Source organism: Pseudochaenichthys georgianus, chromosome 16 (assembly GCF_902827115.2).
Source record: "Pseudochaenichthys georgianus chromosome 16, fPseGeo1.2, whole genome shotgun sequence".
Taxonomy (NCBI): Eukaryota; Metazoa; Chordata; class Actinopteri; order Perciformes; family Channichthyidae; genus Pseudochaenichthys; species Pseudochaenichthys georgianus.
Window position 1 is genome coordinate 37592094 of NC_047518.2, and position 141205 is coordinate 37733298.

Genomic DNA, 141205 nt, shown 5'->3' on the forward strand with positions numbered 1-141205 from the left:
GAACGTTATGCCACTTTATTATATAATATCCTGCTTTACATTTTGTTTACCGTAAATTGGTATTTAAACTTTTTTATTTCTATTTTCAGATGTTTGCTTTTTAGAATTGTTTATTTATACCCTTTTAATTTCCCTTTTCTGCAATGCCTTGTCTTTGATGCTAATGCAACGCAAACATTTCCCAAATTGGGATCAATAAAGTACATCTTATCTTATCTTTACACTTCTATTCCCCCACTCATTTTGGAAGCCAATATTGTTCTTTTTTTTTAACCATACATTTGCTTAATAGCTTCTTAATAGCCGTAGCTTTTGTCACTTTACAGATTCAGATTAGTATCTAATATTGTTGGGAAAATCCTGAATGTACTCTTCCAATATCAGAGTAGCACATGATAACAAAGGCCCTACCTAGCTGTGTACGTCACAGGATGTATGATTACCTAGAAGAGCATCAGGACTGTTTTAGGCATATGTTAGCTTTGTGATTAACATGATGATTCAGCCTCTATGGAGATAGACATATGACAAGCATGCTCATTTCTGACGTGGAGCTAATCTGAACTAAACATTGAATACTGCTTTCTATTCCTCCATCTTGGGACTGTGTAACTCCCTCTCTTGGATATCAGCATGTGAAGGACACTGTTCAGGAACTACTTGATGCTCTGTATGTGATGACTACTTCCATTCTTGATAATAAATACATGTATCCTGATATTGAAGCTCAAGCCGGTGATGAGTGATATTTTTCTACACAGTTTCTTCTTCCTCACCATGCAGTTGTCTGTGTTTGCTCGTCCAGCGCAAACCATGCCGAGGCTCCAGAACAGGAACTCTGGGAACGTGTTCATGCACGTCTGGTCATCCACAACAGGCACAGTTATACACTTCAGGTGTTGAGCTGGCTCATCTGTTTCCAAGAGAAAGAAGGCGGGTTATTACTCTGATTCAATCAAATGAAATACATCCAATTTCTCATCATCTCTGTAAGGTACAAGTTTCCATCGTGATATATTCTGTCCCATCACTCGTCAATCCGCCACTCATTCCTTGACAAAACCTTTCCCCATTCCCCTCCTCAGGTTTATGGATTACTTCCCATTTTAATGCATTATCACTCCCAACACTGGAGCATTGAGGTCTAAACCTTGAGTAAATACTTCTTTCAAGGTCTAGCTCTTTTAATTACTCCTGACTGAGCATTTTGACAAGCAATTAGAAACTCCACTGATTAAAAAAGAGAAGGTTTAGCCGTTATTAAAACAGAGTGTTCATGCCTTGTTAGCGCTGCAATGACTAGAATATTGATGAGCTTTTCAGCAGGAACATGCCCACCTGCTGATCACAAGCCAACATTTCCGTGACTCGCTGTGCAAATGTGCTTTTAATAGATGCACTTTTTTTTTTGTCTGTCTCTTTATTACTCTAAGCCCAAGTTTACGATCGATGTTTCCTGCTGTGAAGTAAGTGGTTCCACTATTTCCATTGTTTCACTCTATTGGCATTTATTTGAAAGAGCATTATAAAAGAGTGAACATCAATCAAAAGAAAATAAATAAGTATTTCAGTTTTCAATCAAGCACACAAAGTAAATAACACTGCATTCATGCACTTCAGTCCAACTCAAATTTACTGTAGTTCTAAAAAACACCAGGACTAAAACACAGGATGTCAGTGTTTAGAAAACCACAAATCCAACTAATTAAAAATATGTTTATTTGGGGTATTATTTTTTTTGTTAGACTTCATGCATCACAAATATTAACTTCTTTCCCCTCAAATATGTAATCTCTCCTCCCAGGCTTATTGAAGGGTCAGTTCACCTAAATTACTAATGACTTTTCTCTCTGTATCCTCTGGTGGTATTTATTAATGCAGATTGTTTGTTTTATGGTCATTCAAAAAAGGTTGGTGATAGTTTTTTCCCCTCCAAATATGGTAGGTTTGAAGATGACTGGAATATATTTTGTTGCACACACAATACAGTATAAGTAAAGGCTTTAAAAATAAACATATATTTTCGGAAAAACCCAAACCATTGGAGCAAAATAGATAATCCTCACAATGAACTGAATGATTTCTAATGAAGAAGCAGTCCTTATGAAACTGTCCACACACAGGTCTGTGTAAAACTGCATCTCCATTGCATTGGAATTTATCTCTGTATTACAAAGCAGGTTTCAGAAGATTCCAAAAAAGATTTAACAAATTAATTCAATGTTTTTCAGGCTTCATTTTGATGAGAAACACCAAACGTAGAACATCTGTTACAAAAAAACTCTGCATGAATCCTTTTGTTGAATCAGACATTTATATTTTAGAGTACAATAAGGGATAGTATAGGATAGTGAAAACGTGTAGATATTAGGGAATGCTGGCTTTGCTTCAATTACAATTCTAACATGATGTCAATGAGTTAATGACAAGCAGGACCGTCCCTCCCTACAGGCCGGTCACGCAGCCTGCGTGGGGCCTCACCTTGCGGAGGGTGCCCGAAAATGCGGCGCACCCATGTGCTTATGCGGCAAAATTAGCGAGGCACCACTAGCACTCCCCCACCCCCCCGTCGATGCTCGCGAAACAGAGGACCTCATCATATAACTTTGTGTGGGGCCTCATCATATAACTTTGTGTGGGGCCTCATGTTGGCCTGGGACGGCCCTGATGACAAGTCAATGATATATCTCTATATTGCAAAGCAGGTTTCACAAAATTCCCAAAAAGGTTTAACAAATGAATTCAATATTTTTTCAGGCTTCATTTTGATGAGAAACAGCATACGTAAAACATAGATTACAAAAATGAGTGAACACTTGTAGACAATATCAGGGAATGCTGGCTTTGCTTTAATTACACTACATTCTAACATAGTGTTAATGAGTTAATGAGAAGTTAATGAGGTGTAAAAGCCACTGTCGCTCCTATAAATCCACTCACATTGATTTGGGACGGTGGACCCCCAGCCGCTGACCTCACAGGTCTCTCCGGGCCGGGGGCAGCGGACAGGCAGAGGGACGGTCTGCACGTCCTGGGTGAGGAGGGCGGGCTCAGCCAGGCGGACCATGGTGAGGCTGTGCAGGGGCGAGCGGTACGGACTGTGACGGATCACATCAGCAACGTAGATGTGCTGCTCGGTGCCCTCGTCCACCGTCACATCGTGCTCCCCAAGAGAGGCTACGGTCCTGTAGGATCTGCAGGGACAGAGTGAGAGAGACGTTCATTTATTAGATTTAATTTAGACTTTACAGACCTCAGGCAGACACAGGTCCACGACTGAGGAACAGGAAGCTTTAATGAGAAATTAGCAGGTTATTGAATGAAGTTAAACAGGCCCTATTCTGATTTTTGGTGTTTTCCTTTTCCTGTAGTGCCGCTCGCGACACAGACCCTGTAGGTAGATCATTTGGACTTGGTCATTTTAAAAGTAGCTCCCTAGCTGAAAAAGTGTGGGCACCCCTGCTGTAGTGTGTTACATAATGTAGGTTGTTGTGGTCTACAAAGGCTAAAATCCAAAAGTTGTCCTCCCCCCCTGCCTGCAACGCCTAAATTGGACTCCTTTGTTACTTCCGTAACATATTGACATCGCTATGTAAGACTAACGCTTCTATTGGCTGGTTCTCCATAAAGCCTTTACATCTTTAAATTGATATGATTCAAAATGCTAGCAAAGAAGGTCTAACCTACTCATGACCATCACTCATTTATTTCTACAGGAAAATGCGCCAGATGTTGGGAAAGCTGAACACTGAAGGTCATACTGAAAAGGTTTTACCAAGCTTACATTTGATTTTACTGCTGATACTTTGGTGAAGTTGGATGCACAATAAATGTCAGTGCTTCTATTCGGATTCGGAACATACGGCATAACCAAAACAAATGCAGTTTTATTTTACATTACATTTTTTGTTTTTACCCTCAAAAGAGTCACTCTCAGGTCTTCTGCTTCCCTCAGCCTCACTGCACCCCCCTTCCGTTTAACCACCATGGGGTCTAGACCCTTCAGCCGCTCTGCACCCCGCCTCGGGGAACTCCCTCCCCCCTGACATCCGCAACACTGACTCTCTCCCCATTTTCAAATCAGGTCTCAAAACACATCTCTTCACACTCGCATATCCACCCTGATCATTATCCATCACACGTCCTCTGTTTTATTTATTTAATTTTTTATATACTGCATTGTCTTGTTTTTGTTTCTTATGCTGGTGTTATGTATTGTGTATCTTGTTTTTTGTGTGTTTGTACGGCGACCTTGAGAGCCTTGAAAAGCGCCTATATGACATAAATTAATTATTATTATTAAAAATGTCCAATCACATTAAAACAAGAATTTATGCCAGTCATACATTTTCATTCAGCACTAACTAGTACTTACTTGGGTGTACATTGAAAAGAGGTTACGATCCACCACGGGTCGATGAGGGCTCCGCTGCAGGACACTCCTCCCCCGTGCAGATACACCTGCCAGGGTCTGGAGTGAGGCTGGCACACCTTGAAGTCCTCCAGAGGAGACGCTCCTGTAACACACCAAGACCACAGAGAAACTGAACATCTACTCCAATGTTAATCTCTTTTATTTTACACACAACATAGTAAATATCTACCTGCGATTCCCAAAGCAACCCCCAGTAGGAACAGATGCATGTTGTTTTTGTTGAGTTAGTACTCTGACAGTGTGAGATTAGTCTGGTGTATTTATATCCACACACCTTTTTGAGGACAGTGGGAGGAACACACTGCTTTATTACTAACCAGCATAATTTCCAGTAGAACCTTATCAGAGACAATTTGAACACGTCCGGTTAACACTATGTTGTACTGGTGACACACCTTGTTTATAAGGAAGAAGAAAGACCCGTACTCATGGTACATACAATAAATCGTTTATCCATAATAGATTGCATTTCACATTTTGGTGAAGTTAATTTCTTCTTAATAGCAAAAATCTGCTGTGAACAGATTCTTTTATCTTTTTGGGATGTATTCAAGACAGTTTTTATGGGTAGTCTGTGCTAATTAAGTGCGCTTTATAATGAATAATTGTGTCATAGATAAATGAACAAAGCTTTGTTGCACCACAAGTAGTAATTGTGGGGGAAACTTCTGTGTAGCAATGTAGTGGGAGTCACCGACTCATGAAGGAGACACGGGAAGAGCAGGAGCTTTGATGTCAAACACTGATGGTTTATTTAGGAGGTTCGGCCGAAGAATTCACATCCCAAGTCACAGCAGCCGCGGTCTGACTGCACGGGAGAGTTGCCACGTCAAATCTGGAGCGCCTCTCTCTCGTTAGCCCATTTAACTGGTTTCGCAGAGAGTAATCAACATATTTGAGAAGATAGCCTAAACAGTTGGGAACACTGAGTTACTTGCGTCTGACACTTATGACCTCGAAGATTTCACACCTTGGAGTCCACAAACACCGAGAAGGAAGTGTCCCAGTGCACCCACAACAACAGACCATCTGTGACCTAGGCCCGGTCATAGAATGGGAACAACAACATTATGGCTGAAGCAGCCTCTCTCCTTAAAGGAAATAACAGACGTCAGGGTTGTTCATGCACGTCATATCTAGGAGTCTAGGACAATTATTTCCCTAACAGTAATGATGAAGAAGATAAGAGTGGAGATATTATACCCACTGCTGTTATAAAGTTAATATTTGACCATGATGCAATATTAAAGGCATGTCTTAAAATATCACAGATTGCACAGCTCTGCTGCTCTTTTGGGAAACCATAATATCTGATAATAGTATTCTCTTCCCCCCTCAAGTGTTTAGGAAAATATTTTCTTCCACTTTATAAATAATGACTTCTTGAATTATTATTCAGTTACCCTTAAACATTTAACATTTAACACTTAACATTTCACACGTTCAGTTTTTTTATTGACTGAAGTACAAATGATGGTACTCAGATAGAATCCATCTATCTATCTATCTATCTATCTATCTATCTATCTATCTATCTATCTATCTATCTATCTATCTATCTATCTATCTATCTATTTATCGATCAACTGCGTTTGCGTCCTATTTCCTACCAAACCCCTGACAATTGTCCCTCTATTTTTAGATAACAATATATAAAAAACTGTCCACAATCAAAGACTCATTTCACTTCAGGTTGATAGCAAGCCACCCCAGATATTCATTCAGAGAATATTAGGACATTCTGATGTAGAGTTTCAAATAAAAGATCTGTGAAATCTCATAAATGAGTTATCTACATCGAAACAGACATCAGAAAGTCCTAATATGTTGATGTAAGTTGAGGGACGTTCGCTCTTATATGAGATTGCAAAGATCAGAATGACCTGATACCTACCTTCCTAAAGATTCAGGTATACGAACACATATTATTGTATACACACACTTCAAGTACCATCCATTTTAAGTGGGTAAGCTCTTAAAGTGTTAATTAATTATTAGAGACATAAATGCTCCCAAATCAAAACTGACATTAGAATCAAATGAAACACATTTTGTAAAAAGCCAGACCCACATGTTTAATTTCCTTCTCTTCGCTGTATGATTTATGCGTGAATTTCTCTCTGTTTTGCAGCAGCTGCAGATTCCCTCAGATGAAATAACCTTCGTGTCAAAGCCAGATGGGGTAGCAGTCAGCTGTTGATCAAATACATTTTACACAAATACTGATATCAAGCAAACAGTCCAAATCATCTCACTTTGATTTATATAACAACAGGGCTGCAAACGCACAGATCTGTATGTGTCACTACAGTATATCTGAATGATGATTATTCAATGAATTGTAAAGTAACAGTAATGGTTGTTGTCCTATGTCTGTCTGAAACCCTATACATCATGTGGGGAACAAATGAAAAAGATGGTGTTTGTAATCCTTTGTTGGTGTTGGTTGTAGCTTCAGACAAGCCACATGTTTCAGATGTATGCACTAATTAAAACATCACAGCAGTCCTGCATCACTACTTGTCAGAATCAACAGAAAGAAACCTCTCAGTCTTTGATGTTTTTGCATCTCTGTCAGTTTCTCCGCGCTCACATTTTACATGTTGTTCCTTTTCATCCATTATTAATTTGCAACACAAGCGTCTGTTCTGGTGCGGCCTCGGCTGATAAAAGCACTCATTGCACATTTATTCAGACAAAATCACGTGATCCTTTCCATCAGTGAGATAAAAATGAAAAGCCAGAGTGGGATATGAGAAATATGCACAATTTAAAACCTAATTATCATTTATCCACACGAGACACCAGTTTGTGTTGTATAAATATTTTATTTCAAGATATGACACTTTTTCAGAGGTGAAATAACTGAAAAGAAACCCATAGGTGGCGATATATTGTTTAATTATACGTGTTTGTTTTCCACCCATGGAAAATGCTGTTGATACATGATAAGTTGACTCCAGATGCTCCAACTGGTTCTGTTCTTGTTCTTCTGTGGAAGCTGTTGTTTTCTCCAAGGATTACATTCCTCTTTTGGTGGTTACCATCATATAGGAGCAGTACAGTGGCCTGAGTAAGCGCCACAGAGAGCAGGAAGTCCATTTTGTAAAAAGCTTAACATTTCAGATGACGTTTTGACCTTTCTTGTGGAAAGTCCTCATGCTGTCAGAAAGGCTACATGATAAATCAGTTTCTGTTTACTTCTGGTACATGCTGTGGTAAATCTGGTCGTGCATGATTCCAGCGTAGGTGGTCACGACGTTGGTGGTTTCAGTGTAAAGGTTCCTGTGGGAAACACAGTAAATATAAATCAATACTTTAGTTGTTCAGCATCAGAATCTGCATTTAAGCAGAGGTGGGAAGTAGTGGAGTACAAATACTTTGTTACTGTACTTAAGTCCTTTTTTTTTTTCGACTTTTTACTTTTACTTCTTACATTTTTAACACAAATACCTGTACTTTGTACTTCTTACATTTTCAAAACAGGCTGGTTACTTTAGTTTGAATCTGCGTTTGGTGGCGTGATCATTATTATTCAGAGTCATTGGGTGCCTATTGATTTTAACACAATCCGTGTATCCATCATTTCCTGGTCTTCTCTAAAGAAGAGGGACCAATGAAAACTCGACTCGATTATTGTTCTATTTATATAAAGGGAGGTCAGGTACTCTATAAAACAGTTGGTACTATAGTTTTGGGTACTTTTTACTGAGTACATTTCGAGGCCCATACTTCTTTACTTTTACTTGAGTAAAGAAGTTTAGTCAGTACTTCTACTTTTACCAGAGTATTATTAAACATGAGTATCTGTACTTCTACTTGAGTAAAGGATGTGTGTACTTTTGCCATCTCTGCATTTAAAGGTCACCTATTATGCAAAATACACTTGTTCATGTCTCTTCTACGTCAACATGTGTCCCCACTTTTTCACGTCTCTTCTACAACAACATGTGTCCCCTCTGTGGAAAGAGACTCTGAAAGTTTCAGGAAAAAAGATTCGCTCACTTTTTGTCCTGATCCATTTATATAAAAACCTGTCTGAAAATGTGCTGATCAGATTTTGGCTCCCCCACCTGATCACCTGCATCTCCTCCTAGAGCACCATTGTGTTATTTTTAACCAAATATCTCTTTATTTTCATCCTCCTTATTATGGGATGCTGCAATGATCTGTTTGGTATTTCGAGCCAAACACTTCAGAGACATGTTTTGTATATATCTGAGACCTATATGGCTGAAAAACAGTATAATAGGGGACTTTTAAGCTCTCTTACTTTGCCTTCTCCTCCAGCTTCAGGCCCTTGATTTTCTCCAGGTATTCACTGGCAGTGTTGACAGCGCCGGAATAGTAAGCCTTGACACTGTCTGTGAACTTGGCCATAGTCCCCTTCTCCGGCACCACCTCCTCCACCACCTCCTCTGGCACCACCTCCTCCGTCACCACCTCCACCACCTCCTCAGGCACTACCTCCTCCGGCACCACCTTCTCCGGCACCACCTCCTCCACCACCTCCTCTGGCACCACCACCACCTCCTCCTCCACCACCACCACCACCTCCGTGTCCTCAGCCTGCCTCGACACACGGAAGCTCTCAGCGTCTGCACAAAACAGGTCAGAGGTGTCAAAGGGTGCCACATTACATCAGGAAAGAAATACATCAAGGACCTGTGTCATTTGTACATAGCTACAGTGTAGTTATGACAATGAACATCTTAGGTCACATGCTCCTCCAACAGTGCAACACAATAACACAGATGAAATAGTGCAAGTAAATAAATAAATAACATATAATATAATAGAAATAGTGCAGAATAGTCTATGTATAAAAGTAATTGGAATGTTGATATAAGTTGCAAACAGATGAATGTTATAGATGTTCTTTCAAAAGTTCAGGTGTTCAACAGTCTTATGGCCTGTGGGATGGAACTGTCCATATTATCCATCTCAGATACATCCTATTCTGAATGTAATTTAAAGATCTGATAAAAGGCTTACTGTGAGCGAGGAGTGCAACCAGCACGGTGATGACCAGCAGCTTATTCATGGTGTCACTCGTAGCTGTGAGGAGAGAAGACACAGGGTAAATCTTACGGCACTTTATCCACTAGGGTGAGACATTGTCATACATTTCTCCATGTGTGTAATTAACACTGTCTTTGACTGAAGCATATTTTTCACTCTTCTAGCATAAGAATACAAGTTTGTTCCCATTTAAATCCTGTTGAACATGCATCTTATTCCTAAAACACTCAGTTGCCTTCAAATGTTCTCATATCTAACACAACATGCATGCTTTTCCAATACAGTTGCAGTCTATCCTATGTTTGAAGTGAAGTCAAAATGTGGTTACTTACTGTATTTCTCTCCAGAAAACTGAGTAAAAGGCTCCACTGTCCCAGCCTGTTTATATAGGAGCGTGGACGTGTTGACTTGTCGCTCCCGGAGCCAAAGTGCACTCTGGGATAGATAAACCTGCGCTGTTGTCTGGAGTGCTAATGTGGGAGTTTGTGTGCCATTGTGTCTTGATTAAACAGACATCTGTGTTAACACACGGATGTGAATAAAAGAATAGAAAGAGGCTTGAAACATAATCAAAATCCACTGATTGGGACTTATGAGCAAAGGGCCTGAAGGGGAGGTGGGGGGATCATCAGGTTACAGGTCACTGTGTGTGATGCAAACTTTGAATTCACTCAGATCAAATATTTCACATTGATTGCATTAGTTAATCAAAGCAGCTTACACCTTGCCCTGTCAATAACCTCAGTGAGGAGCTCTTGTGAGTTGCATAAGGGGTGATGCGTTCATGCCACATTACAATAGTCCTAAGTCCTATTAAGGCGACCCTGAGTCTAGAGTGTTGAACACGTCATCCTGCGACTTCAGGTTATGAAATAGTTAGGCCAGATAGATTATCTTTATGTGTCTGCAGTTAAAAGACACCTTGCTTGTTTTAATGGAAGTTTATTCGGGGTTAATTATAATGTTCTCTCTTCTCTGTTTCCTATCAGTGGGGTTTCTTAATGTAGCAACAACTGTTTGACCACATGATTTGTTAGAAAAGGCGCCTAAAATGTCATGTTTTATATTACTATTATTTTTAATTGTGCTTGTGGTGTGGTCGTACAACTCTAATTTCGTTTTTATTACTTATAATACCTTGTTTATCACACCATAACCAAAAAAAAGTATTTTTATTTCATTCATTCATTAATTCATTAATTTAATTTAATTTTTTATAGATTTTTCTGTTTGAAGCCTTGAGGATATTGTTGGCTGTTGTTAAAGGTGGAGTCATAGGTTTTGTAAACGATTGTTGATATTTCAACTGAACTCTCAGTTAACATATAAATAAATAGATTTACCGTCTCTGATGCTTCTCTCTTTGTACTCCTTGGCCTTTCCCCCTGTTCTGTGTAGGAGTATTACGCCACCTTTAGCTGATTGGCTGAAATAGAGAGTTGTCTAGCTCCGTCTGGCTTCATTTGTTTCCTATTTCCAGAGCTAGGTCTCCAGTATTTGTAATGTTTCATAGCACACTCAAATGAAAAGACAGTGGGACGTGAGGAAATATTATCTGAATTTGTCAAAGTATATTGCATTTGATTTTATCACTTCACTTACAGTATGCCGTTTGCCGCAAAACATGTGTTCACAATGTAGTTCCATAATGTTTGTTTTTGAAGTTGTGCTTGTAAAAAGCAGACACTGTTTTATATACAGACAATGTTGGAAAGAAACTAAGTAGGGAGACCAAGGACAGTTGCAACACGGGTCGGTTGTTCAATATCTCCATTCACAAACAAGCTAGAGTGATGACACTCACTCTGCACATGCGCAGTTATTAGTGATGGGAATTCCGGCTCTTCTTGGTGAGCCGGATCATTTGGCTCGGCTCACCAAGAAGAGCCGGCTCTTTCGGCTCCCAAAGGGCTCTTCAGTTTACCACATATTATACCTTTTAATTAAATCAAATGTAGCGCTGTTTTGACTAATGATTTATATGTGTACACATATATCACTTAAATTATTCAATACATCCTTTGTACTGAAGTATTCAAAACAAAAAATTACATGTTTAATATAAATGATTTGCTGTGGCCAATTGTTTTCATTGCATTTACAGACCCGTGTAACTCTCTGATACCACCGAATGAATGCATTGACTTGCTTGTATAAAAACTATTTAAAAAAAGGGGCTACTGTAATATATATATTTTTTCAAAATACCAAAAAGATCCTGCATTTTAGCCATGCCTCATTTCGCTCCATTTGCTCTTTCCAGCGCTGTTTTTGCAGGGGGCTGATTATGTGAGCTGCTGCTAGGCTGCAGCGGGGAGAAGAGGGGACAAAAAAGAGATCTCCGTCCTCCGTGTTTTATTCTTATAGAAGTAAGAAGAGAAGTAACAGGGCAGAAACCCTCCTTTTTACGCAGCGGTCCAGACATAGAAATGGTATGTGTAATAAGCGGGATAATGTGAGCATTGCACATTGCATAATGTGCCTTCATGCCGATCTAGATCCCTCCGCAAAAAAAACAAAAAACGGCTCGTTCGCGGGCGAGAGCCGGTGTTATGCCGTAGGTTGAAGCCTTGCCGTGGATTGAAGCCCTGTTCGCGGGGACGCGCAAAGGTGACGTAATCGCCTGTGTTGAGCGTTCGCCTTATTTTCACCCTTTTCAAAGCTTTTTTCTCTCTTTTGAGTGATATATTAGGATTAAACAGAAAACGGCTGAATAAATAATGTGCATACAATTGCGAGGAGGCTCGTTTTAAGGACACGTTTTTCAGATCTGTCACAATCTTCGTATTGGAATAAACTTACGTTTTTGAGTGTATAGTCCCATTCTGTTATATTCCTCCTTCCTGCAGAACAGACAATGACAGGATAATATGTGATTTGTCAATAGTCCTATTTCTTAAAACCTTCTCTGTTGTTTAAGTGTCTGATAACCACGAATAGTAAGCAATGATATAACAGTAATGATATCAATAGTCCTATTTCTTAAAACCTTCTCTGTTGTTTAAGTGTCTGATAACCACGAATAGTAAGCAATGATATAACAGTAATGATATCAGACACTGTGTTATTTTCAATCAAGCCTAACAAATTATGTGTTCAAACTGGCTTCACTCACTTGAATTGCTCCTTTGAATATCATTTTTATATATCCCTACTCAACACATGTTTGTATTGTAATGCCACTCCTATTTTTTTTCAATTTTATTTTAAGGTGACATTGAATGCTTTGAAAGGTGCCCTAAAATAAAGTGTATTATTGATCTTGTATCTGTGCCTCTATTACATTACATTTAATTTTCTATCACACTATTAATGTTCCTTATTTTAGACTAGGTTAATCCTGGTGTCAATAGGGAAGATATGCACTGTTCTCTACATAACATGTTCAGAGCAGGTATTTCTCCTGCCGGATTTGGAACCCCCCCTTTATCTTTGTCCAGGATAGTCACAACTTCACCAAAATCACACTGGTGCTTGCTGTTCCCCTCTAGTTTGTGCTCACAAAAGCATTTCACTCTGGGCCCAGCAGGTACAAAAATAAAGAGGGGCTTCAAAATCCGGCAGTGCAGTTGCTAGAGCTGCCGGATTTTGAAGCGCCCCCTGTCATTTTGGCCAGGATAGTCACAATGTCACCAAAATCACACTGGTGCTGGCTGTTCCCCTCTAGTTTGTGCTCACAAAAGCATTTCACTCTGGGCCTAGCAGGTACAAAAATAAAGAGGGGCTTCAAAATCCGGCAGCTCTAGCAACTGCACTGCCGGATTTTGAAGACCCTCTTTAGTTTTTGACCTGCAGGGCCCAGAGTGAAATGCTTTTGTGAGCACAAACTAGAGGGGAACAGCCAGCACCAGTGTGATTTTGGTGAGTCTGTGACTATCTTGGAGAAAGATATAGGGGGGGGGTTCCAAATCTGGCAGCACCAACACCCGATCTGCCGGATTTTGAAGCCCCATTTTAGTTTTTGACCTGCAGGGCCCAGAGTGAAATGCTTTGGTGAGCACAAACTAAAGGGGAACAGCCAGCACCAGTGTGATTTTGGTGACAATGTGACTATCCTGGAGAAAGATATAGGAGGGGTTCCAAATCTGGCAGCACCAACACCTGATCTGCCGGATTTTGAAGCCCCTTTTTAGTTTTTGACCTGCAGGGACCAGAGTGAAATGCTTTGGTGAGCATAAACTAGAGGGGAACAGCCAGCACCAGTGTGATTTTGGTGAGTCTGTGACTATCCTGGAGAAAGATATAGGGGGGGTTCCAAATCTGGCAGCTCTAACAACTGCACTGCCGGATTTGGAAGCCCCTCTTTAGTTTTTGACCTGCAGGGCCCAGAGTGAAATGCTTTGGTGAGCATAAACTAGAGGGGAACAGCCAGCACCAGTGTGATTTTGGTGACAATGTGACTATCCTGGAGAAAGATATAGGGGGGGGTTCCAAATCTGGCAGCACCAACACCTGATCTGCCGGATTTTGAAGCCCCTTTTTAGTTTTTGACCTGCAGGGCCCAGAGTGAAATGCTTTGGTGAGCATAAACTAGAGGGGAACAGCCACCACCAGTGTGATTTTGGTGAGTCTGTGACTATCCTGGAGAAAGATATAGGGGGGGTTCCAAATCTGGCAGCTCTAACAACTGCACTGCCGGATTTGGAAGCCCCTCTTTAGTTTTTGACCTGCAGGGCCCAGAGTGAAATGCTTTGGTGAGCACAAACTAGAGGGGAACAGCCAGCACCAGTGTGATTTTGGTGAGTCTGTGACTATCCTGGAGAAAGATATAGGGGGGGTTCCAAATCTGGCAGCACCAACACCTGGTCTGCCGTATTTTGAAGCCCCTTTTTAGTTTTTGACCTGCAGGGCCCAGAGTGAAATGCTTTGGTGAGCACAAACTAGAGGGGAACAGCCAGCACCAGTGTGATTTTGGTGAGTATGTGACTATCCTGGAGAAAGATATAGGGGGGGTTCCAAATCTGGCAGCTCTAACAACTGCACTGCCGGATTTTGAAGCCCCTCTTTATTTTTGTACCTGCTGGGCCCAGAGTGAAATGCTTTTGTGAGCACAAACTAGAGGGGAACAGCAAGCACCAGTGTGATTTTGGTGAAGTTGTGACTATCCTGGACAAAGATAAAGGGGGGGTTCCAAATCCGGCAGGAGAAATACCTGCTCTGAACATGTTATGTAGAGAACAGTGCATATCTTCCCTATTGACACCAGGATTAACCTAGTCTAAAATAAGGAACATTAATAGTGTGATAGAAAATTAAATGTAATGTAATAGAGGCACAGATACAAGATCAATAATACACTTTATTTTAGGGCACCTTTCAAAGCATTCAATGTCACCTTAAAATAAATTGAAAAAAAATAGGAGTGGCATTACAATACAAACATGTGTTGAGTAGGGATATATAAAAATGATATTCAAAGGAGCAATTCAAGTGAGTGAAGCCAGTTTGAACACATAATTTTTAGGCTTGATTGAAAATAACACAGTGTCTGATATCATTACTGTTATATCATTGCTTACTATTCGTGGTTATCAGACACTTAAACAACAGAGAAGGTTTTAAGAAATAGGACTATTGACAAATCACATATTATCCTGTCATTGTCTGTTCTGCAGGAAGGAGGAATATAACAGAGTGGGACTATACACTCAAAAACGTAAATTTATTCCAATACGAAGATTGTGACAGATCTGAAAAACGTGTCCTTAAAACGAGCCTCCTCGCAATTGTATGCACATTATTTATTCAGCCGTTTGCTGTTTAATCTGATATATCACTCAAAAGAGAGAAAAAAGCTTTGAAAAGGGTGAAAATAAGGCGAACGCTCAACACAGGCGATTACGTCACCTTTGCGCGTCCCCGCGAACAGGGCTTCAATCCACGGCAAGGCTTCAACCTACGGCATAACACCGGCTCCCGTCTTTCACTTAAAAGAGCCGGCTGTTTGAGCCGGCTCGTTCGCGACCGACACATCACTAGCCGTTAGATGGTAAGATCGCTGAGAAAAAAAGTAGCCACGTTTGAATTTCTCGCGTAAGATATCAGCAAAAGTGTGTTTCTGAGGTAAAATATTAACTACAATTATATGATGTATTTTTGGATACTGTCTTGAGTTCAAATGTCTAGGAATCAAAACTAGTATTATTAGAATCACTGTTTTGTAAGCTACAAATATAACTAGCTAAATATGGGTCAAGCTAGCAATCAGGCAGGACTGGTGGTCCTGGGACGGTTGTAACATGGCACATTTACAATGATGGCTCATTTGCTTGAATGATTAATTGTTCATTCAAGCATACAGTTGTATTGTTGATTGGTGTGCATTGTCCCTGTAAACATAAACAGAATAACATACTGTACAGTAGGCCTAAAGTGTGTGTGTGTGTGTGTGTGTGTGTGTGTGTGTGTGTGTGTGTGTGTGTGTGTGTGTGTGTGTGTGTGTTTACAGTATGCCAAATGTCAGAAAGAGGAAGACAGACAGGGGAGTACCACTTGCTCTGCTGCAGAGGTCCTCACATGAAGTTGAGAAGGGCAAATCATTCAGGGAAGTCCCTGGATATATGCCATGTCACCCTGTACCGGTTCCATACAAAGAGGCTGAGGTTGGAGAGTCAGGGATCACAAACACACCCAAGAGTAGGCTACTGGACACCAAAGAAAGTGTTCTCAACAGAGCAGGAGATGCTTTTGAGAGACTACCTGATGGAGGCAGCTGATTTATATTATGGTCTCAGCTCAAAGGAGGTAGGTCTACATAATTAAGGTAGAATAGACTATCTATACAGAACAAAAGAAAAGTAAGTGATCACATATATTGAGGCCTATAGTGAACAAACAAGTGAAATATTTTCTCACCCATGTCCGTCCACATCCAAAAGCTGGACCAAGGAAGCTGACCACAAAGGGGAGAAAAACAAGAGAAACTGCTGTCCTCACAGACACTCCTATACAAAAATCTACTCGAGGCTGAGAAAAAAATATCTAACGCAAAGAAGTCTAAAGCGAAGACAAAAATCAATTTCTGCAACAACAAAAAAAAACAACAAGAAGGAGAAGGTGCAGGACTCATCTGATGAAGATTAGGCCCAATACTGCATTGTGTGCCTGGAGAGCTACTCCAGGTCCAAGGAGATCTGGCTGCAGTGTTGCTCCTGTAAAGCCTGAGCACACAAGGACTGCACAGATGGAAGTGCCTTTTACACCTGCCACAACTGTGAATCTGATTAATTCTGGTGTTCTGTTTTAAGTTCTGTTCATTGTTTGATGGAGGATGTGTGAAACCCATAGACTGTATGTATGGTGAAACCCCATTAAAATCTTGTTGCTTTAGAATTTGACAGCTTTCCCTATTTTTTTTGTCATGTAGTGTGAAAAACCATGCGTGGCATGTGCTACAACTGTCCCTGTACACAAGGACAGTTGTAACAGTTGAGTTAAAAAAAAAAAATACATTTTCCAACCTGTACTTATTTCATAAAAACATCTTAAATACATTGTTTCAGTAGCTGACATATTGATAATACTATAGCAAAATGGCTATCCTATTGTAAATGGTTTTTTACTTATTGGGGTAAGCCCAAAAACTGTTGCAACTGTCCCTGGTCTCCCCTACATTTACTCAAGTACTTCACTTAAAGGTGGGGTAGGCCGATGTAATTTATTTCAGATATAATTTTTGTTATATTCCATGGAATGCTCTTCACATCCCGATAGCAATGAATATATTAAAAACGTTGACAATAAATACATACAAAAAATGTCATCTCTAGGCTACTGTAAAAAGCACGACCAATCATTTGAGCCGGCCCGGCTAAAGTAACTGGATGGCCTACCTGCCTCCATCTGTGCACAAACTTATCTCGAGCCCTCATTGGTCATGTGCGCGTGTGTTGGAGGAGGGGCTCTGTGAGGAAGGGGCAGATTTTATCCGGTTGTGTATTTTCAAATTCTAGCACACTTGAGCTGGTTTCTCCAAAATTACATACCCCACCTTTAAGTACATTTGTGAGGTACTTGTATTTTACTTGAGTATTTTTATTTTATTCTACTTCACACTTATAATCCACAAAACATGTGGAAGAAAATATTGTGCTTTTTACTCACTCACAATTTATTTGACAAGATTAGCTTCTTGTGACTTTGAAAGTTCATTTTAAGAATCTCTAAAGGTATCCCCAACAGATACAAATGATGTCCATATTACACAATGGATCATTAATTAGAATCCAGCAATATAATAGATATTATTCTTAAAAAAGGCCAATCTGCATAATGAGTACTTTTCAGTTTTGGGACTTTAAGTTCATTTTGATTGTTATACTTTTGTACTTAAGTAACATTTGAATACCAGACTTATACTTGTCACAGAGTATTTCTACACTGTGATATTTTTACTCGTACTTGAATAAAATATCTGAGTACTTCTTCCACCTCTGGACCACAAGTTTACAAAAGTCTTATATAATTTGTCCATGAATTAAGAACATTGTTTTATCCTCTAATCAACAAACTTCCAAACCAGCATTGTTCTCTTTATTGCATCTCTTATTACAAAGACAGTGAAGTCTCAGCTTTGATCTCACGTTTTGGGTTTTAAGACCTCATTTTCTACGTTTCTACGTGTTGATCCAGGCCTGAGTAAACATGTCATGTTTGCCGTGGACCTGGGGACTCAGGGCGCTTTGAGGACAGCTGACGGTGGGATTCAAACTGTTCGAGAGATTGTGGTTTTGATTGAATCCAGCTCATTCAATGCTGTGATGAATGTACTCCGCTACGGTTGATATTAAGCTGCAAAATGACACTGCCGACAATGACAGTGTGTGGTGTCATGTCTTGAAATCTGTACTAAAACAGTAGGGATAAATCTAAATCCAATACAAAAATGGTCTGAGGCATGAGATGAAAATAAGAATGAGTTCATTCTGCTGCTCTCACTAAACAGGCCATTCTTCAAAATGGCTCATTGAGTTCACTGTCATCACACTGATGAATTGTCTTCAACTATTTATTTCTATATTAATAATAATCTGTGTGGTTTTGTTGTTTGATCATAAACATGTTGCTGATTTTCAAAATTCTTTAAACACAGTTTGCCTAAATTTGCCCAAAACTGAGCCTGAGCTACCTGTTAGAAATACAGTTCAAAGTGTGAGACAACTTTATCTCATCATTCATCGTATATGACAGTACCAATAGTATCAAACTGGCAGCTGATGATATAAACAAAACAGCTCCATAATGTTTGATTGAATGATCTGCATGTATGTAGCAATATATTTAATTGTTTCATTTGAAATGAAATGCATAGTACAACCCCGTGATTAGTGGAGTCTAAAACAATTATTCTACTCTTAAAATAATATATTATAGCTCACGCCACAAACTAGGGTTCGGTATTGAAAACTATTTTAAATGTCATGCTCTGTATCTGAACTATGTTAAAATGCTTGGTCCCTATGAACAAAATACATTATATTCAAAGTGAAGCTGTATGATATCAACTGTGAAAGTAAACGTTGCATGTCATGATGAAGAAGCACACTTTGCATAGTTTCCAGTTCATTTTAATGAACACACTCACACATGTACATACACAGTCACACAGACACGTTGGTCAGTGTATCAAACACTTAACATGCACAGTTAGCATAGGGGATGTTCACCCTGATTGAAACTCAAAAAGATAGTATTTTTTGCATTGTGCATTGCTCTTCTCAGCATAAACATGTGTTTGTTTCTATGATCTATCATCTCTAACAGGCTGCTGACACGAGGCTAGCTGCAGTTGCTCTTCTTTACACTGCGGGCATGTGTTCGTCCAGGTAGGTCTTGATGGAGTCGATGGCGTGGCTCAGATGGTCTCCAACTTGGGGGCGCAAGTGATATTCGTACAGACCCAGCAGTGCGGAACGGGCCTGGTCCACCAGGGGAGATAGCTCATGTGCCATGCCGCTGCAAGTCAGGGAAGACAGATTATTTAAAGAAAACTCATAAGAAGAGCCATTCAGTATCTTAGTAGAGAAATCTCATTTTGGAATTCACTGCATATTTGTAGTGGATATGGATTTTAAACTAAAAGCAGTTCAGAAAAGCTGTCCTTTTTTTGGTTAATAATACAGGGTCTTCACAGGAAGCAAATTCCTTGTTGAAAACTTACTTGGCAACATTGACGACGGCTTGAACCTGGGACTGAGTCTGCAGGACATCAAAGTACTCCTTGGCAGTCTGGACATGCTCACTGTTTCCGGCATTCTCCATCAAGGGAGCAGCGGCAGCCTTCACTTTGCTGAAAGCGTTCAGCAGCCTCTTGTAGAAGACAGTTTTCATGCCATCATACTTCTCAACAAGTTCCTGGGATGGTTGGGCAACCTCACACAGGCTCATGGAGACTGGAAGGAAATCAGAATGGTTGGACTGTTATGATAGGACCAGTGTTGCCAAAATCAAAACCAGATGAATTTAAGTCAAAAGAGCATCAGGAGATACTAAGTTTATTCAGGAATCCTGCTTTGGAGGAGCTGCTTTGCATATCTTGGCTTTTCCCTTTCGTCAATTCAATGACAGATTTCTTTGACTATTCAGTGTGTTATTTAAAAATCAATCTTTATCTTACAGATAAATCAGAGCAGTAGCAAGCCATGCAAAAGTGTCTTTTTAAGTACTGCAACAAAACACAATTATATGCACAATGCAAGAAAAGCAGAAGCATGTTCATCGCTTGAAATCTTTCTCTGTGTTTTAGTTGATATGTTCTACTTTTTACACGGTCACAAAGTGGTTAAGCTTCAATTAAAAAATCCAATCCATACACTACAATTCTTCAGATCACATTGGTATTTGTGCCTTACCCTGCAGAGCCAGGATCAGGGCCAAAGTGTATTTTGCATTCATGTCTGAAACAAAAGAGAAAAATAAAACAATTTAAAGGAACTCTGTTTTGTCAATCAACATAAAGCTGAATGCAAAAGTCAGATACCTAAATGTAGTACAGAATAAAAGCTGCAGTAAAAAGAGACGTTACCTGCGGTTGGGTTGGATGTACAAGTCCAAGAAGTGACAGTGTTCTCTGAAAGCGAGTTGTCTGTAACTGGGAGCTCACATCTGGACAGGATGATATAGGGGGGGACTGCAAACAAACGTCATCTGATGAGCATACACACACCTACACACACACGTGCACATGAGCACTCACACAAACACACATGTTCACCTACACAAAGTCCATTGTACATGATATTCCCCAAATCATATGTTGAAATATGAGTCAGTGGTTATGCAATGTTTCTCCAGCCTAAGTTCATATGTTCATGTGGCATGCACTTGGAGCCCTGCTGATAATACTGCATTAGTGGAGTGTTTGCAAAACCTCATGGTGCATGTGAGTCAAAATCGACGAAACACTTTTAAGGCAGCTTAGGTATTGTTGTCAGTGCAAAGAAATATTTTTTAGTAAATTAACTCGAGCTTACCAACATTTTTTCACTTTAAAATGCCTGCTCAGATATAGATCAGAGGGAAATGGTCAGCAGGTAAATCAACCAGGACAGGTCTAGACACACTGTACTGTACCCAGAGCAATGCATGCTGGGATTACTGCCTTCACCTTTCACCTTAATTCCCTGAAATCGACTCCATGCAAAGTGATTTTAGGGACCGTTTTTACAATGATTGATAGCTTTTTTATTCTGTATTTGTTTATTACCTCTCTTTCTTTGCATATTTTCCCAGAACATTAAATCCTGTGACTTTAAATAAGTGCAATAAAACCATAACAAACAAACATCCGCAGTTCATTCACTTCAAGAAAGACTTACTTTCTTTGATGTTGGTGCATTAGCTTTGAATGGGCTATACCTTTTAAGTGCTACATTTATGTTTCGTGTAATGGCCAAGGTGCATTTTTGCATGACAAACTGTGTCCATTCAGCACAATACACTCTTAAACAACAAGTTTAACATGTTGGACAGAACCAGCAGTGCAATCTTATGATATGTTCAGGATCGAGTGGTAAGAAATACAGATTCGTAATGTGGTAAGAATATTCATTTATTGCCAGATATTCTTTCGTTTTGTCCCGGTATCCGTTGGATTAGCTGCTTGCACTGGCATGTAGTAGTTGTCAATGGTTGGATGGATCTTCTCCCACACTCTAGAGGCCCATTGAAAGCAGCTGTCAGTCACTGGTTGGATGTGGTCTTCGTAGTAAGCTAAAAGCAAGCCCAGAAATGGACCCATATAACCCTGGACTGTAGCTTTGACTTCCCTATGAGATGCACGAGTACACAGAGACCATGAAAAATGTTAACAATTCAGATATTATCTTTAAAATGGGTCCAAATTGCTTGCATTAATGACGGTGAGAGTGAGGATGATACCTGAATTTCTCCGCCAGCCACTGCAGTATTCCTGGAGAGTCGGGTTGTTTTGGAGCCTTTGTCTTTGCCAAAAGAGGTCCACATGCTGCAGAGGAGGATGTTTGTCAGGACAAGCTCAGAAATAAAAGGACTGAATGACTAGAATAGTTACTTTTAAAGTCATACCTTGCATTAGTAAGATGAGGCCGAACACAAGCTCTTTGGTATGCATCTGTCATGAGAAACACAACCGTCAGAAGGCGTAATATTATTTCAATAATGCTGAAATAGTCAAGTTCAAATCTCAATCTTTATTTATTTATATAGCACATTTAAACAACCTCAACTACATGTCACAACTACAAACGTTTTGTTATGAGCACATTATGTTAAAAAAGGTTTTCTATCAGTTTTGCTCCTTTTTAAGCAACAAAACATCAATTTATCAAATTCAATTCCCGATTTTAACGCTAATTGTTCGAATAATCATCGCAGCAAGGTACAAATGAGTGGCAAAGTGTATCTTTACCTTTCCTTTGGCTCTGGTCAACAGAAGTTGAATCATACAAGTGCTATCAAGCCATTTTATTTGTATTAGGTCACCGCAACCGCGTGTACGTTGGCCAGAGCGAATAATCCTTCAACACGTTGTTTTTGTGTTTTTATTGACAGAATCTGAGAGATAGCAAAGCAACACTGAAGTATTTCCAACACGCGCAAAGGGATTTATCTTTGTGTCTCTAAGACTTTAATCAAATAATGAAATGCATTATTATATACATGTGAAGATAAATGGATTAAAAAAATGTAGAGAGAGAGAGAGAGTTTATTTATGTAATTTTTTGCAAAAATACATGATTTCATTGAAACCTAGATTGGTTCATAATGTCTCTTTTCACCGCTAAATGTTATCTGTGTTACAATGTTAATGTCAGATCCTGAACTCTTGATGTCTTTTCAAGATCAACATTAGCTGAGTTCACTAACTGCCCGAGCGCCCTTTGGATCAGATATCTCAACACACTTATGTATACAGGCCAGTCAAAGTCTCTGTCTCTGATAAAAGTTTGTTTAGCCAAGCCAAGCGTTTCTGTTGGGCAGGGTCCACCTCAAAGTCTATGTAATCTTCTCATTACTCCGCTCTGTGCTCGCTGCGTGTTATGAATGAAAACAAATCAACACTCGTGTCGACATTAGAGTTCACAACTAGAATTACAAACCTGATCCCGCAGCTGTGTAAACAAATCTGAATGTTGACCTGTTATTAGGTTGTGTGTTATGTTTTTGAACATCTGTGCTTTGCTGTACACTGCAAAAATGTAAAATCTTTCCCAAGTATATTTGTCTAATTTCTAGACAGAATATGTCGTTACCCTTGATATAAGACTTAATAACTTAAGTCTTGTTTTTAGACAAGGCATCTTTTTAAGTCAAAGTCTCTTAAACACATCTTATTTTATAGGAAATCTCCAACTACATCAGAAAACTGAAAATGTCTAAGCATTTCTGGCTTTTTTTGGTACAAATTCCCAAATTCTGGTCAAATATAGTTAAAAATAAGTTTTCCCAGCTAAATACAACATCTAATTTATCTAATTATCCCATCTTTACTATTTTGTACTTGTGGATAAAAGCGTCAGCTAAATGCAATGTAATGTAATGTTCTATTGGCAGATTTGTTCATTTATTAAAAGCGAAAACACCTTGTTTTTATTATATATTTACTTGTTTTTGGAGAAGCATTTTTTCCAGTGTATATTTGTGAGTTTAAAAAGAGTATCCTTCCATTATGCAACAAATCATTTTATAATGACAAACAAAATTATATACACTTACATTTAAAAAATAAAAATAACAATGAACATATAGCTTCTTTCAAACTGAGTTACTTAACTGCTTTCACATGACTTATTAATATAAACACAGTATATGCACAGTCTGCCCCTCCATGTGAGGTTGGCCCAGACCCTAGGGGTCTTCACTGAAGACACACTTCTTCTTCTCTCTGGCCTTCTAGTCAGAGCTGAGCATGACACCTGACATTTCTCTGTGTTTTGTCTTTATATGTCTGTTGTAAATTCTTGTCTTTTCTATTTTTGTTTCTTATGTTATTGTAGTGTGCTTTTATTACATGTACAGCACTTTGGCTCGACCAAACATCGTTTTTAAATATGCTTTATGAATAAAACTTGATTTGATTTGAAACACTGAGAATAAAATTAGCTTAAAAACAGCCACTAAAGAACACAGAGAGTAAAACAAACGGAAGTATAAAATCATATAAAAGCTATTCTAAAACAGTAGATTTTAAAAAGAGATACAACTGTACTTGAGAGTAAAGCGGATTGGGTTTCGCTTAGAATAAAATGTCAATTAATCAAAAAAATGATATCGGCACATCTCGGTTTTTATTCCAGCTTTGAGTGGAGACAAAACACTTCTTTAATCTCAGTGTCAATTTGCTTTAATCAGTTTACACAGTCGATGTGTTACACCAACTTATCCACCATTTGAAGAGAAAACTTTGTCTATTCTCTGAACAAGAAGTCGCAGTTTCCCTGACATTAAAACAAATTGACCCCAAATGGATTTCAAGTAGATTTCCTCCCACTCATCTGATGCAATATGATCATAATCTGTGACCTCTGTTCTGCAGCTGCTGACCTCTGTCACTCTGTTCTCTTCACAGAAACTGGATTCATTAAACTAGGACAACTGGTGGATCATTAACCCGGCATAAACAGTGACTTTAGCCCGGGAGTTGTGAAATGCCTGAAAAGCAGCCATGTTGGCACTTGCCCTTTGGTACCAGATATTGACACAAATCAACTCTTACCTACCAGAAGCTTCTGTTGGTTAAGTAATCAGCTTCAGGGATGATATTGACTTTAGGATTAAGTAATCAAATGAATTATTCATCTAAGTTATTTATTATTTGAATTGGTCAAACGTTAAATCCCGTTGTGATCAGAAAGTGGAAAGTTTTTATGAATTCAAGAGTTTTTTTATCATATATGTCTCTAGATGTGACAAAATAAATGAACTTTTGCTACGGCTAATTTGCAAAGACTTCTACTTCATCAATATCCATTTACAGCTTTGGGTTGTCAACAAGAAAGTAATATCATACATGTCAGCACTTTTCTCATAAAATGAAGAAACAAATCTCATTCATATTAGACTTTAATATCATTATAGATAAATTCTCTAGTGCCATATGTATGAATCTAGGTTTCATATAACACTGTCCTCTGATTACATGTCTAGATGATTGACTGCAAGCCTGGAAATGGTTTACATCTGAATCCAGCCAAGGCCTCTTTTTATTTGTGATTATGTGGTCAGGACTCCCTGGAAGAAGAGATCTTGTATCTCAATGGGACATTCCTGGATAAATAAAGGATAAATAAAAATAAAAAAATTATTCCAACTGTTTTTAAATTGCCATTAGATTCGATGGTTTTCCCCAATTTGATAATCATTAACATTTTTGTTTGCTAGCCTTTATATCATGTAAATATGGACTGTTTATTCAGTAATGTAAGAGTTTATTTTAAAAACAGCTTGTATTCAAACAGCATGTTCTGTCTGTAAACAGTAATATTTCAAATAAATACAGAAATAAATCTACAAGTGTTTTGTGTTGTACGTCTGCCATAAGGTTTACAATGTCTAAAGATTACAAATGTGTATCTATATAATTAGAAAACTGAAATTATAATTGAGTCAGGTCATTTGAGTATAACCCTAGCCCCTCAATGAGTTGTTTACCCTTATTATAAATGTAGTAATAACTATATAACAATCTCATAAATCTGAAAACAATTAGAAATGACTGGCAGTGTTTTGTATAACATAAGGCGGCCACTCTGTGTGAGACCACAACAACTGCTCATTTATTTCACAGTTCAGTACATCTGTTCCTATAGAAAATTACTAACGCTTAAACAGAATATGTGAACATTGAAACACAGCTTAAATTATATTAAAAAAAAAACATCTCTTTACAGAGAGGCAACATAGATATTGTGTCTGGTCAGCAGAGCAATGTGTGAAGAGGTCAGAGGTGGGGGGGGGGGGGTCTTAGGATGGAGACAGGGACCATTTTACTGGTTGATTTCACCGATCTTCTGCTTAATCTTTTCCAACTGCTGCTCCAACCAGGTCCTGAGGAGGATAACAACAAAAACGAGCATTACATGTGTGTGTGTGTTTGTGTGTGTGTGTGTGTGTGTGTGTGTGAGATCGCGTGTGTGAGAGAGAGAGCGTGTGCGTGCATCCTTACTGGGAGCTGGCAACAAATTCGCTGCTTCTGATGCCTTCAAAGGTTGTCTGGGCCTTGTCTGCCAGTTTCTTGCCCATCTCACCCATCTGGTTTGTGAACACAGCGAATTTCTCCTCCACGGTCGCCTCCACCTCCGCCTCCTTGTGTGTGTGTGTTTGTGTGTGTGTTTGTGTGTGTGTGTGTGTGTGCAGTGTGTAGTGTGTGTGAGATTGCGTGTGTGAGAGAGAGAGCGTGTGCGTGCATGCATGCTTACTGTGAGTTGGATATGATGTCGCTGGTCCTGATGTCTTCAAAGGTTGCCTTGGCCTTGTCTGCCAGGCTCTGGCCCATCTCTGTGATCCCAGAGACGGCCGCCTCCGCATCCTGAGCCTCTGCAGGTTTGGAACAGAAACAGAAAAAGTTACACAGCATGAACGGAAACGTAGCTTGGAGTTTATTTTCTTAAATTAACCCGAGACATACGTGTGAATGCGGCCAAAGCCAGCACCAGCATGGCAACTACGAGGTACAGTCTCATCTTGGCTGGGAATTTCTGAATGGAGGAAGAAAAAGACAGGCTATGGGTTATAACAATATATATTTTTTTAAAGTGTAATGAGTCAAGGATACAAAATGACTAATTTATTGTCTCAAAAAGCAGCGCATTCCCATCAGCACCACGGCGGCTGGACAGCCCCATTTACGTGCCGTTACGATGTAATGATTAACAACAAATACAATTATCCAGACTTAAGGTACAAAATTACACTTTCAACCATATTTACTCCTTGTGACACTCAGTCATCAATATTAACAAACAAATCCCCTTAGGTATCAGCAAGGGTTTGCATAGAAACTTGAGGACAGTTTTTTAAAAGTGTTATTGTCCGTGTCCTAAGCATGCCGCTATTTTTGTTTGATTCTACCAGTGATGCAAATTAAATGTCAGACATACCTGTTGTTCTTCTCAGAGGAGGGAAACAATTGAGTGTGTTTGAGAGTCTATGTGAGTTCCTCTTTATAAGCCCGCTGCACTCTTGGAGGGTGACGCAGAAACAACAGACATCAGTCAACTTGTACACGTGGAGACCTTGAGGTGCCACTGCCCCCTTTGCTGACCAGCAGCGTGCTATTGCATTAAAAGATAGATGACTGATTATAGCATACTGCGTCATGATTATGTTTGATGCAGCACACTGAAAAGGTAGATAAAGTCATCACTTTGTGCAGGATCTAATCATCAATTGCAAACAATGGGTCGTTAATCAGAGACTGTAGCGATCTCTATGTGGAGGTGTGGTGTGGACAAAGGCCAGGAGAAATATGGGTTAATTTGATATGTAAATGATGATGTGATCAGTCTCCCCCTGCCACAAAGTGTGTCAAAGATGAGATGTGATGCAGGGGAACATAGTTCAGCCCGATAGCATTACCTCCAACAGATCTGTGTCACAATCCTAGTTTTCTGTCACATCTTAGTTGTCTGTCTTGTCATGATTTTATGTTGAAATTCTGTTCTCCCTGTGTCTTGTCTTCCTTCCTGTGGTTTCCCTCATGTGTCTGATTGTCTGATTGTGTTCACCTGTTGCCCCCCTAGTGTTTCTGCCTCCCCTGCCCAGCTGTGTCTTGTCCTGTGATTACCCCTCTTTGTATTTAGTCTTGTCTTCCCCTGTGTTCCTTGTCGGTTCATTTTCTTTCCTGTTTCCCTCCATGTTGGTCACGGTCAGATTTTGCTTTGTTGCTACCATGTGCTACCTGTTTGTTTCATGCCATGATGTTCATGTCATGTTCATCAGATTTTTTTTTTAAATAAAGCTTGCTTTTTGTTCCTAGACCTTTTTACCTTTTTTGTATTCTGCATTTGGGTCCTACCTTTTTCCTCGAATTCATAACAATCTGAGCTATTTGGAAGCTCCTTTGGACCTTTAGTGTTGGCCATGCATGCCCTCTGTGTCAAAAAAAGGGTTGCATGTATTGGTCATTGTTAGGGAAATAATTGTCCTAGACTCCTAGATATGACGTACATGACCAACCCTGATGTCTGTTATCTCCTTTAAGGAGATAGGCTGCTTCAGCCATAATGTTATTGTTCCCATTCTGTGACCGGGCAACCCTAGGTCACAGATGGTCTATTGTTGTGGGTGCACTGGGACACTTCCTTCTTTGTTGTTTGTGGACTCCAAGGTATGACATCTTCGAGGCCATAAGTGACGGACGCAAGTAACTCAGTGTGCCCAACTGTTTAAGCTATCTTATCAAAATATGTTGATTACTCTCTGTGAAACCAGTTAAATGGGCTAACGAGAGAGAGGCGCTCCAGAATTGGCGTGGCAACTCTACCGTGCAGTCTCACCGTGACTGCTGTGACTTGTGATGTGAATCCTCCGGCCGAACCTCCAAATAAATCATCAGTGTTTGACATCAAAGCTCGAGCTCTTCCCGTGTCTCTTTCCTGAGTCGGTGACTCCCACTGCATTTCTACACAGAAGTTTCCCTTACAAATTGGCGTTGTCGGCAGGATGCCAACAAATCTTCAGAACTGGTAAGTGTGATTTCAAATCTACATTTGGACATTGCCTTACCAGAATCTGTGATTGACGGTATCCTAAAATTACCTGTGAAACTGAGTGGCTGTGTTTCGTTTTTTGGTTAATGAACATTTGGGGATAATAAACCCAGGGGATCAGTGTCTGGGGACTCAGTCCTGGCTGATTTCCTCTGTGTAGCTGCTCGGGACGGAAGTGACATACAAGCACTCACAGCTCATGTTTAGAGAGACCTTAAAAGAAAGGCATCAGTAAAGTGGAGCTTCTGTATGAAAGCAATGTAAAGATTTGTATTGGACAAATCGCCGAATTCTGGGGGTTTCAGCGGCCAACACAGCAGTTGAAAATAAGCAGCCGGAGATATTACTCCTATCGCCTCTCTGTGAACACGGCTCCAGCTGCAGCGGGTGTGTGTGTGTGTGTAAAACCTCCCCGTGTTTGTGGGGCTGGAGAAGTGCAGCTGAGAGGGAGAAAGTCACAGCCTTTTGTCTATAGCTTTAACTCACACCACCGCCGTCTCTATTAAAAACGAGATGGTCTAAAAGCACTCGTTGTTTGACGCTTTCTCATGGTATGACGGGCCAGCGCGAGGTGCGTGCATCACCCGATGCGCCACAGTTCCTTATACATTGCTAGAAGAGCTGGTGGCGGTCCGGGGTGCATACATAAAATTATAGGCTAATTGATCACGGGTGGGCAGTGGCAAGCAAGTGTAGAACAAAACTGTCGTTTCATCGTTGTGATGAACTCGATAGCAAGTGTATAGGCTGGTCGTGTCGGACTACAGTCAACTGGGTTGTTGTTGGAGAGAAAGGAAGAGGGAAAAGTCTGTGGGCTCCTGATCCGGGGGGCACAGCGCCACTAGAAAAGAGTAGTGGTGTCGCAAGAGGATAAGCTAGTTATCGCTCTTGGGCGGCTTTCAGGCACCGATCTAGGACTTGTATACAAGGGTGGGCGCGTGAGTCAAGGCGCCCCATCTATAATTCTCCATCCCTTCTGAAACCTCTTAATTCGGACTAAATTGAGCTGGATGAACTTTGCTATCACGCTGGTGTTTTTGTAGCCTTTATTTAACCAGGTGAAAGCCCCTTGAGATCACTTTTTCAAGGGTGACTTGCAGGACATTAGTTACACATGTAACATAAAAAAAACAGAACAACAATAAGGATGACATACAACATAATGTACAGGGTACAGTTTACAAAACTCTATTTACAGTGACAGGTACCATGAGTGTCAAACAGCATCTCACCCAGCCGACTTTTAAAATGATGCAGGGGAACCAAAGTGCTCAGTTTTAAACAGGTTTGCAGACTGTTCCAATTTAGTGGAGCTGCACATCTAAAAGCTTTCTTCCCTAAGACAGTCCTAGCACTTGGCACATTTTATAAAACAACATCATGAGATCTCAGGCAATACGTACTTTCAATTCGTCGAGAGATCAGAGAGCAGATATAAAAAGGTAGTTTACCCAACATGGCTTTATAAATGAACATGTACCAATGACTGAGCCTCCGTACAGTTAGTGAAGGCAGACCTGCCTTGGCATACAGGGTACAGTGATGAGTAAGTGCTTTACAGTTAGTAACAAATCTCAGAGCACTGTGATAGGCAGCATCTAACTTTTCCAGTCAATGGGCAGGTGCATTCATATATATCAAATCACCATATTCCAGCACAGGTAAAAAGGTCACAGTGACTAGCCTTTTCCTGGCCTCAAGCGAGAAACAGGACTTGTTCCTGTAGAAGAAACCTAGCCTAACCCTCAGCTTTTTAAGCAGATTAGTGACCTGAAGTTTAAAAGTAAGACCATCATCAAGCCAGATACCAAGGTATTTGTAACAGGCAACAACTTCAAGTTTTGTTCCTTGCGTAGTTACAATATCAAAAACAGGCTCCGGTGTCTTTTGTGCTTTTGAAAAGAGCATTACCTTGGTTTTATCCACATTTAAAATAAGCTTTAATTCAGAGAGCTGAGTCTGAATAGTGTTAAAAACAGCCTGTAATTTAACAACAGCCTCTTTAATGGAGGGACCTGCACAATACATTACAGTATCATCCGCATAAAAATGTAAAGTAGCTTCATCCACATTATCACCTAAACTGTTGATGTAGATGGAGAATAAAAGTGGACCTTGTGGTACACCATTAGAAATGTTTAACCACTCAGAAGACAGTCCATCAAAATGAACACATTGGGACCTTTCAGAGAGGTAGTTCACAAACCACCCCACTGCAAGGCTGGATATGCCAATACTGAGTAGCCTCTGCTTTAAAATGTGATGATCAACGGTGTCAAACGCTTTGGAAAGGTCAATAAACAGAGCTGCACAACTCTGCTTATTATCTAAAATACTAGTAATGTCATTTACCACTTTCATTGTGGCAGTGATGGTGCTGTGTTTCTTTCTGAATCCTGACTGATGCTTAGACAGGATATCATTTATACATAAAAACTCCTTTACTTGTTCACTCACAAGTCGTTCGAGCACCTTAGCCAGAACTGACAATTTAGAGATTGGCCTATAGTTATTTAAAATCGTTGCCTCCCCTCCTTTCAGTAAAGGCAAGACATAATCAGACTTCCATACTTTTGGAATTGTATTTGTGCTGAGGGAGAGGTTAAAAAGAGAAGAAGAGGTGGAGCAATAAAATCTGCAGCTATCTTTAAAAAGAAAGGTTCTAAGTTGTCCGGGCCAGCCGGTTTCCTAGGATCTAGCTTAGATAAGGCTTCATGAACAACATTGACAGTAAAAGGAGTAAAACTGAAAGGGTTCAGAGTCACGGATTGGGGTGTTCACAGAAGCAGAGTTAGTCACAGAATCAAACATAGAACCGCAGGACACAAAATGCTCATTAAAGCAATTGAGCATAGTAGCCCTGTCCGATATAGTGCCAGATGCTGTGGTAAGGCACGGAGGTAGCTCATTACGGATCTCACCGGTGGATATCGATTTTATTGTTTCCAAAATTTCCTAGGATTATTTAGGTTTTCTGTGGTAACTGACAAATAGTACTTCGACTTTGCACTTTTGACATTTGAAGTGAAGCTATTCCTTAGCTGCCTAAAATGCAGCCACTCTACCTCTGAGCCTGATTGCCTAACCTTTGCCCAGGCCTTGTTTCTCTCATGTAGGAGACTAGACAGTTCAGCAGAAAACCAAGGATTGTCTCGTCCCTTTACTCTAAAATGTACGCAGGGGTGCATGTCTATCAATGATCTCCATAAAACCAAGATAAAAATAAGACCATGTGGTTTCCACATCAGCACACGATTTTACCCCAATCAAAATCAAACAGAACATGCACAAAACCCTGCTCAACAAAATGTTTTTTGTCTCTCTTAATGATAATGCGAGGTTTAACCTTTTGGACCTTAGTGTCCCTAATTGTGGCTACAACACAGTGATCGCTCAGATCATTTGCAAATACTCCCACAGATGAATATTTATGGGGAACATTAGTTAAAATGAGATCAATTAGGTAGGATTTATTAGGGGACTTAATATTTGGGCGAGTAGGACTGTCAACAATCTGAGTAACATTTAAAGAGATACAAAGGTTTTTAAAATCCTCTGATACTGCAGTTAACCAGTCCCAGTTAACATCACCAAGTAACACTATTTCCTTGTAGTCTAGTTGTGATAAAAGATTTGCTAGTGAAGACAAGGAGTCTTTGACAGCTGAGGGGGGTCTGTAACAACTCACCACCATGACCTGTTGACCCTTTGCCACTTCTATATTTATGGCTACAAATTCAAATTGCTTACTGATCGATTTGGAAACTAATGTGGTTACACTGAACTTATTAACATAAATGGCAACGCCACCACCTTTATTAGGCCGGTCGGTACGATACACATTAAAACCATTTAAGGCAATGTCAGAGGCCAAAATAGACGTGTTTAGCCATGTTTCTGATAAGACAATGACGTCAGCGTCAGTCGATTTTGCCCAGATACGGACAAAATCTAGTTTACCTAACAGACTGCGCATGTCACGGTCGAGTGAAGGAAGCAGGACCCAAATGCAGATAACTTTTGAGAAACCCTTTATTTCAAGGATAATGTCAAGACACGGAACACTCACCGGTGAACTCAGTCACCAACAAACAATGACCCAACACTGAACACAGAAAGAGACAAGACTAAATACAGGGAGGGGTAATCATGACAACGAGAAACAGTCGGGCAGGGGAGGAGAAACACAAGGACAACAGGTGGACACAATCGGGTAATCAGGGAGGGAAACAAACAGAAAGCAGACAGGCAGGAAACGGGGGTGAACACTTAACACAATAAGACAGGAAACCCAAAGACAAGAAAAACACCAACACAGACAAAACTACAAACGTGACATAACATGTGAATCGTGACAGAACCCCCCCCTCAAGGGACGGATTCTAGACGTCCCTAAAAAAAAACAAAACACAAAAGTCCAAAACCTCAAGCAGGGTGGGCGGAGGGGGTCCGGAGGAGGGACGCAAAACTAGGGCCACCAGGGTGGGTGGAGGGGGTCCGGAGGACGGGTCTTGGGCTGACAGCCCAGGTACACAGCGGAGGACCAGGAAGGGGTCTCGGGCGGACGGCCCGGGGTCAAAACAGAGTCCAAGGTGGGGACCATGGAGGGCCGAAGGCAGAGACAGGTAATGGACATGGGGCTGGCAGGGCCCCCGGTAGAACCTCCAACGGCACGGGATATAGGGTTGGCAGGACCCCCGGCAGAAGAGTATTCTGCGGGACCTCCAACGGGACAGGAGAAAGGGTTGGCAGGACCCCCGGCAGGAGAGTATTCTGCGGGACCTCCAACGGCACAGGACACAGGGTTGGCAGGACCCCCGGCAGGGGAGTAGATGGCGGGACCTCCAACGGCACAGGACACAGAGCTGGCAGGACCCCCGGCAGGGGAGCAGACGGCGGGACCTCCAACGAGACCGGACCTAGGGTTGGCAGGACCCCCGGCAGGAGAGTATTCTGCGGGACCTCCAACGGCACAGGACACAGGGTTGGCAGGACCCCCGGCAGGGGAGTATTCTGCGGGTCCTCCAACGGCACAGGACACAGGGCTGGCAGGACCCCCAGCAGGGGAGTAGACGGCGGGACCTCCAACGGCACAGGACACAGAGTTGGCAGGACCCCCGGCAGGGGAGTATTCTGCGGGACCTCCAACGGGACAGGACATAGGGTTGGCCGGACCCCCGGCAGGAGAGTATTCTGCAGGACCTCCAACGGGACAGGACACAGAGCTGGCAGGACCCCCGGCAGGGGAGCAGACGGCGGGACCTCCAACGACACAGGACACAGAGTTGGCAGGACCCCCGGCAGGGGAGTATTCTGCGGAACCTCCAACGGGACAGGACATAGGGTTGGCCGGACCCCCGGCAGGAGAGTATTCTGCGGGACCTTCAACGGGACAGGACATAGAGCTGGCAGGACCCCCGGCAGGGGAGCAGACGGCGGGACCTCCAACGAGACAGGACCTAGGGTTAGCAGGACCCCCGGCAGGAGAGTATTCTGCGGGACCTCCAACGGCACAGGACACAGGGTTGGCAGGACCCCCAGCGGAACCTCCAACAACACTTGCGTAGGGGCTTGAATTGGGACTGGAGAGGGAACTCGAGCGGAGACTTGAGAGGGGACTCGAGAGGAGACTGGAGAGGGGACTCCAGAGGGGACCTGAGGAGAGACTAGAGGAGAGACTGGAGGAGGGGTTAGAGGAGGGACTAGAGGGGGGACTAGAGAAGGGAACACGAGAGGGGACTTGAGAGGGGAACTAGAGAGGGGACTCGAGGAGGGACTAGAGGAGGGAACTCGAGAGGGGACTCGAGGAGGGACTCGAGGGGGAACTGGAGAGGGGACTTGAGATGGAAACAGAGAGGGAACTCGAGAAGGGACTACAGAGGGGACTAGAGGAGAGACTAGAGGAGTAACTAGAGAAGGGAACTCGAGAGGGGAACTAGAGAGGGGACTCGAGGAGGGACTAGAGGAGGGCCTAAAGGAGGGAACTCGAGGGGGAACTGGAGAGGGAACTTGAGATGGAAACAGAGAGGGGACTCGAACAGAGACTAAAGAGGGGACTAGAGGAGAGACTAGAGGAGGGACTAGATGAGTAACTAGAGAGGGGACTCGAGGAGGGGACTCGAGAGGGAACTGGAGATGGAAACAGAGAGGGGACTACAGAGGGGACTAGAGGAGAGACTGGAGGAATAACTAGAGAAGGGAACTCGAGAGGGGACTCGAGAGGGAAACTAAAGAGGGGACTCGAGGAGGAACTAGAGGAGGGAACTCGAGATGGGACTGTGGCAGCTGGGACCAGATCTGGGTCTGGAACCAAGGCAGCTGGGGTCGGGACCATGGCTGCTGGGGCCAGAACTGGGGCAGGAACCATGGCTGCTGGGGCCTGTACTGGGACTGGAACCATGGCTGCTGGGGCCCGGGCTCCTTGTCTGGCCTTGCGACGACTCCTCTTAGCAGCCGCCTGAATACTCCGTGGGCCTCCATAAGCCTGACGAGTTCCAGCATATGACTCCAGAACAGGAGCAGGAACTGGGACAGAAGCATGGGTTGACCCCAGACGGACCACTCTGAGACGTCTGTAATCAGCAGGCTGGAAATCACACCTCCAGAGGAAGTCCAACATCCAGTCAGGCAAGTATTTCACCAAGTCGGGCTTCTCCATCGCCAACCGGTGCGCCTCTACCAGAGCGGCCTCCTTCAGCCGAACACTGGACGCTTCCTTCCACCAATCGTGGCAACATCCCAAAGGAAAAGAAAAATGTTGCAGCTCCACCTCAAAAGGATCGTCTGCTGGGTCCATTTCGAGTTGGGTCATTCTGTCACGGTCGAGTGAAGGAAGCAGGACCCAAATGCAGATAACTTTTGAGAAACCCTTTATTTCAAGGATAATGTCAAGACACGGAACACTCACCGGTGAACTCAGTCACCAACAAACAATGACCCAACACTGAACACAGAAAGAGACAAGACTAAATACAGGGAGGGGTAATCATGACAACGAGAAACAGCCGGGCAGGGGAGGAGAAACACAAGGACAACAGGTGGACACAATTGGGTAATCAGGGAGGGAAACAGACAGAAAGCAGACAGGCAGGAAACGGGGGTGAACACTTAACACAATAAGACAGGAAACCCAAAGACAAGAAAAACACCAACACAGACAAAACTACAAACGTGACATAACATGTGAATCGTGACAGCGCACATTCAAGTGGATGAAACCCAACCCAGACCTAGCTTTAAAATCAGCAGGAGTAGCGATCTGACTATTACTACTGGGCGGACCAGGGTTAGGTTGTACATTTCCTGACAGTAATAACAACAAAAAAAACAGGCATCTTTTCCTCTTAAACGACACAAATACATTGTCATCTAATTTAAAACAGCAGCGTGGAAGCGCTCCGGTCCCTCCGTGGTATCCCCGAGGTGAAAGCAGGCCTCTGCAACAGCAGAACCAGGACAGGTGGAAAGCAGGCCCCAGCGGTGGTAAAATCCTCCTGCGTACAGCAGCACACGCCCGGTGGAAGCAGGCCAAGCCCGAAGCGTGGATCCACTCCGTCTCTCCGCGACGACTCCGGGGTAAAAACCTCTCCAGTACAGCCTCTACAGGTGGGAGCAGGCCTCCATAGATCGCAGATCGCAGGCAGCAAACAGGTGGAGCCGCTCCGTCTCTTCGCGACGAGCAGGCCTCCGTAAATCGCAGATCGCAGGCAGCAACAGGTGGAGCCGCTCCGTCTCTTCGCTCCGTCTCCGGAGGAAAAACACCTCAGTACAGCCGCACTCGACAGGTGGGAGTAGGCCTCCGCAGATCGCAGACAACTAAAACTACTACTTGTATAAGTAGGGATGGCTAAAAGTTTGTAAGCAGGAGAGCTAGATGCTGCTAGATGCTAACAGATGCTAACAGAATGCCAGATGCTAACAGGTAAGTGCGAGCCTGTTGAAATTGCGACTGCCTCCAATGACAGCGTAGGTGTGAGTGACAGCGTTTATTACGAGTTCATGTTTGTTTGTCTGATTGTTTGTATGGGGGGTCTATATTCGTTTGTCTACCCGCCGTCTTGTGTATGTTTTGTAACAACTAATAATGAATCAGTCCATAGCCAGGGTAAAATGAACTAAACTTTAGTTATCTCACCAAAAGTAAATGACTTGAGAAAAATAAATAATATAAAGATGTAAAGCAAAATTCTGTTAGTATAAATGTGCTGCAAAATGAAAATAAATAGCAAAAGAGTGTTTTTATGTCCTGCCTCTCAGTGTGCAGAGGAAAATGTAAAGAAGAGGCACACTGTTCAGGGTGTGAGCTGTAGGTGTAAGAAGAAAAGAAGATTATATTGCTTTAAGAATCCATTCTTAAATGGTATTGCTCCTATGTTAAGATATGTTTGTGACCTTGTATAAACCTATCTATGCCCCGTCCTGTGCCCCGAGATCCTCAGAGACCTGCCTGAGGAGATCAGGGTTGCAAAATATGTTTGTTTGTTTAGGTCAATGTTGTATTATTTGTTTAATTTATTCTTAAATCTATGTATTGTATGGTAATAATGAATAAAAACGTAATGTATTGAACACATTCCGAAACAAAGCAGATAAGACAGAACTAGACAGACATAATACTAATTGTTGTTGAAACCTTTTGCGCTGTTGCTGCAAAATGGAAACTTTGTTGATTATCTATTCCAACTGGCCACTGGAATCAGATAATTAATATAAGTTGAAGTTCAATTACAGTTTTAAAAATAGTTTAACATTCTTTATTAAGCTGCTTCAAATTATTTCTCGTATCAACCAATTGGTCTCCATAGACATTACTAAAATGAAAATAGTTGTTAAACTACTGACAAGTTTTCTGAAACCGAGCTTATGAACAACAGAGTAAAGGTCGCTGGTTAAGCCAGGATCAATATATTTGTTGAAGTTTTTATTGTGTGCATAATAAATGTTTTAAACCTTGGGCAATCTCTTTAAAATAAGTAATTACAGTTAAAAAAATGTAAACCCCCAAGTTCCCATCAGCAAAAACACGTGGGTTTGCTATCCTGGCTCCTAAATGGTGGAATGAGCTCCCCATTGACATCAGGACGGCAGAAAGCTTACACACCTTCCGGCGCAGACTGAAAACTCATCTCTTTCATCTCTTTCGACTCCACTTCGAGCGATAGAATGACTAACAAAGAACTGCTAACAGAGCACTTATATACTAATAAAGGACTGGCTTATCTAAAGCCAGTTGAGTAGCACTTGAAATGATTGGCTCTATGAAACCTGATGTACTTATATGATTCTGTTTTCCTCAAGGTTGTGTCTTCCTGGTCGAATGTACTTATTGTAAGTCGCTTTGGATAAAAGCGTCAGCTAAATGCAATGCAATGTAATGTAATGTAATGTAATGTAATGTAATGTAAAGAATATATGTTGTTTTCCAAGGGCCTCTCTTTCACAGGCCCACACTTTGAATCATGACACTTCCAAGTCCTACAGAGATCAGTATCACTTTGTGTTGCAAGCCAAATCCAGGGGTTCTACTCGAGCCCAATTTTAAATACCATAAAGAAAAGTATTGAACCCAGCTCGAGCTAAATGTCAAATGTATTTAATTAATGTGCAAGTGTTTTGATTCATTTAAAATGTTCCAGTCTAGCTTCCTTCGAGTTTAGTCTAAGCAACATATTGGTTCTCATAACATTCTCAAATGTTGCCCAAATGTTTTAAACCTTGGGCAGACAAGCCCACACACACGCACGCACGCACGCACGCACGCACGCACGCACACACACACACACACACTTTGGATAAGTATTCACCTTATCCAAATTGTAAATTGTTATTGTTATTGTTATTGTAAGTTATTAGTAATTCAAGATTAATTATTAAATTAAATGTGGTACATAACATAGAATAAATAAAATAACTTTGACTTGATAATTTTGTTCACAACATTAGACCTGTCCTCTAATCTCTACTAGAATAAGATGCGTGTGCATGTTTTGGTGTTTTAACACTCCTATAATGTACCTTGTCTTGTTATCCTTTTCATTACAGAGCTGGGAAAATGGTGTTGATACTGTCTCACGTGCGTCTGCTCCCCCCCACCAAGCCATGAACTGAAAGCTTGACATCTGCTTTGAACACCTGGAAGCCTCCCTGTCACACCAGCACCAACCCTTGGGTCAGTCAGATGGGACTAACGGCTTAACTTAGGGCATTTGGTTCAGAAATATGACTCTCGTTACCACAGAGTGGGTTGTTTTTTTAAGGCTATTCATACTGCTATGCAGAGGATGCCTGTAGGTTGGCAAGCTGTTAAAAGCCCCTACTATTTTTAAAATAGGCCTAATGTCAGGGGCCTCTTAGTTCTACATGTATTCACATTATATAGAGAATGGCTAAACTCAGGCAACAATACAACCATTCTGTTCTGCTCTGACGATTCAATTGATAGATTCTACGTCAAAACAGTTCGTTTTTATTGTTTCCAATGATAACATCACCTTAAGTGGAGGAATGCAAACCTGTTTTCAAATGTAAGGTTTTGAATTTGTTTGACATTTCTCAGTAATGACACCCTCAGACACCCACTATCATTCATGCTATGCCTTCAGTGGTAACTCAGATGTTAAGGGGGATGAAGCGTTTACTCCCAAATCAGATATGCTTTGTTTTTCAACAAAGGTATACCTTTCCTGCTTAATATATGTTTCTCACAATTGTTTTATCAAATGGTGAATTAATATAACATTTAGAATATTTGAGAAGGGGTTACATCCACAGGGACTAGCTCACCTTTAAATTACAATAACATTTCTCTTCTATGGACTGATGAGTATATGATTCTTGCATGTTAAATGACTAACACAAACCTTACATTTATGCATGTGCATGTGTCAGGAAGGCTCCCAAATAATTCTGAGGGGCCTAGCCTATTTTTGTAATTAAATGATAATGTGCTAATCCATTACCTTGAGTTGTCTTCACTCAGGAAAACATCCCTATCAAGTGTTAACCCAATAACTAGGACAGCTCTGAAGGCCAAGGGTCAGAGAGAGAGGGTCACACTCTCCGGCTGCAGAGGGCACCCCCATCCATGGGCAAGGAGGCACGAGGTCGTTCGAGATGAGAGGATTCTAATCTTCAACTATCTGAGGAGATGGGATGCTTCTTCACCATTCTGCTCGGTGGGCTCAGGCAGACAACCCTGCGGGACGAGCGAGGGCTTCAGAGGCTTCATACAAGGTTCCTTGTTTCTTGGAGGAGCAGATGTCTTCCTAACCTCTCCCATCACGGGGGGAGACCTGGATGTGCCACTTGGAATACGCAGTTGCATTGCTCTCAAGCAGATATCAGAAGGAATGCAGGCAGGTGAGCCTCCATTTCACTGGGGGATCAACTACAGTGCTCACTGAATGAGCCACACAAAAGCAGAGCAATTGGGGGGTTGAAATATGGCGCTCTGATAAAGAAGAGTTTGAGCCAATCAGCACCTCAGTGCTAATCTAGAGTATCAGGATACCTTTACACACCAGACACTCTTTGTCATAAAGAGAGGAGGAGAACGAGTCAGAAAGACTGAAGGACATGTTCTTCCAGCTCTCGTACAAAGATGAACTTTGAATTGATTTTATACCTTGGATGTTTACAGATGTACAATTAATGACTGTTTTATATTTCCAATGACCAGACATGTGTTGAATAGTGGTGATTAATATATTTTTGCCGGATCAGATTACACTTTTGCACTAAACAAAATTAATTAATTAATATTTTCAGATTATAAAGTATTGAATAATAAGATATTTCTACTATTACCATAGATAATGTCAATATCCTTAATCGTCCAGCAATCAGGCTTTACAACACTACCCTTTAATGTATTATCCATGCACAGACAGACCTAAAATGATGTTTCAAGTACTGGATTCATTTCATATATATATTATATATATATATATATATATTTCATATACCAATTATGTAGCATATTTGATCCTCAAATTAGAGAAGTATAATTTAAAGAAATTGATATTCTATATTCAACATTAGATAAACACAGAATAATCCTTTCCAAGTACCATAAGTAGATGCTCAGGTAAGTATGGCTAATAGGAATAATTGATAGACTTAATTTGGTACAGATCAGTGGTAGCATTTACAAATGTAATAATTCAAGTTTTAAGAATGTTTAATCCTTCCTTTCCAGGTTTTTACAAAAGTCTTTGAATATTTGCCTAACTTTTCCTTTTCAGATTTTGAACAATGTACTTGACTAAAATGAATGTATTGATTTGACTAAGTGCCTTACTCTTGACTAAAGCGTAAGACACTGCACTTTTGCAGATTACAGATTGATAAAATCACAACTGTGAATTGTATACCTTAGCTGGATCTCTTAGGATCCTAAGTTTTAAAATGCTTTTGACTAGTGATTGCCTAAGTAAAGCTTTAAAGCGGCAAGCTGGTTTTGATTTTATAGTTTGATAAGTGAAATCAACTAATGGTAAATGATAAAGGATATTAGTTTAAAACAATATTTAGCTATTTATGCATTTGTGTTTTATGTGTGTTTATTATTGTGCTTTTGACGAAAGATGATCAAACACTGATGAGAGATGATTTTTCCTATTATGATTGGCTGTATCAATCATTGTGATTGAATGTTTCAATCTTATTCTACTTTGTGATATAATTAATGTAAGGTGAGACCACACTCAAATCTAGAGACGCCTATTGAGTTAAGTATTGACCAAATTATTATTAGACTAATGTTTTAGGTTATCATAAATGATAAAAAGAGAGGACTGTTTGGGAAATAATTGTCCTAGACTCCTAGATATGACGTACATGACCAACCCTGACGTCTGTTATCTCCTTTAAGGAGATAGGCTGCTTCAGCCATAATGTTATTGTTCCCATTCTGTGACCGGGCAACCCTAGGTCACAGATGGTCTATTGTTGTGGGTGCACTGGGACACTTCCTTCTTTGTTGTTTGTGGACTCCAAGGTATGAAATCTTCGAGGCCATAAGTGACAGATGCAAGTAACTCAGTGTGCCCAACTGTTTAAGCTATCTTATCAAAATATGTTGATTACTCTCTGTGAAACCAGTTAAATGGGCTAACGAGAGAGAGGCGCTCCAGAATTGACGTGGCAACTCTACCGTGCAGTCTCACCGTGACTGCTGTGACTTTTGATGTGAATCCTAAGGCCGAAACTCCAAATAAATCATCAGTGTTTGACATCAAAGCTCCTGCTCTACCGTGTCTCATTCCTGAGTCGGTGACTCCCACTGCATTGCTACACAGAAGTTTCCCTTACAGTCATAATGGCTAATTAAGATTTATAATCAGGGGTTCACATAACTTTTTTAGTGGGTTGCTCAGATGAGTACCAGGAGACAGCGTTTGGTACTCACCCCACACGAAGAGTGGTCCTCCTCAGTGTCTCCTTCACTGTCCTCTATTTACACTTCTTGCATGCTAGATGATGAAGATGATGAAGATGCACCTCCCTGTCTCTTTTTAAGCCTCCGATTTGCTTTCTCCAAACTTGTTGCCAAAACTGTGAAGTCCTTGCATTTCCTGAGGCCAAGTTGAAGGATCAAATACTAAGAAATTATCACATGACTTGATGTTATAGCTGATTTCAGATGTGGGAAGTTACTAAGTACACTTATTCAAGTACTGTACTTAATTTTGAGATATTTGTACTTTACATGACTTTGATGCTACTTTGTACTTCTACTCCACTACAGTTCAGAGGTAAACGGTTTACTTTTAGTCCATTAGCCTATGTATTTAATACCTTTAGTTACTTTACAGATCTGGATTAATGATGTGAAATATAATCAAGTGTTAAATCAAACTTTAGTTCCACCTGGAGTAAATTCACAAGCTACCCTGCAGTAGCCTATACAAAGTCATTAAAACTAGCTGCACCTCTACTAGATAACACTTTAATGATCAATCATTATACAACATATCATATATATTATTCTGAAATGGACCAATGTACTTTTGGTACTTTAACTATATTTTGATAATACTTTTCTAATGTTACTAATGTAACATTTTGAATGCAGGACTTTTACTGTAACAGAGTAACACTCTGGGACTTCTACTTTTACTCAAGTACAATATCTGAGTACTTCTTCCACCTCTGTCTGATTTCAAACTCTTCCATTAACACCCTGAGTAAGTTTGCAACTGTGTGTTTTACTGCACTTTGTTGTAATTAAAACTGCAGCAGCTTGACCACAGAGCGTGAACCTTGTGATCAGTTGATTTTGCGCAGTTCTCCAGTGTGTGCGCGGGGCACAGAGTGTGCACATGGGAGCCTACCACTGCAGCCAGTTGGCGGAGTTTTGGCACAATGATGCTGTTCATACCGACGTTAACCCTGTCTGTGCACATGGCGACCAACTCTGTCGTCCAGTGATCTAAGCCTCTGCCTCCTGTAAGCTTCACAGGTCCGTCGGTTATGTCCTGCGCTGCTCGGCCAGCACCCAGTTCAATCAGTCATAAAAAGTTCGAAGATTTCTTGCAGGGAGCGAAACGGCAACGTAGCTGCTTAAAGGTGGGGTAGGTAAGTTTCAGAAACCGGCTCGAGATACACTTTTTGTTATATTCCATTGAATGCTCTTAACATCCCGATAGCAATGAATATCTTAAGTGCTTTGACAAAAAATCCATAAAAAAATGTAATCTGTAGAAGCCGTAATACTGTAAAAAGTACATCCAATCCGTTTAGCCGGCCCGGCTAAACGGATTGGATGGCCTACCTGCCTGTCAGCCTTCCATCGGGGCACAACATTATCTCGTGCCCTCATTGGTCATGTGCGCGTTCGTGTGTGTTGGAGGAGGGGCTCTAAGGAAGTGGCAGATTTTCTCCTGTTGTGTATTTTCAAATTCTAGCGATCTCGAGGCGGTTTCTCAAACTTACCTACCCCACCTTTAATGTCTTTGGTTTTGTTGACATGCCTAGTAGTTTACTCCATTGAGTCTTGACAAGAAACAGGTGTAGACGAAATAATGTGTTTTTGTTTTTGATGTTTTGAGGTAGGTTACGCAAAGGCGCGTAGTGACACAAGTGACGTTACGCAATTCAGATTTGTTCCGCGCATGCGTAGCTGCGTACCAGTTATGTGCACCCCTGTTTATAATATACCAAGCAACTGTACTGCTTGAAAATTGGATTTGAAAAGGCATGACCAAATAAAAGGTCGTTTTGTGAGGATTATGCACATTTGTCCCCAATTTGATAATCATTAACATTTTCGTTTGCTAGCCTTTATATCATATAAATATGGACTGTTTATTCAGTAATGTAAGAGTTTAGTTTAAAAACAGCTTGTATTCAAACAGCATGTTCTGTCTGTAAAAAGTAATATTTCAAATAAATACAGACATAAATCTGACAAGTGTTTTGTGTTGTACGTCTGCCATAAGGTTTACAATGTCTAAAGATTACAAATGTGTATCTATATAATTAGAAAACTGAAATTATAATTGAGTCAGGTCATTTGAGTATAACCCTAGCGCCTCAATGAGTTGTTTCCCCTTATTATAAATGTAGTAATAACTATATAACAATCTCATAAATCTGAAAACAATTAGAAATGACTTGCAGTGTTTTGTATAACATAAGGCGGCCACTCTGTGTGAGACCACAACAACTGCTCATGTATTTCACAGTTCAGTACATCTGTTCCTATAGAAAATTACTAACGCTTAAACAGAATATGTGAACATTAAAGCACAGCTTTATTTTTTCCCCAGTGTTTTTATTGCAAGTTTTCACAGTGGTTCTTCAAAAAGATTACATTGAAATTCTAAAAAAAAAAAAAAACCTTTCTACAGAGAGGCAACATAGATATTGTGTCTGGTCAGCAGAGCAATGTGTGAAGAGGTCAGAGGTGGGGGGGGGGGGGTCTTAGGATGGAGACAGGGACCATTTTACTGGCTGATTTCACCGATCTTCTGCTTAAACTTTTCCAACTGCTTCTCGAACCAGGACCTGAGGAGGATAACAAAAAAATGAGCGTTACGTGTTTGTGTTTGTGTGTGTGTGTGTGTGTGTGTGTGTGTGTGAGATCGCGTGTGTGAGAGAGAGAGAGCGTGTGTGTGCGTCCTTACTGTGAGCTGGCAACAAATTCGCTGCTTCTGATGCCTTCAAAGGTTGTCTGGGCCTTGTCTGCCAGTTTCTTGCCCATCTCACCCATCTGGTTTGTGAACACAGCGAATTTCTCCTCCACGGTCTCCTCCACGGCCGCCTCCACGGGCGCCTCCACGGCCGCCTCCGCATCCTGAGCCTCTGCAGGTTTGAAACAGAAACAGAAAAAGTTACACAGCATGAACGGAAACGTAGCTTGGAGTTTATTTTCTTAAATTAACCCGAGACATACGTGTGAATGCGGCCAAAGCCAGCACCAGCATGGCAACTACAAGGTACAGTCTCATCTTGGCTGGGAATTTCTGAATGGAGGAAGAAAAAGACAGGCTACAGGTTATAAAAATATATATTTTTTAAAAGTGTAATGAGTCAAGGATACAAAATGACTAATTTATTGTCTCAAAAAGCAGCGCATTCCCACCAGCACCGCGGATGGACAGCTCCATTTACGTGCCGTTACGATGTAATGATTAACAACAAATACAATTATCCAGACTTAAGGTACAAAATTACACTTTCAACCATATTTACTCCGTGTGACACTCAGTCGTCAATATTAACAAACAAATCCCCTTAGGTATCAGCAAGGGTTTGCATAGAAACTTGAGGACAGTTTTTTAAAAGTGTTATCGTCCGTGTCCTAAGCATGCCGCTATTTTTGTTTGATTCTACCAGTGATGCAAATTAAATGTCAGACATACCTGTTGTTCTTCTCAGAGGAGGGAAACAATTGAGTGTGTTTGAGAGTCTATGTGAGTTCCTCTTTATAAGCCCGCTGCACTCTTGGAGGTTGACGCAGAAACAACAGACTTCAGTCAACTTGTACACGTGGAGACCTTGAGGTGCCACTGCCCCCTTTGCTGACCAGCAGCGTGCACTTGCATTGAAGGATAGATGACTGATTATAGCATACTGCTTCATGATTATGTTTGATGCAGCACACTGAAAAGGTAGATAAAGTCATCACTTTGTGCATGATCTAATCATTATTGCAAACAATGGGTCGTTAATTAGAGACTGTAGCGATCTATATGTGGAGGTGTGGTGTGGACAAAGACCAGGAGAAATATGGGTTAATTTTATATGTAAATGATGATGTGATCAGTCTCCCCCTGCCACAAAGTGTGTCAAAGATGAGATGTGATGCAGGGGAACATAGTTCAGCCCTGATAGCATTACCTCCAACTGATCTGAGCTATTTGGAAGCTCCTTTGGACCTTTAGTGTTGGCCATGCATGCCCTCTGTGTCAAAACAAGGGTTGGTCATAATGGCTAATTAAGATTTATAATACCAAGCAACTGTACTGTTTGACATTTGGATTTGTAAAGGCATGACCAAATAAAAGGTCGTTTTGTGAGGATAATACACATCTGTTATGTATCAATTGCATATTTCTTAAACGTTTTTCACTTCTTGAATACCTTTGCATTACATAGTGGGATACTACACTTAAAAAAATATTATATATTCAACATTGCTTTAAACGTTGAGGGGGGAAATATCTCAATAGTGACAGTATACTTTAAAATCAGATAATTACAGTTTACAGTTCAAATGCAAAACAAATAAGATAATTTGTACAAACATAAAATAAATAAATAAAATACATTATGTACAGTTTAAAAATAAAATACAGAGTGCAAAATAGATGTGTGAATTAAAATAATATATATATATATATAATACAAATAAAAACGTCTAGCATTGGCATTAATATTAATAATGAAAAGTGAAATTATGTGGTAACAATTTACAGTAAAAAGTCAATAATTCATTTTTTTTTTTAAAGGGAGGGGGGTAAGAATAACACAACAATCATCATATTAAACCGCACAGAGATTATCCATCTTAATATATCAATTCGAAAAGTAAGTAGTAACATTACAAAATGAGGTAGCCTAACGATATTTCAGTATAAATGGAAATACCTGTGTCCTTTTATCACAGTTTTTAATGTGTATTAATTCTATATTATATGGTATTATCTGCTGATTAAACTCAACTGATTTGTTAAACATTTCTAAATACGTTAATAGGGCAGAGGCCTCTGATCTGAAGCAGGCTGCAACGTCCCATTGTGTTTTGGTGTGTTTTTCCATTTACTGCTCTACTGAAATAGTCCCTTGCCTAATTGATGTGTCTTTTATCCATAACCTTCCCTTTCTTAGAGGGGAAGTAAGTCTGACAAAGCCTCATGTGGTCTATCTTGTACGTTAGCATGCAACGGAAAACAGTACAGTCAGTTGAACTGCAGTAACCCCTCATTACGACTGTGGCCTGAGTTAGAGCCAGGAAGTCTGTGCGTGAGGTTTGAAAGCTTCATCACTGCTTAACATATCAACTCTCACACCAAGTGGTCTGCTGCAAAGGGCCAAATGCCCATGTGTTGCTGATGACTTGGCCCATGAAGGCTATTGCTGTGGATGTAAAGCCAGTTAAATAAGCCTTCACTTGCCTCAACACCCACACATTACCTCTCCATCTTTTGTCATGAAGTGGCCAGTGGGTTTATGTATGAGCTTGTGCTTGCGTGCATTTAAGCTCCTCTTGAATAATTGCAGGAGGCATAGGGCGTGAAAGTGCACGTCTTGCATGCTCCCAATTTGCAATAACAAGCTTACAAAAAGACTGTTTTTGTGTTTTGCCAAGTGTTCCTGTGGTGACTGGTTGTGTGTGCCAGTTCTGAAGGGGAGGGAAATGACGGGAAGAAGAGAGGGGGTTGTAATAGGAGGTAAAATCTCTGCATGTGGTGTTTTTGGAGGGGTTACTTGCAGTCACAGACAACTAACACCTGCTAGTTTGCTGGAACTTGTTTCTGTTGCAGGGCAGTACTCAGAGTGCAGCCTTATAGGAGTAGACGGAGCAGAAGTGCTGAACGGGCAGAATGCTTGTGGTTTTCCTGTTTTTACCATCAGTGACGGATCGTTGCAACAATGGACTGTTTAATATAGGAGTTTCGCTTGTCTGCTTTTTTCTAAATAAACACAGGTTCCTGAAAGGAGTGATATCATAGGGGACAAACACATAGTCATGGTGTTATGCAATGCCCTTTAACACAGATAGAAAGGGTAAACATGTTTTCTTATAACACAAAGAGATCGTTTTGTAAATAATGAAAGCTTATACCAAATGTTGACCTTTCAGAGATATAACCCATGCACATATTTGGTGTGTTCTGCATGTGTTTTAATTTGACAAATCGCCAAGAGATGTGTTAACAGCTCTTTCACTAACATACATCTCAGAAAGATGTGTGTTGTGCTCCCTAACTCAGAGGGAGTGTGTTTCTTTGTGAAAAGAAAACACAGCTGAATCTTCGCACAGCACAAACTCAAGCAAAGGGTCAGACAAGAGGAGAGGAACAAGGGACAAATGGTGTCCTCTACTGGCCCCTGCTGAGGATCATGAGCATAAGAATTTTTGAACGTTTATATTGGAAAAGTGTGACGAACCTCAGTTTGGGTCAATGATGACCACGATAGGCAATAGTTGGTACACTTTCTGATAGGGACAGTTGCCTTTCTCAGGGTTAAATAATTAACTAAATTGACCTTTTTTAAAACAGCTGACAATGTGGAAACAGATAGGAAACATGGGGGAAAAGAGAGGTAAGACTTGCATAAATTATCCTTTGTCAGAAACATTTTATTGATATGCATCTTCACCATAGGCCACCTTGATGCACATGCTTGCAAAACACATTCTGTACGTGCATGTTGGCACAAACAGTATCTGGCGCCGTTTGAATATCTCTTTTGGGCCAATCTGAGAAAACACATGTATAAAAAGTCACTAATGCATGGTTATAATTCTCTTGCACTAGTTTTTTGTGATTTATCTATATATATGTTGCACTGTTGGAGGAGCCTGTGACCTAATTCTTTCATTGCCATCTACATTATCTAATGTGCAAATGACAATAAAGCCTTGAAACTTGAAGTTATATGTTAATATGAGCACAAACTAAAGTAGACATGATAGTGAAGCCTTTAAACGATACTATCAATGGCACAACATGTTCCCAAATACCGGTTTGGATAGAGAGAAAGGAACCTGGGATCAGATCTGAACAAGTCTGGACTTGCAGGGGTTGCTCTAATGGCAGTGCAAGAGAAGGGTGGAGAATTGGGGTAGCGTGCATGTGCAGAGAGAAGACTTTAAGATGTATTTCTTGTGGAGAATTTGATATAAGGCACCAATCAGCAAAGAAGTTAATCAGGTTGATAATCTTAGCACAAAAGGGGTCCCTTTAAAACCGTATTAGGTTTTTATTTTTTAAATAATCACCACTTTATTCAAACTGGTTAAATGTGTAATACTTATACAGTACATGTAATGTAAAGTTACTGAACCCTTGTCCTAATGATTGATTACTCTTTTATCAGAGAAGAAAACAATGGAAACAAAACATATCTTCTAAGTTCTTTATTTTCTCTCAGCACACAGTGCACTTACAGTGGGAACTACATCAGAGTAAAGAACGGACAGTGTTACACTCTTGTCAGAAAAGCATCAATTCATTTTACATCCCACTTCTCTGTGAGGCACAATTGCAAATGTAGATAATACAGAAGGGCACTTTAGTGGTTCACTATCTTCTGATCATCATAACTCAGTGCATTATTTGAAATGAAAGACACGTGGGTGTGCATTTAGAGATGATACGGGTTAATGAAATGTACAAAACCTTGGGAGGACAGACAGAGCAGTTAAAAAGTTAAAAAATGAAGCATATAACAAAACTGTTTTGAGTATTAATGGCAGTTATTGACTGGGGGGCTAGTGTTCAATAGTTAAGGGAGTTGATAAGATAAGAAGGGGTGACTATGCAGAATAATTAACAGATGTGTATCTGCTGACTGTTCTGTATAGACAACCTCATCTTCCTTCATCTCTTGCACCCCCCTCACCCTGAACAAAAACACCCCAAAATGAAGATATGAACAGTAACTCTCAACTCCCCGCCTTCCTCCATCTTTGCCAGGGTATTAAGAAGTCTTTATGCAGAGGCCTCCTTGATCTTCACCACGATGTTCTCGATCTGCTCACGGATCTGGGTGGCGTAGGGGGAGATCATCTCGGTCAGCTCTTCGATCTTGCTGTCCAGGGAGGTGCGCAGCTGTTGGGCGGTGTTCTCCAGCTGGGTCTTGATGCCTGATGCCTGGGTCTCCAGCTGCTCGGTCAAGGTCTCGGCCTGGCTCTTCAGGATGGTGGAGATGTCGCTCAGCTTCTTGCCTGCGACCTCGCTGGCCTGCTGGACGTAGGGCTCAACATTCTCCTTCACTGTCTCCAGGTTCTGGGAGGTGCGGGACTGGATCTCACCCATGTAGGTGGCGACGGTGCTTGGGTGGGGAAAGAAGAAGAAGAAAATATTTAGATTTCAAGAAAACAAAGACAAGAAATGGGTACGTTTGAGACCCTCCACCCTACTTACTTGCGGATCGCATCAGTGTCCTTGGTCAGGCGCTTCTTCAGCTTGTGGGTGTAGGTGCTGATGCGACCGCGAACGTCATCGGTGTTCTGCTCCATCATGGTCTTCAGCTCGCCCAGGTACTCAGTGCTGCGCTCCTTGGCGTCCAGCATGTCCTTCTGGAGCTTGTTGGTCAGCAGCTGCAGATCTTCAGACATCTGGCCGGTGGAACTTTCGGTGTAGGGAGCAAGTTTGGACTGGATGCTTTCTCTGTATACGGTCAACTCTGCCATGCTGTCTGAGATCAGAGTGCTGGATGGACAAGAAATTACAAATTAGGATTGGAGGCATAGGATGAGATTACAGAGATATATGAACAAGTAAGGAATTTAACTGTGAGGATTTGAAGTTTCAACAAAATATAAATGATTATGGTTCACTTACTCTAGCTCCCTGCTGAGCTGGGAGACCTTGATGTCCTGCACGACTCCATCAGCTTTCTCGTTCAGGTCAGAGACATACTGCCAGAAACGATCCACAGTTTCTTCCCAGTTTTGTGGGGTGGCATCAGCCTGGCGCACAACACGGGCATTGCAGCCTAATTTGAACAAAGGTGACAGGTTAGATACATATACAACCATACAAAAACATTTTTAAATACTGGACCAGAGTTGCACATACCGGCGATGACTGCCAGAGCGAAGATCAGAGCTACAGCCTTCATGGTTGTTGGACAGATAGATACACCTAAGAAATAAAAGGAAGAAAACATGAGTATCAACAATGTATTGTCAACAAGCACAAATACTGCCCAGATGTTAAGCTCATATGCTAAGAGTTAAGAAAAAATCAACCACTTAGAGTAAATAAAGTGGTTCAAGCTGAGCATTAAAAAAAGTCAGAAATACATTGAATGCATCCCAGCGTCCTTCCACTCACCTGAGGGGTTGAGATTCCTCCGTACTCCGGCACGGGGACTGAGGGTTTTTATACAGAGACAGTAGGCTGCTGCTGCTGCTGGGCGTGTTCGCGCGCGGGGGAGGGGGGCGCGTTGACATGCTAATGTTGATTTGTCTGCACAGATTCCTGTTTACCTCCACGCAACGTGCCACCAACACCGCGTCCGAAGTTCTCAAAGGTTTGCATTGTTTGAGGGGGGTTGAGCAATCTGTCAGTCACGAGAATAACGGGAGAAAATGTACATGTTCACTGACTTAAAAAACAAGTTTCTACAGTAAGGTAGAAAGAAGCAAGTTCCATTTGCTAAGGAAGTTTTTCAATGCGCAACTTCTGTTCACACTCAATTTATACCAAAATAATTGTACATGTGTACAAAATACCCCCCTTCTATTGGCAGAACACACATGTGAATTAATATTCACATTGAACTGTCGGTTACGTTTTCTTTCAAAATTATGTGAATCTACTATAATCCTCTTTACTACACATGACACTGTATTAAATTAACTTTATAGTAGAAGTAGCCCCACTACAAAAATTAAATAATCCACTATAAGTGGGTTAGAAAACAGTAACCGGTATGAAACAGAAAGCAAATTGCATGTTTGTTTACATTTTAAGATTAACTAGTAAACATTGCTGCCAAATAAAGCAACAAGGAATATGATTGGATTATATAGCACACTATTTGCTTCTGAAACGAGTTGAGAAACTAAATAGCAGTAGAAGTAGAAATTGAACAATCAAATAAACTACAAGTAGGCTATGTACTTTGCTAAAATACTTGGGTAGATGTACACAGATATATTCCAGCAATAGAACATTGTAATGTATATACTTTACATAGATACAATTTGATTATTTTACTGTACAGAATTAAGCTTTACTATTTTTAAAGTGACGTTCCTACTTTAAGTCAAGTTACTGATTTTAGTAAGCACTGGTTATTGATTGTTATTAGCAAGTGGTCTCATCTGGATATAAATTATATAAATTATCCTAGCACCAGGATGTAAATAAGTCTTTCACACATTCACGGCAATCTCAATGGTCTGGCAGTGCTGACCGCTGACTCCCCTGCAGACACAAATGGCAGCTTTGCATGTCAATACTTTTTTCTTCAAGTGGAGAAAGTAGGATGCTTGGATTTTTTTGTATACAAATCTCATGCATGTATTGTCTATGTGCTGTACTGGCTGTTTTGTGTTGCTTCATTATGTAGAGCTGTAGATTAGTAAGGGCCTGTAATGCAAATAAAGCATATGCACTACATGTTTGGGCTTGGGGGACACTCAGTTAAAGTGGGTCCACTTTACAAAAGCAGGATTAGAGGTAATAAAATACAGAGAAAATAAACAATTGTATTACCTGCAGCTGAGCACTGAATGAATAAAATAAATTACACAGGAAACTAAGAGGAACAAAGACTGAAATCATATCTGTTTTCATGTTGGAGACATTTGAAGTGTTTTGCAATTGGAACAGGAAAGAGGATGTTTCATATGGATTGTTTTTTATCTCAGTTTATTGAGCAACTCAAATATGTATTAAGAGTCAAAACTGTCAGGAAGCCTGAAGTCACACCATATTATGACACATGGTGTAGTTGCATTGGCAAGAAAATAGAACTAAAACTTCCCTATTCCCAGAAAAAGCATACCCCATACCTCTAATCCATGTTGCTAAACATTGCTTATATACAAATCAGTAGACCTTGTTGATGCAGGGATTACATTGTTGATTGTATTTATTTGTTGTTATGTTTTGGCGTGGTATTGGTATCTTTATTTTATATGTTACTGTACTTTTGTTTTCTGCTTCTTGTTGCTCTGCATTGCTTCGGTATTGTCCTGAGAACGTCAGTATTAGGTTTCTGTCATTGTCTTTTTTGTGTCTTGAAATCCTCTGTCTGTAAATCACTGGTTTTGATACATCAAATGCTCGGCTTACACTGTCACATTTACTGAAATGACAATTAATACATATATTTTAGGTAGTTTTAATTGAAATAAAACACTCTGCTTTTACAAAACATGATATGCTTTGCTACCAGTAATGACATATCAGTGTTTGTTTAAGCTGTTATGATGAAACACAAGTGTCATCACTGCCCTTTGCTCTTTAGGACGTGGCCTGGTCATTTTTTCCTCAGAAAATCCACTTTACACAGGAACAAAGTTTGAAGTGTTGTCCTGGTCAGATAATTAGTGTGAGAACATGATAACATTAGTGTGTGATAACCCAAAAGGATCAACTCTGTTTTGAGTGATTGGGAGACTGTACATACATGAGTAGATCAGCTTTCTTCTTGTGGTTAACATTTACATTTTCTCTGATAAAATGGAAATCCATTAGATTAAACAAGTTGATGCAATTTCAAGTACAGGCTGAGGTGTCACTTTTCTGTTAAAATACAAAAGACCTTTAACCTTGATATTCCACGACATTAGCAGGTAGTGTGTCACTGCTGGGGGTGTGTCACACACAGAAAGATAATGCAGTTCAGTTAGATAACAAGTCCAGTCCAGTTCAAACACAAACAAATCAAGATTAAAAATATAATCCTACCATTCTACGTATAAATAATGTTACACAATTTCTGTTTTGTTTTAGGAACATGTCTAATCTTGTGTGACAATCAGCCAAATAAGCTACTAAAATGCAGTTCCATTACGGACATCACAGACATTAATGATATATGTTGTGTTCATGTATTGCAGACGTGATGGACCACAATGATCAAACTACACGTACCAACTAAGGTCACAGGCTTCAAAAACCCCAAATATGAGCCTCTCTTTCCTGAACCTCCAGGGTAAAGAGGCAGAGGACGGACGGGGAAGTGAAACAGAGATTCAACTAGAAGCATGAGGTAATACAGTAAACTATCTGACACGACAGAGGAGGAGGTCATGTCTTATGTCTATAAGGAGCCACTGTGACAGAGGGCATCTTCAGATGCTTTGAACGAAAGTGACCCATTAGCCGCGTTCACACCAACTACTTTGCCGTAGCCTACTTAGTTCCCAGCACTTAGTTCCCAGCACTTAGTTCCCCTATGGAACTAAGAGCCGATCGCGTTCACACCAGAATAAGTTCCCTGAAGGAATATTATGCAAATGAGCAACTGACGTCACTTCGTCTTCTTCTGCTTTGGGTTTACTGGCAGGCCGCAAACAACTTCACGGCGTATACTGCCACCCGAAGTCCCCGGCCGGAAGTCCCCGGAGTTGGGGACTAAATCGCCAGAATGCCGACACCTCCTCATCTCCACCGCTCCCATGTTTTCTTTTGTGTTGCCATAAGTTAGTCTCTCTGTGTTTGTGCGCTGGGCTAATGCTAATGCTAATAATGCTAATGCGAGGATAATAACATGGCGGCTCTACAAAACATTTCAGAGTTTTACGGGGCGTGGTTTGCAATACTCCGGTGTGAACGCGCCTATTGTTGTTGTTCCCTGGAAGATTTATTTGGTTAAGTTTGTATGATCTCATCCCTCCTAACAGGCAAACATATGTTCAGACGAGTCAGCGAGGTTACTGCCGTTTGTCTGTGGGTCAAGATTTGTTGAACTGGGAAGTGGAGTACACCATTGAGTGTTTTTCCTGCAACGTAACCACCATCATCTAGTTCTGAGTCAGAGTGCTATCAGCTGATGGATGATGTATTGCCAACAGAGCCAGATGTCTGAGTTTATAGGCCTGTCTCAATATAATGAAGGAGTCAGGTTTTATAGCTTATGCATGTCCATGTGTCACATCCCCCTTTACCAAGTTCTGGGTAAAAGGTCATCGTATAAAAGCCTGATGAAGGAGTTTAAGCTGTGCAGAAAATGTATTGGTTGTGAAAACAAGCTCCTAACTTAAGGATTATCTTCACATGTTTCGAAGTATGTTTATTGGAACTCTGGATATATAAATAAGAAGATTAATACCACTCTCATCATGCATGGGTGTTAAAATGATGCTACAGTACAAAGACTGAAATCAGGGGTAAGAGCTATCCTGGCTCCGTCAAGACTTTAAAAAACAAAGCCTACCAGAATGTCTAAACCTTGCTAATTAAGTCTCAGAAACAACCCTCTGTAGTAAACACAACTTGACATTTTTACAACTTATTTATACAGATCTAACAATCTTGATCCAACTTGTGTTGTTGGTTTCACTTGTGGACAGAGCCTGGCTAGCTGTGTCCTGTCTTCATATTTATTTGTTTTATATATCCTTGTGTAACCAACGGGGCATTACTGCAAACGTACTGTATCTTCAGACAGCTGAACATATTTGATAAAGTTTGAATGATTCATGGGGCTAATTTATTTAAAAACGTGCTTTGGTATGTTCTTCTTTTAAAAATAACTTTCCGTTCATACATTCATAAATTGTTCAGAATGATGTCTGACAAACATATAACTGTAGAATCTTTTTTTTATAAATACAATCATGAAAGGCACCAAAGTTGTTCTGGAAAACTGTCCGACACCTCAGGAGGGGGAAGCAGGGAACCATCCAAGCTGTGTACAGTAAGGATGGGACGTTGTTGACCTCAACTGATGGAGTGTTGGGACGTTGGAAGGAACACTTTGAGGAACTCCTGAACCCGACAACTCCGCCCTCTATGTTAGAGGCAGAGCTGGAGTATGACGGGGGATCAACGCCAATCTCCCGGGGGGAGGTCACTGAGGTCGTCAAACAACTCCACAGTGGCAAAGCCCCGGGGGTGGATGAGATCCGCCCGGAAATGCTGAAGGCTCTGGGTGTTGAGGGACTGTCATGGTTGACACGTCTCATCAACGTTGCGTGGAAGTCGGAAACGGTACCGAAGGAGTGGCAGACCGGGGTGGTGGTCCCCCTTTTCAAAAAGGGGGATCAGAGGGTGTGTGCCAATTACAGAGGCATCACACTACTCAGCCTCCCCGGGAAAGTTTACTCCAAGGTACTCGAAAGGAGGGTCAGGCCGATTGTCGAACCTCAGATTGAGGAGGAACAATGCGGATTCCGTCCTGGTCGTGGAACGACGGATCAGCTTTTTACTCTCGCAAGGATCCTGGAGGGGGCCTGGGAGTACGCTTATCCGGTCTACATGTGTTTTGTAGACTTGGAGAAGGCGTATGACCGGGTTCCCAGGGAGTTACTGTGGGAGGTGCTGCGGGAGTATGGGGTGAGGGGGTCTCTACTCAGGGCCATCCAATCTCTGTACTCCCAAAGCGAGAGCTGTGTCCGGGTCCTCGGCAGTAAGTCGGACCCATTTCCGGTGAGGGTTGGCCTCCGCCAGGGCTGCGCTTTGTCACCAATCCTGTTTGTAATATACATGGATCGGATTTCGAGGCGTAGTCGTGGGGGGGGGGGTCTGCAGTTCGGTGGGGCTTTTGAGGACAAGGTCCATTTAAGGCTACACTTGAGGATTTAGTCACACTCTAACGCCGAGGAGTCACATATAATTAGGCCAAATAAATATAAAAAGGCACATAACTAAATCAATACTGTTTGGTAGATGATAACTGACGTATGAAATTGTATAAAATAACTGATTTGCTTGGTGTGTCTGTGCATTGGTGTAACAATATTGGGTTGTGCATGATTGCTGCGTGGTGTCTGGCACTGGGTGTCTGTGAGGATAGCAAGGTGAGGCAAGGTGACAGCAAGACACTCACCCCTGGACTTTGGGATCATTAGAGTCCGGATTGCTTTATAAGCTGCAGAACCTCACAAGCAGTGCCAAGTGGATTTGTAGATACAACAACAAATTCAGGTGAGATTATAAAGCTTTGTTGGGTAAACTCCCGTATTATATCTGCTCTCTGATAACACAGAGAGTTGCAAGCAGCTATTGTCTGAGATCGCATGATGTAGTATTGTTAGATGTGCCAAGAGCAAGGACTGTCTTAGGTAAGACAGATTTTATGTGCGCAGATCCACTTGCTTGGAACAATCTTCAGCAAGAATTGAAACTGAGCAATCTCATTCCTCTGCATGTTTTTAAAGCTAGGCTAAATGGAATGCTCGTTGATACTATGGGCACTTGTAAATGTCTATAACTATGTAAATGTATCCTATAAATATAATGTATGATGTCCTTTATTGTTTTATGTTTCATGTGGAACTTATATAGACTTGGAGAAGGCGTATGACCGTGTTCCCAGGGAGTTACTGTGGGAGGTGCTGCGGGAGTATGGGGTGAGGGGGTCTCTACTCAGGGCCATCCAATCTCTGTACTCCCAAAGCGAGAGCTGTGTCCGGGTCCTCGGCAGTAAGTCGGACCCATTTCCGGTGAGGGTTGGCCTCCGCCAGGGCTGCGCTTTGTCACCAATCCTGTTTGTAATATACATGGATCGGATTTCGAGGCGTAGTCGTGGGGGGGGGGGTCTGCAGTTCGGTGGACTAAGGATTGCACCACTGCTTTTTGCAGATGATGTGGTTCTGATGGCTTCATCGGTCTGCGACCTTCAGCACTCACTGGATCGGTTCGCAACCGAGTGTGAAGCGGCTGGGATGAGGATCAGCACCTCCAAATCTGAGGCCATGGTTCTCAGCAGGAAACCGATGGACTGTCCACTCCAAGTAGGGAATGAGTCCTTACCCCAAGTGAAGGAGTTCAAGTATCTCGGGGTCTTGTTCTCGAGTGAGGGATCAATGGAGCGTGAGATGGGCCGGAGAATCGGAGCAGCGGGAGCGGTATTGCAGTCGCTTTACCGCACCGTTGTGACGAAAAGGGAGCTGAGCCGGAAGGCAAAGCTCTCTGTCTACCGGGCCATTTTCGTTCCTACCCTCACCTATGGTCATGAAGGATGGGTCATGACCGAAAGAACGAGATCGCGGATACAAGCGGCCGAGATGGGTTTCCTCCGCCGGGTGGCTGGTGTCTCCCTTAGGGATAAGGTGAGAAGTTCGGTCATCAGGGAGGGACTCGGAGTTGAGCCGCTCCTCCTTCGCGTCGAAAGAAGCCAGTTGAGGTGGTTCGGGCACCTAGTTAGGATGCCACCTGGGCGCCTCCCTAGGGAGGTGTTCCAGGCACGTCCAGCTGGGAAGAGACCAAGGGGTAGACCTAGGACCAGGTGGAGGGATTATATCTCTTCGCTGGCCTGGGAGCGCCTTGGGATCCCCCAGTCAGAGCTGGTTGATGTCGCCAGGGAAAAGAAAGTTTGGGGCTCTCTGCTGGAACTGCTACCCCCGCGACCCGACCACGGATAAGCGGGAGAAGATGGATGGATGGATGGTGGAACTTATATGCTGCAGGTCTCCCTTGAAAAAGAGATTTATGATCTCAATGGGACCAATGTCGTTAAATAAAGGTTTGAAATGAAATGAAATGAAGGATTGGCTCGGAGTAGCTTCTGTATTTTTCCTTTTTAAACTAAATCTCAGTGAACATGCTTTGCTAACTATCTTTGTATCTCCTTGTTATTAAGATATAAGAGCCATGAAGGTCCTTGTTGTGCTCGTCCTTGCCGTTTTCACTGGTGAGTATGGTGGAAAAACACCCCTATTTGTTTTGGAGCGTGACATCAACTGGTACACTCAAGTCAAAATACTTCAAGGACAAATATAGAATTGCAATGAGATTTTTGGACCTTTGAAATCATTGGTCCACCCAGCAATTCCTTGGATGTGAAATTAACCAATTCACACACACATTAATACACTGGTGTGTACTGATATGGAACCTTGTATGGGTGACCACATAAGGAGCCAGACTGCTCATCATCTAACCCAGGGGTGGGGAACCTTTTTCCTCTCAAGGGCCATTTACATTTTTTCAACATCCTCCGAGGGCCGTACAAATTATTGACGTTTGCTTAAAAATACTAAAATCATTCATTTCGCCTTTCTTTCATGCTGTGCAAAGAAAAAGCAACCTCTTAATCCAGATATTTTACCATGATTCGTGCATGCATGCACGTGCACAGTTGTGGCATGACCACCAAAACAGAAATATATGGACACAAGATGTGTGCAATTTAGTTTCCTATCCATGTGAACATGATTTAAGTGGGGGGGGACCTAACCTCCTCTAGGGGGGTCCGGGGGGCATGTTCCCCCGGGAAGATTTGTTTTTAAATGTTGAAGTTAAAAGCATCAATCTGGTGCATTTTGAGAGCAACATTAGGAGATCTATGGATACATCTCTCAACACCCATATGAAACAGAACTGGAAGCAGATTTTCTTTTTCTTTATGGATATTTAACAAATCACTCCCCTTTCAAACTGTATTCTTGTTTATTAATAACAACTTTTTTTTACTGTCATATAGTATTTTATACCCGTTTACTGTATTCTCTTATTTTTTTATACCTATAATGATCATATAAAGATGTGCCTTTACCTCACTGGTAGTAGAAAAAGCTTCTTATATTCGTTAGCATAGCTAGCTAACCAGATGCTAATAACAACAAAGTTATTGACTGTATGATCAGTATGACAGATGAACAGATCGCCACTGGGCTTTCACCTAAAGACACAGCCACGCAAAAACTGCGGCATGTGTACGGCTCCTTATGACTACTGACATTTGTGAAGTCCCGGCCCGGAGCGGCGTTCTGGTGCTCTGCTCTCCGGCAGCTCTAAACCCCTGTCGGACGAGACATATACCATGTAATGACACGTTAGGCTCGTGTTGTGTTCAAGGACCCTGACCTTGGCCAGGAAAAACAGGCACTCGCTTGTTACATATTTTACGGTCTAGATTTCTTAATTTTTTTTCTTTTTTGCGTGTGTTACCTCGAGGGCCGTATCAAATTGTCTCGCGGGCCGTATACGGCCCGGGGGCCGGAGGTTCCCCACCCCTGATCTAACCTAATGCTCATTCACACACACTCACACATGCCTCTGGGATTTGGAAGTTAAGTATAGTGCCACTTTACCTCCTTCGGAATATTTTTTGGGTTAAAATACCTGAAAACACTCTGAAATATTTTGAACCTTCCAACTGTTCTTCAAAACAGTTTTTTCTGTCTGTTCAACAGGCTGCAATGCCAAAATCTTATATGCTGATAGACCCAAGCCACAGATTGAATTGCTGACTGAGGCCTTCTGGGACTATGTCGCCAAGGCAACAGAGACAGTTGATGACACCCTTCAGATGATCAGCAAATCACCGTTTTTCCAGGGTGTCATGTAAGTCTAGACAATACCATTGTTACCATTGTCGACATTCTAATGATGCAAACTAAAAAAAGTATACCGCAAACTGATATGCAATTTTTCCACACTGAATTCGAATTAAAGGTGACATCCCATTGTTCTTGCTCCTTTCTAGTGCCCGTCTGGATCAAACTAAATATGTAGCCGCCCATTCTGCGCTCACCATGCATGAGCAGCTTCCCCCTGCAACTAAGGACATGATCCACAATGTCATCACAGAGGCCGAAGAGCTGAAGGGGCATGTGGAAAGGGAGCTGGCCGCTGCCCAGGATGTCCTGAAGCCCTACACTGACAACATGAAGGTCCAGATCCAGAAGAGAGTGGAGCTGCTCAAACAGGAGTTGGCCCCCTACGCTGAGTCCCTTGACACCGAGGCCATGAGAGCCGCCCTGGAGCAGAAGAGCGAGGAGCTGAAGCAGAGTGTGAAGGACCTGCAGGCTCAGCTCGGGCCCTACACCGATGACCTGAAGCTGAAGGTGGGAGCCAATCAGGTTCAAGAAATGGCCCCACCCAAGCCACAGATAGAATTGCTGACTGAGGCCTTCTGGGACTATATCGCCAAGGCAAAAGAGACAGCTGATGACACCCTCCTGATGATCAGCAAATCACCGTTTGTCCAGGGTGTCAAGTAAGTCTAGACAAGACCATTGTTACCATTGCCGACATTGTAATGATACAAACAAAAAAAAGCATACTGCAAACTGATATGAAATTTCTCCTCACTGAATTCTAATTAAAGGTAACATCTCATTGTTCTTGCTCCTTTCTAGTGCCCAACTGGTAAAGGCGGCCTTCTATTTTGCCTTCGAAGTGCAAGACAAGGCCTACAATTTTTCCGAAGCCGTGCACAACCATCTTGCCCCCGTAGCTAAGGACATAATCCAAAAAGTCAGCAGAGACAACTGGTGTGTGGAAACGGAGCTGGCCTCTGCCCTGAAGCAATACACCGACGACATCCAAGATATGGCCGCCCCATACGTTGAGGATCTGAGAGTAAAGCTGGACTCGTACGCCCAGGACCTCCGGGCCCGCCTCACCACCCTCTACAGGGCCTAGCCCAATCCAAATAAAGCAACCTCCCCCTCACCATAAAGGGAAAGTAACTGCATCAACAGAAACACAATAATCTGACCCCGGGACACAAAATGAACAAAATGACAACACAAGCTAACCAGTTATAGATCTTTTAAGAAAATAATGATTTGGAGGTTTCAAACTGTGTTAGTAAATTAATGAAAAGGGAACATACCTTGGTAGATTCTGAAAATCTGCATTGTGAAATCAGACTGGAGAAAGTGGACATGACAAACTAAAAAGACATAAACACATTATGAGCTGCACTGAAGCTCATGAGTTAACTGTGCATCACCTATAATTACTCGTGAAAGCAAGACAGGTGAAAACATTTGGTAACTAAAGTGTACTGAATAAATGTTGTGTAATATACATTCTTAAGTAAGAAACTAATGATTGTATTTATAGAAAAAAGAATCTACAGTTATATATTTGTCACACATCATTCTGAATAATTTATGAATGTATGAAAAGGAAGTTATTTTTAAAAGAACAACATATTAAAGGAGACATGTTTTTCATAAATTAGTCACTGTATCTCCTGTCCACAAGTGAAACCAACACGTACTCAACACGTTGGATCAAGATTGTTTAAATAAACAAGTTGTACAAATATTAAGTTGTGTTTACTACAGAGGGCTACAAAGGGTTTTGTCTGAGACTTAATTAGCGAGGTTCTGGTAGGTATTGTTTTTTAAAGTCTTGACGGAGCCAGGATAGTTCTTATCCCTGATTTCAGACTTTGTACTGTAGCATCATTTTAAAACCCATGCATGATGAGAGTGGTATTAATCTTCTTATTTATATATATGCAAGAGTGCTAACCAACGTACTTCTAAACATGTGAAGCTAATCCTTATCCACATTGTTTTATTTCAATTAAAACTACCTAAAATACAAGGAAATGACAACATGTATTAATTACCATTTATGTAAATGTGACAGTGTAAGCCGAGCATTTGATGTATCAAAACCAGTGATTTACAGACAGAGGATTTCAAGACACAAAAAAGACAATGACAGAAACTAAATACGGACGTTCTCAGGACAATACCGAAGCAATGCAGAGCAACAAGAAGCAGAAAACAAAAGTACAGTAACATATTAAATAAAGAGTCAATACCACTCCACAACATTAAAACAAATAAATACAATCAACAATGTCTATTAATTTCTACAGGTAGCAAGCAATTTTTAGAAACAAAACACAGCCAGGCAACATGGATTAGAGCCAGTTTTAGATAAAGTAGTAAGCTCTTACTGGGAATAGGGAAGTTATAGTTCCATTTTCTTGACGATCATGTCATCATGTCTGCAGCAGGCTATTACCCACCCAGTTCAGTCACAATTGCTGCTGGATATACACACATTACAACCCAACTTCACAAGTTTGCTGTTCTGACCTATTACATTATGAACAAAATACTGTATCTCCCATGAAGTTTGAGTTTTTTGACAAAGAGATATTCCATCAACATTAATACGGGAATGTGTTCATTGTGACAATTATAACAATCGTTTCATTAAAATGTTACATTTTCAGGTCTTAACCATTATGAGTAGGAGATTGACCTGTCTATAGAAAAAATTGATGAAACTAAAATGTTGCAAATATAGTATGCCCTGTGTGAAACTGAGGCTACTTTGTTCTCTGAAAGCTGACGGTGTTGTTGTCTGCAGACCTTTGGCCAAACTGACTCATAGGACTCATAGCATGACACAGACTAGAACCATAAGCTGTGACGTTGGTTGGCAACATGGCAAACTAATAGTGACAATAAATCAACCACTATAAATCTAATCAGAGCTGGACATCAGAGACATAAGGAGAGGGATTTTACCATTATTGGCAAAGTGTTATCTGTGGCGACGCAGAAATAACATAAAAGTGATTACAATAATAATAATAGATTCAATTTGTACAAAGCGCCTTTAAGGGACCCAAGGCCGCTTTATATGGTGAACAAACAAACAAACAAACAAACAAACAAACAAACAAACAAACAAAAGGGGCAAATAATAAAGTAAAACCTTTTAAATGAAATAAATAGCAGTAGGATCAGAAGCAGGGGGACTGTGATGGGTTAGGGGTCAAAGGCCATGGTGAACAGGTGAGTTTTTAATGATGACTTGAACAAGTCCAGGGAAGCAGCATTGCGGATCTTTCCGTGTATTCCAGATGGTGGGGGCCGCAACACTGAGCGCCCGGTCACCAACAGTTCGCAGCGGAGAGCGGGGAATGGAGAGCAGGCCCGTGTCTGAGGACCGCAGACTCCGGGAAGGCATGTAGGGATGGAGGAGGTCCGATAAGTACTGGGGGGCGAGGGCATGGAGAGAATTGTAAGTGAGGAGGAGTGTTTTGTACTGAATCCGGAACTTGACCGGCAGCCAGTGAAGGTGGATTAGGGTGGGGGTGATGTGTTGCCAGGGTTTGGTGCGGGTGAGAAGCCTGGCAGCAGAGTTCTGGATGTAATGTAGCCTCTCCAGGGCTTTGCTGGGAACCCCAAACTGGACTCCATTGCAATAATCGAGGCGGGGGGTGATGAAAGCGTGCTGTGTTTCTCCCACGGAGTCAGAGAGTGAAGGCCGGAGTCTGGAAATGATTTTGAGGTGGTAGAAAGCAGATTTGGTGACAGATTTGATGTGAGCTTGGAAGGAGAGGGTGGTATCCAGGATGACTTCCAAGTTGAGGACTTCAGTGGACGGAGAGATGGAGCAGCCGTCAATGGAGAGGAGCAGATCTCCGACCTTCCGGAGCTGCGCCTTGGGAGCCACAATCATGAGCTCTGTTATATAGCTCTTTAGTTTGAGCAGGTTTGATGACATCCATTTTATATCCTGTAGGCCATGGGTTGGCAACAGGTGGCCCGCGGGCCATTGTTGGCCCGCCAGCAATAATATTTGGCCCGTAATCTTGAGAATCACTAATAAAATATTATTTTGAGATTTATTTATTTATTTATTTATTTTTTTACAACAGCCGCTGATTGATCGGCCGCCGGTCATTATCGGCCAATATTCACTCTTAATAGTTTGTTCGGTGCCCTCATTAAAGGCCGATCAGGAGAGCTGGATCTGATCGATATGGACATAAATGCGAGTGAAGTATAACCGGACCCGAGAGAGAGATCAGATCAGCTGCTGAGTCTGACGGAGACATGCAGCTCTGCATACTCACCTGAAGCCCCGCCCACTGTTTAGCGAGTTGCTTGAGAAACTGACGGGCTGTCAGGAGAGAGAAGGAGGGAGAGGGGAAAAGAGAGCATCCGTTTCTCCCGTGTTATTATTCAAAGTTAATGTAAACTTTTGAATAATGTAGCCTACTTCATCTTCTACAAGTAGTTTGTTTGAATGTAATAATTAGGTTTGTTAGAGAATCTTTTAATGATATCTGTGCAGGGGAGAATTTTAGTGTTTTCCTATGTGTCCTGCCTGCAACTTAGAGCAGGGCACAGGTCAAAGGTCCTGCCTTCCTGTGGGGGAGTGTGGACCATGCGCGCAGATGACTTTAACAGACTTTCTTTGTCCTTGACATGTGTGATATCGATTAGGATAGAAAGAGCACGAATATAGGCCACTCCTATATTCTCTGTGTAGAATTGCGCTGTGTTCTGTGTAATCCTGAGTGTTGGCTTGGGATTTACATGAGGAAGTCGTGTGGAAACCTTGCCAATGCTCCGGCCGTAGACTCTCAATAAACACCGATGTTTGATGTAAAGTGGACCCCAGTCTTCTATTTCTTCCATTCACATTGCTGATCAGAACTTTCCTTCACAATGTTGTTTGTTGTTTGTGGAATCATTTATTGAAAAATGAATCTGAACTTTTCGATCTGTAACGATTATAAACTGAAGCAATATAAAAATGAGCCCCATTAACTGAGTTTTAAACATCAGCATATCCGGTCATAGTCCGGTGATTACCTGCTAACGGAAACTCTGCTACACCATTCTTATTATTATTATTGAAACATGACCAGTAAGTTTCAAATGTGTCCGGTAAAATAAATTCTGTCCCGAAATATCCGCTTACATTCATAATGTCAGCGGAGGGAGTGGAAGCGGCGCTGTGGAAGAGAGTGGCGAGGGAGAGCTGTCATCTTCCCTTTACACGCTTCAAACATGTATTTATCATGTGATTTTGGAAATAAAAATGTCATATTCTGAAACCCAAGACTTTGTTTATTTTAAAATCAAACAAAACACCCGAACCCCGAAAAACTAGTTTTTTACACAAATCCACGTTTATTTTGAAATGAGCCGTTGCGACTTTCGACTGATTTCGATAGAGCGGGTCACATATGGCAAATTGGGGGGAACCAGGTCAATTAAAGTACTTATTTAACTATTAAATACATTGAGTTTGAGTAAAATACTTGGTTACTGATTAATTTAGGTTATAATATATTAAATTGCAAAGCAAAATGCTGTAATTGATTTATTTTGTCGTTTGGTATTTTTTAAAGGTTTTCAACCTGAAAGAATCATAATGTGTCCTTGAAAAGTTTGAATAAAGAAAAGGAAAAAGGATTCCAGTTGTCCATGCGTCCTCTGTTGCCCCTCAAACCTCTCAAATGTGCAAACACTCAAATAAATGCCAAAAACCCAGAGAACATGACAATACTTATCAGAATAAAAGTACGTTAAATAACACTGCTAGCTAGTTAATAACTCTAGTTAACTCAGTGGAGGCTCATCCATTGAGGAAAGGGAGGACCATCCTCCCTACAATTTCAGGGAAAAATAAACTTTGAAGAGAACAATAAATACACCTCAATTTAAAAGATAAGTCTGTTAAAATACAGATAATAGCCCTGGCTTTGGGACTGAAATGGGGCCCTTTGGGCGGGTCTAGCCAGAGGCTCTGGATTGGGCTCCTATATCATCAGTGAACCAATCAGTGGATCTGACTGCGCATCAAAGTGTTGATGGGGAGGGTCATCAGCGATATCAGAGTTTTTTCTGAACCGGGGAACAGGGGCGCTGCGCACTCTTACCAAAATCAATTCCTTGAATTAGGCTTTGATTATGTTCTGGCCAGCCATCTTGCGGCACAGCAAAAAATTAGCCCACGGCCAGACTTACTTGCCTACCCCTGCTGTAGGCCATTGACAAGGGGTTGAAGGGGGAGCTGAGTGGATGGTTTGGTGCAGAGATAGAGCTGTGTGTCATCAGTATATGAGTGAAAGCTGAGACCATGGTGGCGGAGGATTTGACCAAGTGGGAGCATGTAAATGGTGAAGAGGAGGGGTCCAAGCACAGAGCCTTGTGGTATACCTTGGTTGACTGGGGTCGATGAGGAACTGCAGTCACTGATGGTGACAAAGTGTTTCCAGTTCGAGAGGTTGGACTCGAACAAGGCAAGAGCTGTGTGACTGACATACCTTTGAGGACAGGAGGGCTTTTGAGGACAAGGCCCATTTAAGGTTACACTTGAGGATTTAGTCACACTCTAACACAGAGGTATCACACATATTTAGGCCAAATAAATATAAAAAGGCACATAACTAAATTAATACTGTTTGGTAGAAGATAACTGACATATGGAACTGTTTAAAATAAATGATTTGCTTGGTGTGTCTGTGCATTGGTGCAACAATCTGGAGTTGTGCTTTATTGCTGTGTGGTGTCTGTGAAGATAGCAGGGTGAGGCAAGGTGACAGCAAGACACTCACCCCTGGACTTTGAGATCATTCCCAGTCTGGCTTGCTTTATAAGCTGCAGAACCTCACCAGCTCAACACAAGCAGTGCCAAGTGGATTTTCAGATACAACAACAAACTCAGGTGAGATGATGAAGGATTGGCTCAGAGTAGATTCTGTATTTTTTCTTTTTAAACTAAATCTTAGTGAACATGCTTTGCTAACTTTTTATCTCCTTGTTATTAAGATATAAGAGCCATGAAGGTCCTTGTTGTGCTCGTACTTGCCGTTTTCACTGGTGAGTATGGTGGAAAAATATCCCTATTTGTTTTGGAGCGTAACACTCAAGTTAAAAGACTTCAAGGAAAAATATAGAATTGCAATGAGATTATTGGACCACTCAAATCACTTTTGAATAACCTTGGATGTGAAATTAACCGATTCACACACACAGTAATACATGTGTACTGATATGAAACCTTGTATGGGTGACCATATAAGGAGCCAGACTACTCATCATCCAACCTAATGCTCATTCACACGCACTCACACATGCCTCTTGGATTTTGTTAGGGATTAATTTTGTCTTTACTCCTAGACATTTAACCTTATTTTGTGTGTTGACATTTACGACCATCCCTGCTGCTGTCTGTCTGCTCTTTAATCTGCCTGTGAGTGTTTTCAGCTGTGTGTGTGTTCATGTAAATGAGCTGTGTGGTTGCACCAACATCATTGGCTGCCCATCTCCTGGTCCGCCTCTGAAGATGGGGATTGGAGTGACGTCGGCCAATCGCAGCGCGCAGCCGGCGCACACCTGCTGGGGAGGAGTATAAAGGCTGAGCACGGACAACACTCTGGAGGTTCTGTATTGTGTGACAGACGCCTCAACCCTCTCATTGTGACAAAGCCTTCATTCTGTGATTCTGTAGACTGACTAGCAGTGTGTATTCTGTGCTTCTGTAGACTGACTAGCAGTGTATTCGGTAGGGTTCTGTGCGAGCACCCTGGTTAGCAGTGTGTCGTGGTATTCTGTGTTTAGTGTAGGGTTTTGTGTGTGTGTGTTGCGTAGATCCAGGTTGCTTAGCTCCTGTAGAACCGCACTTAGGATAGTTACCTTGTGAAACAGCTTAGACCCAGGTGATTAGCACCTGTAGATCAGCATTCCTGTGTGTATATTGCGTAGAGCCAGGTGATTAGCACCTGTAGACCCGCACCAGCTGTGTTTGCTCACAGTCCCGTTTTGTTGTTTGTTTCCACTTTAGAAGTGAGGTATTTTCTTTCTTTTGTATAGTACTGGGCTACTCTCTTTTGGAGACCCTTTTGTGAACTAGTGACAGCTTGACCCGTTGTTGGGCCAAGCTGTTTGTGTGCAACGTTTTGCTCAGTTTGCCGTTACCAATAAAACCACCGGTAACCAATACCAATTACAAACTGGTCGTGTCGTTTCCCTTCCTTACCCCTAGCAAAGAGGGAACGTAACACGTGGGGGCTCGTCCGGGATCTTTAACTCAATTCCTGGGGTTATAGGTGGTTGTATTGTGGCTAAAAACTTGGTAAAACGTGTGGGCGGTACACTCAGGTATGGCACCGTTCGACATAGAAGCGTTCTTGGTCTGGCCGTGCTATGAGCAGCTGGACCGATGTAAAAAGGACGATCTAATGGAGATAGCGCGGCACTTCAGTCTTGTGGTAAGTCGGCAGATATTAAAGAAAGAGTTGAAGGCATTGGTGGTGGAAGAGATGGTGAAAAAATAGTTATTGGTACCGGCTGTACCGGTTGAGCTCCCAGTGTCTGATGTGGTAGCTGAAGACCCGTTAAGTCAGAGGCAGGCGGCGAAGTTTGTAGGTACCGAGGAAAATAGTGATGACAGCGAGGGGGGCGATTCGTGTGAGGCATCGCTCACGCCGTCATCCTCTCCTGTGGGCAGCACAGATTCCCGGGAAGGGAATAAACAAAAAATCCGTCTCGCCCGGCTTCAGCTAGAGGCTAAAGACAGGGAGCAAGACAGGCAGTTCCAGTTGGAAATAAGGAAAATCGAGGCAGATAAGGAAGTCCGGATCCGGATACGGCAGATGGAGCTAGACTCCGAACTGCGCGCATCCGGTGTTGTTGGCAATCCTAGAGAAAGCTTTTCACTTCCTTCTCATCCACCTGCCTTCAATGTAGGAAAATGTTTTGCGTTGGTGCCGGTTTTCCGTGAGACTGAAGTGGATGCGTATTTCGGTGCGTTTGAACGCATGGCAGCGGCATTACAGTGGCCGGCTGACGCCTGGGCTCTGTTAGTGCAGTGTAAACTTCACGGGAGAGCTCAGGAGGCGGTTGCTGCTCTTTCAGTGGAGGACAGCCTAAATTATGACCTGGTGAAGCGTGCCATACTTAGGGTGTACGAGTTAGTTCCCGAGGCTTATCGGCAGAAGTTCCGGAATCACAGAAAGGGGGCTAATCAAACACATGTCGAGTATGCCAGGGAGAAGGGGATGTTGCTCCATAAATGGATTGAATCATGTGACGCTGCAGAGTATTCTGCCTTTAAAGAATAATACTGATGGAGGAATTTAAGAGAGGATTGCCTGACCGTATTGTGGGGCATATAAATGATCAGAAAGTGCAATCTCTCTCCGCAGCTGCTGTACTGGCAGACGAATATGTGCTAATGCATAAAACGGTGTTTTCTCCGGCTATTGCTGAGAACTCTCGCCGCATGCCGGGTGCACCTGTTGGTCAGCCAGCGAGAGTATTCACGAGGAACAAAGAGGAGAGAGAGTGTCACTATTGTCATCAGCCTGGGCATCTTATTAATAATTGCCTAATTCTGAAGCGGAAGGAGCAGTCACCAAATGTGACCAGGCCGAAAGGCATCGGCTTAATCAACACTAAATCACTCAGTATTTCCACACCTGACACTGAGGAAGAAATAGATCCCTGTTTTAAGCCTTTTGTGTTCGATGGGTTGATATCACTAACAGGTGAGTCAGACGATCAGAGACCCGTCCGCATCCTACGAGACACTGGAGGCTCACAGTCAGTGATTGTTGCCTCGGCTCTGCCATTCTCAGACAAGTCAGCGTGTGGGTATGGATCACTATTATGTGGCATTGAAATGGGTTACGTGCCCCGTCCCGTACACAATGTACACATACAGTCAAAATTAATTACTGGATTTTTCCCTGTTGCTGTGTGCCCAGCATTACCTATACGGGGTATAGTCCTTTTAATGGGAAACGACATCGCAGGAGGTAAGGTAACTCCTGCACTTGAAATATTGGATTCTCCTCAGACTGTGTTGTCTGAGGCCACAAATGCTCACATTTTCCCCATTTGTGCTGTCACCCGCGCGCAGGCGCATAAGAGTGACTCGGAGGTGTCGCTAAATGATACTATGTTTGGGACCCTGTTTACAGATGAAAAATGCCGGAGGAAAAGCCAGTAGTGGCGAATTCCGTTCTCCCTGCTATGACCGCCGCGGCAGCGCAACCTGCCAGCCCAGCCGTTGACGGTTCCACACTCCCGGTAACCCGAGAGCGGTTACTCGCCGCGCAGAGGGCGGATCCGACGCTTGCGAAGTGTTTCGAGCAGGTGGTGAGTAATGACAAAGCAAGGGGTGAGAAGGTGGCTTATGTGTTGGATAAGGAGATATTAGTGCGCCAATGGTCCCTCACTGCTACTGCTGAAGCTGACTGGAGTGTAGTGCATCAAGTAGTCGTGCCGGTGCCATACCGTCAACATGTGCTATCTGTAGCGCATGAAAGTCAATGGTCGGGACACTTGGGCGTGACAAAAACCTACCAAATAATCTGAAGCATTTCTTTTGGCCAGGTTTGAAGAAGATGTCTCTAGCTTCTGCCGCTGCTGTCATGTGTGCCAGGTTGTCGGTAAGCCTAATCAAAAATTCCGCAGGCTCCGTTACATCCCATACCTGCTATAGGTGAGCCCTTTGACCGGGTGTTGATAGACTGTGTTGGTCCTTTACCACGTACGAAAACAGGTCAACAGTATTTACTCACGATAATGTGTACGTCGACTCGTTTTCCGGAAGCGATTCCGCTGCGTAGCATTACTTCAACATCTGTAGTTAAGGCCTTGACGAAGTTCTTTTCTACATTTGGAATTCCGCGAGTAATCCAGAGTGACCAAGGGACACATTTTAAATCTAAATTGTTCAAACAGGTCCTCCAAACACTGCAGGTTAAACATGTGATATCTAGTGCGTATCATCCCGAGTCGCAGGGGGCATTAGAACGGTGGCATCAGACCTTAAAAAGCATGCTGCGAAAATACTGTATGGAGACAGAAAAAAATTGGGATGAGGGAATTCCTTTCGTTTTGTTCGCAGCCCGTGAAGCTGTTCAGGAGTCATTAGGATTCAGTCCCGCGGAGCTCGTCTTCGGCCATACGCCCCGCGGTCCACTTAAAATCCTACACGATGAGTTTCTTTCGGCTGATAGTCCTCCTGATAAAAACGTATTAGATTACGTTAGTCAGTTCCGTGAGCGTTTGCACCGAGCAAATTCACTCGCTAGAGAGTCGCTCTCCGCTTCACAAGCTGTCATGAAGCGTAACTATGACCGTGCCGCTGTCCCTAGGCACTTTGAAATAGGTGACAAGGTCCTCGCACTATTACCTATCCCCGGCTCTGCGCTCTGCGCTCTCAGCCAAATTCCTCGGTCCATATAAAATCCACGATTGTCTTAGTGACACGGATTATGTTATTTGTACTCCGGAGAGACGGCGCAAAACGCGCGTCTGTCATATTAATATGTTGAAACGCTACCATTCCCGCGCCGCCGCTGATAGCCAGCCTGCCGGCTCGGAGAATCAAAGAGTAGCTGTTTCGGCGTTAATAGTGGTAGATAGTTCCGGCCCGTCTGACGACGGTTTGGTAATGCGCTCACATCACCAGCCGGGTGCTCGATTGTGCAACTCGGAGATGGTAAAGACATTGCCCACTGTGTTAGGTCATCTGCAGGAGGCCCAGCAGCATGACATAACCCAGTTGGTGGATCGATTCCCGAGCCTTTTCCATGATGTCCCGACACAAACTAATGTGATAACGCATGACATCGATGTAAAGGGCGCGAGGCCGATTAAACAGCATCCATACCGTGCCAACCCGACCAAACGCGCACTTATGAAACAGGAGGCTGACTATCTTGTAGCAAATGGCCTGGCGACACAGAGCTCTAGCCCATGGTGTTCGCCGTGTCTGGTAGAGGCGAAATCTGATGGTTCCCGCGCTTTATTACGGACTACCGTAAGGTGAACGCTGTTACGGTGACAGATTGCTACCCATTGCCGAGAATGGAGGATTGCATCGACAATTTAGGTTCCGCTAATTTGTCAGTAAATTGGACCTACTTAAAGGTTACTGGCAGGTACCTTTAACGGACCGTGCCTCACAAATTTCCGCTTTCGCTACACCTGACTGTTTTCTGCAGTACACAGTCATGGCGTTTGGTATGTGTAACGCTCCCGCTACATTTCAAAGATTGGTGAATACTGTCCTCTCCGGAATAAGCAATTGTAACGCATATTTGGATGATCTCATTGTGTACACGCCCACATGGGAGATGCACATGAAGATCCTGGGGCAGGTATTCACCCGGCTCGCACAGGCGTCTCTTACTTTGAATCTGGCCAAATGTGAATTTGGTAAGGCTACGTCACCTATTTAGGAAAGCAGGTTGGGCAAGGCCAAGTCAGACCAGTGGAGGCTAAGGTTACTGCGGTGGCTGAATGTGCGGTGCCCGGCACCAGGAGTGATCTCCGCCGTTTCCTCGGCATGGCAGGTTACTACCGCAGCTTCTGCCGCAACTTCTCCACTGTAGCCCAACCCCTAACTAGGTTGATAAGTCCCAAGGTGGATTATGTTTGGACCCCTGAGTGCCAGCATGCATTTGAGTGTATAAAGACACTTTTGAGTCACGCTCCTGTGCTCGCTGCTCCCGATCTTGCGAAGCCCTTTAAACTCGAGGTGGATGCTAGTGCAGTGGGGGCCGGTGCTGTTTTACTGCAGGAAGATGCGGCGGGAGTTGATCATCCTGTCTGCTATTTCTCCCGTAAGTTCAACAAACACCAGGTACGCTACTCTACCATTGAAAAGGAGACCCTTGCTTTGTTGTTAGCTCTCCAGCACTTTGAGGTTTATGTCGGGTCTAGTTCTTTGCCGGTTGCAGTGTTTACCGATCATAACCCCATTGTCTTTTTGTCCCGCATGTACAACCACAATCAGCGTCTCATGCGGTGGGCTCTGATCGTCCAGGACTACAACCTGCAAATCTGCCACAAGAAAGGTTCAGAAAATGTGTTCGCAGATGCTCTGTCCAGACTGGAGTGATGTGTTCTGTGGTCATGGTGTTGTGAGGTGTTATGGTTCACAAAAACCCTGTGGGGTTTGTGTTTTAAGGGGGGGGGGTGTTACGGATGCTGTTGTCTGCTCTTTAATCTGCCTGTGAGTGTTTTCAGCTGTGTGTGTGTTCATGTAAATGAGCTGTGTGGTTGCGCCAACATCATTGGCTGCCCATCTCCTGGTCCGCCTCTGAAGATGGGGATTGGAGTGACGTCGGCCAATCGCAGCGCACAGCCGGCGCACACCTGCTGGGGAGGAGTATAAAGGCTGAGCACGGACAACACCCTGGAGGCTCTGTATTGTGTGACAGACGCCTCAACCCTCTCATTGTGACAAAGCTTTCGTTCTGTGCTTCTGTAGACTGACTAGCAGTGTGTATTCTGTGATTCTGTAGACTGACTAGCAGTGTGTATTCTGTGCTTCTGTAGACTGACTAGCAGTGTATTCGGTAGGGTTCTGTGCGAGCACCCTGGTTCGCAGTGTGTCGTGGTATTCTGTGTTTAGTGTAGGGTTTGTGTGTGTGTGTTGCGTAGATCCAGGTTGCTTAGCTCCTGTAGAACCGCACTTAGGATAGTTACCTTGTGAAACAGCTTAGACCCAGGTGATTAGCACCTGTAGATCAGCATTCCTGTGTGTATATTGCGTAGAGCCAGGTGATTAGCACCTGTAGACCCGCACCAGCTGTGTTTGCTCACAGTCCCGTTTTGTTGTTTGTTTCCACTTTAGAAGTGAGGTATTTTCTTTCTTTTGTATAGTACTGGGCTACTCTCTTTTGGAGACCCTTTTGTGAACTAGTGACAGCTTGACCCGTTGTTGGGCCAAGCTGTTTGTGTGCAACGTTTTGCTCAGTTTGCCGTTACCAATAAAACCACCGGTAACCAATACCAATTACAAACTGGTCGTGTCGTTTCCCTTCCTTATCCCTAGCAAAGAGGGAACGTAACACAGTCGTATGTTGATACTAGGTTTTATGGCCTGACCTGCAGGGCATAGGGGGGTTTTGCGAGTGTGAGAGCACTGGCTTTGTATGCTCCACAGATGTGAGAGACATCTCCTGTGTCTGTAGATGTCTATGCCCATCCCCAATATGTGGATTTGAGTCTCTGTAAACTAGTTAAAAGGTCTACCAAGATGTGAGGCTGATCAGATTTGACATGGCAAACCACCCGTGCAGTCAGAACCTTGCAGTGTGACTTGTGATGTGAATTTCTCCGGCCGATGCTTGTATTAAATATCAGTGTTTGACATCAGAACTCCTGCTTGTCCCGTGTCTCCTTCATGAGTCGGTGACTCCCACTGCATTGCTACACAGAAGTTTCCTCCACAAATTTGGATTTGGATTCCTTCTGAATATTTGTTGGGTTAAAATACCTGAAAACTCTGAAGTATTTTGAACCTTCCAACTGTTCTTCAAAATATGTTTCTTTCTGTTCAACAGGCTGCAATGCCAACATATTCTATGCTGATGCACCCAAGCCACAGATTGAATTGCTGACTGAAGCCTTCCATGACTATGTCGCAACGGCAAAAGAGACAGCTGATGACACCCTCCAGATGATCGATCACTCACAGTTTGGCAAGCATGTCTTGTAAGTCTAGACAAGACCATTGTTACCATTGTCGAAATTCTAATGATGCAAACAAAAAAAAGTATACTGCAAACTGATATGCAATTTCTCCTCACTGAATTCAAATTAAAGGTAACATCCCATTGTTCTCGCTCCTTTCTAGTAACCTTCTGATAAGCAGGTACATGGCGGCCTTCTATTTTGCCTCCGCCGTGCACGAGCAGCTTCCGCCTGCAACTAAGGACATGATCCACAAAGTCAACAGAGAGTCTTGGCGATTGGAAAGGGAGCTGGCCGCTGTCCTGGAGACCTACACCAACAACATGGAGGCCCAGATCCAGCAGAGAGTGGAGCAGCTCAAACAGGAGCTGGCGCCCTATGCTGAGTCCCTTGATACCGAGGCCCTGAGAGCCGCCCTGGAGCAGAAGAGCGAGAAGCTGAGGCAGAGTGTGAAGGACCTGCAGGTTCAGCTCGGGCCCTACACCGATTACCTGAAGCTGAAGGTGGACCAGCACCTGCAGGACTTCCAGGAGCGCATGGCCCCGGTGACCGAGAAGGTTCACCGTCAGCTGATTCAGAGAGCCAATCAGGTGCAAAAGATGGCCGCCCCATACGTTGAGGATCTGAAAGTAAAGCTGGACCCCTACGCCCAGGTCCTCCAGGCCCGCCTCACCTCCCTCTACGAGGCCTACGCCAAATCAACATAAGTCAACCTCCCCCACACCTTTAAAGGGAAATAAACTGCATCAACAGAAACACAATAATCTGACCCCGGGACACAAAATGAACAAAACGACAACACAAGCTAACCAGTTATAGATGTTTTAAGTATATGAAGTACATTAAAAATATAAATACGTCATATTAAGTGTTGTCTCTTCCTATTTTATGGATATAATGTTAACATTTGAAACATAAACTTGCAAGCCCGCCTCCTCACCCATACCCGCTCCCGAGACCACATCACTCCCGTCCTCCAGAACCTCCACTGGCTCCCCGTCCGTCAAAGAATCAACTTCAAAATCCTCCTGATTACTCACAAAGCCCTCAACAATCAGCCCCCCCCCCTACCTCACAGACCTGCTGCACCACCACACCCCTTCCTGCTGCCTCCGCTCATCAGAAGCCAACCTCCTATCCATCCCCACCCGCATCAATCACCGGACCTGGGGGGACAGAGCCTTCTCCGTCGCTGCCCCCTCCCTCTGGAACTCACTCCCACAACCCATCAGAGACTGCACTGACCTCACCACCTTAAAAAAACTTACAAAAACTCACCTCCTCAATCTGGCTTTTAATGTGTGATTGTTTTTGTATTATTTGACTTTAACTTTAACTATATATTTATTTGTTGTTCCTTTATTTTATTTTATCTTCACTATATCTGTAAAGCGTCTTTGAGCACCTGTAAAAGCGCTAACAAATTAAATCTATTAGTATTATTATTAAGTCTTTTGTGTTCTTTACAAAGATGTGAAATTAGGTTTGATGATGTAAAATGTTTTCTTGCAAATCAAGGCAAGTACCCACAATTGATCTACTTCATATTTATGTAAAAAATAAAACACAACAATAAGACTGTTTAAATGTTGTAATGGAAATAGAAACGATGTGCCGAATATCATTATAGACTTTTTGTATTACTTCATAATTATTCTTTGAAGAGAATTAGTGCCACCTGCTGAACATATGGAGTTACAGCATGTTATCTTGTACAGATGTATGCAGGACAGCAGCCTTTTTCAATGCATGAATTTCACTTTTGACAGTTATAAAGAGGGACTTTCTCTATAAACTCCACATAAAAAAGAGTGGAGTACAAATCCTTTCTTGTTTGTTCAGTATCTGGTTGCAAAATCTAGCTTCCCCTTCCACACCCTTGTAAGATTCCGTTATGGGTCTGGGAGAGGGCATGTTCAGATTTGTCTCTGTAAGTCTGAAACTCCTCGTGCTTCCACCTTGTTTTTTAGTTTTCCTTTTTGTGTCTCCATCCCTGCTGCCAGGTCGCTCCCACGCTGCCTTACCCCATGGCAAACAACATTCCTGTGTTTTGCCCCCAGCTGTCACACACTCACCGTTAACCCTCCAAGCTCACACACAGCCCTGATTTATAATGAAGTTAAATTGGAAGGTTTTGGGTGTATTTCAAATGAAAATCAATCTGGATCAATGGCCCCTCTTCTCCTCTGCATTGTACAATCAGACTGGGGAAAGTGGACATGGGGAACAAAGAAAGACACATTCAAGCAGTAAACACATTATGAGCTGCACTGAAGCTCATGTGTTTACTGTGCATCACCTATAATTACTCGTTAAAGCAAGACAGGTGAAAACATTTGGTGACTAAAGCATCCTGAAGAAACATTGTGTAATATGCATTCTTACTCATGATTGTCCATCCATCCATCCATCTTCTCCCGCTTATCCGTGGTCGGGTCGCGGGGGTAGCAGTTCCAGCAGAGAGCCCCAAACTTTCTTTTCCCTGGCGACATCAACCAGCTCTGACTGGGGGATCCCAAGGCGCTCCCAGGCCAGCGAAGAGATATAATCCCTCCACCTGGTCCTAGGTCTACCCCTTGGTCTCTTCCCAGCTGGACGTGCCTGGAACACCTCCCTAGGGAGGCGCCCAGGTGGCATCCTAACTAGGTGCCCGAACCACCTCAACTGGCTTCTTTCGACGCGAAGGAGGAGCGGCTCAACTCCGAGTCCCTCCCTGATGACCGAACTTCTCACCTTATCTCTAAGGGAGACACCAGCCACCCGGCGGAGGAAACCCATCTCGGCCGCTTGTATCCGCGATCTCGTTCTTTCGGTCATGACCCATCCTTCATGACCATAGGTGAGGGTAGGAACGAAAATGGCCCGGTAGACAGAGAGCTTTGCCTTCCGGCTCAGCTCCCTTTTCGTCACAACGGTGCGGTAAAGCGACTGCAATACCGCTCCCGCTGCTCCGATTCTCCGGCCCATCTCACGCTCCATTGATCCCTCACTCGAGAACAAGACCCCGAGATACTTGAACTCCTTCACTTGGGGTAAGGACTCATTCCCTACTTGGAGTGGACAGTCCATCGGTTTCCTGCTGAGAACCATGGCCTCAGATTTGGAGGTGCTGATCCTCATCCCAGCCGCTTCACACTCGGTTGCGAACCGATCCAGTGAGTGCTGAAGGTCGCAGACCGATGAAGCCATCAGAACCACATCATCTGCAAAAAGCAGTGGTGCAATCCTTAGTCCACCGAACTGCAGACCCCCCCCCCCCACGACTACGCCTCGAAATCCGATCCATGTATATTACAAACAGGATTGGTGACAAAGCGCAGCCCTGGCGGAGGCCAACCCTCACCGGAAATGGGTCCGACTTACTGCCGAGGACCCGGACACAGCTCTCGCTTTGGGAGTACAGAGATTGGATGGCCCTGAGTAGAGACCCCCTCACCCCATACTCCCGCAGCACCTCCCACAGTAACTCCCTGGGAACCCGGTCATACGCCTTCTCCAAGTCTACAAAACACATGTAGACCGGATAAGCGTACTCCCAGGCCCCCTCCAGGATCCTTGCGAGAGTAAAAAGCTGATCCGTCGTTCCACGACCAGGACGGAATCCGCATTGTTCCTCCTCAATCTGAGGTTCGACAATCGGCCTGACCCTCCTGAAACAATGTGCTTTTACAAAAAAAATATTCATTGCTACCGGTAATGACATAATCTAAGGATTTGCTGCACACAAGAAGTACGTTGGTTAGCACTCTTGCATATATATATATATATATATATATATAAATAAGAAGATTAATACCACTCTCATCATGCATGGGTTTTAAAATGATGCTACAGTACAAAGTCTGAAATCAGGGATAAGAACTATCCTGGCTCCGTCAAGACTTTAAAAACCAATACCTTACAGAACCTCTAAACCTTGCTAATTAAGTCTCAGACAAAACCCTGTGTAGCCCTCTGTAGTAAACACAACTTAATATTTGTACAACTTGTTTATTTAAACAATCTTGATCCAACGTGTTGAGTACATGTTGGTTTCACTTGTGGACAGGAGATGCAGAGTGACTAATTTATGAAAAACATGCCAGTCTCCTTTAATATGTTGTTCTTTTAAAAATAACTTCATTTTCATACATTCGTAAATTATTCAGAATGATGTGTGACAAATATATAACTGTAGATTCTTTTTTTTTTTATGAATACAATCATTAGTTTCTTACTTAAGAATGCATATTACACAACATTTCTTCAGTACACTTTAGTTACCAAATGTTGTCACCTGTCTTGCTTTCACGAGTAATTATAGGTGATGCACTTTAAACTCATGAGCTTCAGTGCAGCTCATAATGTGTTTACTGCTTCAATTTGTCTTTTTAGTTTGTCATGTCCACTTTCCCCAGTCTGATTTCACAATGCAGAAAAAACATCTGTTTTTCAGATTTTCAGAATCTACCAATCTACGTTCACTTTTCATTCATTTACTAACACAGTTCGTAACCCCCAAATCATTATTTTCTTAAAAGATCTATAACTGGTTAGCTTGTGTTGTCGTTTTGTTCATTTTGTGTCCCGGGGTCAGATTATTGTGTTTCTGTTGATGCAGTTACTTTCCCTTTAAGGTGAGGGGGAGGTTGACTTATGTTGATTTGTCGTAGGCCTCGTAGAGGGAGGTGAGGCGGGCCCGGAGGTCTTCGGCGTAGGGGTTTAGCCTTACTTTCAGATCCTCAACGTATGAGTCGGCCATTTCATGAACCTGTTCGGCTCTCTGGATCATTTGATCATGAACCCACTCGGTCACGGGGGCCACACACTCCTGGAAGTCCTGCAGGTGCTGGTCCACCTTCAGCTTCAGGTCATCAGTGTAGGGCTCGAGCTGAGCCTGCAGGTCCTTCACACTCTGCTTCAGCTCCTCGCTCTTCTGCTCCAGGGTGGCTCTCACAGCCTCTGTGTCAATGGACTCAGCATAGGGGGCCAGCTCCTGTTTGAGCTGCTCCACTCTCTGCTGGATCTGGACCTTCATGTTGTCAGTGTAGGGCTTCATGATCTCCTTGGCAGCGGCCAGCTCCCTTTCCATACGCCCCTTCAGCTCTTCGGCCTCTGTGATGACTTTGTGGAGCATGTCCATAGTTGCAGGGGGAAGCATCTCCTGCATGGCGAGCAAACAATGTGCGGCCACATATCTAGTTTCTTCCAGATGGTCACTAGAAAGGAGCGAGACAAATGGGATTTTACCTTTAATTCGAAATCAGTGAGGAAAAATTGCATATCAGTTTGCAGTATACTTTTTTTTGTTTGCATCATTAGAATGTCGACAATGGTAACAATGGTCTTGTCTAGACTTACTTGACACCCTGGCCAAACGGTGATTTCTTGATCATCTGGAGGGTGTCATCAGCTGTCTCTGTTGCCTTGGCGGCATAGTCCCAGAAGGCCTCAGTCAGCAATTCAATCTGTGGCTTGGGTACATCAGCATATAAGATGTTGGCATTGCAGCCTGTTGAACAGACAGAAAAAACAGTTTTGAGCAGTTGGAAGGTTCAAAATATTTCAGAGTTTTTTCACGTATTTTAACAAAAAAAATATTCCGAAGGAGGTAAAGTGGCACTATACTTAACTTCCAAATCCCAGAGGCATGTGTGAGTGTGTGTGAATGAGCATTAGGTTAGAGGATGAACAGTCTGGCTCCTTCTGTGGTCACCCATACAAGAATCCATATCAGTACACACCAGTGTATTAATGTGTGTGTGAATCGGTTAATTTCCCATCCAAGGAATTGCTGGGTGGACCAATGATTTCAATGGTCCAAAAATCTCATTGCAATTCTATATTTTTCCTTGAAGTCTTTTGATTTGAGCGTACCAGTTGATGTCACGCTCCAAAACGGGATATTTTTCCACCATACTCACCAGTGAAAACGGCAAGGACGAGCACAACAAGGACCTTCATGGCTCTTATATCTTAATAACAAGGAGATACAAAGATAGTTAGCAAAGCATGTTCACTGAGATTTAGTTTAAAAAGAAGAAATTCAGAAGCTACTCCGAGGCAATCCTTCATCATCTCACCTGAGTTTGTTGTTGTATCTACAAATCCACTTGGCACTGCTTGTGAGGTTCTGCAGCTTATAAAGCAATCCGGACTCTAATGATCCCAAAGTCCAGGGGTGAGTGTCTTGCTGTCACCTTGCCTCACCTTGCTATCCTCACAGACACTCAGTGCCAGGCACCACGCAGCAATCATGCACAACCCAATATTGTTGCACCAATGCACGGACAAAACAAGCAAATCATTTATTTGAGACAGTTTCATATGTCAGTTATCATTTTCCAAACAGTATTGATTTAGTCATGTGCCTTTTTATATTTATTTGGCCTGATTATGTGTGATTCCTCTGTGTTAGAGTGTGACTAAATCCTCAAGTGTAACCTTGAATGGACCTTGTCCTCAAAAGCCCTCCTGTCCTCAAAGGTATGTCATTCGCACAGCTCTTGCCTGGTTTGAGTCCTACCTCTCAAACCGGAAACACTTTGTCACCATCAGTGACTGCAGTTCCCCTTCGGCCTCAGTCAACCAAGGTGTACCTCAAGGCTCTGGGCTTGGACCAACCTGATGTCACCAGAATGCGTGACTCAACCAATACTCCTTAACACCGCATTGCGTGGTGGAGTCACAAACTTTGCTACATTTACGTGTCCTCACCACGCAAACAACCCCAATGTAAAGTGAATGAGGCTCCTTTGTCGTGGTGCACACACGCATTTCTACAACGTCCTGCAGTGAGCTTTTATTCTATAAAACGTTTTTAAAATCTACTTTATAGCTTGTAGTAACTCATGGGAGGCTTCTTTTATTTTATTTGTATTCATAATAATTTGTATTTTTCGTCAGAATGTATTATGGCAACCCTGTCTCCTAAAAACGACGTTCCCACAGAACTAAACTGCGTTCTCTATTACGTTTAGCTAGAAACGTATTTTCTCCCACATTACGTTTCTTATGAACGTATCTCAAATACGTTTATTTTCTACATATCTTTGCCATTTATTGTCTTGCTTATGATAATGATAATAGTCATTTATAAATATCATTTTAGAGCACACATTTGAAATCAGTAGGCGAGGCTGTAACATGCCAAAAAGCTGCTGTGTCGTTTATTGCACCTCAAACATTAAAGCAAATCCAGAGTTACGTGTTTCGGTACTTCCTCTAAGAAGAAAGGACAGTAAAAGAAGATCTCTGTGGCTTCAGGCTTGATCGCCGTTCAAATGACAGCCTTGGTTTCCCCAAAAGTGGGCGTGGCTGTAAAGTGACGTAGATTTTACTCTCATATATTATTCAAAACCATTCTATTTATTCTAACATAAATTACATGCCAGTGTTTTATCTTTTTCATTTTTATTTTAAGTCCTATAATGTCTGACTTTTTTTGCAGTCTGTGAGGAAAAGAAATGGGGCTCAGAGCCTCAAAATACTGAAATCTGTATTTTTTTAAATCTTTTTTCCCTTCTAATTTGTTATTCTTTTCAAAATAACACTGTTATTTACTCAGCAAAAACACACAATTATCCTTGTTTTTATTTATTCGTTTAATTCTATAAGCTTTTTAGCATGCTTGTTAGCCGTAAATAAAGTCACCGGAAACAGACGTAGGCCGATAAGGGACATTTCGAGCGATACACACCACAAACCACCCATAACAGATTACCCAAGATCCTCAGCTTGAAGCTTGGTGATTGGATGTTTTAGCAGCAATGCATGTTGGGATATGATATTAATACGATATGATATCCAAAAACATAACAAAAAATAATACTTCCGAGTGTTCTTGCTTTTCTCTTTGGAAGTCATCACATAACTGCATTGTAATACACGGTTCGGCTGCATTAAATATTACACATCTGCCGTAGTTCTTTATTTATAGAGCCCTGATGAGAAGATTTCTGGACAAACTGGAGAACTGCCGCCAAAACTCAATATGTGACGTGGATCATAAATATATCAACAATTAAACAACATCTTGCATTTCTTTTCACAAAATACGTCTCCTTGCAGTATCAATAATAATTCGGCTGACTTTTATATTTGATCCAATTGGTAGATAGGTTATATTTACACCATAACGGTGCACAGCTGATAGAAAAGGATTTAGTATAGTTTTTAAAGATATTACCGATTTTCTTTGAATATAAGAATGTAAATACTGAGTTGAGAGAATAGTCAGGGGATTTGGGTGATGGGAGACACTCTATGGAATCACAATTGCAATAGCTTACCATTAAATGACGGATATACCTTTCTGTCTGTGATGTTTTACAAATCAGATATTAATATGTAGAAGTAAAACATGAGAAATAGTATAGCAATATCCTGTAAAATTATGTAAAAACATGAATAAAACTAGTAAACTACACATCTTCAGATGTTATACATACCTAAGTGTCCTACACTAATAATACAAAGTTATTATTAGTATGCTGTGCAGAGGTCGCGTTAACCGAATATTTTCCGTCAATGACGGATTTTGTTTAACAATGACGGACAAATCTGAAAGCAGTCCGTCATTTTGACAGATTAGAACAAACTCGGAACAGCGCCAAAGTTTCCCCGCAGCGAGGCTCCGGTGTTATGCTGTGTTATGCATGGCCTCCAAAAAGGAAATTATACCGTTTCCAAACCTAACTGTGCCGTACAAATCATTGAAATGTCTGTGAGTTTTGGCTTTACGCTGTGCACGCTCCCGCGAGGTGCAGCAGCCATGCATAACACGGCGCATGTGAACTGTCCCCCCCCCCCCCCCGTTGGCAGTTCACGAGCATGCTTCCCCCCCTCGTCAGAGTTGTGTAAAGGCCGACGGGTAATTCTGGATTTTGTCGGAAGTTTTCCGATCCTGTCCGTCAAAATGACGGGCAGCGGAAAAGTCTAGCGCAACCTCTGATGCTGTGTGTACCTTGTGTGCACCGCCTAGTGGTTAAAGCATGTTATTGAATTATTTTTGTTGTATAATGTTATTTTTGTTGAATAATGTTATTTGATGAAACAAATATTAAGAGCACATACTTTCATAGGGGGAAAGTAGAAGGTCAATGATATACATATAGAATATAAAAAATCAGGAAGATACTGTAAGTGATCTCTACAATAATACAGTTTAATGCTGGATGTACAAAGATATTAATATGAGGATATGCAAAACAGACAAACTAATTAACCTTTATTAACACATTAAAGAATACTTTAGGTCTTCTTTCAAATAAGAAAAAAGCTTTGGGGGTATCTATCGACGGATATATATATTAAGCCTGACAAAGTACTTAACGTCTAATATATTGCTTTCCTGCAATGTTAACTATGTTGAAGCACTTCTTTTAATTGATATTATACACTTTAATTATACTCTTATGTCTGTAGATAGTATAAGAAATGTGCAGCATTTGACAGTTTAATGGTGGAGGTATACACACATATTGATAGATGTCTTGTAATGCACTGTTGCATAACTACACTGTAGTTGTGTATATGATATGTCAATAAACCTTAGGAAATCTTGAAAAGGATGTGCAAAATAGCAATTATATACAGTTTTTAGTTAACTATTAGTAGAGAATAACGAGTAATGAATATACTTTATAAAGATCTGCAGATACATGTTTAGTCTTCTCAAGCACCAACAATCAAATATCTTTTTTTGTTGGCACTTGACAATAACCTTTCCCTGAATTTCACTCAGGTGTAACTAAAGTCTGCTTTAAAGAGCCTGTGACAGCATCCCAACAACTGTTGTGCAATGAAATATTGGGCTACTAGTCACCTCGAACCGTCAGTTTAAAAAAGAAAAAGCGATACTGTTCCGTTAAATATCAATAATTTCGAACATCGCAGGGAAATTCCTTCGACTCATTTTGAAGTTTTGGGGGATGCCGGAAGTGACGTCAATGCGGGAACGCTTCACTGTGCGGCGAGAGAGCCAAACACGGACAAAGTGTGTTGTCATGCGTAGAAATGGTGAATTACTGAGTTTAGGCACGTTAATAACGTTTTAATGAAGTTGACTACAGTATATTCATATGTGTCAGTGCTTTCATGTCAATTCGGCGACATAAACATAAATGATCGTGGTGAAGATGATGATTACATTAAGATTAAAAATCGGTAGTGAGAGCTACTGAATTTCCTCCCGTAGGATGTGATATAAAAACAAATCGATTATTTTTGTAGTTGTAAACTCAAGTGGATGAAACTACATGTATTAGTGCTTTCATGTCAATGCGGCGAACATATGATACATTAAATGATCGTGAGGATGATGATTAAAAATCGTTTGTTTGTGACGGTCTGCATTTCCTGATGAGAAAACAAACCGATGCTTTTTGTAGTTGTAGTACACCAACATGGATTAAACGTGTGTTTTTTTTACCACAATGTTGGGGAAATTAATGGATAAAATGCACGGATTATTATTATTATTATTCCCACTCCGATCGGGACACTAGGTCCACCGTTTGACAGTTTACGTGGGCTGGGTGCAGTGGCGGACTGGTCATCGGGACAAATCCCGATGGGCCGGTACCGAAGTGGGCCGGTCGGATAAGTCACTAGCACATCCCCCATAGGCGGCGCGTGAGGCTCAGGTTTGGGAAGGCTCAATAACTTTTTTTACCTGACGCTGCCCGCCTCCGGCGTCTATAGAAAAGAGATCAACTCAGTGTGCGGAGTTTAAATCTCTCAAGTCATATTACAGGATAAAGGAAATACAGTTTAAACTGCCGTATGCAGAGAAGACGCCGACGTGTCGCACTTATCATTCATATTACATCATCAATCAGATAATATCATAATATATCATATATTTCCTTATCTGAGTCAGCTGAGCCGTATCTGGCCGTGCAACACTTACAGTGTCACATACTGTATGCCGAAGTATTATTTTAAGCAACACATTATGTTGACGAAACACTCGAGTCAAATGTAATTAAAGTCAGATCCACTCGTGTCTTAGACGTGAACGCGCTCTCAGCTGGAGAGAGAAACCCTGGCTTGATTTACCGAGTTGATAACCAGCGTCGTAGGACCACTTAGCGAGATCTCGTGTGTTAGTTTGTTGTTGTTAGTTTGTTTGTTACTCAAACATATCCAGGGTATGTTGAACTGGCTTCGTAGTACAGGGCACAGGTGGCTAGCAGCGCTAATGTCAAAGACACAGACATTATACACAGGGTTGGGAGGGTTACTTTGTAAATGTAATCAGTTACTGATTACTGATTACATGGCTCTGAAAGTAATCCGAATACAGTTACAGTTACGTGCCTTAAAAAAGTAACGTAATCAGATTACTTTTGGATTACTTTTGGATTACTTTCTTTTTCCTGGGTATTTTTTGGTGAACAGGAGACACAAAAAGCAAAAGGAAACTGAACGTGTTTTTACTGTTTTAATGGCGTATCAAGAGCACACTGAAACATCACATCTGAAACGATGTAACAACAGGGCTCTCAAGTCTCACGCATTTGGCGTGAGACACACGCATTCCACTCCATTCACACGCTCACACGCCACACCTTGTATTTCTCACGCAGAGATTTCTTTCCAGGGTACCGCCCACCAAGTTGCGCCGCAATCTTGTAAACAAACTAGTACAGAATCACTGTAGCCACGCATCAACCAATCAAAAGAATGTAAGCTGTCGAACAGCCAATTAGAAAATAACATGGCTGTATCCGGGTAGGATTTAGACATTCTGCCCTATACTTTATAGACAGGTAAGGGTTTCAACATTTTCCAGGATTTCAATACTTTGATTGAATACATTAATCAGTTCTTTACACATGGTGCTCTTTTTAGATTTCAGGAACTACTACCTTTCCATGGGCCGGAGGAACAGGACAAGTGTGTCCGGGACGTGTTATTTACAATATCGGACAAGTAGATCTTTCAATTGACTTGTCCGGCGGACAAGTGACGTTTTTCGACCTGATTTATTGACAAATTATTGATACATTCAGTTTACAAAAGGCAGAACTCATTCGCAAATTGTACGTGTCCGACATTGTTCGTTTAGAAGTGTTAGTTTCGGTTCTGCTTGTCGATTCCTAAGGAAATGCATCTCGCCGCTTTCTGTACAGTTAGACGGGGGCGGAGCGGGGCGGGAAGTGTAGCACAGTGGCAGGCTTGGGAAGCAAAACTCGGTTCCGAGTAGGAACAAATAACAATTTCCGGTACCGGGATTAATAAGAGTTGTGAGGACAGGAGGCGAGGCCGAGCCCCGCGGACTGCAGCTCTCTCTATGCTCCGTATCAGCTGATCGCTGCTCGGTGCGGCTCAGCGTCTCTCTCTCTCTCTCTCTTTCTACACACAGCGGATCCGCTGCCCGTTTAACAGCCTCATCTTTGTCAAACTTTCTTATGTTCTTTCTCGAACACGTAATGAAGGTTATTAAGCGTTTTAACTCCTGTGTTGTTAATATTAACCACCATTTCCTTTATGAAGTGAAGCAGCCTCCCTGTCTGTCCTCGCGCTGTCCTCACATCCCCGGACCCCCAGACTCGGAGGAGCAGGATGTCAGTATTGTTTATGAAGCAGGGTATAGAAAGTACATTATGGAAATGAAAATACTATTTCTTTACTTTTACAAACAGTGAGCAGCTGCAGCATGTGTATTGCAGGACGTGTGTAAGCGTGCAAGCGTCTTTGCGTTGTAGAAAAGCGCTAGGCCTATAGGCTATAAATATAATGTATTATTATTATTATTATTATTATTATTATTATTATTAGGTTATGTCCTATGTGTTGGACATGTGTGGTTGGACTCTGTCTCACAGGCAGTGTAACATCAGAGGAGACTGGGCCAACTGTACATTCTCAAACTGCACCACTTAGAACTAACTAAACAATGCAGAGATTATTTTTATATAATTGTATTCAATAACCGTAAGAAATTAAACAGTATGTGATTTGTAAATAGGAATACAGATTTGACTTAATGTTTTCATAAATATATTTTTCTCCCAGTTTGTCATGGGACTTATTTTTACCCTCTCAAAGAACCGGAACCGAAAATAACCGGAATCGAAAAGCAGAACCGGAATCGTTAAAATCCAAACGATACCCAACCCTATGTGTGATGCAGTAAAATCTCACTTCTCACTTACGTTAGCGGTGTCATAAAAACCGTGGGAAAATGTAAAATACGATGACGAAGAAGAAGATTCCAGTGGCCCCAATTTTTGTCCATTCTGGACAAGTGAAAAATGTATTCGGACAAGTAAATTTCCAAACTCACTTGTCCATGGACAAGTACTCTCTAAAAACTTTTTCTCACACCTTAGGTGTGTGAGGAGTTCCTGGAATATCAGCTGATGGATATCCCCATGGTTCCTTTTTTTAAAGGTGACCGGTTTGAGCCAGTTTGGGAGGCTCACTAAAATAGCTCAACTTGTTCTAGTGCTCCCTCACTCTAATGCCGACGCGGAGAGGGTTGCCACCAACACCTACAACAAAAAACACACACACACACACACACACACACACACACACACACACACACACACACACACACACACACACACACACACACACACACACACACACACACACACACAGACACACACACACACACACACACACGTACACACACACACACACACACACACACACACACACACACACACACACACACACACACACACACACACACACACACACACACATCCCTTCACTAAGAATGAAATAAATATGTTTTTATATGAATTTATGTGTCATTTATCAGATAAGACCACCGTCCCCACCCAAAGCCCCGCCGCTGCCAAAATCTCACTCTGAACTCTGTTCAAAACTTGAGAGCCCTGTGTAACAACATAATACACGTTTTGGGGATGCAGCTTGGGATGTGAGGAGAGGGACACGGTTTAGAACGGGCGTGTCGCCTTCTGTCCTGCCAGTGTTGGCAGGACATGAATTAAAATGTCGAACTCAGACTTCATTTTAAGGACATTTCGGCCAGGGGTGTAGAGCTATATTTGTTTAAGCACCGGATTGGCAAAACAGGAGAGTGTGCACCAGTCTGCCTTGATCTATGAATTCATGTCCGTGACTCTCACAGTATCTGCTGCCCACAGCTGTTTTATAGAAGGAACACCTCCTTCACTTCATGACATCTCTGCAGCGCCAGGAGGCAGCGGGAGGGTTAACTCCACCTCTGAGAAGACGAGCATGCTGCGCAGTGCCTTTCACGCACCGCCTTCACTGTGTGTACCTTCAGAAATAATCATTAGTAAGGCTAAAGAGCAACCGCAGGCTGATGTGTTTTAACCACACACACCTATACACACACACACACACGCGATTTAAACGCAGACTTTTGTTCCTCCATGTTTCGTTGTTATTGTTTCACTGAGCGAGCGGACCCGCGATTTTTTTTCAAACGCTTTTTTGGTCCATCTGCGGCGGCTCTGATGATTCGAATCGGCTGTACCTACTAGTAATGAATATTACATGTTGAGAGGAAATCTTTCCACCAATAATTCCAATAAGTAATCCAAAATGTATTCACTTCAGGTTTACGAAAGTAACTGTAATCAGATTACTCGTTTTTCAAATGTAACGCGAGCTGAATACAGTTACTTGAATTTTGTATTCTGATTACGTAACGCCGTTACATGTATTCCGTTACAACCCAACCCTGATTATACATTATATTTGTATTTTACCAGGATGCAGTGAAACAAATATTTACATATTTACATTTACTATCTACAGCACCCGCCGCCCCTGACATCCCCCACTCCCCCCGTTGACAATTTACTAGCGGTACCGAAGTGGGCCGGTCGAGAGTCCCGGGATGATTTTTAGTCCCATTCCACCACTGGCTACATGACCGTATGATCGCCCATATTGACGCACCTCATTCCTAAACTTCTAACAGATATCATACAACATAAACCGATCCTTCAGCCTCATATGAGCTCTCAGATACGTTCAAAATTAAACTGTCATCGCTGTCTGAGCTTGCTGCTGTGTGCGCCATCGTGCGTTTACATGCAGAAGCTGGGATCCTGAACGGTGCATCTGGAGCTCTGTGCCCGCAATGACGTCACACATCATTTGGCGGGACTTGAAGAATCCCCGAGAAGATCCAGAAAATTGTCAACATTGAAGTAGGGCTGCACGATTTTGGGAAAAAATGTAATTGCGATTTTTCTGACAAATATTGCGATTGGAATTGCGATATTTGTGTTTAATTGTCAACATTGAAGGGCAGATTAATGGTTATCCAAGTACAAATATCCAAATCAGTTCAGTAACGGTTTTCAAGGGGACAATATTTACTCAAATTGATGGGTTTGGATGATGGGGGAAACTCGTGTCACAGGCTCTCTAAGGGTTGTTTATATTTCACATCATTAATCAGAATCTGCAAAGTAACTAAAATAAATGTAGTGGAGTAAAAATACCAGTTTAACCTCTGAATTGTAGTGGAGTAGAATTACAAAGTAACAGTGAGCTGTCATGTGGGTATATATTAATGCTGCCCATTATGGATACAAGCGATTTTCACCCATTTAGTAATTACATGTTTTAAATGTGTACACCAATTTGTTTCCTATCGCCTAAACCTCCAGGGCTGTACACAGTTTAATACTGTCAACTTCTAATTTTGGGAAAAACAAAAACGTCTTTTAAAACTACAATTCCCAGTAGAGACGTGCCATAGAGAACATGTTGCGAAACACGATAGCCAGCATGTGTAGTTCTGGGGCGTTCGAGTCCAGTTTTGAATAGTCTGCCATGGTTTCGTTCCATTTCAAAGAGCTTGACGCTCAGCGTAACCTTGGCACACTGCCACTCCAACATCCAATCCCAGAGCTTGAAGATTAATCACGGGGTTTGTCAACGGGACTGTAGTCCCAAACGATAGCTGGGGGTTACGGGTAGTGTAGTGTCTTCGGCCATCCTAAACTGATTTTTTTTTCGGATATTATATCGCATTAACAACACCACATCTGGCGTCACAGAGATCTTCTGTTACTGTCCTTTCTTCTTAGAGGAAGTACAGAAACACGTAACTCTGGATTTGTTTTAATGTTTGAGGTGCAATAAACGACACAGCAGCTTTTTGGCATGATAAAACTATTATTTTCTGCCTCGCTTATGAGAGTAACAGCTGGCAAAATTACAGCCTCGCCTACTGATTTCAAATGTGTGCTCTAAAATGATAATTATCATTATTATAAGCAAGACAATAAATGGCAAAGATATGTAGAAAATAAACGTATTTGAGATACGTTCATAACGAACGTAACGTGGGAGAAAATGCTTTTCTAGCTAAACGTAATTGAGAATACAGTTTAGTTCTGTGGGAACGTAATTTTTAGGAGACAGGGTTGCCATAATACATTCTGACGAAAAATACAAATTATTATGAATACAAATAAAATAAAAGAAGCCTCCCGTGAGTTACTACAAGCTATAAAGTAGATTTTAAAAACGTTTTATGGAATAAAAAGCTCACTGCAGGACGTTGTAGAAATGCGTGTGTGCACCACGACAAAGGAGCCTCATTCACTTTACATTGGGGTTGTTTGCGTGGTGAAGACACGTAAATGTAGCAAAGTTCATGACTCCACCACGCAATGCGCTCTTAAGGAGTCGTGGTGGAGTCACGCATTCTGGTGAGATCAGGTTGGCTTGGACCCCTCTTCTTCACCATTTACATGCTCCCACTTGGTCAAATCCTCCGCCACCATGGTCTCAGATTTCACTCATACGCTGATGACACACAGCTCTACACTGTATCTCTGCACCAAATCATCCACTCAGCTCCCCCTTCAACCCCTTGTCAACTGCCTACAGGACATACAAAACTGGATGTCATCAAACCTGCTCAAACTAAAGAGCAATGTAACCGAGCTCATGATTGTGGCTCCCAAAATCTGTCACCAAATCTGCTTTCTCCCACCTCAAAAACAATTCCAGACTACGGCCTTCACTCTCTGACTCCGTGGTAGATACACTCATACACGCTTTCATCACCTCCCGCCTCGACTATTGCAATGGAGTCCAGTTTGGGGTTCCCAGCAAAGCCCTGGAGAGGCTACATTACGTCCAGAACTCTGCTGCCAGGCTTCTCACCCGCACCAAGCCCTGGCAACACATCACCCCCACCCTAATCCACCTTCACTGGCTGCTGGTCAAGTCCCGGATTTAGTACAAAACACTCCTCCTCACTTACAATTCTCTCCATGCCCTCGCCCCCAAGTACTTATCGGACCTCCTCCATCCCTACACCCCTTCCTGGAGTCTGCGGTCCTCAGACACGGGCCTGCTCTCCATTCCCCGCTCTCGGCTCCGAACTGTTGGTGACCGGGCGCTCAGTGTTACGGCCCCCACCTTCTGGAATACACGGAAAGATCCGCAATGCTGCTTCCCTGGACATCTTCAAGTCATCATTAAAAACTCACCATGGCCTTTGACCCCTAACCCATCACAGTCCCCCTGCTTCTGCTCCTACAGCTATTTATTTAATTTAAAAGGTTTTACTTTGTTATTTGCCCCTTTTGTTTGTTTGTTTGTTTGTTTGTTCACCATATAAAGCGGCCTTGGGTCCCTTAAAGGTGCTTTATACAAATTGAATCTATTATTATTATTGTAATCACTTTTATGTTATTTCTGCGTCGCCACAGATAAGGCTTTGCCAAGAATAGCAAATCCCTCTCCTTATGTCTCTGATGTCCAGCTCTGATTAGATTTATAGTGGTTGATTTATTGTCACTATTAGCTTTCCATGTTGCCAACCAACGTCACAGCTTATGGTTCTAGTCTGTGTCATGCTATGAGTCCTATGAGTCAGTTTGGCCAAAGGTCTGTAGACAACAACACCGTCAGCTTTCAGAGGACAAAGTAGCCTCAGTTTCACACAAGGCATACTATATATACAACATTTTAGTTTCATCAATTTTTTCTATAGACAGGATAAGCTCCTACTCACAATGGCTAAGACCTGAAAATGTAACATTTTAATGAAACGATTGTTATAATTTTGCCATGACAGTATTCTAAGACTGTTATACAAGTGCGCTAAACTTGATATGTATATATATTCTGTTTCTTTTGGTATTCAAAATACGCATAGCGCCCATGCAAAACCGGCCTTAGTCTATAGCAGGGGTCAGGAACCTTTTTGACTGGGAGAGCCATAAAAGCCAAATATTTCTAAATATATTTGATTGAGAGCCATATAGTATTTTTAACGTATAATAAATGAAATATGTATTACTTTTAATGCGACTTCTGGTGCTGCATGGTTTTGCTGATGGCCTTGTAATCTGGTTCATACGTGGTGAGGTTGAGCTTCATGCAGGCGTTGAGGCTTCCATCAGTTAAACGTGAGCGTAGGTTGGTCTTAAAGGTCACATGTCATGGCCATTTCCACTGATCATAATTCCATTGTTGAGGTCGACTAGAATAGATTTATACTGTGCAATTTTCCAAACTCACATTGTTTGGCATACAGCATCTCTGTAAACTACGTGTATTCACTCTCTCCACTAAACGGCTCGCTGCAGCTCTTGCAACACTTGACTTTGTGTGTGCTCAGGGTGAGTTTGGCTGTGTTTCGCTGTGTATCGCTAAACAAGGAAATCACACCTCCACGGAGCTTAGCGCGATTCACAACGTCCCGACTGGTCCCGACCAATCGGAGCACACTGGGCTCACAGGGAGGGGGGGGGGCAAGAGCTGCAGCGAGCCGTTTAGTGGAGAGAGTGAATACACGTAGTTTACAGAGATGCTGTATGCGAAACCAATGTGAGTTTGGAAAATTGCACAGTATAAATCTATTCTAGTAGACCTCAACAATGGAATTATGTTCAGTGGAAATGGCCATGACATGGGACCTTTAATACACACTTAAAGGCTGAAACATGTAGCTTTTTGTTTCAGATGGCACTTCTTTCCACCTTTTTTTTTAAAATGTTGGCAATGCTTAGGAAAAGGTTCTTAAAGAGCTGCTTTAATGTTTAAAAAGCTTTTCATTTTTTTATTTATTTTAGCCTTTGCAGACCATTTACATGCACACAAACCTATAGAACACACTACAGTAGAGGGAACACCACAAAAAGCAGAGCAGGGCGTTTTTAATGCTACCCGATCCGTCACCCTGCCCGATCGGTACTGCGCATGTGCGAGATGGTCCGGAAGTCCGGACGGCAACACAAGATGGACACTTGACACAGTGGCTTTTAGCAAAACTCAAAAAGAAAAACCGAGAGAGATGAGTTATTGTTAATACAACGTGACTTCACTATTATTTAACAACTCTTTTTATTGGGTTCTTTTATTTGGGGTTAAGTACATTGTCAGAATAAGTGAGAAATGGATTTAACTTCTGTTAGACAGCTATCATACTGAATACATATTTACTGTGAATGTGTGCAAACATGTATGGCATATGGCTCACCCTGCCCGATCGGTACTGCGCATGTGCGAGATGGTCCGGAAGTCCGGACGGCAACACAAGATGGACACTTGACTCTCCATTAAGTGACTTGAACTTACTCCTCCACATGTCTGATGCCTTCAGGTCAGCAACTTCCAGCTCAAAGTCTCCGATAGAGACCCCGGGGATGCATGTCAGGTCGATTTTGTCCACTACACACTCGTGTGGATGAGTGATGAACTTGAAAAGACCAGTGCGCGCACAAAATTCTCCAAAACGTGCTTTGAATGACTGCAGGAGATTGGACGTAAAGCCAGCTAGCTGCAGGAGATCCAGATGTTGAGTGGAGTCACTTGCTAAGCATGCATCTCTAAATTGTTGCAGTCTTTCAAAGTGCAGAAGACGACCTGTTTCAATGTCCCTGAGAAAGACTTCCAGCTTGCTTTCAAATGCAAACACTGCTTGTTGAAGGGATGAGATTGTATTTCCAATACCTTGCATTTTTACATTGAGCTGCTTCAGATGGCCAGTTATGTCCACGAGATAGTGAAACTGCAGGAGCCAGTCAGTGTTGTCTAGCTCAGGATGCTTGACGCCTTTCATTTCAAGAAAAGTCCGGATTTCACTCAGGCAAGCTGCAAAACGGCTGAGCACCTTCCCCCTTGACAACCAACGCACGTTGCTGTGTAAAAGCAGACCGGGATAATGATTCCCAACTTCTTCTAACAGAGCTTTAAACTGGCGATCATTTAAAGCTCGGGCAACAATAAAGTTGACCACTCGAATGACCAGCGACATCACCTCACCAAGCTCCTGGCCACACGTCTTAGCGCAAAGCGCCTCCTGGTGCAGGATGCAATGAAAACTTAGGATGGCTCTCTTTTCATGTTCACGGAGAAGCGCTACAAATCCTTTGTTCTTCCCCAACATACAGGGTGCACCATCAGTACAGACAGAAATAAGTTTATCCATCGGTAGTTTTTTTCTTTAGCAAACTCCATAAAAGAGGTGAATAAATCCTCTCCTCTTGTTGTCCCTTTCATTGGCAAAACAGCCAAGCTTTCCTCACGCAGTGTGTCACCTGCAGCATACCTGACAATTATACTGCACTGAGATAGATGGCTAACGTCTGTTGACTCATCTAACGCGAGAGAAAAGTATGTCCCGGCGTTTATGTCCTTAATTTGTCTTTCCTCGACTTGATTTGCCATCATGATGCTACGATCGTGCACAGTTCTTGCTGACAGGGGCATGTCTTTTATTCGTTTGATTATCTTGTCTTTATTTGGGAAGTCATCAAACAGTTCATTGGCCACATCAAGCATGAATGTTTTGGCATACTCGCCATCTGTGAATGGCTTTCCATTCCTTACTATTGCCAAAGCACCCGCAAAGCTAGCAGAATTCCCATCACCTTGCTTGGTCCACACACGTAGTTGCTGCTGACTCGTCTGCACTCTCCGCTGTAGCTCCTCGCATGCCCTTTTCCTGCTGTCCCCCGCTGGATATTTCGATGCAAATGAAGCATGGTGCGTATCGAAGTGCCGCTTTATATTTGACCGTTTCATCGATGCAATTTTATCATTGCATATTAGACATATCGCAGATCCTGCTCTCTCCACAAATGCAAATTCCTCAAAATTGTCTGGGAGCCATATGCCGTCACCGGAAGAGCCATATATGGCTCGCGAGCCATAGGTTCCCGACTGCTGCTCTAAACCATTAAGTCTCAGACAAAACCCTTTGTAGCCCTCTGTAGTAAACACAACCTAATATTTGTACAACTTGTTTATTTAAACAATCTTGATCCAACGTGTTGAGTACGTGTTGGTTTCACTTGTGGACAGGAGATACAGAGTGACTAAGTTATGAAAAACATGCCAGTCTCCTTTAGTATGTTCTTCTTTTAAAAATAACTTCCTTTTCATACATTCATAAATTATTCAGAATGATGTGTGACAAATATATAACTTTAGATTCTTTTTTTTTATGAATACAATCATTAGTTTCTTACTTAAGAATTCATATTACACAACATTTCTTCAGTACACTTTAGTTACCAAATGTTTTCACCTGTCTTGCTTTCAGGAGTAATTATAGGTGATGCACTTTAAACTCATGAGCTTCAGTGCAGCTCATAAAGTGTTTACTGCTTCAATTTGTCTTTTTAGTTTTTCATGTACATTTTCTCCAGTTTGATTTCAAAATACATTAAAAACATCGCCACACCCTCCTGGAAGTCCTGCAGGTGCTGGTCCACCATCAGCTTAAGGTCATCAGTGTAGGGCTCGAGCTGAGCCTGCAGGTCCTTCACACTCTGCTTCAGCTCCTCACTCTTCTGCTCCAGGGTGGCTCTCACAGCCTCGGTGTCAATGGACTCAGCATAGGGGGCCAGCTCCTGTTTGAGCTGCTCCACTCTCTGCTGGATCTGGACCTTCATGTTGTCAGTGTAGGGCTTCATGATGTCCTTGGCAGCGGCCAGCTCCCTTTCCACATGCCCCTTCCGCTCTTCGGCCTCTCTGATGACTTTGTGGAGCATGTCCTGAGTTGCAGGGGGAAGCATCTGGTGCATGGCGAGCAAAGAATGGGCGGTCAAATATCTAGTTTCTTCCAGACGGTCACTAGAAAGGAGCGAGACAAATGGGATGTTAGCTTTAATTCGAAATCAGTGAGGAAAAATTTCATATCAGTTTGCAGTATACTTTTTGTTGTTTGCATCACTAGAATGTCGACAATGGTAACAATGGTTTTGTCTAGACTTACTTGACACCCTGGCCAAACGGTGATTTCTTGATCATCTGGAGGGTGTCATCAGCTGACTCTGTTGCCTTGGCGGCATAGTCCCAGAAGGCCTCAGTCAGCAATTCAATCTGTGGCTTGGGTGCATCAGCATATAAGATGTTGGCATTGCAGCCTGTTGAACAGACAGAAAAAACTGTTTTGAAGAACAGTTGGAAGGTTCAAAATATTTCAGAGTGTTTTCAGGTATTTTAACACAAAAAATATTCCGAAGGAGGTAAAGTGGCACTATACTTAACTTCCAAATCCCAGAGGCATGTGTGAGTGTGTGTGAATGAGCATTAGGTTAGATGATGAGCAGTCTGGCTCCTTATGTGGTCACCCATACAAAGTTCCATATCAGTGCACACCAGTGTATTAATGTGTGTGTGAATCGGTTAATTTCCCATCCAAGGAATTGCTGGGTGGACCAATGATTTCAATGGTCCAAAAATCTCATTGCAATTCTATATTTTTCCTTGAAGTCTTTTGATTTGAGCGTACCAGTTGATGTCACGCTCCAAAACGGGATATTTTTCCACCATACTCACCAGTGAAAACGGCAAGGACGAGCACAACAAGGACCTTCATGGCTCTTATATCTTAATAACAAGGAGATACAAAGATAGTTAGCAAAGCATGTTCACTGAGATTTAGTTTAAAAAGAAAAAATTCAGAAGCTACTCCGAGGCAATCCTTCATCATCTCACCTGAGTTTGTTGTTGTATCTACAAATCCACTTGGCACTGCTTGTGTTGAGCTGGTGAGGTTCTGCAGCTTATAAAGCAATCCGGACTCTAATGATCCCAAAGTTCAGGGGTGAGTGTCTTGCTGTCACCTTGCCTCACCCTGCTATCCTCACAGACACTCAGTGCCAGGCACCACGCAGCAATCATGCACAACCCAATATTGTTGCACCAATGCACGGACACAACAAGCAAATCATTTATTTTAGACAGTTTCATATGTCAGTTATCATCAAACAGTATTGATTTAGTCATGTGCCTTTTTATATTTATTTGGCCTGATTATGTGTGATTCCTCTGTGTTAGAGTGTGACTAAATCCTCAAGTGTAACCTTGAATGGACCTTGTCCTCAAAAGCCCTCCTGTCCTCAAAGGTATGTCAGTCGCACAGCTCTTGCCTGGTTTGAGTCCTACCTCTCAAACCGGAAACACTTTGTCACCATCAGTGACTGCAGTTCCCCTTCGGCCTCAGTCAACCAAGGTGTACCTCAAGGCTCTGGACCAACCTGATCTCACCAGAATGCGTGACTCAACCAATACTCCTTAACACCGCATTGCGTAGTGGAGTCACAAACTTTGCTACATTGAGGACGGGTGGCGCAGTGGTCTGTGCATCCGATCATCAGATCAAGGGGTAGTGCTGGGGAACTCCAGTTCGAAACCCGCTCCTGCTGCCACTGCGTCAGGCCGTTGTGTCCTTGGGCAAGACACTTCACCTGGATTTGCTCCTGTGGGTATTGTCCACAGTACATGTATAATACAAATGTATACTTGTAAAAAGCTCCTCGTTGACCTCGAGGCGTGAAGATGGACGGTGTGGCGCAGTGCGCTGTGCAAGAGGTGAAACCCGCCACTGCTGCATCTGCGGTGTGTCCTTGGGTGTGTCCTTGGGCAAGACACTTCACCTGAACTTGCTCCTGTGGGTATTGTCCACAGTTTCTTCATTGCATGTATGATATATAATATATGTGTAATGTGTGTATATGTAAAGCGCTTTGAGTCATTGAAAAAGCGCTATAATAAATGTAAGGAATTATTAAATTATTATTTACGTGTCCTCACCACGCAAACAACCCCAATGTAAAGTGAATGAGGCTCCTTTGTCGTGGTGCACACACGCATTTCTACAACGTCCTGCAGTGAGCTTTTATTCTATAAAACGTTTTTAAAATCTACTTTATAGCTTGTAGTAACTCACGGGAGGCTTCTTTTATTTTATTTGTATTCATAATAATTTGTATTTTTCGTCAGAATGTATTATGGCAACTCTGTCTCCTAAAGATTACGTTCCCACAGAACTAAACTGCATTCTCTATTACATTTAGCTAGAAACGTATTTTCTCCCACATTACGTTTCTTGTGAACGTATCTCAAATACGTTTATTTTCTACATATCTTTGCCATTTATTGTCTTGCTTATGATAATGATAATAGTCATTTATAAATATCATTTTAGAGCACACATTTGAAATCAGTAGGCGAGGCTGTAATCTCGCCAGCTGTTACTCTCATGAGCGAGGCAGAAAATAATAGTTTTAACATGCCAAAAAGCTGCTGTGTCGTTTATTGCACCTCAAACATTAAAACAAATCCAGAGTTACGTGTTTCGGTACTTCCTCAAAGAAGAAAGGACAGTAAAAGAAGATCTCTGTGGCTGCAGGCTTGATCGCCGTTCAAATGACAGCGTTGGTTTCCCCAAAAGTGGGCGTGGCTGTAAAGTGACGTAGATTTTACTCTCATATATTATTCAAAACAATTCTATTTATTCTAACATTAATTACATGCCAGTGTTTTATCTTTTTCATTTTTTTTTTTATTTTAAGTCCTAAAATCACTTTTTGTGCAGTCTGTGAGGAAAAGAAATGGGGCTCAGAGCCTCAAAATACTGAAATCTGTATTTTTTTAAATCTTTTTTTCCTTCTAATTTGTTATTCTTTTCAAAATAACACGCAGTTATTTACTCAACAATAACAAACAATTATCCTTGTTTTTATTTATTCGTTTAATTTTATAATCTTGGGCTTTTTAGCACGCTTGTTAGCCGTAAATAAAGTCACCGGAAACAGACGTAGGCCTATAAGGGACATTTCGAGCGATACACACCACAAACCACCCATAACAGATTACCCAAGATCCTCAGCGTGAAGCTCGGTGATTGGATGTTTTTAGCAGCAATGCATGTTGGGATATGATGTTAATACGATATGATATCCAAAAACATAAAAAATAAATAATACTTTATTCAGAGTGTTCTTGCTTTTCTCTTTGGAAGTCATCACATAACTGCATTGTAATACACGGTTCGGCTGCATTAAATATTACACATCTGCCGTAGTTCTTTATTTATAGAGCCCTGATGAGAAGATTTCTGGACAAACTGGAGACAAACTGGAGAACTCAATATGTGACGTGGATCATAAATATATCAACAATTAAACAACATCTTGCATTTCTTTTCACAAAATACGTCTCCTTGCAGTATCAATAGTAATTCGGCTGACTTTTATATTTGATCCAATTGGTAGATAGGTTATATTTACACCATAACGGTGCACAGCTGATAGAAAAGGACTTATAGTTTTTAAAGATATTACCGATTTTCTTTGAATATAAGAATGTAAATACTGAGTTGAGAGAATAGTCAGGGGATTTGGGTGATGGGAGACACTCTATGGAATCACAATTGCAATAGCTTAACATTAAATGACGGATATACCTTTCTGTCTGTGATGTTTTACAAATCAGAGTTTTAATGAAACGATTGTGAAACGATTGTTACAATTTTGCCATGACAGTATTCTAAGACAGTTATACAAGTGCGCTAAACTTGATATGTATATATATTCTGCTTCTTTTAGTATTCATAATACGCATAGCGCCCATGCAAAACCGGCCTTAGTCAATAGAATTGCTGCTTGAACAACTCGTAGAAACAACTTAACCCGACACTGCCTTCTCTTTGAGTCCTTATAATAAGTTGTGGCTTTTTGCATTTCTAAATGTATGTATCAGGTTCCAAAAAGAGATATCCGGTTATAAGGTAAATCAAGGATTTTACTTAGTTTAAGTCTATCGTCAAGCAAATGTATTAACAGTCTGTATTAATGTTGATGGCATATCTCTTTGTCAAAAAACTCAAACTTCAGGGGAGATGCAGCATTTTGTTCATAGTGTTATAGGTTATAACAGCAAACTTGTGAAGTTGGGTTGTAATGTGTGTATATCCAGCAGCTATTGTGACTGAACTGGGTGGGTAATAGCCTGCTGCAGACATGATGACATGATCGTCAAGAAAATGGAACTTCCCTATTCCCAGTAAAAGCTTACTATTTGATCTAAAACTGGCTCTAATCCATGGTGCCTGGTTGTGTTGTGTTGCTAAACATTGCTTGCTACATGTAGAAATCAGTAGATATTGTTGATTGTATTTATTTGTTTTAATGTTGTGGCGTGGTATTGACTCTTTATTTAATGTTACTGTACTTTTGTTTTCTGCATCTTGTTGCTCTGCATTGCTTCGGTATTGTCCTGAGAACGTCAGTATTAGGTTTCTGTCATTGTCTTATTTGTGTCTTGAAATCCTCTGTCTGTAAATCACTGGTTTTGATACATCAAACGCTCGGCTTACACTGTCACATTTACAGAAATGGTAATTAATACATGTAGTACTTTTCTTGTATTTTAGGTAGTTTTAATTCAAATAAACACTGTGCTTTTACAAAACAAATATTTATTGTTACCGGTAATGACATATCAGTGTTTGTTTAAGCTTGCATTAGTTATGATGAAATACAAGCTTCATCACTGCCCTTTGCTCTTTAGGACGTGGCCTGGTTGTTGTCAATCAAAGAGTCATTTTTTCCTCAGAAAATCCACTTTACACAGGAACACAGTTTGAAGTGTTGTCCTGGTCAGATAATTAGTGTGAGAACATGATAACATTAGTGTGTGATAACCCAAAAGGGTCAACTCTGTTTTGAGTGATTGGGAGACTGTACATACATGAGTAGATCAGCTTTCTTCTTGTGGTTAACATTTAAATTTTCTCTGATAAAATGGTAATCCATTAGATTAAACAAGTTGATGCAATTTCAAGTACAGGCTGAGGTGTCACTTTTTTGTTTTGTTTTAGGAACATGTCTAATCTTGTGTGACAATTAACCAAATAAGCCAGTGGTTCCCAAACGGTGTGCCGCGGCACACTGGTGTGTCGTGAGGCAAGTCCGGGTGTGCCGTGGGATTTTGTGACAACCATACCTTATTATTGCAATATACAACTATACAAAAAAAAAAAATAATTAATTTACTATATCAGTACTTTGTAGGTTTATATGTACGTAATCTGCGCGACTTGCGCGTCCACATCTCCACGTGCAGTGCTGCATACACATGGCTGAGTCAGCGATAACTCTCGAGGGGTGGAGGTATGCCCATTATTTTGAGTTCATCAGAAGAATAGACAGGAATGTGACGGTGAGGTGCAAACTGTGTCCAGGCCAGAAGCTGTTATCCACTGCTGTAAACACCACGTCAAACCTCAACAAGCACCTGCAAAGAACACATGCTAAGGTGGAGCTATTGTTGTTTGTTTATATCACAGTCTGTTCTTCTTCTCTGTCTTCCGGTTGTTGCCTGTTTTGAATGACGAATACACACTACCGCCACCTGCTGGTAAGGAGAGTTATTGCCACTCACGCATGCGCAGTTCGTACGTGCTCGGCTGAAGTCTTTGCGGTGTCTGGTTCCAGTGCAACACATGGCCAACACGCAGGAGAACACGCCGACGCAACAGAGTGAGCAGAGATAGACTGCACAAAATATACAGATAGCAGGAGACAGAGAACAGCCACGGTCAGATAGGAAAACATTCAGGATCTGGATCAGTCTTATGCGACAATGGAAACTGAACTAAAGAGAACATTTGAAACTTTAGCAGTCTGCGTGATCTGCTTGCAGGGAGGGGCGGGCCGGCCCTGCGAGTAAAGTAACGAGTAAAGTAACGAGTTACTTTATGTAGAGAGTAACGAAGTAGTGTAATATATTACTTTTTTTACTTTTTTAAAGTAATATGTAATATGTAATATATTACTTTTTTTAGTAACGACCCCATCTCTGCTGAAATGTTACATTTATAATTTGTAGTTCAGGACCATGGACAATGCAGCTTCCTTGCATTGACAGTTCTCTGTGCTGAATTTCCTTTGTCTCATTTTTAATGTTGTGACCTGTCTGGTTTAAATGAATGTGTTGCTGCTTTGATGAAGCCTAATTTGATAACGTTTCAAATTAATTTCTGAAATATTTCGTTAATAAATATTTCATGAGTAATATAGTTGTCTTTGTCACATTTTATTTGGCATTAGTAAATAATTATGCACATTTACAGATATTTTACATGATATCAGTGATAACACGTGTTATAAGGGCTATTTTGCACAATAGGTGTGCCTTGAGATTTTTACTTGTCCTTTGGTGTGGTGCACAAAAAGTTTGGGAACCACTGAAATAAGCAACTAAAATGCAGTTCCATAACAGACATAAATGATATATTTTGTGTTTATGTATTGCAGACGTGATGGACCACAATGATCAAACTACACGTACCAACTAAGGTCACAGGCTGCAAAAACCCAAAATACTGAGCCTCTCTTTCCTGAACCTCCAGGGTAAAGAGGCAGAGGACGGACGGGGAAGTGAAACAGAGATTCAACTAGAAGCATGAGGTAATACAGTAAACTATCTGACACGACAGAGGAGGAGGTCATGTCTTATGTCTATAAGGAGCCACTGTGACAGAGGGCATCTTCAGATGCTTTGAACGAAAGTGACGCCTGCCCCATTGTTGTTGTTCCCTGGAAGATTTATTTTAAGTTTGTATGATCTCATCCCTCCTAACAGGCAAACATATGTTCAGACGAGTCAGCGAGGTTACTGCCGTTTGTCTGTGGGTCAAGATTTGTTGAACTGGGTAGTGGAGTACACCATTGAGTGTTTTTCCTGCAACGTAACCACCATCATCTAGTTCTGAGTCAGAGTGCTATCAGCTGATGGATGATGTATTGCCAACAGAGCCAGATGTCTGAGTTTATAGGCCTGTCTCAATATAATGAAGGAGTCAGGTTTTATAGCTTATGCATGTCCATCAACAAAAACAGCCAAGTGTCACATCCCCCTTTACCAAGTTCTGGGTAAAAGGTCATCGTATATTTTAAGGTTAAATGTCAAAAGCCTTATGAAGGAGTTTAAGCTGTGCTGAAAGTTGATAATGCCTAAATTACATCTAATCTAAGGATTAGCTGCACATGTCTAGAAGTACGTTGGTTAGCAGTCTTGCATATATATAAATAAAAAGATGAATACCACTCATCATGCCTGGGTTTTAAAATGATGCTACAGTACAGTCTGAAATCAGGGATAAGAACTATCCTGGCTCCGTCAAGACTTTAAAAAACAATACCAGAACCTCTAAACCTTGCTAATTAAGTCTCAGACAAAACCCTTTGTAGCCCTCTGTAGTAAACACAACTTAATATTTGTACAACTTGTTTATTTACACAATCTTGATTCAACGTGTTGAGTACGTGTTGGTTTCACTTGTGGACAGGAGATGCAGAGTGACTAATTTATGAAAAACATGCCAGTCTCCTTTAGTATGTTCTTCTTTTAAAAATAACTTCCTTCTCATACATTCATAAAGTATTCAGAATAATGTGTGACAAATATATAACTGTAGATTATTTTATTTATAAATACAATCATTAGTTTCTTACTTAAGAATGCATATTACACAACATTTATTCAGTACACTTTAGTAACCAAATGTTTTCACCTGTCTTGCTTTCAGGAGTAATTATAGGTGATGCACAGTTAACTCATGAGCTTCAGTGCAGCTCATAATGTGTTTATGTCTTTTTAATTTGTCATGTTCACTTTCCCCAGTCTGATTTCACATTGCAGAAAAAACATCTGTTTTTCAGATTTTCAGAATCTACCAATCTATGTTCACTTTTCATTCATTTACTAACACAGTTCGTAACCCCCAAATCATTATTTTCTTAAAACATCTATAACTGGTTAGCTTGTGTTGTCGTTTTGTTCATTTTGTGTCCCGGGGTCAGATTATTGTGTTTCTGTTGATGCAGTTACTTTCCCTTTAAGGTGAGGGGGAGGTTGACTTATGTTGATTTGGCGTATGCCTCGTAGAGGGAGGTGAGGCGGGCCTGGAGGTCTTCGGCGTAGGGGTTTAGCCTTACTCTCAGATCCTCAACGTATGGGGCGGCCATTTCTTGAACCTGATTGGCTCTCTGCATCAGCTCCACCTGGGCCTTCTCGGTCACGGGGGCCACGCGCTCCTGGAAGTCCTGCAGGTGCTGGTCCACCTTCAGCTTCAGGTCATCGGTGTAGGGTCCGAGCTGAGCCTGCAGGTCCTTCACACTCTGCCTCAGCTCCTCGCTCTTCTGCTCCAGGGCGGCTCTCACGGCCTCGGTGTCAAGGGACTCAGCGTAGGGGGCCAGATCCTGTTTGAGCTGCTCCACTCTCTGCTGGATCTGGACCTTCATGTCGTCGGTGTAGGGCTTCAGGACGTCCTGGGCAGCGGCCAGCTCCCTTTCCACACGCCCCATCAGCTCTTCGGTCTCTGTGGTGACTTTTCTGATCATGTCCTTAGCTGCAGGGGGAAGCTGCTCCTGCACGGCGACGGAATAATGGGCAGCCACAAACATAGTTTCTTCCAGACGGGCACTAGAATGGAGCGAGAACAATGGGATGTTACCTTTAATTCGAATTCAGTGAGGAGAAATTGCATATCAGTTTGCAGTATACTTTTTTTGTTTTTGCTTCATTAGAATGTTGACAATGGTATCAATGGTCTTGTCTAGACTTACTTGACACCCTGGCCAAACGATGATTTCTTGATCACCTGGAGGGTGTCATCAGCTGTCGCTGTTGCCTTGGCGACGTAGTCCCAGAAGGCTTCAGTCATCAACTCCAGCTGTGGCTTGGGTGCATCAGCATAGAAGAGGTTGGCATTGCAGCCTGTTGAACAGACAGAAAAAACAGTTTTGAAGAACAGTTGGAAGGTTCAGTTGGAGTGTTTTCAGGTTTTTTAACCCAAAAAATATTCAGAAGGAGGTAAAGTGGCACTCATACTGATCTTCCAAATCCCAGAGGCATGTGTAAGTGCGTGGGAATGAGCATTATGTTAGATGATGTGCAGTCTGGATCCTTATATGGTCACCCATACAAGGTTCCATATTAGTACACATGTATTCATGAATGTGTGAATCGGTTAATTTCACATCCAAGGAATTTCTGGGTGTTATTTAAAAGTGATTTGAGTGGTCCAAAAATCTGATTGCAATTCTATATTTGTCCTTGAAGTATTTTGACTTGAGCGTACCAGTTGATGTCACGCTCCAAAACAAATAGGGATATGTTTCCACAGTACTCACCAGTGAAAACGGCAAGGACGAGCACAACAATGACCTTCATGGCTCTTATATCTTAATAACGAGATACAAAGATAGTTAGTAAAGCATGTTCACTAAGATTTAGTGTAAAAAGAAAAAATTCAGAAGCTACTCCAATCCTTCATCCTCTCACCTGAGTTTGCTGTTGTATCTGCAAATCCACTTGGCACTGCTTGTGTTGAGCTGGTGAGGTTTTGCAGCTTATAAAGCAAGCCGGACTGGGAATGATCTCAAAGTCCAGGGGCCAGTGTCTTGCTGTCACCTTGCCTCACCCTGCTATCCTCACTGACACCCAGTGCCAGACACCACGCAACAATCATGCACAACCCCATATTGTTGCACCAATGCACGGACACAACAAGTACATCATGTATTTTAAACAGTTTCATATGTCAGTTATCATCTACCAAACAGCATTGATTTAGTTATGTGCCTTTTTATCATGATTTGGCCTAAATATGTGTGATTCCTCTGTGTTAGAGTGTGACTACATCCTCAAGTGTAACCTTAAATGGGCCTTGTCCTCAAAAGCCCTACTGTCCTCAAAAATATGTCTGTAATCACTTTTATGCCAGCTCTGCATCGCCAGAGATAACGCTTTGCCAGGAATGGCAAAATCCCTCTCCTTATGTCTCTGATGTCCAGCTTTGATTAGATTTACAGTGGTTGATTTATTGTCACTATTAGCTTGCCATGTTGCCAACCAACTTCACCGTAGCTTGTGGTTTTAGTCTGTGTCATGCTATGAGTCATATGAGTCAGTTTGGCCAAAGGTCAACAGACACCAACACCGTCAGCTTTCAGAGGACAAAGTAGCCTCAGTTTCACACAAGGCAAACCATAGTAACAACATTTTCGTTTCTTCAATTTTTTCTATAGACAGTGTCCTACTCACAATGTCTTAGACTTGAAAATATGACATTTTATAGAAACGATTATTCTCATTTTACCATGATAGTATTCTAAGACTTTTGTACAAGTGGGTTAAACTTAATATGTATATATCTTCTACTTCTTTTGGTATTCAACATATGTATAGTGCCCATGCAAAACCGGCGTTAGTCTATATAATTGCTGCTTGAACAACTCGTAGAAACAACTTAACCCTCAACACTGCCTTCTTTTTGAGTCCTTATGATAAGTTGTGGCTTTTTCATTTCTCAATGTATGTATCAGGTTCCAAAATGAGATAGACACTGGCTTTGAGATAACCGGTTATAAGGTAAATCAAGGATTTAATTAGCTTGAACATTTCGCCTTTAGAAATGCCCTGAGTTTAAGTCAATTGTCTCAAGGTCTGCTGCACCTATTTGAAACACATTCCCGTATCAATGTTGATGGCATATGTCTTTGTCAAAAAACAAAGATCATAGTCTAATAGGTCAGAACAGCAAACGTGTGAAGTTGGGTTGTAATTTTTGTATACCCAGCAGCAATTGTGACTGAACTGGGTGGGTAATAGCCTGCTGCAGACATGGTGACATGATAAACTCAGTATTCAGAGCCCTGTACTCCTGACCTGCTCCGGCCCAGAGTCCTGTTCATTTCTTTGTTTTCTATAATATTGGACATGTCCTATTTGACCCTCTTCGGCACTTTACAATCCGAAGCATTACATCTGTAAAGTGTGAAGAAGGTCAGATAAACTGTTCTCGAGGAATGGGAAGGAATACCAACATACAGATCCCTTGCTTTATATTTACAACGCCTTTTAAGAGGCAGTTTCGTACATTTATTACAAACTACTTATTCCAATTATTCCCCTCGGTCAGTTTGAAGCATTTTTTAAAAGGCCACAATTTGATTTAAAGCTAACTTAAATCACCTCAACCGCATTACCAAGGAAAATTGATACCAACACTTTGGCTTTTGGCTTCTCACTACGCATATTTTATTCACGCTGCTTGCCCCTAACACAAAGTCCACCAGTCCAAGCATATTGAGGTTATCTGGAGTTAGCTGAGGACACTTTTACCACTGGACAACGTGGACGGTTACTATGTCCTAGATCAGTGGTTCTCAACTGGTCAGGCCTCGGGACCCACTTTTTACTTGGTCAATAAATCGCGACCCAACATTTTGAAGCACTCAAATCTATTCAACAAAAAATCGTGCTGTAATATACGCTTTTCAGCATACAATATTAATTAAAGTGAAGTACAGTGCATATATCCCTTATATCCCTTCACATAACTAAAGTATGCTTTTAAAAAAGTTTAATGAGTTGATGGAATCAAAGCTGAACTGTATAAAAAGGCACACATGATGAAAACCCAACCCCAGCAGGGGGGTCTGGGGGGATTGTCCCCCAGGAGATTTTTAGAAATACTAACATAAACTACGCATTCTGGTACACTCTGAGAAGAAAATAAATAAATCTATCACTACCCGACATATTAATAATGTTTTATGCCATTGTTTGTTTTTCACTTTGTTCTGAAGCTGAACTTGCTGCTCCTCACGGAGAGAAGAGCAAAGAGGAGATAGTCTGTGTGACTTACTTTAAATTGTGGGTTAGGGTAGATAGCTCCCATTGTTCTGTGACCTGTCAATCATCAAACCGGGGTTCATATTTCATTACGTGTTCATTTGTATGAAGTTCTACCGCAAAGTTATTCTCCAGCAACAATCTTGATTCTGATTGGCCAGAAGACTCGAAAAACATCAGCAAAGATGTTTTATTGAGAAGATGATCACTACGTGACAGAAGTTTTCAAAGCCGTTTATGGTCTCTGGTACTTCCAGTTCAACGCCTACTGCATGCACAGCGTTAGAAAATCGGGCCTTCAAAATAAAAGTTTGACTTTTTCTCCAAAAAAAAAAAAGATTCCACCTTCATGATTATGGATCTGTGAGTGAATTGTTTTCTAACAGGACCCTTTTATTTATATTAGGTCTTAACGTTTTTGCATAAATTAGGGCGTGGTCACATTGAGTGACGGCTCTGTCAAGTGACTGCTGCTGCTAGCTTCTTGTCTCTCTGCTACCTGCTCCGTGAAGCTAGCTACAGGGACTCTGCCTGGTCAGTTCATCCAGGAAACACAACTTGAAGCCGGCCGTGGTTGTTTGTTCTTTATGCTTATATATCGGACTATTGTGACTCGCTCTGAGATTAAAACAGATGGTGCATGAATGCGGTTTTGCGGTAAGTGAAATTCGAGTGCTTTATTTATGTGTTAATGATTTTAATCAGCTACGTAATGAATGTTAAGGCTTGGGTTAGCGTGTAGCGAGTGGTAGCTACATCGGTGCTAACGTTGCTAATCGTAGCCTCCAAGTTAAAATAATAGACTGTATATATAAAGGTTGAAATGAAATAGACGTTAAGTGGGATAATACTGTTGAATAAACGGCTTCTGTTTGAGGTTGATACAATAAGGTTACATCCTTGTAACTTAGAGATATTTTATTATGTAGGTAGGAACTGTATGCATCGCTAAGGTTAATTTAAATTGACTATGCTCAAGTATGTAGACAAGCTAATGTCGAAGTAGTGTATGTGAAATCAACCGCACAATAAGATTTGTATATTACAATTATTAATGTCATATTTCAAGATGATTACTTAGATATTACAATATGGTTGGTTGAGCTGGAGTTCATTATTGAGCTTACACGTTAACGTCACAGTCATCTGAAGAACGAACCCAAACCGTGTTGTTTTTATTAATTGCATTACCAAATGGGTATCAAATAAACAGTAAGCATTGGTAACACAACTTCCAAAGTTACAGTAAAATAAAAAGGACCCTGACTCGGACAATACACAATCCAACATGTTCAACAGAAGAGAATCAGTTATATTGTTTGTATACATGGTACTTTACATATATATATATCTGTTTGTTTAAGCTGTCCAGGTGATGCAGACAGGCTGGACCAGAGAGTGAGAGACATAACTGGACTCCTCACAGCAGTGAACTTCAGCACAGGTACAAAGACTCTTTTTTCATACTGTACAAAGAATCAAGAAAGATATTGGTTTGAATGAATGAAGTATTGACTTTAATACACTGATATACATTCCATTAAACAATACTAAATACTAGATCACCTACACATCAGTTAAGTTGAGGGTTTTTTCCATGCAAAAAGTTACATTTAGATGTTAACAAGCACTATGATTTTGTCAGCTTTCTAATTTAATGTATTTAAGGCAAAGATATTTAACACAGTGAGAACTGCTACTATTTATCTCTCAATATTATCAGTAAAAAACGTGGTAAAGGTTTTTCTTTCAGTGAGACAACAGAGCAAGCTTCTACAGTTGCACTACGTTTTGTAACAGTTCAATATTATTTTGATAATAACATATATTTCAATGTTGATGAGCTTCATAGTGTTCATTCATAATCTGATAGTCTTTGTAGCTCTGTTGAAATAAAAAAAAACATTACAATGACAAAATAATTATATCTACAGCCCCTAAACACACAAACACACCGCTTTCATAAATAACACACTTGTTCTGCAATAATATGTTTTCTGTTTTCTGTAATTTTTGTTAGGAAAGGACATGCCTGAAAGACACGACATTTTCTCCTTCTCTGAGGGTCAAGAAGAACATCCAAGAGGAACATTAAAAGCTGATGTTATGAGATTTTAAGACTAGTACACTAAGAAACTACTTTTATTGTAAAAACAGTCAGCTGATCGAATGCACCTATTTCCACATCTACACTCCATCAGCTGATTATTTCTATTTGCCTCACTTTATGAGCTTCACATTGCTTGTGCCTTGAACCGCAGAATTTGCAACGTCACAAATAAATGGGGCCAATCTTGAGTCAGATGTGAATGTGTAATATAACATTTTCAGTAAGAATAATGGACAAAAGGAGTGCAAATACAAATACAATTTATTGAAATGTGAACCAAAAGTTAATCAAATGTTTTAAATAAAAAGCACATATGGACAGAAGGTGTAAACCTATTAAATGTAAGTAAACACATTTAGTCAAATAAAGTGACAGACTTGGCCTGTGCAGTAGGTATCAGCTGTGCCCAGCATGGGCTCCTCCATCAGGCCTGGTCCTCCTCGCAGAGGAAAGACCCTCAGTCCTCTCCAAACCAACATACAGGACGTCCATCACACGGAGGTTTCTGCCTGAAGTCTCTGCAGTTATCTGGACACCATGCTGTCTCAATCTGTCCACACTGAATATGAGAGGGGAAAAATGAAAATAATAAATGCTTTAGACCAGTGGTTCCCAAACTTTTTGTGCCCAAGGCACACCAAAGGACAAGTCAAAATCTCAAGGCACACCTATTGTGCAAAATAGCCCTGATAACACGTGTTATCACTCATATGTAAAATATCTGTAAATGTGCATAATTATTTACAAATGCCAAATAAAATGTAACAAAGACAACTATATTACTCATGAAATATTTAGTAACGAAATATTTCAGAAATGAATTTGAAACGTTATCAAATTAGGCTTCATCAAAGCAGCAACACACTCATTTAAACCAGACAGGTCACAACATTAAAAATGAGACAAAGGAAATTCAGCACAGATAACTGTCAATGCAAGGAAGCTGCATTGTCCATGGTCCTGAACTACAAATTATAAATGTAACATTTCAGCAGAGTCGTTACTAAAAAAAGTAATATATTACATATTACATATTACTTAAGTATTACACTACTTCGTTACTCTCTACATAAAGTAACTCGTTACTTTACTCGCAGGGCCGGCCCGCCCCTCCCTGCAGGCAGATCACGCAGACTGCTAAAGTTTCAAATGTTCTCTTTAGTTCAGTTTCCATCCTGAATGTTTTCCTATCTGACCGTGGCTGTCCTCTGTCTCCTGCTATCTGACCGTGGCTGTCCTCTGTCTCCTGCTATCTGTATATTTTGTGCAGTCTATCTCTGCTCACTCTGTTGCGTCGGCGTGTTCTCCTGCGTGTTGGCCATGTGTTGCACTGGAACCAGACACCGCAAAGACTTCAGCCGAGCACGTACGAACTGCGCATGCGTGAGTGGCAATAACTCTCCTTACCAGCAGGCGGCGGGAGTGTGTATTCGTCATTCAAAACAGGCAACAACCGGAAGACAGAGAAGAAGAACAGACTGTGATATAAACAAACACATAGCGTGTGCGGTAGCTCCACCTTAGCATGTGTTCTTTGCAGGTGCTTGTTGAGGTTTGACGTGGTGTTACAGCAGTGGATAACAGCTTCTGGCCTGGACACAGTTTGCACCTCACCGTCACATTCCTGTCTATTCTTCGGATGAACTCAAAATAATGGGCATACGTCCTCCACCCCTCGAGAGTTATCGCTGACTCAGCCATGTTTATGCAGCACTGCACGTGGAGATGTAGTCGCGCAGATTACGTACATATAAACCTACAAAGTACTGATATAGTAAATAAAAAAATAATTATTTTTATGTAGTTGTATATTGCAATAATAATGTATGGTTGTCACAAAATCCCACGGCACACCCGGACTTGCCTCACGGCACACCAGTGTGCCGCAGCACACCGTTTGGGAACCACTGCTTTAGACCAGTGGTTCCCAAACGGTGTGCCTTGGGCACAAAAAGTTTGGGAACCACTGCTTTAGACAATAAGAAACATAAAGTTGACTGTTGAGTTGCTCAGTTTTTTTAGATTGTCAATACTATTACTGTATAACTAATATCTCAGGTTAAGAGGCACATTCAAATAAAGATTGGTCTTTAAATACATGTTGTCTTTTGAATTGTTTGTCTAAAGTCAAGGATCTAGAACTGGTACTTAGTTTTAATGATGCAGTCTGGTTATTATGCTGTTTAAAGGAGGCCTCACCGGTAAGAGCACTAACTAGCTACCATCACATGTACCTTAGCTTGACTTAAATGTATTAAACGTGTAATTAAGTGATATCAAAATATAAATAACTAATTAATTAATATTTGCTTGATTCCAGTGTTGAATTTAGCACAATTGCATACAAACGTTAAGGGTTTTTAAGATTCTGAAGTATTATGCTAAAAACTCAATAACTTAGATTATTATTTATAGTTTTGCTGAATAGTTTCATGTCCGACTGCAAATTTGGTGGACCATCCCTTGGCCCCAATATATGGACGGCGCTGCTATATCCCTGTGGGAGAATTGGACGGCCGGGCACTATGTAGCTTCCCTTAGAAACGTAAAATGCGACGGCAGTGTGCAGATGGGGAGCATGTTAGCTTAGCTTGGTAGCTTCAGCTAGCTCTGGAACTTCCAGCTCGGTGGCAGCATGTCCTGCCTCGGCTCCGCCTCTTTGCCCTTATTTGGAGCAGGCTGGAACAGGCGGGAGTTGAACTCTGACGTCACAGTCGAGCCGTTAGTGGCCGACTCCGCCTACTAAGGGCTTCTCTGCAACTCTTCAGAATCCTATGTGTGACGTCACGGACCCTACGTCCATTTATATATACAGTTTATGGTCGCTACCCACCAGTTGAGAACCACTGTCCTAGATGCTTTCTAAAAAGGGGTCAAACCAGAACTATTGCAATATTCATGGTCAGGTACATTGGTTTTATTGCCTGTGAAAACTGTAAAGGTTGTGTCAGTGCGCATGTGTTGGAGGCTCAGCAGCTCATGTGATAGTAGTGCGGAAGCAGAGGAGTCAGGAGGAGAGTCATTGTGACAACATGGAACTTGACTTCTGGACTTTGAGCTCTTGACTACAACTGTTCTGTGCTTCAGTATATATATATACATGGAATCACCAGTCTGTCATTCACAAACACGCTTAACTCTGAGAGACGCACAAGCCAACAGCAGGTGAGAATTACACTATATTTCAATACATCACATGACACAATAATGAAGTCTGAAAGCTAACAATCTTATAACTTTTTTTCAGCAACCATGAAGGTATTCCTTGTACTCGCCATTGCCGTACTGTCTGGTAAGTTGTTTTTGCTTTCTCAAGTGTCTTTTCTACATCACTCAGTATGGTTTACCCAACTAAGAGCTATTAATATGAACTGCATTTATAAAGCTGCTTCTGTGTCCGTCCAACAGGCTGCAATGCCAACATCTTTTATGCTGATGCACCCAAGCCACAGCTTGAAGTACTGACTGATGCTTTCTGGGACTACATTGGGAAGGCCACCCAAACAGCTGATGACACCCTCCAGATGATCAGGAAATCAGAGTTTGGACAGGAAGTCAAGTAAGTAGTGTGACACACAGGAACCATGGTGACTATTAGTGGTATGTGTGGTTGGCGTGGTATTACACAAAAACGTCTGATTGTCTAACATTCACCCTGCGTGTCTTCCAGTGCCCGCCTAGCCGACAGCACTGACATTGCCAGCCAGTATGCCGTCTCCCTGCAGGAGCAGCTCCCCCCTGCCGCCCAAGACCTGATGACCAAGATCACCGCAGAGGCTGATGTGCTGAGAAATGTTCTGACCAAGGAGCTGAGCACTGTCAGGGTCAAGCTGGAGCCCTACACTGACGACATGAAGGTCCAGATCCAGCAGAGAGTGGAGCAGCTCAAACAGGAGCTGGCCCCCTATGCTGAGTCCCTTGACACCGAGGCCCTGAGAGCCGCCCTGGAGCAGAAGAGCGAGGAGCTGAAGCAGAGTGTGAAGGACCTGCATGCTCAGCTCGGGCCCTACACCGACGACCTGAAGCTGAAGGTGGACCAGCACCTGCAGGACTTCCAGGAGCGCGTGGCCCCTGTGACGGAAAAAGTCCAGGTGGAGCTGATGCAGAGAGCCAACCTGGTGAAACAGATGGTGGCCCCCTACGCTGAGGACCTGAAGAAAAAGTTGGACCCGTACGCCCAGGACCTCCAGGCCCAGCTAACCTCCTTCTACGAGTCCTTTATCAAGGGCAACTAAGTCCACCTCCACACCTGCTCCATCGTTCATCAGGATGCTGACCTCTACTGGAAGCATGTCAAATACTGTAAACCAAATTAAACTAATATTTATTACAAGTTGCAAAGCTCTGCACTTGTCGAAATTGTAAATATTTGTGTTTTGAAGTTGGAAACTGTGACTTTTTTGTAATCTCTGTTATGTTATCAAAAATAAATACTTGCATCTGCAAACAATACTTTTGTATTTCTAGTCGATTACAGATGATGTAAATCTACAATAAATCTAATCCTAAAAAAGAACATTAAATATATGTTTTGTACTTACGCTGTTTTAGAGCATACAGTGAATTATCAAAACATCTCTAAAACAAACAAATGGTTACTACATAAACATAAAGAGGGACTGCTGTGGTCACGGTGGGGCATGTGCTGCTTTTCATAGGAGGTAACTTGTATTTCTTCCATGTCTTAACATGTCCTGGCTCCTGTCACAGTTTCGTCTCAATCTTTATCCAGAGGCAGAATTATGTTCCTATTCAGATACTTGTCAATGCTTGCCATGAAACTGCACCTTCCTGTTTTCAATACAACAGGGTTCGTACGGTCATTGAAAACCTGGAAAAGTCATGGAAATTGAAAATGCAAATTCCAGGCCCTGGAAAAGTTATGGAAAACAATATTTTTCCCAAAGTTTTGGAAAAGTCATGGAAATGTAACTAAAGTTGCGTCAAATATAATTTACATTTAATCTAATCGCTGAAATAATCTGCGGTCGCGAGCTGTTATGTGCCATCATGACGCGCATGGTGTTATTTTTAATATATGAAGCGCGAGCTGTGTACATTATCTCCCAACCCAGTCTCACGGCATTTCGTGTTCACCAACACGATTTTTAATCTATTGATTCGTGTTCACCATCACGATTTGCCCCTTTTTTTCGTGTTGCACAGCACGATTTTTAAAAGCAATGTATTTCTACTGGTAACGTGGTTCGTGCCTGCAGGCTGCAGCACGCCTTTTTCTCCGGTCGGGTTGTGGAAGACCGGAAGCTGTGTGGTTCATAAAAACGTGTTCTTACTCAATATCAAGCCACAATTATTGCTTTTATTTTAAATCGTATAATTTCGGACTTTTGTTGCCATCTGTAAGGAAAATAAATGGGGCTCAGAGCCTCAGGATACTGAAATCTGTATTTTTAAATATTTTTTCCTTCTAATTTGTTATTCTTTTCAAAATAACACACTGTTATTTACTCACCAATAACACACAATTATCCTTGCTTTTATTTATTGGTTTAATTCCATAATCTCGGGCTTTTTTGGTGTCCGTCAGGAACTGAATTTCAAAATAAAAATAACCGGAAACAGACGTAGGCCTGTAAGGGACATTTCGAGCATCATTGCGATTGTCAACATTTCTGAGTTTAGGATGGCCGAAGACACTACACTACCCATAATCCCCAGCTATCGTTTAGGACTACAGTTCCCGTAAGGTTACGCAGAGCGTCAAACAGCTGTGTGAAATGGAACGAAACCACGCCAGATTATCCAAAACTGGAATCGAACACCCCCCCAGAACTACACATGCTGGCTATTGTGTTTCGCAAAATGTTCTATGGGACGTCACGTCTCTACTGAACGTTTTCCCCACAATTAGAAGTTGCCATTAGTAAACACATTGGTGTTATCAAATGTAAAACATATAATTAATAAATGGGTGGAAATCACTTGTGTCCATAATGCGCAGCATTAATATATAGCATTAATATATACCCACATGACAGCTCATTGCTACTTTGTAATTCTACTCCACTACAATTCAGAGGTTAAGCTGGTATTTTTACTCCACTGCATTTATTTGAGTTACTTTGCAGATTCTGATTAATTATGTGAAATATAAACAACCCTTAAATCAGACTTGAGTTACACCTGAGTAAAATTCAGGTAAGGTGATTGTCATGTGCCAACAATCAGGAGAGATATTTGATAGTTGGTGCTTGAGAAGACTAAACATGTATCTGCAATTGACATGAATGGAAACAAGTCATAAAGTATATTCATTACTCGTTATTCTCTACTAATAGTTAATTAAAGACTGTATATTATGGCTATTTTGCACATCCCCTTCAAGATTTTCAAAGGTTTATTGACATATCATACACAACTACGGTGTAGTTATGCAATGAATGAAAAACTTGGGTCACAGGTTCCTCAACAGTGCATTACAAGACATCTATCAATATGTGTGTACCTCCACCATTAAACTGTCATATTCTGCACATTTCTTATTCTATCTACATACATAAGAGTATAATTAATGTGTATAATATCAGTTAAAATAAGTGCTTCAACATAGTTAACATTGCAGGAAAGCAATATATTAGATGTTAATTACTTTGTCAGGCTTAATATTTAATATTTAATGTTTAAATAAAGGTTAATCCGTTCTTCTGTTTTGCACCTCCTCCTATTAATATCTGTGCATCCTGCACTAAACTGTTTTATTGTAGAGATCACTTATAGTATCTTCTTGATTTTTTATATTCTATATTTCTATATTTATACTTTCCCCCTATGAAAGTATGTACTCTGTACAATAATTCAATAACGTGCTTTAACCACTAGGAGGTGCACACAAGGTGCACACTGCCATAATAACTTTGTATTATTAGTGTGTATGTACAACATCTGAAGATGTATAGTTTTATGCATGCTTTCACGTCATTTTACAGCATATTGCTATACTATTTCAGACTCAGTATTTACATTCTTACATTCAAAGAAAATCAGTAATATCTTTAAAAACTACAGTCCTTTTATATCAGCTGTGCACCGTTATGGTGTAAATATAACCTATCTATGAATTAGATCAAATGTAAAAGTCAGCCGAATTAGTGTTGATACTGCAAGGAGACGTATTGTGTGAAGAGAAATTGAAGATGTTGTTTAATTGTTGATATATTTATGATCCACGTCAAGTATTCAGTTTCGGCGTCAGTTTCGGCGCCATTTCTTCCAGTTTTTCCAAAGGTCTTCTTATCAGGGCTTTCTAAATAAAGAACTACGGCAGATCTGTAATATGTAATGCAGCCGAACCGTGTATTACAATGCCGTTATGTGATGACTTTCAAAGAGAAAAGCAAGAGCACTCGGAATTAAGTATTATTTTATACTTTTTAAATTTTTTCCGGATTTCATATAATATAAACACCAAATCCCAGCATGCATTGCGGCTAACACATCCAATCAGCGAGCTTAAAACCATAGCTGAGGATCTTGGGTAATCCCTCGAAATGCCTACGTCTGTTTCCGGTTATATTTATTTTGAAATTCAGTTCCTGACGGACGCCGAAAAAGCCCGAGATTATGGAATTAAACCAATAAATAAAAGCAAGGATAATTGTGTGTTATTGGTGAGTAAATAACAGTGTGTTATTTTGAAAAGAATAACAAAAAGATTTAAAAAATACAGATTTCAGTATCCTGAGGCTCTGAGCCCCATTTATTTTCCTCACAGACGACAACAAAAGTCCGAAATTATACGATTTAAAATAAAAGCAATAACTGTGGCTTGATATTGAGTAAGAACATGTTTTTATGAACCACACAGCTTCCGGTCTTCCACGACCTGACCGGAGAAAAAAACGTGCTGCAGCCTGCAGGCACGAAACACGTTACCAGTAGAAATACATTGCTTTTAAAATCGTGCTGTGCAACACGAAAAAAAGGGGCAAATCATGATGGTGAACACGAATCAATAGATTAAAATACGTGTTGGTGAACACGAAATGCCGTGAGACTGGGTTGTATCTCCGGTGTGTTCGTTAACTGTGCGGAGTCACTGTGGCACAGACTGCACCACTGGTGAACAGCTGTTAGAACGGGACGTTCAGAGCAGAGCGGCAGAGCGTGATGTGAACTGAAACGTTTTTCTGTCGCAATATCATTTAAGGAATTGTTGAGCTAGCTAGCTAGCTAGCATACATTGTCACTATCTGCTAACGTTAGCTTTAGCCTTCGTTTTCTAATATTTTTTTTCATAGGCTATAAACAGAGGTGGTATAAGTATAGATCTTGTACTTGATTAAAAGTAGAAGTAATCAGATCGTGTACTTTAGTAGAAGTAGGCTACTCAGATCTTGTACTTAATAAAAGTAGAAGTACTTAGATCTTGTACTTAATAAAAGTAGAAGTACTCAGATCTTGTACTTGAGTAAAAGTAGAAGTACCAGAGTGTAGGAATACTCTGTTTCAGTAAATGTCCTGCATTCAAAATGTTCCTCAAGTAAAAGTAGAAAAGTATTCTCATCAAAATATAGTGAAAGTAGCGACAGTAAAAGTAGTCGTTGTGCAGATTGGTCCATTTCAGAATAATATATATGATATGTTTTATAATGATTGATCATGAAAGTGTTCTCAAAGCTGGTGAAGGTGCAGCTAGTTTGAATGACTTTGTACTGCAGGGTAGCTTGTGGATTTACTCCAGGTGGAACTAAAGTCTGATTTAACACTTGATTAGATTTCACATCATTCATCCAGATCTGTGAAGTAACTAAATGTATTAAATACATGTAGTGGAGTCGAAGTACACCATGTACCTCTGAACTGTAGTGGAGTCGAAGTACACCATGTACCTCTGAACTGTAGTGAGTAGAAGTACACCATGTACCTCTGAACTGTAGTGAGTAGAAGTACACCATGTACCTCTGAACTGTAGTGAGTAGAAGTACACCATGTACCTCTGAACTGTAGTGGAGTAGAAGTACAAAGTAGCAAAACATTGAAATACTTAATAAAGTACAAGTATCTCAAAACTGTACCCCCGTATAGTACTTGAGTTTATGAACTTAGTTACACCAGTGGCTATAAAGATAGAAAGACTCAGCCTTGCACAGAGGCATGACAATACATTTTCAAAATGCTCAACAGTGCTGCCAGAATTATAAACTGACTGCTATAAAATAAATGCTTTTATATATTTATATTAGATGTGACTCTTTGGCGTTTCTGTTATTACCTGCTGCTTTAGTTGTTCTGACGGCTAACATCCTCTGTTATTCCTCATTTTAAAGCCAATATTCCGTGGGGTCGGGGGGCTCGGATCCTTGTCACCTTTTTCATACCTGATGACTTTGCATCCCTGACTACAGTTGCTTTAGCGTGTAGAAGCTAGTAAGCCTACTATTTGATTTGTTTTAGATAGGCACTACATGTTTCATATGCAGAACTTATTTTCCTGTTCCATGTTCAAATAAGCCATTTTCAGTGGTAATTTTTGTTTGGTCATGGAAAATTAGGTAAAGGTCATTGAGAAGTCATGGAAAAGTCATTGAAAATCATTGGTGAAAAAGTGTATGAACCCTGATACTAAAATTGGGAAATGTTTTCAAAAACATGGATGACCAAGGTACTGTGAGAGAGGCCTATACGTCAGGTATTGATTCATCCCATTAGATTTCATTTTTTTTAAAAGCCCTAAAAATCATGTGAATCTACATTTTATTACATTTTATTTTAATGCTACTTTGGAAGCAACAAAAATACTTCCAGGGTGGACAAAAGTTGTGCAATGTCTTAGTTGTAAACATCCAAAACAAAGCCTTATCCACCTCTAGTGACGCTGCCGGAGGTCCAGAGTCCAAATACAATGCTAACTTTACACTCATGCACACATGACACACAAGCAATGCACATGTGTTCCCAGGTGAATAAGGTGGAAAAGTGTGTTATTGAGTTATCTAGATATATAAGGCCAAATCATTCATTACAAACTTCACCCTGAAGATTAAATACCTTTATTCTGACTGGGAAATAACTTGTTTCTGACTGATTCTTTATGAAGCTTCATTGAGTAACAATAAATGCACTTTTAGCATGAGGCCAAAGTGTATACTTATTTTCTGAAACTGTGAGTCCCACAACATATATCTGCCCTAATTGTAACTGCAGAACTTCTAAGTGTTACATTCATTAAGACTATTCAAACTACTGCAAAGCTCTATAAAACTTTACAAATGCAAATCTGATGTTCATGCCCCAGCCTGTTTTTACACCTGATTAGCATTTGTGATGGCACCAAGAAGAGCCATTCACACTCCATTATCAGTCAACACAGCCAAAAGGCACCATTAAGGTCTTGATCCTAATGGCTACTTCCTAAGCTACGAAGTCTGTCTGTCTGTCTCACTCCACTTTACGACGCAGCCCATTGAGAGGAGGAGGGAGGTGTTGTTTGACGCACACAAGTTTCTTTGAACAAGACACATCTTGCCTTTATGACCGTGGTTACAAACAGAGCTTCACAGTTGTTTTGATGTAGATAGGAGGTTGTTACTAGACTTTTGCTGCTGGTTTGATAAGCAGATAAGTGCCTGTGGAGATGAGAAGATGGCTGTCTCTTGTCGTTTGGTCATTGTAAACGCTATCAGAGCAGGCTTTGTTGTTTGCTCCAGCTTGTTGTCCACTATCAGCTGGTCTGGTTTTAGAGCAGGATGGTCTTGAGGAGTCTCAGGCTGCGGCCCCACGAGGACGAATTCGGTCGTTTGCGTTACTGTTTAGTGTCATATAGACCGTTCGGCCACACGAGGACGACCGAATATGGCACTAAACGACTGAGGAAACGACAACGGGTCCCAAGGTGGATAGAAATGCATACGCCACTCTCTGGGGGGTCAAACAGCTCCGTGTGTGCGCCCTATACGGACATTTTCAGATCACTGATAGTGATTGCGCAATAGCCCCGCCTCTCCCCACCTCTTCTGCTCACCTCCGCTTACCCCGCGCCAGTGCTGAAGTGTTTCGCCACCAACAACAACAACAATGGCGGATCGCAGAGTTGCTATCGTGCTCCGGACGCTATTGACCATGCTACAGTTGTTTGTGCAACATCTACAGCAATAATGATGAGGCAATAGCCCCGCCTCTCCCCACCTCTGCTGCTCACCCCCACGTCAAAGTAAACTGCACCCTGAATTCAGATTATTTATCTTTCTCTCGCGAGTGAAGTCTAATCTGACAGGACGGAGACACGCAGCTCTGCTCACCTGCAGCTCCTCCCGCTGCAGCAAAACACACACTTCAAGTCAGATCATCACCCTTAGCTATTTTAATTACCTCTCAAACTCCCTAAACTAGTTATAAATATGTTTATTTTTACAGTCGGCCGGGTCACTGATTACTGGATGAGCTGCTGCATGAGACAGACACTGGCGCTGTCCGAAGAGAGGGAGGAAAAAGAGAGGCTCCGTGTATTTTATCATTATATTATATAGAGTCGTTATTCATTTGTTTTAAAGCTCAATAAATAACAAAGAAGACCTTTGACCGGCACTTTTATAATTTTGTCCGGAAGATTTCAACTTTAATACACGCTGACTGGCGAAAAACTCTGCCCGGTTCCCTCGGCCCCCACCGCGGAGAATAAACAGAAGGGCAACCATGACAACCATGCTTCTTCGCTGCTTTTGTGGAGGAAGTTACAGCGCCACGTAGAGGCTCCTGCATATGTACTGCAGCTTCTCCAGCGGTTGGAGCTAAACGGAGCGGTCTCGTGTGGGCAGACACTATCCGGATAATTATTGCATGTGGACGGAAGCCGTTTGCGATTGCGTTTGCGTTAATCCTATGCGTTTAGCCGTTTTTGTCCTCGTGGGGCCGCAGCCTTAGGGGACTTAACAACTTGAATATAATACAATCCAATGATGCTGTAAGAAATATGAGATGCTGCTGTTTAAACTGTGTGAACTTAGTCTCTTTCTTCACACTGATTTCCTCAAACTTGTATACATTTAATCAAAAGCTTGAGATTGACTTCTGTAAGTTTACAAATGTAATATTACTTTAAGAGCATATGTATTTGACTGCACAATAAATAAGGCCAAATGTATCTGTTTTTCAGGTGAAAAGTAAGAATGCATTTCATATAAAAAATGGCTTTAGTGAACTCACTTCAGTCGTTATCTTTTATTTGGAAAGTGACTATTTATGTTTAGTCAAGTACTGTATCAAAGTAACATGAACATTTGTACTCCACCACATTTCAGAGGGAGTAGCATTAACATTGCTACAGTTTACTAACGACGATTTTTTCTTTTATATTAAGAGTTAACATACTTAATGATCAGGCTATAACACATGTTAAATGTTTTAGAATAGCTATTATTAGGAATCAGTGAAAATTAGCTTCACCCTGACCAAGTATATTTTAAAAGTGTTTAAATGTTAATGAATATGAATAATCCCTTTATAACACACATACTAATAATGCGTTGTTAATATTTATAATAATATGTAGCAAATACTTCCAATTTTACAACTTAGATAAATGGTTTTGCGAGTAATATTAGCACAGCTTTGTTGCTAATGTTACTTTTTAAAGTAAAGGAATTGGTTGTAGACCTGATACAGAAGCCTTTGATGAATGGTTGCCAATAAAATTGTTAGTTTTATTTTATGTTACTTTAGATTCTCCTCACAGTCACCAATATAGTGAAGAGGATGTTGTGTTATAGACTTAACTGCTTCAAAGTACTTAAAGCATGTGACATTAAAGTACTTTTTGCATACTAATGCATCAATGATATAATGAGGAAATAGTGACGGGCCCTTCTGACCAGTGATTCGTTTTTAATATCATTTTGAGTACAGAATGCTTTTTGCTGGATTTTAAGTGAAAACTTGAATTCAGTATTATTAGTATTGTTATCGTAAGCTTTCACTAGTTTCATTTAAGTAAATGACTTGTTTTTTTTCAACCACCACCACTCAGTGATGCATCATGCAACTCAGGGGTGTCATAGTCACTTTTTTGCCAATAGAAAAGTCTACACTACCACCAAGTGGTGAAACTGAGCCTAATGTGTGTGTGAGGGATTCAGGAAACTCAACTGTAGACACATCGAGTGGGTAAAGGGTCAGTTTAACTGTTCGTCCACTTCAACAAGTCACGTGATAGTTTGTGCAAAAACATGTTCTGTATTTTGACTCTTCAAGCTCACTATAGCCATTTGGCCACCTTGTTGAACTTATGTTTTGTGGTACTTTATTGATATTGTACTGAAGAAACATCCCAAAAGATAAATATGGAATCATAATGTATTTGACAAAAATATTTTAGTTTTATAGCATTTCACTTGTATCTTGATACCAAGGAAAATTGATAAATGAGCCTTAAACTAGTGCGATCAAATATAAAGAATAGTACATTTAATTATGTATTCAGCATTTCAGCTCACTTATTGCATACCTTTGATTTAGAAAAAAAACATTCAAATACATGTCATCATAATTTCAAATGTTTTACTGTTTTTATCTTATCATAGAGCATCTTTATGAGCTTTGTCATGTTTTACTTTGAACCTTTGCACATTTCTCCAATCATTGTGCACATTTGTGCCCAAAATTACAACAACATCTACATAGAAATGTATGAAGGTTTTAACCCTTCTCTTGCGTTAGGTCACCCCCCCCCCCCCCCCCCCTTCCCATGCTATTTTCGGTCAAAATTGACCGGTGTGTTTTGCACAGTGATATCTCTGGAACCCCTTATCCAATTTTGATGGTTGACATCTCATTTGAACAGTCAAAGCAAGTGGAATCAAGGGGTGACAGACAGAATGACACCAGGGGTGAATGTCATATTATTTTTTTCAGTAATTTCAAAGATAGTGCTTATTTTACATTACTGTATATTATAAAGATGCTTGCCATGTAAGCTGTGTTTACTGGAGATGGAAATGCTTAGTTGGTGTTGTAGCTGAGATTCTTCCCGTTCCAATGATGTATAGGATGTATTGATTTGATACAAGCAAGCCAGTGTTTCATGTCATGGTCCGGACCCACCGGTGGGCCCATCAAGTTCAGCATTCACTGCACTCACTGTGATGAATATAAAATAAGACACTGATACTGTTTTCCTCAATGAACATTTATTGAAAGAGAAATATACCATAACATAATGTGTGTGTGTGTGTGTGTGTGTGTGTGTGTGTGTGTGTGTGTGTGTGTGTGTGTGTGTGTGTGTGTGTGTGTGTGTGTGTGTGTGTGTGTGTGTGTGTGTGTGTGTGTGTGTGTGTGTGTGTGTGTGTGTGTGTGTGTGTGTGTGTGTGTGTGTGTGCCCGTGCCCCACTCTGAAGTACTCTTGAAGACTAACTGCAGGAGTATTGAGGCCACAATTACTCAGCACCAGCTACGATGTCTGGGCCATGTAGTAAGGATGCCCTCAAACCGCCTGCCTCGCAGAGTGCTATATGGCCAGTTACACCATGGTCGACGCTCTGCTGGAGGGCAGAAGAAGCGCTATAAAGACCAGCTGAAGACTGCGTTAAAGAAATGTAAAATCAGACCGGAGGCCCTGGAGGACGCTGCTGCTGACCGTAACACCTGGCGCCAGCTGTGCCGGGATGGGACCCAAATGCTGGAGGAGGAAAGGACAGCCAGGAGACAGGAGAGGAGACTCAGGAGGAACACGCCTACAGTTGCCGTTGTTACTGCCACCACATACACTTGTCCTACCTTCAATAGGATTTGTGGGTCCAGGATAGTGTTAATTTCGTCGGCTATTTTTTAATTTAGTTTTAGTCTTAGTCCTGTGTTAAATTTCCTTTTTAGTTTTAGTCATATTTAGTCACCTTCATCCTGTTTTTATTTAGTCAAGTTTTAGTCGACTAAAAGTCTGAGCATTTTAGTCTTATTTTAGTCGACTAAAACAGTAAACATTTTAGTCAAGATTTAGTCGACTAAAAGTCTGAGCATTTTAGTCTTATTTTAGTCAAAGAAAACTAATTATTTTAGTCTACTTATTGTCAATGAAAACTGACATTTTAGTACATCAGATTATATAAAACATTTCCGTCAAACTAGTCTAGCCAAAACCAATAATTTGTCATTTTAGTATATATAAATAAATAAGATTATATCTTGTCCTTATTTGATGAAAAACACAGGTTGAATGATTAAGAAGCTTTGCAGAGATTATCTGGTCACGTTTTTACCAGCTGTGTTATGGCCACATTGCTTCCCTTCTGATAAAACAATGCATTCGCTTTTTTTCTCCGCCTCATTGTAACGAAAATGGGCCCAAATATCACATCGTTTATTTCTCCCAAGCAGTGGTGGCTTTAGACTTTTTCGTTGTCAGTCATTTTGACGGACAGGATCGTAACATTTCCGTCATAATCCATTATTACCCGTCGAGTGCACAATTTATCAATCACTCGCGCTGACGGGGGGATATTTGGTTAACGCGAGTGCGACCACTGCTCCCAAGCCCTGTTGTTGCCATTTTATTTTCTGTTAAATAAGGTTAGTTAGATCATGAGTTAGACCCGAGTCTTCCTGACAGTTCATATTGTGCCGCTGCCCGGTGTAATTCAAATCAGAGGCACATTTTGCAAATATGGCAGTAGCCATCGATCAGCTTAAGATAAGATATACTTTATTGATCCCAAGTTGGAACATTTGCGTTACATCAGCATGTGTAACAGTTGTAAATATGCAGTGGTGTTTATTTGTAAATCATTTAGTATAATCACACAAATTCTGTGTTTTATATTTAACAATTCTGTGTTCTTTATTTATTGATTGTTCAATACCTGACAAGGCCGGAGATGAAATATCTACAAACATCTTATAAGAGTATAATACATATGTATAATATCAGTTAAGATAAGTGCTTCAACATAGTTAACATTGCTAGAGGTATGCACAAATATTGATAGATGTCTTGTAATGCACTATTGAGGAACCTGCGACCCAAGTTTTTCATTCAGTGCAGAACTACACCATAGTTGTGTAGGCCTATATGATATGTCAATAAACCTTAGAAAATCTTGAAATCTTGAAAGGGATGTGCAAAATAGTCATTATATACAGTCTTTAATTAACTATTAGTAGAGAATAACAAGTAATGAATATACTTTATAGGGATCCTATTAATATCTAATAATAAAAAATAATACAAATACAGCCTATCTACCAATTGGATCAAATATAAAAGTCAGCCGAATTAGTGTTGATACTGCAAGGAGACATATTGTGTGAAAATAAATATAAGATGTTGTTTAATTGCTGATATATTTATGATCCACGTCACGTTTTCAGTTCCTCATGTTTGTCTAGAAGTCTTCTCATCAGGGCTCTATAAATACAGAACTACAAACCGTGTATTACAATGCCGTTATGTGATGACTTTCAAAGAGAAAAGCAAGCACACTCGGAATAAAGTATTTATTTATTTTTTTAAATGTTTTCGGTCTGTTTCCGGTATTTGTTAATGACGATGTGCTCTGAGATGTGAGACTGGAATTGCACAGGGGAAAATAATGTATCTTTAGATGCGGATTTTGTTAAACTAATATGTTTGCGCTGTGGACCAACACTATACATTGACGGGGAAGGGGGTAGCAATAAAGATAACACCATTAAACAGTTACACAACATAACAGAAATAATATTGATAGCAGCGTCCCTAGCAACCACCTTGGTAACAATGAAAACGTTCTATGGACGCAATTTCCTGAAGTAATCTTCATAATAACTAGCAAACTAAAGATCATGTACATCCACTGCACACATAATCTGAAATAACAACTCGCATCAAATAACATCAAAACGCATTTTAATGGCCAAACTAATTTTAAAATAGGCATTTTCCACCGAGAATACAACGAAGTTCGGGCATTTTTTTTTTTCTGCAGGGAGAAATTTGAAGATCACGTGACATAGGTGCCAGCCATTGGAATGAATGGTGAAAAAAAGCGGGGTTTGTCAAACAGAGCACATGGTGTAGTCCTAAACCATAGCTGGGGATTCTGGGTAGTGTAGTGTCTTCTGCCATCCTTTACTCTGAACAAATATTTGTTTCTCTGAATCGAAGGGGAAAAATACAAAAGCATTGCACACAATTTAAACCAATCAATGTTGTGTAATTAACAAGGATAATCTGGTGTTTTTTAGTCGATGAGTAGTGCAGATATCACTGTAAAATCAATCGACAGTAAGGGGAATACTTACTTCCGGGTGTACAATTCTCCGTTATCCAATGAGAATGGACGCTCACATTGCCTTTAAGGGCAGCCGACACAAACGAATGCCGTGCTTCCATGAGCGTCAAATCCCGCCGCAGATGGGAATACATTGTAATCAGTTGAAAGCTATTTGCGTCCCTTTATGAAGCTGAAGGAGCCTAGGAGCGTCACAACTGCACGCCACGGACACTGACCAAACGTCGCTCCTGGTCGATTATGGAGTGAGAGTGTGTTGCACAGACACACATCTGCTGCCCTGCTGCAGCACCGGAAATGGAACTGCAGGGAGAAAAACTGACTATCAGAGATGTAACGTTATCTTTGATAAAATGTCGTCTTCTCATTTTTCGTCAACGAAAGTAAAGAGAGATTTTGGCATAGTTTTTATTTAGTAAACTACATTTTCGTCTCGTCACTTTTCGTCAACGATATTGCGTGATGATTTCGTTACAGTTATTGTTTACTGCCGTCGGTGCCGTCTCGTCATCGTCTCGTTTTCGTCATGGAAAAAAAGGTCGTTGACGAACATATTTCGTCATAGTTTTAGTCAACGAAATTAACACTAGTCCAGGATAGGGCTATTCAGCCACCAAAGAACTCACCGATAGAAGTGGACGTCATCATCGGATTCGATGGACAACCATAAGCAAGCAAGTATTCACGCACATAGTTGGCAATGCAAAATTGTGGAATGTCACCTCAGGCTCCTCTCCCTCAGGGGCTTCTATCTCAGGGGCCTCTATATCAGGGGCCTCTCCCTCCTCTCCCTAAGGGGCCTCTCCCGCAGGGGCCTCTATCTCAGGGGCCTCTTCCTGGTCTGTTGTAGGCTCATAGTCTGGATCGCTGTTGTCTTCCATTTCTAAGACATCATCCTCAATCTCCTCTTCATCTGGTTCAAAACATTTGTCCAGAGCCTCTCGTACAGAAAATCGCCTAATCGGTCGCCTGCTCATTGTGTGAATGAGTCAAATGTGAGCAAGGCACAAATATAACTGCTTGAGAGACAGTAAGGGAGGCGCATGTAGCGCGAGAAAGTCAGAGGTTTGTGTTTCTCGAGGGGCACAGAGTGAGAAGGTATAATACATTGTATCATACAGTGCAAGAAAGGGAGAGGTTCCGGTAACTTGTGTGTGTTTGCGTGCGTGTGTGTGTGCTCCTTTAACAAGATTGAGGTCATCAGGGTTGTTTGCTTGTGTAACCACAGGATATCAAATCTGATCAAACTGCTGGAGGAGTTATGTTGAATTCTGTCCATTAAACTCTCTGAATAAATAATAAATAAGCAATAGGAATGTTTGACTGCAAGGACGTTACTGTATCTCCAAGGAGACAAGTTGATATTATAGTGTTTCCTATTTTCAAGAAATGAAGGTGATTGAATCACAACACATTTCTTAGTTGTATGACTTCATTAACTAAGGCAGTCAAATTTAAATAATGAATTTAATTACACTTATTTCTAGATGTCTCAAGTCTTTAACTGAGACACCTGACCAAGGCTGTAATGTGTCTGAATTAATCAATTACATGCAGACAAATAGATAGCCATGCCTAAACCAACTGTAAGAGATGCAGCTGACAGATGGACATTTAGATGAAAAGCGCAAAGTAAAAAAAGATACATAAGACCGTATGACAAAGCATTTGGAAAAGCCCGTATGACAAAACGCCCCTTACCTCTTCTGACAGAATAGAAAACAGTAAAAAAAAAAAATTATCACCTTCCTGTCAAACAACATGTTTACAACGCAAACATTTCATTTATAAAAGTACAAAACTTAAGTTGTATTTCATAAAACGTATACCTCTTTACCGTTAAATATTGTAATTTCCACTTCGCACACACATTTCCATACCCTTCCAGTAATTTGCATTTCCAAATTTGATTTTGTCTAACATACGGAAGAAAAATTAACTAGTATTTACAAAGAATGATCCCCAAGAGCTGAATCTGACCCGGATAACTATATTCTTTGTAACTTTTATTTGATTGTTTCAGTCCTTCTCTGTGTTGTCCCTACAGCAGGACGGAAAAGCTTAATCGGGTTAATGTGGCTGAAGGGGTTTTCGGTTTATGTGTTCATTGTTTTATCAGTGTGATACTTAATGACATTATCTAAGTTAGGGGTGTCAAACTCAAGGCCCGTGGACCAAATCCGGCCTGCGACCTCATTTTTAAGAGCTTGCAAAGAATATAATATACTATACCATTGGTGTAATTGTTGAATATTTGCTTTCAATTATTTGCCCTAGACTTCTTCTTTCAGACGTAGTTATTTATGAAGTTATTACCAAAACTGATAATAATCCCATGCAGAGCCAATAATGTAATATAATACATTATTTAATATATATTATATATTTATATATGTATATTGCAAAGCTGTCATCAAGGCAACAGGGGACTAATTTGAAGAATCTAAAATATAAATCATATTCTGGATTTTGTAACACTTTTTTGTTTACTAGATAATTATATGTGTGTTTTTATATAGTTTTGATCCCTTCAGTATTAATCTACAATGTAGAACATTATTAAAATAAATAAAAACCTTCGAATGAGAAGGTGTGTCCAAACGTTTGACTGGTACTGTATATGTATATAGTTACAACCGGCCCTTTGAGTGTAACCATAATGCTAATGTGGCCCACGGTGACATTTAGTTTGACACCCCTGATCTAAGTGTATTGTAGTTGCTTAAAAACCTGATATATGACTTGTTTTAGTTGTCAGCAAAAGAAAAGTACACATTAGTTCCCAATTGGCTTCTATGCAGGATATGTGTGATACGTTTATTTGGATTTACTAAGACTTTATTTAAGTGTTCTACAATGAAAGTGTAGATACACTGGATATTTGATGTATGTGCTTGTATTCTAACCCATGGTGTTTTTAGGACTGTAGTATTACATCAAATGGAGAAAAAAGGGTTAGGGGGTTAAGTCCCTAAAACTTAGCTTTCAAATTCATGTAATATAATCTTCACAAATTTCACACATTTTATTTCAATTCTATTTCATTCTTCCTGACATAATCCCTAAAACTATTCTTAAACCAACTGTAAGTGATACAGATGACATGTATTGAGAGGAAAAAACAGACACAAAAGAATATGTTGAACGTTTTAGAGATACTGTGTCCATCTGCGACTGCGTGTCAAAGAATGTGGAACGGCCTGATTTACAAAACAAACCCTCACTCTTCTGACAGTCTGGAAAACTACAAAACACCATCCTTCAATTACTACTAGGGGTGTAACGGTATACGTACCGAAATTATTCGGTACGGGCCGTTCGGTTCAGTACAGGTGTGTACCGAAGTGTACCGAACGAATATAACGTTAAACGTAAAAAATTGAGAACGTGAACAACTTTTTGGAAGTAGTCTCATGTGCTGCATCGCAGCGGTCAGTGTAATTTGCTCCCATTGGGTTCAACGCGTCATGGAGCGATCAAGTCATTTCATTGGACGAGAGGCATACTATGAGAGCTGGTCAGAGGGATGCGTTCAAATTTAGTCAGTAATTTGAGAAACTGTTGAAATGGCAAACGCAGATAAAGTTGAGCTCGAAAATCCTCCAGCATCATTGAAGTCTCCGGTTTGGGAACATTTTGGTTTCGCAGTTATGTACAAGGATGATGGACAAAGACAGGTGGACCGAACCAAAGCTGTTTGGCATTGTTCAACTAAAATTGGTTATGCGGCTGGCAATACATCAAACTTGCACACTCATTTGAAAAGGCATCACCCAAACGCGAATATCACCGGTACCAAAAGAAGACTGAAGTGCAAACCCAACTCCCACTAGCATTTGAGCCTCCACCACTCGCAAAAAGTTCAGACCGAGCCAAAGCTATTACAACCACCACATATCCTTACGTTGCTTAAGCGCTACCTGGCTGTATCTGACATAGATATATATATAAACACTAGATGACTCACCTGCGCTGCTGGCCAATGGAGACCGACATTGCCACATGGCGACCATCTTGCTACAGGCAGCTCGTTCATTCATAACATTATGTCTATGGTGCACTATTGAAATAACAGTAGATTGCTCAATTTTCAAATGGTTTGGTTTGTTATAAACATCAAAGTTGTAGTTATGATACTGCATACTTAAAGATAAATCAGATCTTATAATAAGCTGGGAAAACTTATTTTGAACTATATTTGACCAGAATCAGGAAATGTTTTTACAATATAAGCCTCAAATACTCAAAAGTGTTCTGTTTTTCTGATGTTAGTTGGTTATTTTTCAATTAATATGAAAAATAAATGTCTTTCATCTGAGATACAACTCAAAATAAGATTATTTGACTTAACAAGAGGATGCATTGTCTAAAAACAAGACCCCATATGTCATTGCAGTGTTACTTCTGAAGTTATTATGTCTTACAGCAAGTGTAAAGACATATTCGATATGTTGACTAGATATTAGACAAATATACTTGGCAAGATTCTTTGTAGTGAAGCGGCGGGGATAAGGATCAACAACTCTAAATGTGAGGCAATGGTTCTCAGCAGAAAAAACAATGGTCGGTTAACTCAGAGTAGGGAACGAGTCCTTACCCCAAGTTAAGGAGTTTAGGTATATCTGGGAGTCTTGATCTTGTGTGAGGTGACAATGGAGCATGAGATGAGCCAGAGAATCGGAGCAGGGGGAGAAGTGCTTCAGTCACGTGGGGGGAGGATGGGTGGATGAATGGATAAAACGAAATAATCATGCATGTTCATAACATTGTTCATATATAATAGAAGAAGCCCCAGAATCCAAACCATAAAGGTGTGTATTATTCGTCCAGTGCAAATAAGACACACAAACTGTAGTTCTCATTCATAACACTCCGTTCGATGTCTCACTTTGGGATGCGCCCCATCGCGGAGCAAACAGAAGCATCAATCTCATTACGCCAATCCTGATTGGCTGGTGATCTTGACGTCAGCGTCAGGGGAAATCACCCCCTATAAGTAGCTTGCGCCACAACGCATGCGTCATTCAAACACCTCTTCTCGCTTCAGAGCACATCTCTACAGTAGCCGGGCAAGCTTCACTGTCCACAGACTGAACCCAAATACCCATTTCGGTTGACGGGCGCTCGCCGGCTACTCCTTCTGCTTCGCAGGAAGACGGTAGTACTAACGCTGTTAGTATTTAAAATCGACCTCGCCCTTCTCGTACCCGAGAAAGTAAGGTAGGTCCGATTTTTTCAAGCTAGCAGCACACCTGTTGCTAGCTCGCTCCCTCTCTACCGACACCACGGTAGCGAGGAAGTTTTCTCTTTTCTCTTCTCCATGGAGGAAGAAAGGATTTAAAGAGCATACTGCCACACCAGTCAGTATTCTCCGGGAATAAAAGACCCACACTGTTCTTTTCTCCGGATTAAGGACAAGGTGGTTTTATCTTTTCTCCCGTCCCACCTGTCGAGAGCGTGCCCTCTCCACGCCACGAGGCGACCAAGATGGACACCCCTCTCCCTCACACCAGAGGAGTCAGGGACTCGGTGGCTCGACTCTGCGGCTGCGGGTTGAAGATATTGGGCACAGACACACACCAGGTCTGGTCGTCCTGCCTCGGGCTGGAACACGCCCGAGGCGCTATCGACAACCCTGGCTCATGCGGAAATTGCGTCCACTTCACTGTTAAGAGCCTCCGCCGAAGGTTAGCTCGACAAGCTAGCCTGTAGGAACAGGACCCCCCATGTCCACGGACCCGCCGACCGGCAGTCATGACACGGAGGCGTCTACCACAGAGAGTGAGCCCCTCTCCGTGTCGGTCTGGGGCTCACTATCTGCTAGGGCTATAGAACCGGAATCCCGCGCCCTGGCAGGCCGGGACCCGGTGACGGCAAGACACGCGGGAACGGTTTCCCGCGCTCCACCAAGCTGGGGCTCCCGGTTAGACCTCACCATGGTCTCACCCGCGGAGGATCTCCTCGGGACTGACTACGAGGAGGACGAAGAGGAGGACGCCCTGGCGTTCCTCCTGTCCGAATCGGATGAACAGGAAGAGGACACCTACATGTCACCGGCTCAGGCTGCAAAGCCTGAGGCAAGTGCTGGGCGGGCGATAGCACACCAGCTTCGCCCGGTCTGAGCATGGACCTGCAGGCCGTGTGTAAACGCGCTGCGGTCAGACTCAATGTCCCGTGGCCCGAAATGGCCAAGGAGACCTCCGGGTCCCGCTACGAGGGAAAACATCTTCCCCAAGCAGCGGGGAAAAAGAGACAACTCCTTCCAGTCTTCCCGGAGATGTTGGATGAGGTGTCGGTCTCGTGGAGAGACCGGCCCTTCAGCAACAAGGTCCCAATCCAGGGTGCCTCCTCCCTAGACTGTGACGGAATGGATAAGCTCGGCCTGCTCTGCATGCTGGTAGCGGCTCACCTTATACCAAAGGTGGGCCCGTCACCACGCAGGAACCCCACGTTGCCAGCAAAGTCGGACCGTTTTCAGTCAGCAATGACTGAAAAGGCCTACAAAGCGGCAACGTTGTCCGCCAGGGCCCTGAACGTGTCCTCGCTGTTAACCGCCTACCAAGCGGAGCTCTGCGAGGATCTGTCGGGTAACCCGGGGGCAGCCACTCTGGACGAGATGGCAACGGTCACGGACATTTGTCTCCGTGTCCAACGCTGCGCCGTCCAGGCCACGCAAAGCAATTGGGATCATGGTGGTGCAGGAAAGAGCGAGATGGCTCAACCTAGCCACAGGTTAGTTAGCGCAGTGGTCTGTGCATCTGATCATCAGATCAAGGGGGGTGCTGGGGAACTCCAGTTTGAAACCCGCTCCTGCCGCCACTGCGTCAGGCCGTTGTGTCCTTGGGCAAGACACTTCACCCGGATTTGCTCCTGTGGGTATTGTCCACAGTACATGTATAATATCAATGTATACGACTTTGAAGCGTGAAGATGGACGGTGTGGCGCAGTGCGCTGTGCAATGATCATCAGATCAAGTGGTGAAACCCGCCGCTGCTGCGTCTGTAAAGCCGTTGTGTCCTTGGGAAAGACACTTCACCTGAACTTGCTCCTGTGGGTATTGTCCACAGTGACCATTGCATGTATAAAGAATATGGGTAATGTGTATCTGTAAAGCGCTTTGAGCACTGGAAAAGCGCTATAATAAATGTAAGGAATTATTATTATTATCAACCTCACCACTCTCCCAGACCGGGAAAAGGAGGATGTGCTGGATATGCCCATCGTTCCCGAGGGAATCTTCGGCTCTGCTCTCGCCTCCATGCAAAGGAGGTGTGAGATGAAGAAGAGGGAGGACGAGGCACTCCACCTCTGCCTCCCTCTTAGGGTCCAGCTGCTGCTCTCACAGCAGCAGTCCTCTGCCCAAGCTGCCTCGAACTCTGCTCGGTTTAGAACACCGAAGACGCAGAGGTCGCAGCTCACCCAGAGTCCCCAGCCCAGGCTGGAGACAAGGGCAAGTTGGCCTAGAAACTCTCCGGTTCCGAGCTCAGGCTCAGCCAACCCACAATTTCGGCCAGCAGTCGAGGAAGAAGAAGCGAGCGGCGTGACAGCCCCTCCTTCTCCCATCCTTGAATGTGTTCCCGCCGCCTCGAGAGATGCCTAAACACCATCCTCAAGTCTGCACAAACACATGTCACACATTGGTTGATCATTCTGTCATAAAACATTTGCCGCTGACGCATCCAGGCTTCAGGCCGAGGGCGCAGCTCAAAAAAATGATGAATAGAAAATCAAAAAAGCCAATAAACAGCCCGCCAATTGTTCCCCTTCTGAGAGCAGCTACGGCACTCTCAAAAGGCGGATTATTGACGGGTCTGTGAAGGCACCACCGCCAAGCGCATGCGCAATGCCGGTTGGGGCTTTTAGGGCACCACCGGCACGCTCATGCACAGTGCCGGCTGGGGCTGTAAAGGCACCACCGCCACGCGCATGCGCAGTGTCGGTGGGTATTGTTGATAAGGGGCACCACTGTGTTCAGACACTAGAGGGCCCCATAACACAACAAATAGAGATCAGAGAGGAGGAGATGTGACATCCTCTGGCTTTAAGGAGCACGCAGTGGGAGATGCTCACATCATCCGCTTGGGTTTTCAAGACAGTAACAGGGGCGACAGACTCCAGTTTGCTGTCACCCCCCCTCGCTTCTCGGGCATTCTGCACTCGCAGGCCCGAGGAGAGTCAGCCCTCATGTGGGAGAAAGAGATTCTCTCGCTCCTAGAAAAGAGGGCTATATCTATTGTACCCGCCGAGCAGAGTCAGGGCGTCTTTTATTCCAAGTACTTCCTCGTTCCCAAACGGGGAGGGAACGGAATTAGGCCAATACTTGATTTAAGGGCTCTGAACAAATATCTTATATATATATATATATATACTATATATACTTATATATATATAAGTTCAGAATGCTCACTCACACATCTCTGCTGCGGCTCGTGCGAAAAGATGACTGGTTTACATCAGTCGACCTGAAAGATGCGTATTTTCACATCCCAGTATATTATCCACACAGGAAATATCTGAGGTTCGCATTTCAGGGGATCTGTTATGAATACAGAGTACTCCCCTTTGGTCTGTCTCTCAGTCCAAGGGTGTTTGTACGGTGTACGGAAGCCGCGATAGCCCCGTTAAGACAACAGGGCATTCGCCTGGCGACCTACCTGGACGGCTGGCTGCTTCTCGCACAGTCGGAGCAGGAGGCTGTTACGCAGACAAATGTCCTCGTTAAGCACCTGCTCAACCTGGGTTTTGTAATAAATACAGAGAAGAGCATGTTGTGCCCCGCGCAGACTATACTCTTCCTGGGTTTACGCCTGAACTCGGTGCCCTTTTCAGCTCGCTTGTCAGCGGAAAGAGTGAAAGCTTTCAGAGCTTGTCTTGCTCTTTTCCAGCTGCGCAAACATGTTCTTTTCAGATCATGCTTGCGATTGCTGGGGCTCATGGCGTCAGCCATCCTGGTTGTACGACTGGGACGCTTACACATGAGGGAGTTTCAGCGCTAGGTGGCCGCCCTAAAACTAAACCTTACTGTGATGTGATAGAGTGATGGTTACTGTGAGATGCATAAGGGCACTGCGCCACTGGCTGCACCCGACTTTTCTAGTACGAGGTATGCCCATGGGTGCTGTCCTTTCACGGAAAGTGGTCACCACGGACGCATGTCTGACAGGTTGGGGAGGTATTTATGAAGGTTGCCCGGTGAGTGGTCTCTGGAGCAGAGACCTCCAGCAGGCACACATAAATTACCTGGAGCTTTTAGCGGTGTTTCTCACCCTAAGACGCTTTCTGCCTTTCCTCAGGGGACATCACGTCCTTGTGAGGACAGACAATACGACGACAATATCGTATATTAACCGCCAAGGGGGTTTGCGTTCTCTCCAGTTACACACACTGGCGCGCAAACTTATCCTATGGAGCGGTAGACGTCTCCTCTCTCTGAGAGCGACGCACGTACCGGGAGTGATGAACCTCGGGGCAGATCTACTGTCCAGAGATGCACCACTTTATGCAGACTGGACTCTACATCCAAGGATTGTGAGCCAGCTGTTGGTGCGTTACAGCAGAGCCGCGGTGGATCTGTTCGCATCAAAAGACAACGCTCAGTGTCGGCTGTTCTTTTCGATGCGTGATCTAAATGCACCGTTAGGCGTGGATGCACTCGCGCACGATTGGCCCCCGGGCCTTCTGTACGCGTTTCCACCCCTGGCTCTGATACCTCCAACTCTGGCCAGAGTGAGAGAGCAACGCCACACACTTATTCTGATAGCTCCACTCTGGCCAGCTATGTACTGGCTAGCGGAGATATATCAGCTGCTGTGCGGGCAGCCTTGGCAGCTCCCACTACCAGCCTGTCCTCCTACAAAAAACGACCATATAGGTCGATTGTTCAGCAGCTAAATACGACCCAGGGACACGTTTTAAAGTGTAGCGCCTCTAGTGGTCGTGTAAGAAACAACATGCTCCTGTCGATTGCAAACGCTCCGGAGGGTCATTTATTCACAAATAACCCTCTCTGGAAAATCCTAAATTGTGGAATAGTTTTTTTATTAGATTTCTAGCGAGAAGTGTGTATTGTACTTTTATAATCCACGTCCAGTGGATGTGTAGGATCTACAGTTTGATAGATATACGAAGATGATTTGAGGTCTCGCCAGGAGAACGTGTACTGTATATGGGGCAACTTCCATGTAAAGTTAGCGTGGGTGAAAACAGTATTTCCGGTCTCGAAGTTTCATAATAAAACCGGAAGTATTCCCCACACTGTCAAATGATTACGCAGTGATATCTCCATTACTCATCCACTAAAAAACATCAGTTTATCCTTGTTAATTACACAATATTGATTGGTTTAAATTGTGTACAATGCTTTTGTGTTTTAACCTTCGATCGGAGAAACAAATTGTTTTTTCGGAGTTTAGACACGACAGAGTTCCGAAGACACTACACTACCCAGAATCCCCAGCTATCGTTTGGGACTACAACATCCGCCTTGCTTTACAAACCCCGTGATTAGCCCTCAAGCTCTGTGATTGGATATTGGAGTGGCAGTGTGACAAGGTTAGCTGAGCGTCAAAGCTCTTTTAAGGAATGGAACACGCCAGACTGTCAAAACTGGACTTGGACGGGCGCCTGGCCCCCCCCAGAATCTATGGCACGTCTCTACTGGGAAATGTAGTTTTAAAAGACGTTTCGTATTTCCCACAATTAGAAGTGCCAGTATTAAACTGTATAATCCCTGGAGTTTAGGGGACACGAAACACATTGGGTTATCAAATTAAAACATATAATTAATACATGGGTGAAAATTGCTTGTGTCCATAATGGGCAGATAATACATATGACAGCTGGACTTATGTCTGTGACCCTCTGTCCCACTACGCAGGGACATACTGTCCCAAGCGGGGGGTGCGATCTTTCACCCACACCCAGAGCGCTTGGCTCTATGGGCCTGGCCCCTGAGCGGTACCATGATCGGGGGTGCTTTGTCATAATGACCAAGCCCCCTGTGTCCTGGGCTATCCCTTACAAGGGCAAGCCTATTACTAAGCAACGGCTCTCCCACTGTTGTGTGGAAGCAATTGCTGTGGGACCCATACAAGTCAGAGCTCGCAGGCACCCTCGGGTTCGCGAGTTTTCTCTTGACTCAGGGTCTGGTGGCATCCTGGGCTCTGTCCAGGATGTCTCCCTTTCAAGACATTGGTGCAAGCGGCGAGCTGGTACTCGCCGCTCACTTGTGTCCGCCTTTTAACAGTCTGGGCGTTCTACTCCCAGGCTGACTCAAGCAGTGCTGGGCACCTGGTTGAGTCGGAGTCCTACCTGTTAACATTCTGATCGGTTGGCGATTTTCGAGATAAGCTCGTCTGGCAATACGGGAGCTACAATATCCCATAGTGAGACATCGAACAGAGTGTTATGAATGAGAACTATAGGTTACTTACGTAACCCCAGACCTCAGAGTAACATGAAGTGAGATGTCTCACCAGACGGCCCTCCTTGCTATGGTGAAGCGAGAAGAGGTGCTTATTTTGAATGACACATGCGTTGTGGCGCAAGCTACTTATAGGGGGTGATTTCCCCTGACGCTGACGTCAAGATCACCAGCCAATCAGGATTGGCTTAATGAGATTGATGCTTCTGTTTGCTCCACGATGAGGCGCATCCCATAGTGAGACATCTCACTTCATGTTACTCTGACGACTGGGGTTACGTAAGTAACCTATAGTTATACAATGCTTGATTTTGATGAAGAATCAATAAACACTCATAGATCATAGAACACGCACTAAAACCAACAAAAATAGCCGGGTCTTCTCTGTGTAGTTTAGTAATATATCATATCATTGGAGCTATTGGAATGAAATGAGAGTTTTCTATACGCTGAATGTCCCTAAAATATTCATATAAAATTGAAAAAGCTCTAGAATTAAATCAGAATAAATGTACGTTTTATTGTTTTTTGCATAGTTGTAATATCTGATATCGGTTTGGAGTTAAGTTATGCTGCAGTAGATATATTAAACTAAAGTGCAAAAGATAATGCTACACTGCGTTTAAACCGGATCCTCAATTAATAGATTGACAGCTGAGACACAATGCAACAGTTTAAGAGTTTGCTTTGCTCTCGAATGGAATTCTCAAGGTCCTTTGTCTATACTTTGTTTTCTCTCTTCACATCATTGCAACCTCAGCATCAATTGTTAAGTATTCGGAAAGAATGTAAAATAATTGTCTGAAGCTAAAACCTGTTCTACTTTGTTTTCGCAGATGGACATGATGATTTACACACATATATAAACTCATACTGTATAGCCAACACCTTCACGTTTAGAACAGACAATCGAGCTGGCAGAAGGTAAACGCAGATGAGCATTTTCTGTCTTCTTTAAATACTGCATTTTCAGATTAGTGAATAGGACACAATAATGTATATTAACTTTATCGTGTTTTGAGAGGTTTACGATTATATTTGTTCATATTATACAAATATATTACCATATTTTTGAATTTATCATGCTTATTAATATTGATCTTGTTTATATTTCTAGTTTGTTTCAAGACACAAGAATGAAAGGCTACATTTTCCTTGTTGTGATTTTGACCGTTTCATCATCATTCTCCAAAAGAACAGTAAGAGTTACTTTATTGTTGTACCTTTCCTTAATTTATAATGTATTTGCTTGCAGTCGATTTCCTAACATTTCATACAGGAATTAATGAAGTAATTTTTTTAAATAAAAGTTAAGACTCAAGCATATTTAACTGTATCCGAAAAAAACTAACAATAGATGGAATGCGAACATGTTATTTGTATATTATGTTGTATGTTATATATTATAGTTTTACTCTTATTCATCTCCGCAAATGTAATTGTTCACAGGTCAGAATGGAGATAGTGGGTAAGTTGTGGCATTTCATATTTTATCTTTTGTTTCATAAAATATATAATAATTACATTCTCAATGTTACTTCATAAGGCAACCTCTTATCTGTTTTGTAGACATTGGTGCAAGCAAGAGCATTCAAGAGGC

At 41.9% G+C, this 141205-nt stretch overlaps 13 protein-coding genes and 2 long non-coding RNA genes across 18 annotated transcripts in view; 5 read left to right on the forward strand and 10 right to left on the reverse strand.

The window, feature by feature from the left end:
* Nucleotides 1-4694, reverse strand: part of LOC117461317 (trypsinogen-like protein 3) — a 6034-nt gene extending 1340 nt beyond the window's left edge. The window contains exons 1-4 of the mRNA XM_034103136.1: nucleotides 4605-4694; nucleotides 4376-4517; nucleotides 2941-3194; nucleotides 777-913 (exon numbers count right to left, since the gene is read on the reverse strand). Of these exons, the coding sequence (XP_033959027.1) occupies nucleotides 777-913; nucleotides 2941-3194; nucleotides 4376-4517; nucleotides 4605-4644 (573 nt within the window). The 5' untranslated portion in view covers nucleotides 4645-4694. The remainder of the gene's footprint in view (nucleotides 1-776; nucleotides 914-2940; nucleotides 3195-4375; nucleotides 4518-4604) is intronic.
* A 2623-nt stretch (nucleotides 4695-7317) lies between these two features.
* Nucleotides 7318-9900, reverse strand: apoc2 (apolipoprotein C-II). The gene is made up of 4 exons (XM_071206169.1): nucleotides 9790-9900; nucleotides 9431-9493; nucleotides 8709-9033; nucleotides 7318-7720 (listed from the first exon to the last, which is right to left on the reverse strand). The coding sequence occupies exons 2-4, from the start codon at nucleotides 9477-9479 to the stop codon at nucleotides 7633-7635; spliced, it is 462 nt and encodes a 153-aa protein (XP_071062270.1). The 5' UTR covers nucleotides 9480-9493; nucleotides 9790-9900; the 3' UTR covers nucleotides 7318-7632.
* Nucleotides 9901-15323: 5423 nt separating this feature from the next.
* LOC117461379 (uncharacterized) lies at nucleotides 15324-16794 on the forward strand. 2 transcript variants are annotated; one of them, XR_004553693.2, is made up of 2 exons: nucleotides 15324-15446; nucleotides 15906-16794. It is a non-coding gene; the product is annotated as an uncharacterized lncRNA (long non-coding RNA). The 2 variants fall into 2 exon arrangements; XR_004553692.2 differs by having other exon boundaries at nucleotides 15433-15520.
* A 2213-nt stretch (nucleotides 16795-19007) lies between these two features.
* Nucleotides 19008-20589, reverse strand: apoa2 (apolipoprotein A-II). The gene is made up of 4 exons (XM_034103206.2): nucleotides 20481-20589; nucleotides 20308-20352; nucleotides 19617-19848; nucleotides 19008-19411 (listed from the first exon to the last, which is right to left on the reverse strand). The coding sequence occupies exons 2-4, from the start codon at nucleotides 20348-20350 to the stop codon at nucleotides 19255-19257; spliced, it is 432 nt and encodes a 143-aa protein (XP_033959097.1). The 5' UTR covers nucleotides 20351-20352; nucleotides 20481-20589; the 3' UTR covers nucleotides 19008-19254.
* Nucleotides 20590-21488: 899 nt separating this feature from the next.
* apoc4 (apolipoprotein C-IV) lies at nucleotides 21489-22408 on the reverse strand. The gene is made up of 4 exons (XM_034103207.2): nucleotides 22344-22408; nucleotides 22001-22046; nucleotides 21836-21920; nucleotides 21489-21723 (listed from the first exon to the last, which is right to left on the reverse strand). Exons 1-4 carry the CDS (start codon nucleotides 22377-22379, stop codon nucleotides 21507-21509), a joined length of 384 nt encoding a protein of 127 aa, XP_033959098.1. The 5' UTR covers nucleotides 22380-22408; the 3' UTR covers nucleotides 21489-21506.
* Nucleotides 22409-24979: 2571 nt separating this feature from the next.
* LOC117460284 (apolipoprotein C-I-like) lies at nucleotides 24980-27145 on the reverse strand. Its single transcript, XM_034101600.2, has 4 exons — nucleotides 27034-27145; nucleotides 26562-26631; nucleotides 26353-26470; nucleotides 24980-25981 (listed from the first exon to the last, which is right to left on the reverse strand). Exons 2-4 carry the CDS (start codon nucleotides 26614-26616, stop codon nucleotides 25921-25923), a joined length of 234 nt encoding a protein of 77 aa, XP_033957491.1. The 5' UTR covers nucleotides 26617-26631; nucleotides 27034-27145; the 3' UTR covers nucleotides 24980-25920.
* A 1267-nt stretch (nucleotides 27146-28412) lies between these two features.
* On the forward strand, nucleotides 28413-41883 carry LOC139435509 (uncharacterized). The gene is made up of 2 exons (XR_011644757.1): nucleotides 28413-28620; nucleotides 38686-41883. It is a non-coding gene; the product is annotated as an uncharacterized lncRNA (long non-coding RNA).
* Nucleotides 41884-44398: 2515 nt separating this feature from the next.
* apoc1 (apolipoprotein C-I) lies at nucleotides 44399-45619 on the reverse strand. The gene is made up of 4 exons (XM_034103019.2): nucleotides 45510-45619; nucleotides 45041-45110; nucleotides 44772-44949; nucleotides 44399-44652 (listed from the first exon to the last, which is right to left on the reverse strand). Exons 2-4 carry the CDS (start codon nucleotides 45093-45095, stop codon nucleotides 44592-44594), a joined length of 294 nt encoding a protein of 97 aa, XP_033958910.1. The 5' UTR covers nucleotides 45096-45110; nucleotides 45510-45619; the 3' UTR covers nucleotides 44399-44591.
* Nucleotides 45620-48209: 2590 nt separating this feature from the next.
* On the forward strand, nucleotides 48210-62003 carry LOC117460766 (apolipoprotein A-IV-like). Of its 3 annotated transcripts, none has more exons than XM_034102308.2 (6): nucleotides 48210-48417; nucleotides 53900-54051; nucleotides 58588-58638; nucleotides 60143-60293; nucleotides 60436-60948; nucleotides 61091-62003. In XM_034102308.2, the coding sequence occupies exons 3-6, from the start codon at nucleotides 58599-58601 to the stop codon at nucleotides 61374-61376; spliced, it is 990 nt and encodes a 329-aa protein (XP_033958199.1). In that variant the 5' UTR covers nucleotides 48210-48417; nucleotides 53900-54051; nucleotides 58588-58598; the 3' UTR covers nucleotides 61377-62003. The 3 variants fall into 3 exon arrangements, with proteins under 3 accessions (XP_033958199.1, XP_033958198.1, XP_071062055.1); XM_034102307.2 differs by lacking the exon at nucleotides 48210-48417 and adding an exon at nucleotides 51277-51357; XM_071205954.1 differs by lacking the exons at nucleotides 48210-48417; nucleotides 53900-54051 and adding an exon at nucleotides 54413-54484.
* apoeb (apolipoprotein Eb) lies at nucleotides 49220-51200 on the reverse strand. The gene is made up of 5 exons (XM_034102309.2): nucleotides 51159-51200; nucleotides 50901-50966; nucleotides 50664-50817; nucleotides 50244-50531; nucleotides 49220-50151 (listed from the first exon to the last, which is right to left on the reverse strand). Exons 2-5 carry the CDS (start codon nucleotides 50941-50943, stop codon nucleotides 49809-49811), a joined length of 828 nt encoding a protein of 275 aa, XP_033958200.1. The 5' UTR covers nucleotides 50944-50966; nucleotides 51159-51200; the 3' UTR covers nucleotides 49220-49808.
* A 6613-nt stretch (nucleotides 62004-68616) lies between the features above and the next one.
* On the forward strand, nucleotides 68617-75657 carry LOC117460681 (apolipoprotein A-I-like). The gene is made up of 5 exons (XM_071206068.1): nucleotides 68617-68724; nucleotides 70003-70057; nucleotides 70222-70272; nucleotides 74821-74971; nucleotides 75114-75657. Exons 1-5 carry the CDS (start codon nucleotides 68617-68619, stop codon nucleotides 75655-75657), a joined length of 909 nt encoding a protein of 302 aa, XP_071062169.1.
* A 3691-nt stretch (nucleotides 75658-79348) lies between these two features.
* On the reverse strand, nucleotides 79349-81099 carry LOC117460683 (apolipoprotein A-IV-like). Its single transcript, XM_034102229.2, has 4 exons — nucleotides 81013-81099; nucleotides 80854-80904; nucleotides 80291-80441; nucleotides 79349-80148 (listed from the first exon to the last, which is right to left on the reverse strand). Exons 2-4 carry the CDS (start codon nucleotides 80891-80893, stop codon nucleotides 79584-79586), a joined length of 756 nt encoding a protein of 251 aa, XP_033958120.1. The 5' UTR covers nucleotides 80894-80904; nucleotides 81013-81099; the 3' UTR covers nucleotides 79349-79583.
* Nucleotides 81100-96543: 15444 nt separating this feature from the next.
* LOC117460684 (apolipoprotein A-IV-like) lies at nucleotides 96544-97745 on the reverse strand. The gene is made up of 3 exons (XM_034102230.1): nucleotides 97706-97745; nucleotides 97140-97290; nucleotides 96544-96997 (listed from the first exon to the last, which is right to left on the reverse strand). The coding sequence occupies exons 1-3, from the start codon at nucleotides 97743-97745 to the stop codon at nucleotides 96544-96546; spliced, it is 645 nt and encodes a 214-aa protein (XP_033958121.1).
* Nucleotides 97746-104689: 6944 nt separating this feature from the next.
* Nucleotides 104690-106610, reverse strand: LOC117461223 (apolipoprotein A-I-like). Its single transcript, XM_034103012.2, has 4 exons — nucleotides 106502-106610; nucleotides 106351-106401; nucleotides 105784-105934; nucleotides 104690-105640 (listed from the first exon to the last, which is right to left on the reverse strand). The coding sequence occupies exons 2-4, from the start codon at nucleotides 106388-106390 to the stop codon at nucleotides 105076-105078; spliced, it is 756 nt and encodes a 251-aa protein (XP_033958903.2). The 5' UTR covers nucleotides 106391-106401; nucleotides 106502-106610; the 3' UTR covers nucleotides 104690-105075.
* Nucleotides 106611-114000: 7390 nt separating this feature from the next.
* On the forward strand, nucleotides 114001-115398 carry LOC117461291 (apolipoprotein A-IV-like). The gene is made up of 4 exons (XM_034103110.2): nucleotides 114001-114131; nucleotides 114214-114258; nucleotides 114375-114525; nucleotides 114637-115398. The coding sequence occupies exons 2-4, from the start codon at nucleotides 114219-114221 to the stop codon at nucleotides 115199-115201; spliced, it is 756 nt and encodes a 251-aa protein (XP_033959001.1). The 5' UTR covers nucleotides 114001-114131; nucleotides 114214-114218; the 3' UTR covers nucleotides 115202-115398.
* The last annotated feature ends 25807 nt before the right edge of the window (nucleotides 115399-141205 follow it).

Coding starts and splice junctions, on each gene's coding strand:
- LOC117460681 (XM_071206068.1), top strand. CDS start 68,617: ATGGCACCGTTCGACATAGAAGCGTTCTTGGTCTGGCCGTGCTATGAG. Junction 68,725..70,002: donor CGCGGCACTTCAGTCTTGTG/GTAAGTCGGCAG, acceptor TATCACTAACAG/GTGAGTCAGACGATCAGAGA. Junction 70,058..70,221: donor CGAGACACTGGAGGCTCACA/GTCAGTGATTGT, acceptor CTGTGTGCCCAG/CATTACCTATACGGGGTATA.
- apoc4 (XM_034103207.2), bottom strand. CDS start 22,379: ATGATTCAACTTCTGTTGACCAGAGCCAAAGGAAAG. Junction 21,921..22,000: donor CCTCATCTTACTAATGCAAG/GTATGACTTTAA, acceptor CCTCCTCTGCAG/CATGTGGACCTCTTTTGGCA. Junction 21,724..21,835: donor TGGCTGGCGGAGAAATTCAG/GTATCATCCTCA, acceptor TGCATCTCATAG/GGAAGTCAAAGCTACAGTCC.
- LOC117461223 (XM_034103012.2), bottom strand. CDS start 106,390: ATGAAGGTCATTGTTGTGCTCGTCCTTGCCGTTTTCACTG. Junction 105,935..106,350: donor CGTCCTTGCCGTTTTCACTG/GTGAGTACTGTG, acceptor TCTGTTCAACAG/GCTGCAATGCCAACCTCTTC. Junction 105,641..105,783: donor TCGTTTGGCCAGGGTGTCAA/GTAAGTCTAGAC, acceptor GCTCCATTCTAG/TGCCCGTCTGGAAGAAACTA.
- apoc1 (XM_034103019.2), bottom strand. CDS start 45,095: ATGAGACTGTACCTTGTAGTTGCCATGCTGGTGCTGGCTTTGGCCGCA. Junction 44,950..45,040: donor GGCTTTGGCCGCATTCACAC/GTATGTCTCGGG, acceptor TCAAACCTGCAG/AGGCTCAGGATGCGGAGGCG. Junction 44,653..44,771: donor GAATTTGTTGCCAGCTCACA/GTAAGGACGCAC, acceptor TATCCTCCTCAG/GTCCTGGTTCGAGAAGCAGT.
- apoeb (XM_034102309.2), bottom strand. CDS start 50,943: ATGAAGGCTGTAGCTCTGATCTTCGCTCTGGCAGTCATCGCCG. Junction 50,818..50,900: donor CGCTCTGGCAGTCATCGCCG/GTATGTGCAACT, acceptor TGTTCAAATTAG/GCTGCAATGCCCGTGTTGTG. Junction 50,532..50,663: donor CAGCTCAGCAGGGAGCTAGA/GTAAGTGAACCA, acceptor TTGTCCATCCAG/CACTCTGATCTCAGACAGCA.
- LOC117460683 (XM_034102229.2), bottom strand. CDS start 80,893: ATGAAGGTCCTTGTTGTGCTCGTCCTTGCCGTTTTCACTG. Junction 80,442..80,853: donor CGTCCTTGCCGTTTTCACTG/GTGAGTATGGTG, acceptor TCTGTTCAACAG/GCTGCAATGCCAACATCTTA. Junction 80,149..80,290: donor CCGTTTGGCCAGGGTGTCAA/GTAAGTCTAGAC, acceptor GCTCCTTTCTAG/TGACCATCTGGAAGAAACTA.
- apoc2 (XM_071206169.1), bottom strand. CDS start 9,479: ATGAATAAGCTGCTGGTCATCACCGTGCTGGTTGCACTCCTCGCTCAC. Junction 9,034..9,430: donor GGTTGCACTCCTCGCTCACA/GTAAGCCTTTTA, acceptor TGTTTTGTGCAG/ACGCTGAGAGCTTCCGTGTG. Junction 7,721..8,708: donor AAGCTGGAGGAGAAGGCAAA/GTAAGAGAGCTT, acceptor TGTTTCCCACAG/GAACCTTTACACTGAAACCA.
- apoa2 (XM_034103206.2), bottom strand. CDS start 20,350: ATGAATGCAAAATACACTTTGGCCCTGATCCTGGCTCTGCAGG. Junction 19,849..20,307: donor CCTGATCCTGGCTCTGCAGG/GTAAGGCACAAA, acceptor ATTTCCTTCCAG/TCTCCATGAGCCTGTGTGAG. Junction 19,412..19,616: donor GCCGTCGTCAATGTTGCCAA/GTAAGTTTTCAA, acceptor CCTGACTTGCAG/CGGCATGGCACATGAGCTAT.
- LOC117460284 (XM_034101600.2), bottom strand. CDS start 26,616: ATGAGACTGTACCTCGTAGTTGCCATGCTGGTGCTGGCTTTGGCCGCA. Junction 26,471..26,561: donor GGCTTTGGCCGCATTCACAC/GTATGTCTCGGG, acceptor CCAAACCTGCAG/AGGCTCAGGATGCGGAGGCG. Junction 25,982..26,352: donor GACATCATATCCAACTCACA/GTAAGCATGCAT, acceptor TATCCTCCTCAG/GACCTGGTTGGAGCAGCAGT.
- LOC117460766 (XM_071205954.1), top strand. CDS start 54,430: ATGCCGACACCTCCTCATCTCCACCGCTCCCATGTTTTCTTTTGTGTT. Junction 54,485..58,587: donor TTTCTTTTGTGTTGCCATAA/GTTAGTCTCTCT, acceptor CTTGTTATTAAG/ATATAAGAGCCATGAAGGTC. Junction 60,949..61,090: donor CCGTTTGTCCAGGGTGTCAA/GTAAGTCTAGAC, acceptor GCTCCTTTCTAG/TGCCCAACTGGTAAAGGCGG.
- LOC117460684 (XM_034102230.1), bottom strand. CDS start 97,745: ATGAAGGTCCTTGTTGTGCTCGTCCTTGCCGTTTTCACTG. Junction 97,291..97,705: donor CGTCCTTGCCGTTTTCACTG/GTGAGTATGGTG, acceptor TCTGTTCAACAG/GCTGCAATGCCAACATCTTA. Junction 96,998..97,139: donor CCGTTTGGCCAGGGTGTCAA/GTAAGTCTAGAC, acceptor GCTCCTTTCTAG/TGACCGTCTGGAAGAAACTA.
- LOC117461291 (XM_034103110.2), top strand. CDS start 114,219: ATGAAGGTATTCCTTGTACTCGCCATTGCCGTACTGTCTG. Junction 114,259..114,374: donor CGCCATTGCCGTACTGTCTG/GTAAGTTGTTTT, acceptor TCCGTCCAACAG/GCTGCAATGCCAACATCTTT. Junction 114,526..114,636: donor GAGTTTGGACAGGAAGTCAA/GTAAGTAGTGTG, acceptor CGTGTCTTCCAG/TGCCCGCCTAGCCGACAGCA.